Source organism: Mustela nigripes, chromosome 7 (assembly GCF_022355385.1).
Source record: "Mustela nigripes isolate SB6536 chromosome 7, MUSNIG.SB6536, whole genome shotgun sequence".
NCBI classification, from domain to species: Eukaryota; Metazoa; Chordata; class Mammalia; order Carnivora; family Mustelidae; genus Mustela; species Mustela nigripes.
In genome coordinates, this window is record NC_081563.1 from 119628501 (window position 1) to 119763805 (window position 135305).

Sequence of the window (135305 nt, forward strand, 5' to 3'; positions counted from 1 at the left end):
TATATTGGATAGCACAGATATAGAATATTTCCATCACTGAAGAAGGTTCTATTGGCTAGCACTGTTGCAGAGGATGACATCTCAGGTCATATTAACAGAGGCAGAGTGCCAAGAAGGAGAGCAGCTGATGGGGCTGGTCTACACTATGCCAGGCAGACCCCAGCTGGGCCACTATGGTCTTTGGGCTCCAGAGTCTGTCCGGGGAACAAATGAGAGAGGGGAAGGCTTCCAGGAAAGGATGACTAGAGTATAGAGCTGTAGGAAGTATCTATGTCTTGTTTAAAGTCGTTTTAGCCTGGGTTCCTCCAGAGCAGATACTGGGCCAAAAATTCAGGGCAAGGAGTTTACTTGGGAGGTGATCCCAGGAAGTACCAGTAAAGGGATGGGGAAATGAGATGGGGAAAGTGTGCATAGTCATGCAAGTGATCATTATGAGCAAGTGGGGCCTCATCCTACCTGGGAACTTTGAGAGCCAGGGCAGAGCACACACCTCAAAGTCATCCTGCCAAGGCCTGGGGACCTGTGGTTTTTCTACCTCAACTTCCTCAGTCATTGACTGAGAGTTGCTTCTGGGTGTTAATTCACCAGCACTTCTGGCCTACAAAGTATAAAGACAGAAGGCCTTCCTTACCTGTAGGAAGTCCTCAGGCAAAGAGATGCAAACAAGGGGCAGCTGGAAGTTGGCTGGAGCCTACTAGAGTAGTGAGTTGAGTAGGATATGGGCTGCGAACTCAGCACTGTCTGCTACAAAGGAGGAAGATTGACTTTTTTTTTTTTAAGGTTTTATTTATTTGACACAGAGAGAGAGAGAGAGAGAGACACTGAGAGAGGGAATACAAGCAGGGGAAGTGGGAGAGGGAGAAGCAGGCTTCCCACTGAGTGGGGAGCCCAATGTGGGGCTTGATCCCAGAATGCTGGGATCAAGACCCGAGCCAAAGGCAGAAGCTTAACGACTGAGACACCCAGACACCCCACAAGACCAACATTCTTAGCCCCAGCCTCATCTCATACATGCATATACATACACACCCCCACATACACCCCACATACGCCCTTGTACATTTCTCGCACTGGCTTCTTCCTTTTCCTCAGACTTACCCTGTTTCCTTCCCACCATAGGACGTTTGCATATAGTGTTCTAGCTGTCTGAGACACTCTTCTAACTCTTTCGCATTCCCTTTCATCTAGTTAAGTCTACTTATTATTCAGATCTTGGCTCAGATGACCTTTCCTCTAAGGAACCTTCCTTGAGGGACACCCCATCACTACCCCAAAGTAAGAATAAGTCCTCCAAGGGGTGCCTGGGTGGCTCAGTTGGCTAAGTGTCTGCCTTCAGCTCAGGTCATGATCAAGGGCTCCCTCCTTCTCCCTTTCCCTCTGTCTGCTGCTCCCACTGCTTGTTCTCTCTCTCTCTCTCTCTGTCAAATTAAAATGAATAAAATCTTAAAAAAGAAAAAAAAAAAAGAATCAGTCCTCCTGTTGCACTTTGTCCCAGCTCCCTGTCCTATAAGTGTGCCATTATATGTGAAGTTAGTTAATCCTGTCTTCCCTGTTGTATGACTGTAAAGAAGGGATCCTGCTTGTCTTGTCAACACACAGTAGGTCTTCAAGAAATGTATGGTGAGTGAAAAAAATGAATGAATAAAAAAAATGAAAAAGTGAATGAACGAATTCCAGTCAGATTGACTATGACTCCCAGTAGCCAGAGAGGGAATTTACAAGCTAAAGACCCCAGGAAGAGGAGGAGGCTAATTAGCAATTCATTAGGATCCATTTTCACTTCTGTAGTCAATGCTAATCACTTGTTTGTTTAAAACGGGAAGTTCTGCACTCATTAAATCCATTAGTAAATGAAAATGTTTCTCAGGGAAGTCTGGCCTCCCGCATTGGAGTGTAAATTCAAGGGCTGCACCCCCTCTTTTGTACAGACCTCCCAGATGTCAGCAAAGCAGGTGCTCACAAGCTGGAAATACCCTAGGTGAGGACCCTAGTCCTTTCTCACATGAGGGGCCTGTTTCTCCAGCTTTCTAAGCTCGGGTTCTGCCCCTGTACGATGGGCACAGCATTCAATTTCATGGCTAGCAGTGAAGATTAGAAGGAGCTGAGCGGTCGGGAATGTCAACACTTCGATATTATCCTCCTTGAAAGACTGTGCGGGGAGGGAGTCTATTTTGAGGATGTAGCTACCCTGCAGCCCTATAGGTCTGAACTCTTTGGGTCTTGTTAGCAAACAGGTTCCTCTTTCCTTTTCCCTATGCACAGAGGGTGCTCCCAGGTCACACTTGCTTTGCACTAGTCATTTAATCCTCACAGCCAAAGCCACCAGGTGGGCCATTGTCATATGTATTTACAGGTGTGGAGACTGAGGTTTGGAGGGGAGGGGTCTTGCCCTGGGTCTTTTCTCTTTGCCACGCTGACACGTCTCCTCAGGAAGCCATCTCTGACTCTTGAGGAAGAAATGGTTGCTCTCCCCAGTCTTGGGCTTCATTAGGTGGGTCTGCCATTCCTGGGTCTTACTCATCCTAATGTTCCCAGGAGCGTGGTAGCTCTGCAGAAAAGAAACAGCTATGTTTGTCTGAGTGTTAACTAGCTTCAGGGCTCAGTGTGTGCCATGCATTAAATTACCGGAGTTCTCAAACAATGCTACAGGGATGAGCTACTATTATCATCTTTATCTTACAGAGGAAGAAACCGACTTCTCAAAGATCACATGGTTAGTGCTGTAGAGGAAAGAATTTCCTCTGCCCTTCAAGATCCTTCTAGCTGGACTAAGAAACAGTTTGACAGGAGACAGATTAATAGGAAAAAATAAAATTTAGTAGTGTGCACACAGGGAATCCACACAGACATGGACATTCTGAAGACAGTGAAGCAGCATGATGCTTATTTGAGCTAAGGAGAGTGAGGGTAGGGGTCTGAGGATACAAAGGAGAGAAAGGCCATTAGTAGGAAGGTGAGCGGAGATGTTTGGAAAACAAAGGTTGTCCTGTTGTGCAGGTAAAGTTCCTGAGGTAAAAAGGAATCTCTGTGAATAGCTCTCTTCCCAGTACAAGCAGGCCGTTGAGGAGAAGGTAAAAAGTTTTCCTGAATGGGATGTGATTGCTTTTAACTCAAAATAATGTTCATGCCAAAAGCGGCTCATCTTGGGGTGGCCTGTCCTTGACCCCCACACTGCAAAGTATGTAAATGGCAAAAGCAATCTGCCTTCAGAGCCCCATGCATTTCACTTCTGGAAGGACTGTTTTGCTTACACTACAGGCTTCAGAAACTGTGGACAGGGAAGAGGGGTGCTTGGGGATGACATGGCAAGGGTAAGCTCTGCCCTCCCCCAAACGAAGCCCTGCAGAAAAGTCCCAGGAAACAACTTCCCGGGGGAATAATACCAAGCCAATCCTCAGGCACCTTTCGGGTGCCCACTGGCAGGGGAGCCCAGGTCCACCTTTGGAATGTTAACCTTATAAGTAAAATTATGAGTTATTTTACCAGCAAAAGGTGGGTCTATTCGGAAATAAAGGAGAATTGCAATCTGGGACAAACAAAACTATAGGCAAGTTGGGAACAGAGGAGAGATACACTTTTATAAGGAGAAAAGGGGTAAGTTGGGAAGCTGTTAGGAACTAAAAATCCACTGGAGTAAACTGGGAATTTGAAGTATGATGGCTTCTCATTGGCTGAGCTGTTGCTGGGGGGGCGGGTAAAGAAAACATCTCTCTCCACTTTGGGGTAGTGGAGTAGTATCCACGTGCAAGGTCAAGCCTGCCCAAGGTCAAGTCTGTCTCTTCCTGCTGGGTCTGACATTGACTATGAGTGGTAGGGCATGAGAGCTCCCTCTGCAGAAACCTCCCCACTCCATTATAGTGACGTTTCTCATTACTAATTTTCATAGGGGTATTGAACAGACCAGCCTCCCTTCCCCAAGCTTCCTCCTTTTCTTCAGTCTCACTGTTAATGGTTCTTACCTCCCACTGACATGAGCAACGCCCTGAATGTGCTTGTGAGCCTCTGTACGTGTGCTGCTTCCTCTACCCAGAGGGATCCTTCCCCTCTGTGTCTGACAGGCAAATACTGCAAGCTAGCTTGGTTGGCTTCTCATCCACGAAGTCTCCCAGTTTCCTTTCAGTTCAACCTTTGTGATGCTATTTATACCTTTAAGGTACCATCGTCTGCATCATGATGACCAGCTCCTATAGCACACTGCTCAGTGGCCAGGCCCTGAGTCCAGCACTTTACTGGCTGACTTCTCAACATGCTCTCAGGGAGGTATCTGTCTATCTATCTATCTATCTAATGTATATATAAATAAATAAAATCTTTAATGAAATATATATGTATACATATATTTATACAAATCTTTAATGAAATATATATGTATACATATGTATACATATATATTTATACAAATCTTTAATGAAATACATATATATTTCATTAAAGATTTTATTTATTTAGTTATTTATTTGAGAAAGAGAGAGGGTGCATGAGCAGAGGCAGGGCACAGGGAAAGGAAGAGAGAGAAGCAGACACCCCACTGAGTATAGAGCCTGATGTTGGGCGCGATCCCAGGACCCTGAGATCATGATCTGAGCTGAAATCATATGCTTAACCTACTGAGTCATCCAGGTGCCTTGGGAGGTATTATTTTTATTATCATTCCATCAAGGTATTATTTTTATTCCCATTTCATTCCATTCTTAGAGTGATGAAGAGACTTGCCCAAAGCAGCAGGGTGAGGATTCAAAGCCAGGCTGTCCATCTCCAGAGGCCATGCTTTTTTTTTTTTTTTTTTTTGAAGATTTTATTTATTTGACAGAGATCACAAGTAGGCAGACAGGCAGGGGGTGGGGGGAGCAGGCTCCCCATTGAGCGGAGAGCTTGATCCCGGGACTCTGAGATCATGACCTGAGCCAAAGGCAGGGGCTTAATCCACTCAGCCCCCCAGCCGGCCCATGCTCTTAACAGCTGCTCCTGACCTCCTCCTAATACAGAAGATAGCTGCCTCCTCATGACATGTCTTGTTTAGCTCTCCTTTGAGCCTAGCCCCTAGGAGGCAGCATTTATGTCTTTTTGTCTCTGGGCCTGGTCCATAGAAAGCCTTGGCAAATGCTTTTTGAATTGAATTGGTTTCCAACCTGCAGAGTTTGGATTCTGTTGCATAAATCTGATATAACTGGTCATGTGATGTTAGTAGCCTCAGGTTCGAATCCTATGTTTGCCCTTTACTTGATGCTTTGGGGCCCAGCGCTGGAGAGCTCAGTCATCCTAATGTTGAGAGGACGAGGGAAACCCCAGTCCTGTCCAAGGTGCTGAAGATGCGGTAAGAAAGGTGACCCTTCCATGGGGAAAAGGCGGCAAGCCCCAAACGGAGCTGTGGCAGGACAGAGGGCATCATGCAATGCCTTGAAAGCACTAAGCATGAGCCCTAATTTCTGTCTGGGCAGTCACGAAAGTCTCTGAGGCTCGACCTGCTTCTCTTGGGGTTCTAAGCGACTCAGGTAGCTAGGGTATAGAGGGGAAATGGTTTTCCTACATGCACACAGGAGTCGTGGGGGTGGAGATAGGGGCTGCCTGCCCAGTGCCTGGCCATTCCCTCAAGAGATCCTCTCCGAGATCCCTTTGCATTTTTGGATTAAGCAATGCCTCCTCCTCCTCCAGCCCTGGTTCTACTTGAGAAATGCAAAGCACAGGAGAGGAAATCCCGATGATATCAGACTCCTGTCACCAAAATGTAAGTTTATCATAGCATTATGGACTCACAGATGTCTATTTTAATAACAAAAAGTTTTTAAAGATTTTATTTATTTGACAGAGAGAGACACAGCAAGAGAGGGAACACAGCAGGGGTAGCAGGAGAGGGAGAAGCAGGCTTCCTGCCGAGCAGGTCGATCCCAGGACCTGGGACCATGACCCGAGCCGAAGACAGATGCTTAACGACTGAGCCACCCAGGCACCCCTAATAATAAATTTTTTGTGAGTGGACAAGTTACACATGTATATTTTTTAAAGATGTGAAGAGCATAAAGGGTATAATGTGAAAAGACTTCTTATTGCTGATCCTGTACCCTTCCTAGAGCCTGTCACTTGGGTGTTCTTTAAGAGAAATTCCACACTTAAGGTACTCTCATCCCCCATAAACAGTTGCATTGCTCCACTTGCCGTTTTCTTTCATATGTATCCCGGAGATACACACAGAGAACTAGCTCTTTCCTTTAAAGGCCACATGGCAAACTACATGTTAGTCACAGACCCACTAAGCCAGGCCTCTCTGGATGGACTTTTAAGTTGTTTCCAACATTTTGTTAATGCAAACAATGCTTCAACGAACACTTTGTCGTTTTTGCACATGGAAAAGGAAATTCCTAATAGCAGGATTGCTGAGTCAAAGGGGATGTGCATTTTAGATTCTGCATTTAGATAGTATTGCTGTTTTATTCATTCTTTTATAGGGTTGTACCATAGTTTATTTAACCAATCCATCCCTCCCTCCCCAAGCTCTTCTCCTGCTTTCTTTTCAATTTCTATATTTACTTTTAGGAAATAGTGAACACTAACATTTCATGACTTGTGATGGATCATCCTACAGTACGTACAGTTCGCCAGAATTTTCTGTGATGTGAGGCGGGGGTGGAATGGGGGTGTTTTGGTCTCTTTTGGATGGATGTTTCTATCCTATGATTGGGGTTTTTTTTTCTATCTTTTGCACCCAGTCTCTCGAGATATTAATGCAAAGCATTAGGCATAATGCTTGGCACATACCAGGCATTCGGTATTTGTGAGTTTCTGTAAATTACAATGTTGCAGTGAATTGCCTATGCACGTACATCTTTGTGCACATGTGTGAGCATTAAATTCTTAGAAGCAGAATTGCTGGTCAAAAGGTGCACGCATTCAAATTTGGTAATACTGCCAGACTGACCTCCAAAGAGCTTATACCACCTTACATGCCCGTTTCCCTACATACTTGCCAACACTTTATTATCAAGTCACAGATGTTTTAGGGAGGGGAACAATGCTTGGACAGTGACTGGTTCAAACCTTTTATGGAGCAGACAGAGACACTGAGGTCCAGGGATGGGGAGGGAGTGCCCAAGGTCACCTGTGAGCTATAGCATGGTTCAATTAGCATTTGGGGCCTCTCTGCCCCTTTCTAGGGAACTGGGCAGTGTCCTGGGTGGAATGTGTGGGTGCACTGGAAAGGTTCCATGAGGTGAGAGAGGACACGGAGATGGGGCAAAGGGGAGGTGGGTGTGCAGAGATCTGCGTCTACTCCACACCTCTGCCTTGGGGAATGCCACATTTTTATTTCATGAAAGAACTTCTGACTCTTCTCCACTACTTCTCTCTGCCTCTCCCCCCACCAACATCTTCTCCCTTGGAAACGGCCTCAGAGATTCTGAAAGGTGCTTTCCTTACTTCTGAGCCTGCCTGTGTGGGAGGAAGCTGAGGACGTGAGGGTACTGATTGAGAGAGCAGGTTGAGACCCAGGAGCTGTTGTGCAAAAAGAATGGTAAATTATATAAGGAGGGAAAGCGGAAGGGTGGGGGTGTGTGGAGGCAGCCATTCATCAGTGCTTTTTAACCCTTTCCTGCTGCAGACGCAGGCAGCTCTGGACAGAGGGCTTGGAGATGGCTGCAGTGAGAGACATTTTCATAAATGGTTTGTGCTGAAGGCTTTGAAGGGAGGACAGCATCGCTCCCTCCTCGCCCTTTGCCGACAGGCTTTGTACTCTGGGTAAAACTGTCGGAAAAGGTAGAACAGCTCCTAATCTAGGAGATGATTCCTGTGGGAAATCAGGCTGCTTTTCAAGCGTAATTTGAAAAGCCGCTGCCTCCAAAACTTCAGTGGTGGTGGGGGGCGGGGGTGGGCACAGAGAGGAGAATGCCATTTATAAAGCAATCAACGCTTCGACAGAGTCAGCCATCACTCAGAATTATTTTCCGAAATTTGGCCTCTGTTCCGTACTCTGGAGGAAAGGCAGTATGGGCACTTCGCTTCCAATCAAGCCTGACACAGAGGCTGGGGTAAGTCACACAAAGGGAGAGGGGCCCCCGCGCTGTTCATCACGGCTGGAGCTGCGGAAAATCATTTCTAGGGCTTCTCAACTCTCCGGCACGAGCTGGAGGAAGACTCATCAGAGGCTCCATTCATCTCACTTCTTACTTTTAAACTTTAAAGCACATATTTATGTGCCTCAAGTTGCCCATGAACCACGGCATGTCAAACAGTTTGGGGTTGATGGAAGAGGTACATTTTCTCGTCCTGGGACTTTCGAAAACACAATCTCATCGCTGGTCTCTCCTCCTTCCGATTGCTCCTGGATGCTGCCGCGAGATGAATATTCCTAAAATGCTGCTTTCAGAGCATTACTCACCTGTTCAAGAACCTTCCAAGGCCACTTGATCTGTTAAGGCCGGAATCCCTAGGTTGGCATTCAATGCCCTTCATAAATATGGCCTCAGTGAGTACAACCTGCTCACACATACCCGCCCAGGATGCTGAGCCACACCGGTCACCTGCCACAGGCATGGGGTGGTGGCTGTCTATTACCATTGCCCACTGCCTGGCCACCAAATGCAGTGCTTCCTTTTGGAGGAAACCACTCCACCCCAGCTCTGCCTCCATATGCTTTAGGTGAGCAGATCTGAGCACCTGTCTCTAGGCCTGCCAGCAGAATGCAATGATCAGGAACCAGCAAACTAAGGTCCAAGGGCAAAAGAATGGCCCACGGCCTATTTTTGAAGGATTTTACACATTTAAAACTTGTAAAAAAAAATATCCAAGAAGATGGCACAGAGATCCTATGGCCTGCAAAGCCTAAAATATTCACCACCTGGCCCTGTGCAGAGAAACTTTCCCGAAAGCTGCTTGGATGCACAAGGATTGGTTTGGGTTGGGGCGAAGGACTTGTTGAGCAAGCGGGAGGCACTAATCCTAGGATTTGAGCTTGGAGCTGCCAGAAGGAGGTGCACACTCTCCTAGACTTGTTCAACTCAGAGAACCTCAGCCTAGAACTAGTGGTCGACCTTGACACTTGATAAAGAAAGGCTGCTAAAATGCGGAGCCTGGCTGTGGGATCTGGAGCAGGGGGTGGTGGTGGTGTGCTGCTGCTTACTTGAGCCCGGACATTTCTTTCTGCTCAAGCCAGTTTCAGTCGGGTCTCCTGTCAGTTGCAACCAAAGGAGTTCTGATGAATGCAGATATTGGCAGGGATGCCCGGATACCTTCGTCATGTCATTTTCCTTGCCTGGACTGCCCTTCATCCTCTCTTCCTGCCAACAGTCTGCCTGTCCTACCAGGATCTTACCATCTTCCATCAGGGTCCTCCTTAGTTTCTAGGGGGGCTTATGCTCCGAGATTTAACCATCTCTTCCCTCAGCGAACTGTCCAGAGGACAATGTATTGTATCCTGCCAAAGCCGTGAGCAGTAGGTTTGGACGGAGGGAAGGGATGCAGAGCATCAAAACCTTGGGCACTGTGTACACAACAGCACTCACTCTTCCCTCTGAAGCCATTCAAAGAGGCAAAGGCAGCGGATCCATTTTAGAGAAGGGAAAACAAAGGAAAGTCACTTGCCCAAGGTCACACAGGCACTAAGGGGCAGAGTCCGAAACCAAGCCCAGTGCCGATGGAGCTCTGAGTCACCTGAGCTCCTTCTACAATACGAGCCTCCTGAGGACCACGCCCAACCCTGTGCAGGAACCCCAGTTCCATCTCTGTGCTTTCCTGAACCCCCCCCAGGAGGCATCCACTGCCTGCAGGTCAGAGCTCAATGTCTGAACCTCAAACTCAAGGCCTTTCAGTACCTACCCTTAACTCCAGCCGAACCAACACCCAGAAACCCTGAATGAATGAAAAGAGAAACCCTCACTTGCACCAGCTGGGTTGAACAGGGGGAAGCGATCGCTTTGAGAAGCCCACGTAAACAAGGACTAGAATGAGTCAGCTGGATGGGTTCAAATTAAAGTTGCCTGGATATAATAATGACTGGAGAGGCACTCTAATTAGTTTTCTTTTTTCTTTCTTTTTTTTTTTTTTAAATCAAGCGCAACAATCTGCCTGCAGGAATCCAAAAGCAACTTTACTCTTTGAGGACGAGATGGGTTTTTGGAAGACTGTGGCAAATCCTCCCACATGGATTATCTCCCGGAGAGCCTCCCAAGGGCCCAAGCTGCACCACGGTGCAGGATGTGTGTGTGTGTTTCCTTGCCTCTTGGTACACCATTACGGCCTGCCATGCCCAGGCACCCTGGGAAGGCAGACTACTTGAATTACCCTGGAAGCCAGGTAATACTCGGTAAGTCCCACCACCTCTCTGACCTGTTTTTCATTTGTCCGGACCTAGAGATTCAATTAGCCTAGCACTTTGTGTCCCCCGTGGAATTGGGAACAATGCTGTGAATCTTCTTACAGTCCTCTCAATTAGAAGGCATTTCCCCAAGGAAATCATCCCAGAATCTTAAAACTAGAAGAGAGGTAAGTGATTATCTCTCTTCCAGGGGTTCGTAACTTGGGGTCCCTGCAGGCTCATAGATGAAGGCTCTAGAATTGTCCATAGAATTTGTGAGGTCAGCTAAGCAGACCCACCCAGCGGGAGATGAGATAGTGGATGACTGCAGTCTTGGGGGGTGGGGAAGAGGAGGAACGTTTCTGGGGAAGCAGGTCATGTCATCAGATTCCTGGAGAGACCCAGGATCCCCCAGATTAAGCTGTCTCTCTGGTGCATGGTTTCCACTTTACAGGGAGGAGAACTGAGGCCCAAGGAGAGGGAGGGCCTCCGATGACTCAGTGGCAGAGCCAGACCAGAACCCAGGCAGCTGCCACCAGCGGTCCCAGCTAGACATCTTATGCCCTTGCAGAGAAGACCCTAGTAGGAGATGAGTGGGCCTCTCCAGAACTGGCTGGGGGCGCCAGTATATCCCCATGCCAGCTGCCTTCTCGGTTTTATAGAGCGTGGGGTTATCTACAGCACAGGAGGAGTTCTCCGGATGGAGTCTCACCATGCATATGGTGAGGAAATTCGTCACTCCTAGGATCCTTTAGTGTGTGTGTGTGTGTGTGTGGGGGGGTAGACCCACATTTACATAATCTGTGCTTTAAATCCCTTAGCTGAAAAAAAATCAAGTATTTATCCTGGCTTTTCTACACAAACTCCTTCAAGGTTACTGCATAGCTGATGGAAGGAATGTTCCCTTCACGTAAGTACTCTCGCGAACAGCAAGCCGCCGGCGCGGTGGGACCAAACTGCTCTTCTCCAGGTGTCCTAATGAGGGAGTGGGCCCAGGTGACGATCGCCAAGGACCGCTGCTCTCATAAGAGAGCAGATATTATACACCTCCTGATGGAAGTAAGTAATACCACTTATGGAGGAGTGTGGCCAAAAACAACAAGAACAAAAAACCCAAACCAGATCACGCCTCTTGTTCTGCCTCCCCATTTACAGGAAATACAGGTGACAGGAGAAGCCCATGAAATGACCCCCACAGGGATGTAATCAGTAGATCCAGACTGTGGGAACTGCTGTGGGATAAATGACCTTGTTTCCTCAAAAAAAAAAAAAAAAAAAACCATACAGGGAGAGAAAAAGAGAGGTGGAGAGGGAATCTAGAAATTACAAGAGATTTATTAAGGCACATAGAGATAACAGCAATGTATATGCCTTATTTGGATCCTGCGTCAATGCGCTGGGGAAATTTAAACACTCCCTGCGAGCAATATGAAAGGACAGCTGCTAATTTGTTTAGGTGTGATAATGCTATTGTGGTTGTACATTTTATTTATTCTTAAAAAAAGATTTATTTGAGAGGGAGAGAGAGTGCACAAGCAGGGGGAAGAGGGGCAGAGGGAGAGAATCTCAAGCAGACTCCCCACAAGGCGTGGAGCCCAACACGGGGCGCGATCCCAGGGCCCTAAGATCATGACCCAAGCCAAAGGCACTTAACTGACTTGAGCCACCGAGGTGCCCTGTGGTTGTATGTTTTTAAAAAAAAGGTTTAGACAGGACATCTGGGATGTGCTTCAAAATACTCGGGGGACAGGTGAGCTGCGGAGGTAAACGCATGAGGCAGAATGAAGCAAAGCTCGCCATGTGCTGGTACCTGGGGTGCTGGTTCACAGGTACAGGGGGCTTGCTGTGTACTACTGCCCATAATAAAAAGTAAAAACGAATCAATCTCTCACTTAACAGGTATGCAAAAAATTGTCATGTGTTGTCTTTGGGGAGGGAAACCAGATGTCTGCGGAGCAAGGTTGGGGAGACTAACTTTTCACCATTTCTGTTTTGTCCTGCTTGGATTTTTAGGCCATGGCTCTCTGTTACCCATTCAAGAACATAAACGCATTTCTTAAAAAGCACCCGATTTAAATAACAAACTTTAAAGTGAGCTGTTGATCATAGTTTTCATCCAAGAAGCACCTTTATTTCATTTTCTTCCAAACTGACAGGTTTCTTCCGGTAACAGCTCCAGCTTATTGTTCCAGGAGAGGGAGTGCGCGGGGCTGCATTCTGAAGACCCCTGATTCGTGGTACTTCCACATAGCCCTCGGGTGCTCAGGAGACACGCTTGGTGCCTAGTAGAGGCCTCCCTCCAAGTGCCCCTAGGCTTTTCACTGTGCGGGGGCATATGTGGTGGGGATGGCCTGTAGGGCAGCTCGGGGCGAGGAGATGGTAAGGGAAGGAGTTAAACCCTTAGAGCTGCCAGGCAATGTCATTTGAAAACACCAGGTATGAAGTATAAATAACAGTCAGCCACTTTCCTTCCATCCAGTTTCTAAGCAGTTGTGTGATCGATCAATTTATTAGTCGATTGGCTGTCGGATCCACTGTCGCAGTCTTCTCCGCCACCGCCTGGGGCCAGGGTGGGGTCTTCCCCGCCTGCAGGACGGAGGTACCAACCTGCTGCACCCAGGTGTGCGTGGGGGGGGGGTGTGTCACTGCAGCTCCTGGAGCAGGTGGAGCACATTGGCTGCGTAGGGGTTCCCCTGCCCGGCGGTCCCCCGCAGCTGCACAGGGTGGAGGCTTGGGTGGGGAGGTGTGAGCTGCTCAGGGCAGTAAAGTTCGTTCAGGAGAAACCAGATGCAGTCGGGGTCCACCTTCATCAGGTGGAGGAAAACCCTGTGGAGAGACGGAAGGGAGGGTGGGCTGGCGTCTCAAGGGAGCAGAAAGAGGGGAGAGTGGCCACTGTTCTCCCGAAGAAGCTGCTTAGTGGGTTATTTGGGGGGAGAACCTGATAATAACATCAAATCCCTTCAAACAGCAGAGCAAACCCACTGTCGTTCCTAAGACAGGGCCACGAGGATGGTCCCACAGCATATACGGAGTTTCATATCCATTGATGTCGAGGAGAAAGTCCGAGCAGAACAACACTGACATCAAACAAGCTCTTGGCAAAGAAACCAGTCAAGTTCTGGGGTGTCGAGCAAGAGTTCTCAAAGAAAACTGTCAGGAACTACCCCTCATTCCAGGCTCACAGGGTAATAAGCCTGCACTCCTGAGTCCCCGGGTCCTCATCCCCGGGCTACTAGCTTGCGGCTGAACTCTGCAGCTCAGCCCTTTCTGGCCACCAAGAGCCCTGGGCTCCTGGTGGTCTGGACATGCTCACGCCAGGTTCAGACCCAGTTACTCTCCTGCAGCAGGAACCGACTGAGCCAGTGCACTGGTGTCCTACACACGACAGGGACAGAGCTGAAGGGCCTGGGTCACCCGACACCATATGCCCCACTTAAGGGTGAGGTTCTTCAACCTGGCCTGAACTCTGGGGTCACCACCCAAGTGACTCTGGGGTCACTCTCCTCTGCTCATATGCCATTTCTGAATGACCAACCATGTGCCCAGGGCCACCACAAATTTCACGCACCTGGCTGACTCAGTGATTCAGAGTCCGGCTTTTCCATCCCAGGAAGGAGGAGGCCCTCCCCTGGATGGGCAGCTCCCTGTTGGCACATATCACCTGTTCAGAGAGGCTGGCCTTCCTAAACCATTTTGCTTAGGCGGCTGCCCCTTATTTCTCTCTTCCAGGATACCTGTCCAGCACCTACTGTCTACTGACCACCTCCCTTTCTCACGAAATAGCTCCCGAGGGCTGTGACCACGCCTTTCTGCTTTGCTGCTGCACCTGGGATGACACACGGTAAGCTCTCAACGAACACCTGACCTCACTGGTTCTTTTATTTATTTATTTATCTATTTATATTTTTGGTAAAGATTTTATTTATTTGAGAGTGAGAAAGGGAGAGAGCAGGAGTTGGAGGCGGGGTGGGGGAAGCAGACTCCCCACTGAGCAGGGAGCCTGACAAGGGACTTGATCCCAAGATCCTGGAGATCGTGACCTGAGCCAAAGGCAGACGCTTAACCCACTGAGCCACCCAGACGCCCTCGGTTCTTATATTTAACAAGTGATTTATGACACTACATGGTAATAGCTTAAGACAGCTGGAAAATTATACCCTATGAAAGGATCTACAGGAGAGGTCGACTGTTCATCTCCAAGAACAGTCTAGTGCAGGCTCCCCACGGGATTCACGTTATCTCGGCCATCTCTGCTCGGTAGCTGTGGGAGATGATTTCGAGTCCTGAAATCAAGGAGATTTCAGTCTCCTCATTCTAGAGACAAGGGATGTACTTCATTCGCAGTTTTGCTGTGGTTTAAATGAGGAAACACAGATCCAGCCCTACAGTGTCTAGCCCAGGCGATCCGTATGTACCAAGTAAGAGGGTGGACGGTACATAACTGATGAATCACATTTTATTCTTGATGACCGAGAAGCCTCTTTCATATTGCTGGACAACCATCAGGAATTTAAATGCTTGCTGAATGGAGCTAAATTCTGTTTTTATTTTTGTTAATCTGAAAACCCTGTGCCCTTCGGAGATTTGGGTCTTACCTGAGGGGGGAAGCTAGTTTTGCTTTCTTCCTTGGGTTTAATAGACATCTGCTAAGAAGGCAAGGGAGGCAGGTGGGAGGGGGCCCTTTGAAAATTTTCCTGGCCTGGTTTGTGCCCAAACAATTTAAGTTTTCTTTACTTAGGATAATCTTGTGCTTATAATCTCAGCGGTGGTTGCCGGAGAAGTGATTAGAATATTCTAATTCATCCTTTCCACTTCCCCGCAGAAAGGAGATGGGGCCTGCGTGGGAGACAATTTTTGTTTAAAAACAAAAATATCTTTGATAATTAGAGTGGCAAGGGAAATTATGAAAAAAAAAAAAACACACTAAAAATGGGAAGCTGATTTCTATTTACATGTGACACAGTTGACAGTTTTCCCTGGTGCCAAAGACGGTTAGAATGCAAATCGTTTCATTTGATTTTTTTTTTTTCCCCCTTCCAGAACTGGAACGGTTTCTCAGGCCTGGCGCACTAAGGAATATTTTGATCTGGGCAACAGCGAAGTGAGGCTGTGGCCCACCTCAGTCACGGTTCTGCTCTGACTTAACTCAGCAAGAACATGTTGCAATGTTCACTCTGAGTCCTTTTTAACATGCTAAATGCAGATGTTGTACTCGCCGGCAGGAAAGGAAAAGGGAAGAAGCCACTCTCCTTGCCCTGTGAGAACTAGTTTTTGTTTTTTTTTAAAAGATTTTATTTATTTATTTGAGAGAGAGAGAAATGACAAGGAAAGAGAGCATGAGAGTCGGGGAGGGTCAGAGGGAGTAGCAGACTCCCCGCTGAGCAGGGAATGAGATGCTGGACTCATCCTGGGACTCCAGGATCATGACCTAAGCCGAAGGCAGTTTATTAAGCAACTGAGCCCCCCAGGCGCCCCACCCTGTGAGAGCTCCAGATAACAGTGCTCACAGGGAGGCCAAGAAAGAATGTGTGTACGAAGCCCACTTTCTTGTATTAAGTGAGAGCCAAACTCTTGCAAGAATTATTTTGGGTCTCCTTTCTTAGCTCTTAAAGGGGCAGACTCCCCAGAACGGCAGGCAGCCATCCATGTTCCCTCTCCTGCCTCTGGGGCTTGGAGCAAATTATCTTGCCTCCGTGAACCTGTTTCCTTTTTCTCCAAAGGAAGAGGATCACACCCGCCCCGCCCTCCTCCCAAGTTTGTGGCGAGGCTCTAAGGAGATGAGGTGCAGGAAAACACTTTGAAGTGCATAATGAAAACACTGGTCCTTCCAGAGGGTATGTGTGTGTCTAAGGAATAATTATCACTACCAACCTCTGCAGCACCGCCACACCGCGGAAACTTCTTAGACACTCCGAAAAGGGCAAAACATTTGTCTTTTGTTTCACTCGCAATTTCCCTCATACTGACTTGGTGGGGGTCCCAGTCCTCCGCAAATGGTGCTTTCCTTTCGCCTGTTATTTTCGGGAAGAAACAAAGGCAATATTCTTCGTCCTCTGCGTGCTCGAGGCTGGCAGCGGATGCCATGCTGGGCAACCAGGTGCTGGCAGGTGTAACCCGTGCTCTGGCTTGGCAAAAGGCACGCAACCCGCTGAACTCTGAACACGGACACATTCTGAACCCGAACCCTTGTTCGCTTTAAGCCCTCCAGCGAGGGGAATGGAGGCCCGGGAGGTCTTGTCTGAGAGCTCGGGGGCCCAGCTTTGCTCCAAACTCGGCTGCCACTTTGTCCTGCGGCCAGTTCTTGCCCACCCTGAGCTGGGAAGGGGCGGTTCCCAGAACGTGAAGAGCCCGAGGCTGAAGACCTTGCATAATCCAAAGCCAGAAGACAAAGAGAGGACCTCCGCTTTGAGGGGACCGGGGTAACTGCCTGGAAAATGTTCCTAATACATCACGAGACTTGGCAGAGATGGTTGTTGAACGTACCAAATGGCCAGCTCCATGTTTTCTCAAACCAAAGAGAGACACTTAAAAAAATATATGTATGTACACCATTTAAGTTCTGAACAAAAATTTCTCTCTCCTTCCCCCAGGCCCAAATCAGTGGCTCCGGGGAGCACAGTTATCAAGAGATTATCTGGTCCCCAGAGTTTCGGGAGGCACTCGGCTGTGCCTCATGCCTCCGAGTGTCCTGAGGCGAGTGATTATCTCTCAATAACCTGTAGGGCCGTGTAGCTTAAATGATAACTTGACTTTAAAAAATTTAGAACTCGCCGTTAGGCAGTTTCTAAGCAACCTCTGTTTCCATGGCAAAGAAGCCCGGTGTTTATACTGATTTTTCACTTAAAATGCGGTTTTATTGAATTTCGCTCCGTGCAGGCAGCCATTTCCCTGCACTCCAGCCCTATCTACAATTGACGGGCATCAGCAAGTCCCTAATAAACTCCAGACACCAAACCAATGGAAGCCGCTCATCCCTTCATGGTCAATGGTGGCCTGCCCCGAGTGACAAGGCTGGCGGTGGGGGGTGGGGTGGGGTGGGGCAGGAGGAAATGTGCTCCTAGAACCCGGTCAGCAGGGCTTGGGTCCCACCTCCCTGTGGTTCACCTGCTCCAGCCCAGGCACTGAGCCGGGTGTGTGGGATACAAAGACGGACGGAGGAAGGCTCCAGCCTCCGGGCTCCGCCTCTGGTAGGGAGAAGGGACCCAGCAGAGAGGCCCACGGTGCACATGTTGGGTGGGGCTGGGGAAGGACGCCTGAGGAAGGGGCACGGCAAGTTGCTTCTCTGCAAATACCAGTTCTAAGGCCCCTTCCTGCGTCCACGGTCCACAGGGATCCCCATGCACGGGCACTGGAGCACAGCTCCTTCACGCCCTGAAATGTGGCAACACCCCCAGAAACCGCTCTGCTGCAGATGCAAATGTTCCAGAGCGCATCCTCACCACCTCCGTCTAGCTGGCATCTGCTCAAACACAGCTCTAGAAAACCGCCAGCCAATCCGGGCCCAGGGAGGCTAAATAAACCGTAAGTAAAATGCAGGCTTCCAGCTCTCCTGGGTGACAGGCTACTCTTTCTCTGTCAGTTACTTGCTGGAGGGATGTGCTGCTCCTTGTCTCTTTCTGGATTTATAAAACGCTCTCATGAGCTGTCTGCATAAGTGCCAGTGGTAAAGGACTTGTGGCCTTGTGATCTGTTTATTTATTTATTTTGGGCTTCTAAAGAAGTTATTCGGCGATGTCTCAGGAACGCGATACAGGCTGTCTCTACACGGCCATGACGAAATGTAATCGGGAAACAAACTCACTTGTTGGAAAGCAGGCACACCCACAAAGTTATTCTGGCTTCCCTGCTATTCCCTTCCTGGCAGAACTTGTACAGTCTTTTCCTCTCTGGCCATCTCTTCTCCCGCGACGCGGTGCGCGCCGATGCTACAAATGAGGCTGTGTGTTTCCTTTTAAACAAATGGATGCTTGGGGGTGTTGACGTGTCCCAGCCAGCGAGCAGTGGGGTGATGTTTCTATCTTGGTAATTTACTCTAATAGGTCTCGGTTCATTGGTTAACCAGTATTTCAAGCCTGTCCTTTCTTGCTATTCAATTTAGCTATCTTCTCCTGCGAGGAGGTCGTTTTTTTGTTTCTAAATGTTGGAAATGGAGGATTATGACTTGGAGCAACGATTTACTTTCCAAATAAATACTACCAATTGCCTCTGCGGCTATATGTACTCGTTAGACTTAACTACATTTACCTGTTCAAAACCATCCATCTATCCATCTGGCTCCACCTCGCATACTCACACAGAGACTGATAATAAAAATATTTAAATGCAACGGGGACAGAATTTAAAACCATAAACACCAGTAGCAGCTTATGCTGCTCATCGCACCCCCAAAGTACCACAAGACAAAGTATCATAAATGCAGCGGAATGACTCCATTGCTTTGTGCATATTTAAAAAGATATGGCACTGAGAGGACCAATCTGTCACAGACAATTCAAAAATAAGCCAGAACCTAGAAGGGTTTAAATCCCACTGGGGCAGGATTTAAAAGCAGCCCCTTCCATCTGGCTGCCTCTCCTGCCTCCAGGCCCCCCGCAGGCCTAGATCTACCCGCAACATCCCCACCCCTGGCCAGGCCTCTGCTAGGTGCAGATTTCAAAGCGGCCCTGTGCCAGAGCACTGGGCTGGGGGTGGGGGTGTCTGGCCCAGGCCCCATACCGTGATTCCTGCTCCACATCCACCCTTTCTCGCCCCAAAGGTGCATACCCTTGAAGATAAAGACATCTTTGTAGCAACCTACCTATTTGGTCCCCCTCCCCCCAGTCTGTTTTCCTGGAACCCACGCTTTGGCACTAAGCCAGCAGCCTCTGCTGATGGATGCAGGAAAGCGGCCGCTCGAGGAAGTGTACTTGTGCATTCACTGCAAGGACGTTAGAGACATTAGTCACAACAGTCCCCCGTGTTCTAAGATGACCCCTGAAGAAATTTTCTTAGGGTTCAGAACCAAGAAAAGCTGTGCCTCTTTCTGCGAAGCTCTCTTTTCTTATTTTGGGGATGCCGGGCAGGTGTGCACTAGATGCTCTGCCTGTGAGGAAGACGAGGGCCGCACTGAAGGCCCATCTCCAGCAAGGGCGCGGAGCTCTCAGTGCGCACTTTATAGCGCAACCTCTGCTTTGCCTTCACCTTGTTTTTTTTTTCCGTTCTTGTTATTTTTGTTGTTGTTGTTGCATACACTTAACTGATAAGATGACCTGGGTCTTTTTTTGGAATCAGGAGGAAGGTAATAATGCTAACAATGACTACTTACTTTTTCCTCTGTGCTGACATTCTGTGCTGAAGAATAATAAGCATGAGTTTACCGAATCCTGGCAATAATTTGATTAGGTGGAAAATAACAGATATGCTCCCTCTAGTCTTGCAGATGAGGGAGCGAAGACTTAAGAGACGTAAGCTGGTTGGCTCACTGGTGATGCTGCCACCGAGTAGCCACGCGAGGCCCCCTCTAACTTGGTTGACATCTTTGCAATCTTTCAACTCTCAACACAGTTACTTGGCTTCTTAATTAAAAAAAAAAAAAAAATCTTGTGAATAAACACACATATAATAAGATAATCAAGGCCATTTTCCTGGCTACCTTACTCGGTACCGAGGTCACGACATTGACGGCGGCCTCTTAGGTGCTCAGGACAGACCACGGACCCTGCGAAGTGATGAAGCAGGTGCCCTGTGGTCTGCCAAGGCTTTTGACATGTGAAATCCACTTTGTGCAGGTGGTCCTGCCCCCTGGAGCACCAAGTGCATCCTGCTTCCCAACCCAGTGCGGTGTGCAGACACGCAGGCACGCCCCGCACCTGCCTTTCCACTGGGTGGTAAAACGCTAGACCCCGGCAGATTATCAATCACAAGACAGCGCCAAGGAAGCAGGGGAAGGACAGGGAACATTTGGCTTAAGTAGCACGGAGGTCCCTGCCTTCAGATCTGAAACCCAGCAGCCCACTTTGTTTATAATCTGCATGGCAGATGTCTCTTATCTTTGACACCAGGAAATCATGCCTGTATATGCACGGTGAACAGCTTCAGATCTGAGTGTATTTTTAGAACAATGAGCCTGGAAAAGAAAAGCAGCAATGCCTGTCAAAAGATGGATAATAGGAAAGCTAACTACTTGGGTCTGGATTTGTCAACTATTAATCAAATGTCAAAAGGAAAAATATTAGGAACGCCTTCATTTCCATGCTGGGTGTGATCTGAGGGGGAAACAGCTTTGCAGCCCAAGCTCAAACACACTGCCCACAACATTTGAGGGGATGAGCTACTAATTTCAAGCTCAGCTGAACTAACGGATCACCTCTGTGGCTCCTGATCTGTTCAAATATAATAGGCCCACGTGTGGGTAAAGAGAGGAGCCGGGCTCTGACAGGGATGAAATGAACGAGCCCGTGCCAGCGCGCGCTCGTCCAGGGTTTGAAGGCACCGTCTGGTTCTTTGATGGGCTGGGATCCTACTGCTAGAAAGAAAGCGGGGCAGTCAGCCAGTAAGTGAACCTTGAAACCTGGGCCTGACTTCTCACGCAGAGGGTGGTAGGGGGAGGTGGCACAATTAACATGAAAAGATCATTCCGCGGTAAAAAACTCTCTTCGGAGTTCGGTGAAGATGGGGCAGACTTACAGTAGGACATACCACGCCCAAGTGCCTAGATGTTCAGAGGATGTGTATATGCTCTATCTCCTATTTGCCACATTTATATATATATATATATATATATATCCCTCACCGGGGCGTGCACACACACACAAATACACTTCCAGAGTGCAAGCCCGGTGAGGGCAGACACCTCCTCTCTCTTGCTCTCCTCTCATTTCAGTGCCTACAACGGTGCCTGGCAGGCCGCAGCTCCTCGGCTGGCCAGGAGAATGAATGGACCTGCGGACTGGCCTCCCTCACAGAGAAATGCAATTCATTCCCACCACCCTTAGTTTACAGAGCAGGGAAACGAGACATAAGGAAGTCATTTGCTCAAAGTCCCAGGGCCAGTAAGGTCTGAACCTAGGTCTGTTCACCTCCACGGCTGGTGCCCTCTGTCCTCGTGTACAACGGCTAGGCAGCAGAAGCTGGGAGAGAGCCCCCTGGTCACAGCATGCCCTCCCCGGCCACCACCATGCCAAGGACTGCAGCAATCAGCAGCCACACAACCCAAAGGGGCACCGGCCAGTCACTACCTGCTGGTACCCTGCATCCCCGCCTGGGTCCTGGGGTTGGCAGGTGGTGGCAGGCCTGGGGGTTGAGACCAAGGGGCCTGAAAGCCTTATTCTTCCATCGTGAGACCCGTGGAGCATGGACTTCATCTTCTCAAAACAGGTATTGCCTCGTCTGTTCCCTTTAGCCCCAGGATGGAAGGCTTATTGGATGATTTAAGACCTCCCTGCAAAAGACAGGGAGCCTCAGACACTGCTCAGAGATAGGCCCAAGGAGCGTGGTTTCAACGGAGTTGAGTTGAATCAAGCTGACAGACTTTACTGGCTTTAAGGAAAAACACAGAAATTTGGGGTATGTGCTCTCATCTCAGATTCCTTTCAAGTGTGAGAAGGAAGAGGTCCATGGTCAGAAAGGCACAGAAGTGTGGAGGCCCACTGCATGCTGGGAGAGATCTCGGAGGCATCCAGGGCTACTGGGGAATTTCAATCAGTTGAGTGGGCCTCTGCCATGGTTGAGGTGGGGGGCATGGCTGACCTGTTCTTTGTAAGCTAATGCTTACCCTCAGGGACCCAGCCTGGTTTACAGCATGTGATATGCTGACCCCTCCTCCCACATGCCAAATTGGATTTTCTCGTTTGTTATCCATTGAAGTTATTTAACTAGATGGACTTTGGGGGAGCTGGTATTTTCTTGCATACTCAGTTAACAGTGACACCTAGTGGTGACATACGGCGAGGTTCTACTCTACCCCTACCCCCCCCCGCCCCTCCCCCAAGTTGCAAGATTTATGCCCCTCCTTACAAGGCACATTCGCTAGATAAAAGCATTAAACTGGAATGGCATTTCTGTTCTTAGCATTTACAGCCTTGGTTATATCAACCACCCCTTGATCAATTTCCATTTCTAGAGTTTACAGCCTGGATGTAAAAGCCTGCCACAAAGGCTCTATTTAATATGACAAATTAAAAAAGCAAACACAGTCTTGGTCATTCTTTGGAGCCAGGAGAAGCAAACAGGAGGGAGGAAAAAGCCAGCGGTAATGCACACAAAGAGGAACTTTCACCGAGCTGCTGAGTGAGTGTCTCTGTGCCCTAGCCAAGGAGGCTGCCCCTCGGAGGCTCCAGCCCCCACTCGCCGGACCCAAGAGATGTGAAGGGGAGCAGAGTGCCACTTCGGCGTGTGGATTGAGCTGGAGGCAATCAAGACCGGGCAGATTCAAGAAAAACTCTTACTTCTCCTTTAACTGCCTGGAAGAATCTGAATCTGAATCTGGCCTCGCCCAGAAAGAGCTATTACCAGAGATAACTTTTCATCTGATTAACCTATGTGGATGGCTGGGCCAGCCTCTAATCACCAAACACCTGCTCTTCTTAGGTCCTGTGAATCACTGTCTTGAAGCCCCAGACCCCTAGGCCATTCCTCAGCTCAGGGTGGCAAAAAGGCCTCAACTGCCCCACTTGACTTTGGGTCTCATGTTCTTATAAGGTGCCCTCAGGTATGAAATAAAAAATGTGTTTTCCTCCCGTTAATCTGTCTGCCAAAGAACCTAGAAGGGTAAGATGGAAGGCAACTTTGTCCACCCCTCCCACGGCTGCTCCCCCGTCTCCTTTCAGAGCAGCCACTGGCCCTCCCTGGCCATCCCTGTCACGCGGAAAAGACATCCCTCCTGCATTGGCAACTCACTAGCTCCGAGGAAGCCAGGGCATCTGTGGACGGCTCTGGCTCTCTCACTGGTTCTTTTGAACACTTAGCCGAGGCCGGAGGCTGAACACTAAGCCACGGGGCTCCCTCTTGGGCCCTGGCAACAAACAACAAACACAACAACCTTCCCTTCTCCCATGAGTGTGTGGCGGGCGTCAGGGCCTGCTGCGTGGGGGATACACAGGGGCAGGAGTGGGGGGAGGGGGCCGGCGAGGAGATGCGGATAGTCTGAAGAGAGAGTCTGTAAGTCAGGTGGACAGGCTTCCCTTCTGGAATGGATATGGGGTGTAAGCGCTCTCTGAGCCAGGGGACCAGGCACGCACGCAGTGTTTCAGTACCAAACCACCCCCACCCCACCGCCCTCCCTTCCTTCAATAACGAGGCTCACAAAGAGACCAGGTTTCCCATTGTCTCCGAATTCTTCTCCTATTTACGGAGCTTATTAATTTCTGAATCAAGATGCCAAATCAGCTCCTGATCAAGGACAACGCTGGGTTTTTTTTTTCCCTTGGCTTCAAAATAAGTTTGCAGATGATGTGTTTGTGAACCAATCAACCCTGCACTTCCTCCCCTCCCAGGCTGGCAAGAGGGAGGTCATCTGACTCAACCCCGAATGGAATGCGCTAGAGCAAACAAAGGCGCAGCAGTCAAGTGGTCTGGCTGCATTTTCCTCCTCCAGAGGCACCCTGAATACCAACTCAAGACTCAGCAAGGTCCAATTCCAGGTTTAATTGCTTTTAGCGGCACAAAAGAAAATTAGAAATGAAAAGATAATGAATGGCGAATATTAGCTTGTTTGATGGGTCTGAACTGGAAGGACGGGTATGGGGTGGGTGGAGGAAAAGAAGAATGGGACCGAGAATGGGAAAGTCAGATATTTGTGACTCTTGGTTGTTAACAGGCACACAGAGAATTTACTTCAAGATGAATTCATTACCTTCTTGAGTTGTACCTGAAATCAGTGTGAGAGCAGCTTCCGGAACACCACCCGGAGGGGGAGGGCTGTTTTCACCTGAAGTTGGTTCTTGAAGGAACAAGAATGTCTGAGGGTAAGAAGCTGGTTGGGATGCGCCCCTGTGCTCAAGAGACCATGACTGATTCTGGGCCTAGGGGAAGTGACGGGAAAGTGACAGAAAGAAAAAAGGGAACTGGGGAAATGAAGAGCAAAAAATTGCAAGGGACAATAAATCAATCCAAAAGGATATTTCCATCACTCCCAGAGAGTGCAAGGTTTATAAGGGAGCAAGTAGCTTCCTCATTTCATAGTCTGGGCGGCCTTGCAGGCCTTCAGGGAATGGGAGGATTCCTACCTCACCATGGAAGAACGGGGACTCGTTTCTAGAAGCCTGAGAGGTGGGAGGGATTGTTGATTTGCCCTGGGACACGGGAGCAACAGCACCCAGGGGAGTACACAGGGCCAGGCCAGGGGAGCTAACTTCTGTTCCAGTAGCAGACACTGCGGGATGGCAGGCCCACTCTGGCCCCCTGCCCCAGCTCTCCATCCAGCTGGAGCAAGGGGGCCACAGTGCATTTTTGGTCTCAAGTCTGGGGAATGCTGCTGTACTCAGAATTTTAGCTTTTGAGAAAAATCCTTTGGGGCTCAAGGAACCAGACATAGTTTCTCCCATTAGCGGTGGCACAGCTACTTGAGAATAAGTAAAACTCTTAGAAATCACAATTACCTCGCTTCAGAGTTGGAAAAGGCCCTTTAGACCATCAGTCTAGTGATTCTTTATGTCCCTCAGTTCACAGATGCCTACTCTCATCTGATAAATGCCATGGACTTGATCCAGAAAAAGGAATGTTTAAGGGTCTGCTTGTACACGCCCCATTTTGTGTACAGTGTGCAAGGGTTCAGAACACCTGATGTCCACTGAGATGCTGTGGGGCGTCAAGGTGTGCCCGATCAGTAACCCAATGCTTATGCTTTGCAGAAGAAGGAGCCGTGGTCCAGACAGGTGCCAGAGTCACTCAGTCACTAGAATAGGGCCTAGAACCAGATCTCTCTCCTCCCAGGAGAACTGCTTTGTCCCGTTTGCACACCATCCTTCTGCTTTTTGCCCCTTTGGAATTGCTGCTGACACTGCAGCAGAGGAAAAGGTTACTTGCAAAGAGAAATGCGTCTAGTAAAAATACCATCTCTAGAGTTGGCCCAGTTAAAGAAACCATCTTAACCCGGCGAAAAGAGTGAGGAGAAAAAAGAGCAGAGATGCCTTGACTCTGCTCGCCATTAGCAAATCATCTATAATTTAGAGCAAACGTAAAGAGATGCGGGTGATCAAGCAGACGTACCTCCTGGCAGCCTCTTGTAATTTCACGGGCTGTTTGGCGCTGAGGTAAATCAAGCAGGCATCAGCCACTTTATTCAGGTCACCCTCACCTGCGGAGGGGAGAAACAAAACAAGCATCGGGGCTCAGACTTCATCTGGGACAAGCAGAACCGACTGCCGTCTGCTGGATTTGGAACAGTGAGGCGAGAGGCCCCTGGCTCTTGACTCCGTCCCGTGAGTCAGAAAAGCACATCAAGATAGGAGGGAAAATGAGAGCAAAGTAAAACTGAGGGAGGTACCCACGAGGGGAGAGGTGGGAGCACGACTGGGTGCTGGGTGCCACGGTGCTGGCCAGATCGCACGCAGGCTGCGTGTCCCGAGGGGAGGGTGGCCGGTACCTACCGAGGTCCAGTCTCTCGCAGAGGGGGCCCAGGCCCTGCAGAACGGCCAGCTGTAGCTTGAAGGCCAGCGTGTGCGTGTACACCGGTCCGGCCCGGGCGCTGACGGGAGCCTGGGTGACTAAGGAGCCGGCCAGCTGGGGCAGGATGTCTTTGCAGAATCGGCTCCTCAGAAAGTCGCCACACTTGCCTCCCAGGGTACGCAAGACCTGTAGAAACAGCCCCCGCTCTGGTGACTGCACATTGCCAGGCAGCACAGAGCTAAGGAATGTGTGGTAATTCAATTTCTTCTTGGGGGAAAAAAAAAAAATAGAATTACTGCTGTTAATTCCTTGCCCATGGTTTGTGATTCTGACAGTTATGAATTCGGAGGTCTCTGCTCCCAAGGCATGGCTGCTTCTATCCATAAATACAGATTACACGGGGAATAATTCAAAGGAATCTAGGGTTGGATGGATAATATGATTAATACCTTGATTTTCCTCCCTTTTTTGGTTAAAAAAAAAAAAAAGAGCTTAAAGCAGTTCACATAGATCATCTCTTGACTCTTCCTAACATCCCTTGAGAGAAGGCTTGTGCTTTGAACTCCAGCTAGCTGAACAAACACAGTGAGGCCCAGCGGCTGCTGTGCGGAGGCCCTGGGGGGGGCAAGTGGCTGGCTGTGGTCCCTCGCCTGGGTCCAGGCACGGGCCCGGCGGTCAGGGCACCAGCGGAGCCTTGCCTGTCCCGCCGCACCATCTCGCGTGTACGTCACCCTCGGCCCATCTTCCACCACGGGCGGTTTCTTTGCACGTCTTGTTTTAAACTTTCTCTAGCAGAACATATTGAAATGTTTTGCCCTGTTGCACAAGGCTGAATATACAGGATAATAGGAATTTCTTTAAAAATTGGTAAGCAAGGCATAACCAGCCCGGAGAGTGTTTGCCGAATTTGCAGAGAATAAGGTCCTTTCCACAGGGCCCTCAGCTGGCTTGCACAAGGCCCTCCAGGCCTCGGATGTCCCCAGCATCTCTGAGGGTGGAAAAGCGGCCTCGGTTACAGTGCAAACATGTTTCTATTTCTCCCTTTTTCTACGCCTGCTGTCATTTCAGATTACCTATTCATTTCCACAAAGGAAGGCAGCATATCTGAATAAGATTTGGCAAGACCCCCCGTCTTTCTTCCTAAGTCTCCCTCCTCCCCTGTGTGTGTGTATGTGTGTGGTTTTGTATATTTTGCTTTAGAAAAAAAAAACATTAACAATTTTATATGTTTTAAACATAAGCTCCTACTTTGGTCCAGTATAGGCTGAAGAATCTTGCAGAAAACCAAGGTACTTTTGCCAAGTGTACTGGTTGCATTCCTGGTTTCATTTTATGTCCCTACACATCTTTTTGCTTTGCTTCATCTTGCTCGCCTACTCCTAATTTATGTTAGCTTGCCCTGGGAAATATATCTCTGTAGGTTGCCTTACGTGCTTTTCAGAATAAGGAAGAATATAAATAAATAAGCCAAAATACATGTGCTGATATAAGCCAAACTAAGTCGGGGAGAATGAAACCTGACACACACACATATATATGGCTTTTAACTTTTCAAAGCATTTCACCAAACAGTCCCATTGTAGCCTTGACAACAATACTATGAAGAAGGTGGAACACAGGCTCCTAAGGCCAACTTGGAAAAGGGTGGCTGTGGGTTTTGCCCAGAGTCACCTGGATGGGCAGAGGATGTTCACTGCTAGAACCCAGGCCCCTTCATCTTGACTCCTATGCAGTGCAAAGAACCTGAGCACAAACACAGATTTGGGTTCTATCACCTACCCGCTGTGTGATGCTGAGAAAATCCCTGACTTCTCTGAGCTTATTTCCTCCTCTGTCAAAAATGAGGACAGCAGGGCGCCTGGGTGGCTCAGTTGGTTGGACAACTGCTTTCAGCTCAGGTCATGATCTTGGAGTCCCGGGATCGAGTCCCGCATCGGGCTCCCAGCTCCATGGGGAGTCTGCTTCTCCCTCTGACCTTCTCCTTGCTCATGCTCTCTCTCACTGTCTCTCTCTCAAATAAATAAATAAAATCTTTAAAAAAAAAAAATGAGGAGAGCAGAAACTACCTTGGAAAGCTGTTGTGAGATGTGTTTGTGTGGGAGGCAGCGCCAAGCCCACACGGTGCTCAGTAAATACTGGCAGTCCTTTTCATCTGCTAGTTCCTTCTGCTCCTAACTCAAGAGGGGACTGACTTTTACTTTCTTCTTTGTGCCTTCCTTATTTTGCTCTGCTTCCTTCGAGGACCAGCTAAAACGAGCGGGGATCCCCAAAGACGCCGCCACGCTCTGCGCCGGCGACCCCTACTCGCCCGGCTGACCGCGGTGGGACATCAGCATGGTACCTTGAAGGCTCTGAGCACCACCAGGGGGTCGTCACTGGTGAGTCGGCGCACGAGCGAGGGCCAGGCCCGATGAGCCAAGGGAAGGAGCTGGTTCTTGTGGGACTGCAGCACAACCACGCACAAATCCAGCACATCCAAGACCTGAAAGAGGAGAGGATTTGATTTCAGCAGGGCGGGAGTTCGTCGCGGGAAGCGTGGAAGAGCGTTCCTGGACGTTCCTCGAGGTGGAGATGGCAGCAAGGAAGACCCAGAGCAGGGCTCAGGGCACTAAGGCAGGGCCGTGGGCAGCGCGACACAGGAGGAGTAAGAGGGGCCCAGCCGTGAAGGTGTCACGTTAGAGAATTTTTTAGTTTGTACCGAGTGCAGTGGGGAGCCATCAGAATGGGTTAAGCAGCAAAGGGCCATGATACAATTCATGTTTGAAAAAAGTCATTCTGGCTGCTGAGTGGGGGAGGGGCAGGAGAGATGCGAGTGGGCCCCCCCAGGAAGCAGGCACATGCCCGCAGGAGAGGGCAGGAATGTGGCCGCGGGGTGGTGGCAGCATGAAGGGGTCTGAGGTCTGTCCTGGAGGTGTGTGTGTACTGAACGTGTACACGAGCTGTGTAGACGCTGACGGCCCCTGACATCGGGGTTATAAAGCGAGGTGTTGACAGGGACTGCCTGGAGTAAGGCTTAGCGACTGAACGGATGCAGGCGCCGCTGGCTGAGACAGGAGCAGGCAGGGGAGGACGCTGAGAGGCTGAGAGGCTGAGAGGCTGGGTGAGGGCATGTTCCCTTGCTTCTACATGGAGAAGCCAAGTAGGCAGCCGAGGTATAGGTCCACCTCAGAAGAAGGGTTCGGGGTGGCCTAGACGTAAACTGGATTGTTTACCCTCCCCGAGAATACAGGTCCTGACCTGGAGTTCAGAGGGAGACTACTACTGGCCTGCCTCAGTATCCCCAGCAGGGGTCACGACGATGAGCAGTGTGTCCTTTCCTCCCAGAGATGGGCTGGCCTTCACAGAGCAGAGGGGAGGGTGCACAGCTGAGTCAGAGAGACTGAGGTCTGCTAACAGAGCAGTAAACCCCGCTGGATGTCAGCTACGTGCTGGTCACACGGAGGCCAGAACAGCAACAAAGAACAAAAGAGGGCCCGCGCGTGAGGGGAAAGAGGCAGGCAGGGCAGGAAGAGAAGCCTGGGCGTGTACCGCACAGCAAGGCAGCCGAGAGGAAAGGGTGCTGCTACTGTGGGCTTCGAGTGAGTTCTGTCACTAACTGGGCAAGTTACGTCAGACACTCCTGATTCCAAGTCAGACATTTCTCCTTCTGCCTAAAACGCTCATCTCTTTGCCTTGGCCCCTTCTCATGGCTGGCTCCTTCTCTTGAGCCTTTAAGTCTTGGCTCAAATATCACCACCTCGGGAGAGGCCTTCCCTGATGACCTGGCTAAAGCCGGGGCCGAAGCTCTGTCTTCTGCAACAGGGTTTGGCAGAGAAGGCTCCTAATGCACATTCACAGATGGGGGTTTACTATTTTCTATCACAGAACCTGCTTATTCTCTGCAGAGATTTCTTCGCCTTCTAGGTGTGTATATGTGTATTTCCCCGCGAGAGAAAGGAAGTTCCATGAGGACAGGGACGCCTGCTTCACTTTAGTCTGTACAGCCTCTGCCTGACCTGCAGCAGAGCGCAACACACACTCGGCTATAGCCAAGGCTCAGTGCTTCGTATTTATAATCAACAACACAGTGAGGCAGGTCCCATCACGCCCATTTTACAGAAGAAGCAGAGGCTTAAACAGGTGAAGTACTTGCTCAAAGTCACAGAGGCAGAGCTAGGATGTGAACTCAGATATGCAGGTCTGACTCCAATGCCGGTGATCTCAATAACACGGTGTGGACACGGCTGCTACAGAGCCTCCGTGAAAGGGAAGACACTCGGGCTAATGTATTGCCTAGACACCTACCATCAAGCCTTGCATACAGCCGGCACTCAAAACAGTACTTGCTGCATGCAACAAGAGATGAATGCTAAGAAGCTTCTCTGAGGAAATGAAGTGCGTTCCACAAAGCACAGACCCCGGGATCTGAGATGATCCCGGAGTGGGGTTTCTGAGCCCACCACCCCGAGCAGGACAGCGTGCTCTCATCGCTAACAGTAACTCACTGAGGTAGCTGTGTTTCTCACATCTGCTCGGGGGTGGGGAGGTCCAGGCCCCTCCCTGTGAAAGCTTCTCCCAGGTGATTCTGAAAGCCCTGTCCCCACGCCCAGTCGCCCCACTGTCCAGTTTCACGATTGCTTCGTTTAAGTCCTTGCTGATGGGGATGATACTTGGGAAACTGCCGGCAAACGAGGAAGTACAATTAAGAAATGTGAGTGTTTTTCCGGGGATGAACATGGAAACAGACACAGAGATAGGGGCCAGAGTCAGGCGTGGAAGAATGACTGCTCCCAAGGATTAAAACCCGCCTCCCCGCAAAAAAAATAAAACCCGCCTCCCACATGAAGTCACTTTAGAAAATGATATCCTTTCCAAAGCATAGGGCCTTCTTTCCCTTGGAGAGTCAACGGGTGTCCAAAACTTTGTTTTTTTAGTTCCACAAAGGGGACTTGGCTCCCTTTTGGCATCTGAGCTGATACAGAAGGCCATAAGGCTGTCATCCCACAGATAAATTCTTCCTGATGCCTTCCCTTGGCCACAACACATGGACCGGGAGATAAGGGCAGCCTCTTGCTCATCCATGCCGTCCCTGGCAGCCAGAGCGACCCGGGGTCCTGCTGCCGTGCAAACGCGGGGAGAGGGCTGCACACTGACCTTCAAGCGGATCGTCAGGTTCTTATCGGACAGCAGGTGGATGCAGCGCTCCATCACATCTTTGGCTATCTGGATCTGCACTGGCGGCGGGGGCTCCACATCGGGACCAGTGTCACTCTCGTCCACCTTCGGAGGCTCTGACTGCTCCTCTGGAGAAAAAGCATAACTGGGGACAGTGTTTTATGAGAGATGCCCCACTTCGATGTGCTCTCCCAACCTCAGACGCAAGGAATGGCGTTTACAAGGAACTGATCCTAAGGAAACCATAAAAAATTTGGGTAAGAGCGCCTGGGTGGCTCAGTGGGTTAAAGCCTCTGCCTTCGGCTCAGGTCTGGATCCCAGGGTTCTGGGATGGAGCCCTGCATCGGGCTCTCTGCTCAGCAGGGAGTTGGCTTCCCCCTCTCTCTCTGCCTACTTGTGACCTCTCTCTGTCAAATAAATAAAATCTTAAAAAAAAAAAAAAGGATATTCACTAGAGCATTAACTATATAAACTGGGGGTGGGAGTGGGGAGAACCCCTCCATTGCCACCTAAGGGGGAATAATTACATAAGCCATGCTACGTCCATACAATAATGTTATCATGGGGGCCCCCAAATTTGTGTTTACTGAGGGCTTTAACAACAGGGGAGAATGTTTATGAAAGAATATTATGTTGAAAAGAGAAAAGCAGTATATACAATTGCATACACAGGTGGAGATTATTATGTAAATTTCTCGCATAGCAGGAAGGACCGTGAAATACTAACAGAGATGGGGCCATGAGATCATGTAGGATTTTGATTTTCTTCCTATACCTTCTGTCTTTTCTAAATTTCCATTAATAAGTATTTCAAATAAAAATGTAAGAGGGCAACATTTTAATTTGGATACCCGAGACTGGCAGCTCCCCAGCTGGCCTCTGCTCTGACCTTTACCCTTTCTTTCTTCTTGGTTCATTCTTTGACTAAGAGGCTCGTTTGTCTCCTCCACCAGCCTGTAGGATCTTTCGATGGCCAAGATCAGGCCTTACTGATGTCTGCATGAGAGATCCCAGCGCGGCAGCCTGGTAGAATACCCAGGGAGGGAGTTTGGTCAACGGTGGTCAGTTCAAGTCCTGACTGCACCCCTATTAGCAACCTTCTCATCCTACACTACTTCATCCGGAAAAAAAGGTATAAAGCACGCACACTTCATTTGCTTGAGAGTTAAGTAAGATGAATGCCACCAGCTATCAGCACTCTTCCACTGCCTAGAGTGCTGTGTTGCACATGATAGGCCTAAGTTTGTAAATTAAAACAACAATGAAAAGACCTGAGAATTGCATGAAACCCAGGCCAAAATCCCTACCCTGGAAAATTTTCCTCTATGTACATGCAGCCCCTCCACCGAGCTCCCGTTACTAGCTGTGCTCATTTCCACTGAGCTGAACGTTGTGTCCTTCACTTTTTTCCATTTCTGTTTCCTCTACTGGAAAAAACAGAATCTTATAGCAGAGGTCACACCTGTCTCTACCAGATGCTGAAAAGATAAATGAAAATGCATTTGTAGAATGCTTGGATTTCTTGAAGAAAGGGTCCTCAGATACACGAGGTGCTTTCATTGTGGCTAAAACAAAAAACACATGTCAGACCAACATCAAGCCAAACATTCTTTACAATGCCAAGTCTGTGGTGTGAACTTGATGAATGATAATTATAAGAATGATAAGGCTGTGCTTTTCTTCCCAGAGGAGGATTTGTTGTTTGAAATTCACCTATTGCACAATGTTATTTGAGGGATGTGGATTTTTCCGTTACTGGGAGAAAGGTTGATTCATTCAGTCTGCTCCTAGCCAACATCAACTAGAACCAGAAGATCGTAATCGTGAAAGAATGGATTCACAGACAATACTAGAATTTCAAACAAGAATGGCAAATCCGGATTATGAGGGATCATGATGCCTCCCCTCCCTCTGAGTTTCTGGGTTTTGGTGTGGGGTGCAGGTCAGGAAAAGAAAGACTGGGTTGGCTTAAGAAATAAAACCGAGAAGAAAAGGCCTCGCAATAGACATCTGATCAGAAAACTGTCCTCGGGGAGGGCAAGAACTCCACTCCGCATAAATCATTCCCCGGGCCCTGTGGTAATTCCCTGACACACTAAAGGAACTGGCGGTAGTTAGATGCATCGAACAGACTATTTCCTATTATCCTGGAAGTACTGGTTTTAGTTCACCAGAGTCTCGGAGTGGAGACCACCAAAAAAGAGAAAGAATCCTGCTCCATTCCACCCTAACAAACTAATTTGGGACTCAGTGCGATTTAGGATAGTTCTGAGACCACCAAGCTCATTATGACTTGGCATTTTATATTTGCAGAGGAGATTCTAACAATTTATTAATCCTTCCATGACCTGAAGCTCCAGATTGGGCTTGTGAATAAAACAACAGGCCGGAGCTTCGACTAGCCTGAACTCCCTTCTCCTTTATCATATAAATAGGGAAGAAAAACACTGAAATCTCCTCCCGCCAATAAATAAATGGACAAAGCATATGAATAGACAACGGGCACAAGAGAAAAATCGTCGGGAAAGGAACATATAGGAAAACGTTTGACCTTGCCTGTAATCGAAAGAAACACAAAGTCAAATATCGAGAACCATTTTCCATCTATTAATTCAGCAAGAAGTGAAAGTCAGAATGGCCAACGTTGGCAAGGCTGTGGTACCACCAGTGTTAATCCCGCGCTGCTGAGGGAAGGTATAAATTGACACAACCTTTCTGGAAGGCAATTTGGCAAGCATAAAATAACGTTCATATCCTTGACCCAGAAATCCCACTTCTGGGATTTATAAAGAAATATGCAAAAAAAAAAAAAAAAAAAAAAGGGAAAATGTCACGTGCACAGAATCATCCACTGCCGCACTGTTTATTAGAGTGAAAAGCTAGAAGCAACTCGAACTTCCCACAGGGGAATGGGTACTTAGTAGCAGCTATTAAAACATTAATTATGAAAACTCTATAGCAACGTGGGAGAGTTGCTGATTATATAGCTAAGTGCAAAAAGGGTATAATGTATTTAAACTGTAGCTGGAACCACAGAGCAATAGATCTGCAACAAAAAAGAATGGGATAAAATCGCACAAAAAATGAGGGTGCTTACTGGGTATTTACCCCAAAGATACAGATGTAGTGAAAAGAAGGGCCATCTGTACCCCAATGTTTATAGCAGCAATGGCCACGGTCGCCAAACTGTGGAAAGAACCAAGATGCCCTTCAACGGACGAATGGATAAGGAAGATGTGGTCCATATACACTATGGAGTATTTTGCCGCCATCAGAAAGGACGAATACCCAACTTTTGGAGCAACATGGATGGGAGGGACTGGAAGAGATTATGCTGAGTGAAATCAGTCAAGCAGAGAGAGTCAATTATCATATGGTTTCACTTATTTGTGGAGCATAACAAATAGCATGGAGGACATGGGGAGATGGAGAGGAGAAGGAAATTGGAAGGGGAGGTGAACCATGAGAGACTATGGACTCTGAGAAACAATCTGAGGGTTTTGAAGGGGTGGGGGGGTGAGAGGTCGGGGTACCAGGTGGTGGGTATTAGAGAGGGCACGGATTGCATGGAGCACTGGGTGTGGTGCAAAAATAATGAATACTGTTACGCTGAAAAAATTAAAAATTAAAAAAAAAAAGAAGAAGTGACAAGAGATGAGATAGGAAAGAAGGCAAAGGAATCCTCAGTGTCTCTCTGAAGGATCTTTAGGTCACCAGAGGAGGGACCTTGTTTTTAAAAAGAAAGGAAGTCACTGAACTGAATAAAGCAGGATGGTAGCAAAATCAGTCCTGATCATTAGTTTATCCTTGACTTGCATTTTAGAAGGATTACCTTGGTTTCAGGGAGGAGTATGTATCAGATCAGCTCAGGACTGATCTGACACAAGTTAACAGTGATTTGCTAGGGGCCCACAGGGGAGTCAGGAAATCAGAAGTAAAAGGACTCCGCATACAGTCGAGGGAAAAGGTAGCTTGGTTTAAGTGAGAGACAGAGGTAGGCCTGCAGCTGAAAAGCATGCATCCCCAAATTGGGCACCACCTAGGGCATGATTCTTGAAAGATGACAATAGCCCAGACTTTTATTTATACATTCAAATAAATGAAATATACTTTTCAAATTAAAAAAAAAAAAAAAGAGGGTGATTCTGCTGAGCATGGTGGGGTTAGGAGCAACTTTTCTGATTTCCAAACGTTTTGTAATGCGATCTCATTCTTATAATAATCTGCTTCAAAAAGAAAAAACTGGCTAAGCCAAAATAAACAGTTACCTTCTTCATTATCAAAATCTGAGACATTGCCATCTGCCACATCCTTTTCTTTGAGGTAGTTCAGCAAAAATTGTTCAATGTCTTCTGCTGTGGCGGTATTCTCAGGAGCTGCTGGTTTTTGGCTCAAATGACTTCCCTCCTCCCCTGCACTCTGCTCTTGGGGTTGCCCGAGATCACCTGTGTCTGGGAACCACTGGGCTGAAAATAAAGTGTTATAATGATCACCACAGTCATTGACAATAGGCATTAGCACTCTAGCAGCAGAATAAGCTCTTTGCTATGGCCTACGTGTCCCCTCACGATCCAGTCCCTCCGTCCATCTCTCCAACCTCATCTTCCAGCTCCTCCCAGTTGCCCGTGAACCGAGCATCTTCCCATTCCTCTAATGGGGCAGGTGTTTTCCGACCCCAGAATGTTTTGCATATACTCTTCTTGCTGTCTGGACTACTTTCTTTTTTTTTTTTTTTAAAGATTTTATCTATTTATTTGACAGAGATCACAAGTAGGCAGAGAGACAGGCAGAGAGAGAGGAGGAAGCAGGCTCCCCGCTGAGCAGAGAGCCCGACGCGGGGCTCGATCCCTGGACCCTGAGATCACGACCCGAGCCAAAGGCAGCAGCTCAACCCACTGAGCCATCCAGGCGCCCCTGGACTACTTTCCCTACGACATCACATTTGGCTAATTCCAATTCAACTTTCATGTCTCAATATACATAGAACTTGCCTAGAAAAGCCATCCCTTGGCTTCCCAATCCAATATAGGTCCCTAAAGGCTCTCTTATAGAGTACTATCTTCTCTCCTTTCATATTAACTCATCATGATGTATAATTACCTTTATCTTGAGTATACTGTTTAGTGTCTACATCTCCCACTGGACTCTACACTCCACTGATTGCCACTGGAATCCAACATGCCCAGCATGGAGTGGGTGTGCCCAAATATATATGCTGAATGAGAAAATATGCAAGAGAATACATACAAGTGACAGAATTCTGAGTACAGGGTGCACTCCTCATTAGCAGAAGACCGGCTCTATAGTCTTGGAATAGACACAGCCCCTCATCTGTATTTCTGATACATGTTCTCTCCAAAGCTTTTCCTTCTTCAGGCTGCTCCAATACTTCTGATGTGTCACCACAGAATAAGGTTTAAACATCACTGAACCAGTCAGTGGTTTTCAAACTGTGCCTTGAGGAGCCCTAAGGGTTCTGCAGGAGAGTCTCGGGGCCACAACAGGGAGGGCCCCAAGGGACAGCATGCTAAAGGGGGTGGGCCCAGGGCGTCTGACTCCCCTCTAACCCAGCAGCTCTGATTTCAACTCTTTTTATGTACTGGGTTTCCCCTAGGGCTTCATCTCAAAAAAGGCTCTAAACACTTAAAAGAAACAACAACCACCACCACAAAACCCCAGAAAACCCCAGTGTGAATTTTCACCCTTTTACAGACAGCAGGAAAAATGCCTCCGATAACCTTTAGCCCCCACTAATCTCATTTCTGTCAAGGAGCGCGTGCACAGAGCAACAGCAGACAGGAGATGCCAGGACCAGGCAAAGGGGAACCACAGAGAGCGAATGCTGGGTGAGAGTCTTGACTCCAGAGCCTAGAGGTTCTACATGGAGGGGACCACTTAGGCCATTTCCTCAATGCACCACCCCCGCACGTAGGTCAGGCCCTAGCAGACTCCAAGGGATTGCATTACTGACGTGTTAAAATCAGGACTTAGCATTTACCATGATCAAAGTAGATACGCTGCAAAGATTTCTACATTGAGGCTAGTACCAGACACTGAAGTCTTTGCTTATGAATGGCTTTTAAACATATGAAAAGCAGCTCAGCCTCACTCTTAGTGCAAATTAAACTATAATAAGGTGCTATTTTTGTCCTATTGGATAAGCAAGGATTAGCAAAAGACTCAGGAACATAGTCGAGAGGAGGGTGTGGAAAAATCAGCTCTCTGCTCCACTGCTGACAGGAGTTTAAATGGGTGCAAGTTCTTTGGAGAGGACCCTGAAAGTCTCCATCCAAAATTGAAATTTGGGGTGCCCAGCTGGCTCAGTCTAGAGCACATGACTCTTGATCTCAGGGTTGTGAGTTTGAGCCTCACTGGGTACAGAGATTACAAAAACAAAACAAAACAAAAAACCAAAAAAACCCAGATTAAATGTACTGTCCTCTAAGCCAGTACTCCTTCATAGGAAGTTACTCTATTGATATACTCTGACATGTTCAAAATGACCTCTAAAGATAATCACTGCAGCATTTTCTTTCTTTCTTTTTTTTTTTTTTTTTGTGGTGGCAAAAGAATGGAAACAACCAAAATCTGCACCAAGAAAGGACCATTTAAGCAAACTGTGCACAGCTGCACAACAGTATCCTAGGCAGCCACGAAAACCAGGTGGCAGCCGTCCACATGTGGCTGTGGCACAGGCTCTCAGTGCCAAGGTGCATGGCACAGACTCTTCCTTGCTTTCAAAGCTACCCTGTTCTCGTTGCTGTGGGTACTCAGCAACTGGCCGGAGGTGCTCAGCGGTAACCACGCTGATCGTTCCTGCCCTCACTGTGGCACTTAATGTTTTCTAGCCAGTGAACACTGCTAATTAGGGTGACTCCATTTCCTGAAACATGTGCTGGGTCCTCTGAAGACTTTCTAGACGGTCTCTGAGACCACACTTCCATTCCCATTTTAAAAGAGTAGCCAGCAGTTAAGTCAAGATCTCAGGGTTGGGGCGCCTGGGTGGCTCAGGTCATGATCCCAGGGCCCTGGGATCAAGCCCTGCATTGGGCTCCCTGCTCGGTGGAGAGTCTGCTTTTCCCTCTTCCTCTGCCTGCTACTCCCCCTGCTGTATTCTCTCTCTCTCTGTCAAATAAATAAAATATTAAAAAAAAAAAAAAAAAAACTCCGGGTCGTCAGATGGAGCCCCATGTCTGCAGGGAGTCTGCTTGAGATTCTCTCTCCCTCTCCCTTGGCCCCTCCCCTCTTCTCTCTCTCTCTCAAAATAAAATAAAAAAAGAAGAGAGTGGCTATCAGTTAGACAACTTGAAGGCAAACAGAAACAGCAACAGAGTGATTCACGTGCAACTGACCAACTCTCCTTCAGCACTGCTCACCATTCCAAATGCAAGTATATTTGGGGTGATTTCAACGCTTTCAGGAAAGCCATCTTCCATCTTGCTTCTTTCCCTAGGATGTCCTCAAGTCAATGTTACCCATCTTCCTTTTCTCTCTACAGTGGAGATCCTTCCCCTTTCGCTTCAATTAAAAAATAATAATAAAAATAAAGTGCTACACAGGGTTTCTTCTTTCGAGGTGACCAAAGACATCAGCAACCCAAGACAATTCAATTTTCAAGGCCCCAACTGAGTTACCTCCTGAGAGCATATACTTAATAGGCCTTTTCTCAATATAGCTTTTTTTTTTTTTTTTAAGATTTTTATTTATTTGTTTGACAGAGATCACAAGGAGGCAGAGAGGCAGGCAGAGAGAGAGGAGGGGAAACAGGCTCCCTGCTGAGCAGAGAGCCCAACGTAGGGCTCGATCCCAGGACCCTGGGATCATGATCCGAGCCGAAGGAAGAGGCTTTAACCCACTGAGCCACCCAGGCGCCCCTCTTAATATAGTTTTAAATTTCAAACGGACACGTAGTCTAGTTCTCCAAAGCACTAAAAGTGGAAGTCTGCGCTAGCTTCAGACCATGGAAGCTGTCAGCCAGTCTCAGCAGCGCTGCCGCGAGGGCAATACCCAATCCTTCTCAGTCACTGCTGACATCTCAGTGACTAGGCCAGTCCAGAGACTTCCAAGTCGTTGCAAAATAAAATCCAAACTCCTTCCCTTGGTCTAAAAGGCCACGCGGGGCTTATCCTTGCCTCGCCTGACCTGCCAGCTTTATCTCGTATCACTGTCTCCACAGTGGCCTCTCTCCCAGGCTCTGAAGTCCTTTCTTTCCTCCACATCTTTGTACCTGCTTCTTTGACCTGAAGGTTCTTAAGAAACATAAAAAGGATAGGACAGCTCCACATGTACCAGGGGGCCCTTCTCAGCCTTCAGGTCTCAGCTCCACTGTTGCTTCCTCAGGGAAGCCCTCCCTGACCACGCGACTGAAAGTATCCTAGCCCTGTTCCTCTGGCGTCAGGTTGTCTGTTTTCTTCACAGTGCTTATTAGACTCTGAAATGAACGTGTTTAATAATTTACTTGCCATCTCTTTTGCAGGAGCAAGAAAACTGCATGACTGTATTTGCCTTGCTCACTGCTATATCTTGATGCCGAAGCACAATGTCTGGCACATGGCAGCCGCGCTTTAGCAAAGGAATGAATAAAAGAACATTTAGACGGCACGGCGAGTGTTTACGAATGAATGAACAAACACTGGAAATGGTGTGAGGTATAGGGTAGATGACAGTCTCTGTCCCAGCCGCCCGTCCTTGCTGCGACAAACTTTCTCACATGATCTTGGCTTTCTTGGCTGACAAAATGAGGTCAGGAACATTTCCATGTACCTTTGAGGCTCCTGGTACTGGAATAAATTCTAGAGATACGGTCTTTGGATAGCTCGTTATTTTTTTCATTCAAGGACCGACTATCTCATTGAGAGATTCTTTTTCTTATTGTCCCAAACTTTGCCATTTTAATGGTTTTTAACACCTCCAACAGACACCCAACAGGATCAAAAGGAAGGAGAGAAACTCAAACCACCTCATACAATTAAAAGGTTAAAAACGTTTCTACGGGCGCCTGGGCGGCTCAGTGGGTTAAGCCTCTGCCTTCAGCTCGAGTCACAGTCTCAGGGTCCTGGGAAGGAGCCCCACATCCACTCTCTGCTCAGGGAGCTTGCTGCCCTCCCGCCCCCGTGCCTGCTTCTCTGCCTACTTGTGATCTCTGTCTGTCAAATAAATAAATAAATCTTTAAGAAAAAAAAATGTTTCTAGACCTCTGTCTAGTATGGTAGTCACTAGCTACATGTGGCTATTTAAGTTAAAATAAAGAATTCAGTGCCTCAGCTACACTAGCCACGTGTACCTAGTGGCTACTGCAATGGACAGAACATATATAGAATATTTCCATCATCACAGAAAGTTCTAGTGGGCCGTAACGCTCTAGCTCATCTGCGGACTGAGTAATTCCTGTTATTCCCGTTCTCTATTAGCACAGATACTTCCAACCCCACGTATTGTCAGAAGCAGTTTGGGATACAGAAAAGAACAAGACTGTCACAATTCCTGACTTTACTCCTTATTACCTGTGTGACCCTGGTTAAGTGTGTGTTATACATACACATTAAAAAAAAAAAAAAAAAAAAAAGGGCAGTAGAACCCTGGCATAACCTGTAGGGCTGGACCAACAACTATTCAAATAATGTCCTCCATAGCATAACCACACACAAACAAAAAAGAAGATTAGGCAAACAAGGATACCAGGCCTTCCCCTAGATTAGCATTAAAAAGGGCTCTGACTGTACCTAATGCTGCCAGCAAGGCATGGAGGACACCCACAAAGGAAGTAGCTCTCTTATCATAAAATTGGTCCAGAGTGGCCAAGATATCCTGAACCACATCTGCCACCAAAGGAAGCAGGCTAGCATCCGAGTTCCACAGCATGACTTCCAAGACCTTTGGGGTATGGGGGTGCAGAGACAGATGACGCAGATTTAAAGAGATCCCATTCACCAAATAGTCCGAATTTTGACTGATTAGGTGCTGCGGAGAGTCGTAGCCACAGGCGTGGCAAATGTCCAGCATGGCGCCGGTAGCTGCCTGACTAATGAGCAGGGTTTGGTCCCCAGCCTTCTCCAGGACTGGATAGAGGGCTGACATCAAGAGCAGACGGAAGTCTTTTCCCAGTGCATACGCAAAGCGGCCGATCCCTTCCAACTGGATGCATATTTGCCAGATGTTGCTGTTCATGGAGCAGATAGTGGGACCTGGCTTTGAGAAGGCTGGGAAAGATGTGACTTGGCAGGTGTGTGCAGCAGATGTGATGGCCTGGAGGCCTGACTGCTTCATTGTTAGCTCCTCTCCCCCTTCCTCAGATTCGATGCAGGTGACCAAATACCAGTTTTCTTGGCTTGTGTATTCTTCAAGTATAGTGGTCACGATGTCTTTCAGTTCCTCTGGGCTTGTTTTAATGTGGTTTTCGTGAAGATTCTCCACCTCCAGCCCAGCAGCCCCCACAACCAGCTCATTCAGGATCATGGCAGCTTGCTTCCGGTAAACCACGGACTCGTGGTAGAGCTCCATAAAGTGATCGACGAGCAGATAGAGGTCCCCATAAAACCCGAGGAGCTGACACAGCTGCTGCAAAAGCAGGAAAAGCCTCTCGTCGGTGAAGAAGCGGAAGTACCTCCTCTGCAGCAGAGCCGCGCTCTCCGGAGACGAGCTCAGACCACCAGAAGGCCGGCGCCGCTCTTCGACGACCTTGATGTCGGCCACGTCCAATTCCAGCACTTGGATGAGCGCTTTGGAAAGGCGCTGAAGATGGGCCGCAGAGCGGAGGACGAAGTTCACTTCGGGACCCAGGAGTTTCAGATAACCGAGTAACAGGGAGAGAGTAGAGAATTTGCCCTGATCGTCCTGGGAGTTCATGAGGCGGGGCAGTGACGTGGCGAGGGAATGGAGGTTTTCTGACAAGATGTCCGCAAAGGCTCTGTTGCCGACCACTACTTTCCGATCTGCGAAATGTCTCAGAACTTTACTGCACTGGGTTTGGACCTCGGGACTCTCATCATTTACTAGACCCACCAAAGCCTTCAGAAGGTGTCCTGCCGAGCCGACCAGGGACTGACTGCACTTCAAGAGAAGGGCCTCGATGAGTTCTGTCAGGGCTAGCCTCACCTTCCAGTGTGGATGGATGGAAACACACTCAGTTATCTTTTTAATAAGGACGGTCAGTTTGTCGCTGGTGTTTTTTACCCACTTGGCTTCCCTGTGAACCATCAGCTCTGCGACTCTGGGCTCCACGGAGGCAGGCTTCGGTTGGGTGTCGGAGGTCCTTTCGAGATGTTTGTCAGCCATAATGAAACTCACTGTCTCGTAAAAGATCTTTAGGGAAGACACGACAATGCTGTGCCCTTGCTTAAAGTCTCCCGTGATCACCCGGGTCAGTGCCATTGAGATTCCAGGTAAAAAAGAAGCAAACAAATCCCCCAGCTGTTTCTGTTCAAGCTCATCCAGGGACCTTGGGTGGTCCTGACAGTCGCACTGGAAGAGGAGAACCTGCAGACATTTTAAGGCAGCCACTTTAATTTGCTTGGATTTCTCCTGTTCTGCGAGGTCCAACAGTAAAGATACGGCAAATCCTAACCGAGGCAGGATGGAGGGCTCGTAAAAAGCCAGGATGGTGTCCCCGTAAGCCGAGTGCATCAGCGTGCTGAGGCCCTGGATCACGGCCAGCTTCAGCTCCTCGGACACAGCCGCGGGCTGCCGGGCGCTGGGCGAATACAGGCACGCGGAGAGCTCGGAGAACAGCTCCTGGAGGAGCTCTCGTTCCCTCACGCAGGTGGAAGAGAGGACGAACGTGAGGCATTCCACCACGCTCTGGATCAAGTGCTCTCTCTTGGGACCCGGCGTCTTCAGCGCGAACCGCAGCGGGAAGAGGACGTACTGCTGGAGCTCCTGAAGGGCCGAGTCGCTCACGGCCTGCAGTTGCGCGCGCAGGCGCTCCACCGTCTCCACCGTCTGCGTCTTGGTGAGCTGAACACAGACGGGGCGCAAGGCCCCGAAGGCCTCCTCGGGAGTGTCGAAAACGGCCATCGCGCAGCAGCCTCCTTCTCACTGCGGAAGCATCCTGCAGGCCGGAGGAAGAAGGCTTTTCAGTGAAGGTCAAGCTCAGAGCAAAGACAAGGCGAACTTGCTTTCATTCAACCACAGACACTTCGTGGGGGCCTCTGGGCCAGGCAGTGCACGAGGCGCCTGGGGAGCAGCAGAACTGAGAGAGGTGGCTGACTGCTCTTCTCGGGGTGGGGGTGGGGGCCAGTCCAGGGAGGGAAGCAGCTTGACGGTTACGACACAGGCTGCTAAGAACTGGGACCAGCCGGTGCTCACGGACCTGGGTGCTCACGGTCCTGGGTGAGTGCGGGGGACGCATGCGTCAGAAGTCTGCGAAAGCCAGGGGAGGGGTCACAGGAAGAAGATGCTTAAGCCAGACTTGAGGGAGGAACAATAGCAGTCTGTAGGCTACGCTAACAGAGTTTGGATCGCTAACAGAGTTTGGATCGTAACCTGTGGTAGGAGTGGAGAGCCACTGAAAGTTTTGTCTTTTTTTTTTTTTTTAAAGATTTTATTTATGAGAGAGAGAGTGCATGTGCACACAAGAGTGCGAGGAGCAGCAGAGGGAGAAGCAGACTCCCCACTGAGCAGGGAGCCCGTGTGGGACTCTATAGACAAGGACCCTGGGATCATGACCTTTAACTCATGATCATGACTTTTAACTGACTGACCCACCCAGGCATCCCAGTTTTCTTTTTCAAGTTGAGGTATAAGATTCATAGAGTAAAATGCACTAGTCTTAATGTACAGCTCAGTGGATTCTTGCGAGGTAGAGATCTACACAACCATCATCCAAAACAAGACAGAATATTTCCAGCACCCTGGAAGGCTCCCCCAAGCCCTTTTACAGTTGATTCTGATTTCCCCTGCCCAGTGGTAACCTCTATTCTGACTTCTATGACCACGGGTTCATTTTGTCTGCTCCTGTCATGGAGAGGTTTTTAAGTGGAAGTTACAGGATCAGCTTTATGCACGGAGAAGGCCCCCTGGCAGCCAACGATATGGGAGAAGAGTCAGAGCTGGGTGAGACCAAGAGCAGAACAAGACAGGAGGGAGTGGCCAGAGAAAGGGGAAAATCGGGAGCACACACCGTCACAGAAATCATGGGTGAAGACAGAACCCAGCAGGATAGAAAGACGGGCCAGCAGGCAGGCAGTGGAAGGAGATAGGTTTATAGGTGAGCAAAGGAACTGAGCAACTTAATACCGGAGAGTCTCTTTCCTTTGTGTCATAGGCTGACAGTGAACAAGAAGGGGGAGGGCGGGGTAAACAGAGGGTTTGAGGAGAGAAATAAAAGTCTCCAATATTTCCCTTTGGGGAAGCAGAGCATGCTGGGAAGACATAAAAGTGTGGCCCAAGGGTACTGAGGACTGAGCTAAAGCTGGAGACCATAAACGAGTACAACTATAAAACGCTGGCACTGGAGGGAGGTTAGAGATCGTCTAGTCTGGTGGGGTCTGTCAGTCCGTCTGTGTCTCCCAATCTCTTTCTTTCTCTTTTGGCTCAACTTACTGGGGGCTTCTGAACAGATGATGCCCCTTCCTCCAGATGAACCCTTCAGAGCCCCACTGACTACAGGGCTGGCGGGCAAGTGGTGCCTGGTGGGTGTGGGCAAGACCTGCTCAGCCCAGCGAGAGAGAGTCAGTGCCGGATTTTCTTCCTGGGTCAGGAGAGGGCTCCAGGGCAGCAATCAGGCTCTAAAACCCTGGAGAGAGTCTGGTCCACAGAGCCTCACGGTATTCTGCAAGGGAGGGCAATATTGGTCACTGTGAAGCTTGCTAGGGGATATCTCTTGGTCTCTGATCCCCACCAAGGGAGAAAACTCAAATCTGTCCTATCTCAGGCTACTGAAGGCAGAAGGCTTGGCCAGGGATTACTGTCATCCCACTGGCACCAGCTCACACACACGTGAGCTGGAGGCCGCTGTGCCGTCCCCTGCTTGAGGTCCTGTAGTTGGAACACCAGAAGGGAAGGAAGATAGCCAGTTAACGCAACCCAGGAGTCGGAGGCAGGAAAAGCAAGCAGAGCACTGTCTGAGGTGGTGAGTTTTAGACTAACAGAACCACTAAGGGAGACAGACAAGAATTGGAAAAAATAGTAAGAGCCATAAAAAAAGTCTGATCACAAGGCAAATGATATCTTTTAGGATGTTAAAAACATAATTTTCCACACCGAAAAAGCTCAAGTGATGGTATTTTTTTAAAAAAAGACGGTTAATTACCGAGATCCAATCAGCGGCCTGGAAGACCAAGGACAGCTACTTTAAAACTCAGAGCAGAAATACAAAGAGACGGAACTCATGAGACTTGGAGAACCAACACGTAAATAAATAGCAGGGAATTCTGGAAGGAGAGAAAGGACCAGATGGAGGAGCCAGAACAAATAAACAAATGAAACATTTCCCTGAGCTGCAGAAAGATTTACCTGGAGACTGAAAAGACAGAAGGACACACACCTAATCACACTCTGGTAAAATTCCTCTATGCTAAAAGAGACCGAAGAAAATTATACATACATTCAGGAAGAAACAAACAAATAACTTAGAAGAAGACCAGGTCTGGCTTTCTCATCTGCAACAAGGGACATCAGAAGACAACGGAATAGCATCTACTGCCTGCAAAGGAAGGCCTGTGGCCCCCAAGTCCTATACACAGCCAAGAGAGACACCAGTCAGACTGTATGAACAAGAGCAAGGATGCAGAGAGGGCATGACCCACACACCCTCGGAAGGAAAGTACTTGAGAATGGATTCCATTCAGATGAACAACTCAAAACAGAGACCTAAAACGGGAAGATGAACAAGGAAGGAAACCCTGTTAGCATTCTCTTAGCGTGGAAAACTTATTTCAAATAGAATGTTGAAGTGGAAGCCCACCCAAGGTAGAATAAATCAGAGGGTCTGGTTGAAGCCGGAGCGAAGGCAATGGCCTGGGGCTCTACATCTCTCTTATCTAGCTCAGGAGTTTCAAGAACACCACCTGGACGCCCCCCCCCCCCCCCCGGAACTACGCTCTCAGATTCTATGACACAAACAACTATAGAGCTAATGAAGTGGGAAGACACAGTACATCCCAGACTGAACTCAGCTCGACTGTTGGTGCCCCCCTGGTGATGTACGGCCTTCCCCTGAGCTAGAAAGCTTAGCCTCTCTTTCTCCCGCCTCCCTCTTAATGCCCCCATTCTCTTCAATTTCATCAATGCTACCCCTTCAACATCTTTCAAAATCTGTTGCTGATGATAACCATCTATTAAACGTTGGACTGCCTGGAACGGTTTCCTCCAGGGCCCCTGGCCTCGCGGGCTCGCCCTTCTTGGGTCCACATTTCACAATGACGTGTACGTAATCTTTCAAAACAAAAATCTGATCACTCTTCGCTGCTTAGAATTCAACCGCGCTCCCTAACCCGCCTATTCACCATGGCACATGGGGCCCCTGGCCATCGGGCTCCTGCCTAGCTCAGCAACCTCAGCTTCAACCCTTCCAGCTGGAACTGCAGCCACGTGAAATGACAAAACTTGCAATTTCCCGAGCAGGTGGCATTCCTTCACATTCGCCTCCTCTGTCCCGTTTCAGTCCCCTCCATGCACACTGCTGCTATGGAATTCCGTCTGCTGCAGGATTTATCCTTCTGTCTTAACTGCTTTAGACGGGGCAATCCTGTACATCGAACCCAGAAAGGCATCTGGCACAAGACAAACATCGGGCCCCTTCTGCCTTGAAGTTGGATTTGGTTGGGTCCTGGCAGGCTAATACTCCTGCTGACAACTACAAAAAGCCAGATAAATTACAAAAACAATTTCTTAAAACATAAGTAGTTGTGGAAGCAACAGGGACTAGGTGGATGGATACTCTCGCCAGGGGGGGAATGTTCAGTGAGTCAACGGTTGATAGCTGTTTCTCTTTATTTTTCTGTTTTTTCATTTCACTTCATTTTGTTTTATTGCCCTTGCTGCATTTGCCGACCCTTGACATGAGCTCAGGATTACAGTGTGGCCCAGGCCAAAGGCTGTCACTTAGGAAAGAGAAACCACAACGCTTTTAAAATGTTGTTATGTGGGGTGGAGGGGGGAGAAACCTGAAGTTTTTAGAGCTCTCAAAATACACGGCTTCTGGGAGACGGCTGCTGCTGGGGGACAGACAGCTGAGAAATGTCCAAACACATGAAAGAGATCAACCCCCCCGGATTCAAGCTCAGCAAACCCAGGTTGGTGGTACAAAGACAAAGACACACACACAGATCACAGCTGAACTGTTGTAAACTGAAACTAAAAAGAAAAATCTTAAAAGTAATGGAGCAGTAAGACTGACAGATACTTCTCCACAGAAACGATGAAATCTGGAAGACACTAGAAGGAGAGGGACATCTTTAAAGGGCTAAGAGGAAATAACTATGAGGCTTGCATTTTATACCCTATGAAGCCAGCGTTCAATTGAACGTGGTGAAATAAAGATGGTTTTGGATAAAAACTAAGCGAATTTGGGGTGCCAAATGGGGTTAAAAGCAGTGGGTTAAAGCTTCTGCTTTCGGCTCAGGTCATGATTCCAGTGTCCTGGGATCTGGCCCTACATCGGGCTCTCTGCTCAGCGGGGAGCCTGCTTCCCTTCCTCTCTCTCTGCCTACCTCTCTGCCTACTTGTGATCCCTGTCTGTCAAATAAATAAATAAAATCTTTAAAAACACAACAATAAAACAAACCAAGGGAATTCATTGCTATCAGGTCTGCACTAAAGGAAAAAAATAAAGGGAAAAATGATCCTAGACAGAAGCATGGCTTTGTAGGAGGGACTGAAGAACAATGGAATATACCAGTATAAAATAATGCTAACTATACAAAATGATTATGTCTGTTGCAATTTAAGTATAGACATAAAACCAAAGTGCAAGACAATAATGTAGAAACAAAGGTGCATTGGAGGGATGTAAAAGGAGCTACATGTATTAAAAGTCTAGTAGTTGGAGGAGGTCATACAATAATCTGAAATTTGTAGGGTAAGCGCCAAAAGTATTGTAAAAGAATATATACTTAATAAGTTCAGACAGCAGGACAATAAATATTTTTAAATTTATCCAAAAAAAGGTAAAAAATGAGAAAAAGAGAAGCAAAACCAGTGATCATATAGGAAACAAATAATAAAATGGTAGAGAGCTCCCTGAAACAATGATTACATTAATGCAGATATTCTCAACAGTGGCACCTTTGATATTTTAGGTTTGATAATCATTTGTTAGTGGTTAGCTGTCTTATCCATTGTAAGATATTTACTAACATCTTAGGCCTCTGTCCCCAGGTGCCAGTAGCATTCCTCCAAGTGCAACAACCAAAAATTTCTCCAGGCACTGTCAAATGCCCCATGGAAAGTAAAAATGGCCCTTGGGTGAAAATCATTGGTGTAGCCATCAAAATCCCAGCAGGATTTTTGTAGAAAGTAACAAGATGACTCTAAAGTTGATATAGGAATGCAAAGTGCCTCAAATAGCAAAGACAACCTTTTTTTTTTTTTTTTAAGATTTTATTTATTTATTTGACAGACAGAGAGATCACAAGTAGGCAGAGAGGCCGGCAAGGGGGGGGGGGAACAGGCTCCCTGCTGAGCAGAGAGCCCAATGCAGAGCTCAATCCCAGGACCCTGAGACCATGACCCAAGCCGAAGGTAGAGGCTTTAATCTACTGAGCCACCCAGGTGCTCCCCCCTGCCGTTTAAAAAAGATTTTAGTTATTTGAAAGAGAGAGAGAGAGAAAGAGCACAAGTGGGGTGAGGGGCACAGGGAGAAAAAGGCTCCCCGCTGTTCAGGGAGCCTGATGTGGAACTCGATCCTGGGACTCTGGGACCACGAGCTGAGCTGAAAGGTGGACACCTAACTGACAGAGAGCCATCCAGGCACTCCAGCAAAGACAATCTTCAAGAGAAATTAGATTGGTAAGTTGTGGTAGTGTAAGTTCTTTCACTATCTGATTTCACTATCTGATTTACGGTACATGTACAGTAAGTAAAATCAGTGCATTATTAGCATAAAGATCGAAAAACAGACTAATGGAACAGAATAGCCCCCTCAAATGCAAGAGATCCACATACCTCACGAAGGCAAAAGCTGAAATGACCTGGTGGAAAGAACAGTCTTTTTAACAGAAGGTGCTGTGTCATTTGGTTATCCATAGGAAAAAATATGTATGTCTTGATTCCATCTGACACTGGATTTAAATGTGAAATGTAGAGAAAATGTAAGAAAACAGAAAAGAGCATCTTTGTGATCTTGGGGTAGGCAAAGATTTCTTAAACAGGATATAGAAAAGGGCCAACCATTTAAAAAAAAAGAAGAAGAAATAAATAGAAAGAAAGAAAAGGATAAATTGGATTACATTATGATTAAGAACTTCTGTTCCTCAAAAGACACCATTAAGACAGGGAAAGGACAACCCGTAAAGGGAGGAAAGGTGTCTGCTATATATCTGACAAAACACTCATATTGATAATATTTTTCATAAATCATTAACAACCCAGGAAAAACATGGGAAAGGACTTGAGCAGACATATCAAAAAAAGAGGATATCCAATGCTTAATCAACGTATGAAAAAAGACTCTCCACATCATTAAGTCAGGAAAATGCAATTCAAAACTTCAATAAAATGTCATTATGCATCCACCAGAAGGGCTAAGCTGAAAAAAGGGGGGGAAAAAAAAAGATAGAGGGGCACCTGGGTGGCTCAGTGGGTTAAAAGCCTCTGCCTTTTATCAGGTCATGATACCAGGGTCTTGGGATTGAGCCCCATATCTGGCTCTCTGCTTGGCAGGGAGCCTGCTTTCCGCCCCCACCCCCATTCCCCACCCCCCGCCTGCCTCTCTGCCTACTTGTGATCTCTGTCAAATAAATAAAGAAAATCTTAAAAAAAAAAAAAAAGACAAAGAAAATACTAGTCGTTAGCAAGGAAATGAAGCAACTAGAACTCTTATTCAAGGCTGGTAGGCATGTAAACTGGTACAACTACTTTGGAAAACTCTTCAGCAGGATCTAATAGTCTAAAGGTAAACACATGCATGCCCTATGACCTAGTATCTACTCTTTGATAAATCCCCAACAGAAATACATACATAAACATACCAAAAGATGTGTTCAAGAATATACTATCCACAATTGCCCCTGAATGCCCATCTCCAGGAGAATGGATAAATTGTAGTATAATCTCTCAATGGAGTATTATACAGATGAAGATTTACCGCAATTGGAGATCTTTAAAAGAACAGGTTATAGACTCAGAAATATATAAACCAGCTTTTTGCAGGGAAGAGAGTATACCAAATTGCTGCTTGACATGACTATAAAAGGCAATCATATACCTTTATGGGTTGGCCATGAAATCACACTTGTGTGACAATATGTCAATTACAAAAGAAATTGTTTAGAGATTTAGAGACTGAGGAGTCTCAGATTCTATTCCTATAAAATGCAGCCCTGATTACTGAAAGTGGTGCTGCAAAGTTCGATGTTTCTGTAACTGATGGTTCCAGGGGCGTTCTGGCCTGCTGGGGATGAGGCATTCAGAAAGGGTGGATTCTCTGGCTGAGTAGAGAAAACCACCCAGAGTTCAACTGTGGCAGACAGTGACTGAATAAACATAAGCCTGAATAACCAGTTCTCGATTGCTGATGGCAACTATGTCTTTTCTAGCTCAGCACACCCAAGCTGTGGTCACGGAAAGCGTCACTGAGAGGCAAGGGAAGAGATCCACAATCGTAGTCCATGGGTGAACCCATCGCCTCTCCCTGTCTTCCCCTTCTCTCTCTGCCTTGTCACTGGATGGGCTAGAGACCATCCCTGGGCCATGGCATATAGGTGGCGAAGACCAATGGGGTAATCGGCACCGGAAAAGATGCTATACCTTACAGACACTTAAAAGGATAAGAAGGTAGACCACAAGGCACTTACTATATCACACAATCAAGAAGTGGAAAAGGGAGAAAAAAGGGAAGAGGTACAAAAGACATTTGGAAAAAGAATGAACTTCAACAGGGAAGTATTCGCGGAGGGAGGGGGACTTGTGTTGGAATTTGAGGATTCCATGTTTAGAGCTGTGCAGGAAGGCTGCTCAAGGTAAAACAGCTGTTACAAGCAAAGGCCAGGAAGAAGAAAAATCAAAGCACCTTGTAAATGTAGAGACAAGATAGAGATGCCATCACAGCAAGTGAGCCACTCTTCATCCAGGGCGGACATACTCAACCCTGGGCCTTTGCTCTTGCTCTTCTACCATTATTTCCTCATGACTTGCTCTCTCATCACTTTTAGGGCTTGCTCAAACGTGAATTCTGAGTGAGCCTTCTCTGATCACTGCTGTTTAAAACTATAATCTATCCTCCCTCTTCCCCAGCCCTGCACTATCTCCTCGTCCTGACCTTAAAGTTTTCCTCCAGAGCACTTAGCGCCATCCATAAAACCAGATTATCTACCTGTTTATTTATTGTCTCCCTCCTCTCACTAGAATATAGGCTCTAGAAGAGTGATAATTGACAGGTTTGTTTATTGCTTCAGGCACACAGCAAATATTGAATAAATGCCTGTTGAGTCAACAGCCATATTCTAAGCTCTGGTTCTCTTGTTGGTAGAGCTTTAAGATCAGCTGTGCCTGAACTGGATTCTGGGTAAAAACTGCCATACTCTTCTTCTCTTGGGTAATTCCTACAGGTAGCCGACATCATCCTTTATGGGAGGATCCTGTTAGAGTCTCCCTCTCTCTCTCTCTTTTTTAAAGATTTTATTTATTTATTTGACAGAGAGACAGAGAGATCACAAGCAGAGGCAGAGACGCAGGCAGACAGAGAGGGGGAAGCAGGCTCCCTGCTGAGCAGAGAGTCTGATGCGGGGCTTGATCCCAGGACCCTGAGACCATGACCTGAGGTGAAGGCAGAAGCTTAACCCTCTGAGCCACCCATGTGTCCCTAGATTCATTCTTAAGGGGCAATCATAGCTCTAGACTTTGGCTGGGCTACTTTTAGGCTGATTCTAGGACAGGGACAGAATAAGAACACAAATGTGACTATCTGGATTCGAGTCCTTGCTCTACACCTGGCAGTACAATTTCCATGAATTTCAATTTCTTCAACCTAACATAAATTTGGTACATAAGACTTTTTCCCGAAAGTTCTAACTCTGAATAACCAGCATATGGATAAAAAAAAACTGGGCATAGATTCCACAGACAAGCATTTAGACATAAGAATTGCTAATACAGGTTCTTGAACAGAAGGAAGAGAATTAATACTTGCTGGGAAAAAACCCCACCAAATGACAAGCATGTACTAGGTATTTTATGTAATAAAAGTTCCTCATCCACCAGCTGAGTAACTCAAGGCTCAGAGAGGTGAAGTGACGCCTGGTCACACAGCAAGTGATGTCAGACCTGGAATTCATCTCAAAGGCTGAATGCACACTTTCCCCTAGACCAGAGGCTACCCTCAGTCTGTTTATCAGAATCAAGGGGGAATCAATGGAAGCAGAGATTCCTGGGCCCTACACCAGAGTTACTGAATCAGAATCTATGGGTGGTGGGGGAGTAGGGGAGATGGTAGGTATGCTTGTGAATCTATTTTAAAAGTTTGCAAGGCTGGGGCGCCTGGGTGGCTCAGTGGGTTAAGCCTCTGTCTTTGGCTCAGGTCATGATCTCAGGGTCTTGGGATCAAGCCCCACATTGGGCTCTCTGCTCGGCAGGGAGCCTGCTTCCCTGTGCCACTCCCCCCACCCCCGCCTTTCTGCCTGCTTGTGATCTCTCTCTCTATGTCACATAAATAACTAAAATCTTAAATAAATAAATAAATCAATAAATGTTTGCAAGGTCAGTCTGATGCCCCTCCCCCCACAGAGCATGGAAATCCCACACTGTACACATTCTACACAAACTCTGTCTTCTGAAGCACCAGGTGATGAAAGGAGTACTCGCTCAGGATCCATCTGGCAGTAGTGTGCAGAGTGCACTGGAGGGCTGCTGCCTTGGGTTAAAGTGACTGGTTTATTTGTGTACCTCTTCAACTGAACAGGATACTTTTTAGTGTTACAGCTTTCCTTGTGATTTTTCCCAGCATCTGGTACAGTGTCTGCCAAGCAGTTCCCACTCACTGTTTGTTTAATAAATGAGTAAGAGAGGCTGGATAAACCTTAAACCTCCAGTACACGTGAAATTTTGTAGCTTCCTACTCATTCTTTTTTCTACCTACAAATGTTTCCTTAGTATATACTATGTGTCATGCACCAGGCTAAGTTCTGGACAAGGAAAGGGAGATACAAAGTTACCTAGAGGGTCTAACACTGCAAGGAAGGAGTATACAACACAACAGTAAGGAGAGAGGTGCCTGGGTGGTTCAGTGGGTTAAGCCTCTGCCTTCGGCTCACGTCCTGGTCTCAGGGTCCTGAGATCGAGCCCTGCTCAGCGGGAAGCCTGCTTCCCTCTCTCTCTGCTTGCCTCTCTACCTACTTGTGATCTCTTTCTCCATCAAATAAAAAAGAAAATAAAATCTTAAAAACAAGCAAACAAAAAACACAAAGGAATATACAAAATAGAAGTGGAGGAAAGGAATCAAGACGTCCCAAAAATCCTTCCCCAAAGTACTTTAGGCTCATTTCATTTCTAGCTGTCCTCTATAGAATATTTGTTAAATGGTGCCCTGTATTACACTAATATTTATGAGCCTATACTTTCTACGTTTTTTGGTAGGCAGTACATCCTAGAAAAGTGGTTCTTAACTTAGAAAAGAGAGTATATCAAGAATATAGGGGTGCCTGGGTGGCTCAGTGGGTTAAGGCCTCTGCCTTCAGCTCAGGTCATGATCTCAGAGTCCTGGGATCGAGCCCTGCATCGGGCTCTCTGCTCAGCAGGGAGCCTGCTTCCCTCTCTCTCTCTGCCTGCCTCTCTGTCTACTTGTGATTTCTCTCTGTCAAATAAATAAATAAAATATTAAAAAAAAAAATTAAAAAAAAAAAAAAAGAATATACACTCCTTTCCCTCACCCTCAGGGTAGTGTCAGAGGAGGCTTATGGCCAGTCAGGACTTTTGCTACTGTCCACCCTTTTGCAACGAGGCCACCCTTAGTGTAGCACAGTAGATACCAAATGGGGTACTGGAACTCTCACTTCTACTGGGAAGTAATGACGAGCCCTTCACCTTGGGTGTCAAAGGAGACTGAGTGAAGACTTTAAACTTCTACCTACACTTGGTTCTCCTGCCAAAGTGGTATCAGAGAAAGCCAGCTAAAACAGAGAACTTAAATAAGATTCAGAGTGTCAGAACATAATGCAAAAATGTCCAATCAGGGACGCCTGGGTGGCTCAGTTGGTTAAGCAGCTGCCTTCGGCTCAGGTCATGATCCCAGCGTCCTGGGATCGAGTCCCACATCAGGCTCCTTGCTCGGCAGGGAGCCTGCTTCTCTCTCTGCCTCTGCCTGCCATTCTGTCTGCCTGTGTTCGCTCTCTCCCCCTCTCTCTCTCTGATAAATAAATAAAATCTTTAAAAAAAATGTCCAATCAAAAATCATTCATCATAACAAGAGACAGGAAGGTCTCAAACTGAAAGAAAAAAAATCAATATATCAAACACTGAGATGACAGAGATGTGAGAATTATCTGATAAAGTTATTAACGCATCCATGATTAAAATGCTTCCAGGAACAATTATGTGCTTGCTTGAAGTAAATGAAAGAACAGGAAGCCTCAACAAAGAAACAGGAGATGTAAACAAAAATCACATGGAAATTTTAGAATTGAAAAATCAATGATTACCAGAGACAGAGAAGGACATTCTATAACCATGAACGGGTAAACCCATCAAGAAGACATAGTAGGGTGGCCTGGGTGGCTCAGTGGGTTAAAGCCTCTGCCTTCGGCATAGGTCATGATCCTTGTGTCCTGGGATCGAGCCCCACATTGGGCTCTAGCCCCACATTGGGCTCTCTGCTCAGCAGGGAGCCTGCTTCGTCCCCTCCCCCGACTGCTTCTCTGCCTACTTGTGATTTCTGTCTGTCAAATAAATAAATAAATAGGGGGGCCTGGGTGGCTCAGTGGGTTAAAGCCTCTGCCTTCGGCTCAGGTCATGATCCCAGGGTCCTGGGATCGAGCCCCACATCAGGCTCTCTGCTCAGCAGGGAGCCTGCTTCCTCCTCTCTCTCTGCCTGCCTCTCTCCCTACTTGTGATCTCTGTCTGTCAAATAAATAAATAAAATCTTTAAAAAAATAAATAAATAAATAAATAAATCTTAAAAAAAAAAAAAAAAGACATAGCAATACTAAATGGATTATATTAAGACACAAATCAACCACAAAATACAAATACAAAATACAAATACAAAATAACCCCAAAATGTGTAATGCAAAAATTCATTAAAACTGAAAGGAGCAGCAGGGGTGGTCACCACAAATACAGGTAGTGACTACAACATTCTTCTCTCAACAATTGATAAAACAGGTAGAAAATCAACAAGGATAACAGGACTCAACAGCGCCCTATGTCTACAGGATCTAATCAACATTTAAAGAACACTCCAACAGGAGAATATATTTTCAGGTGCCCACAGAGTATTATACTAAAATAGATCATATCTCAGGCCATGACACAGTGAATACGGCAGCTTCCCCAACCACAATGGAATCAAACTAGAAATCTCACAACAGAGAGATAACAGGAAAATCTCCAAAGACCTGGAAACTAAGCAACATGTTTCTTTCTTTCCTGCCTTCTTTCTTTTCTTTTCTTTAGAATTTTTATTTATTAGATAGGGAACATAAGCAGGTGGAGTGGGAGAGGGAGAACCAGGCTCCCACTGAGTAGGAACCCCCCCCCCAAAATGCGGGACTCGATCCCAGGGCCCCAGGGTCATAACCTGAAGCTAAGGTAGCCGCTTAATGTCTGAGCCACCCAGGAGCCCCAAAGCAACACATTTCATGGATCAAAGAGGAAATCTCAAAGGAAATTTTAAAAAAGATACACAGAAATGAAAGTAAAAATACAACATATCAAAATTTGGGGGACACAGTTACAGCCATGCTGAAAGGGAAAATTTATATAGTAGTTAATATGCATGTTAGAAAAGAGGAAGGTCTCAAATCAATAATCTAAACTCTCACTTTAAGATCCTAGAAAAAGAGGAGCAAAATAAAACCAAAGGAAGCAGAAGGAAGAAAATAAAGAGCAGAGTAGAAATCAATGAAATTGGAAAGAGAAAATAGAGAAAGATCAATGAAACAAAGCACTGGTTCTTCAAAAAGATAGTAGAATTGACAAACTTCTGGCAAGACTGACAAGAGGGAAAGACAGACAAGAGGGATAATACAGGAACAACACAAACAACTTCACACATAGAGTTGATAACTTAGACCAAATGGCAAATTCCTCAAAAACTACTACAGCTTACGTAATATGAGAAAAATTATTTAACCTTTGACCAGCCTTACAACTTTTAAAACCTGAATTTGTCATTTAAAAACTCAAAAAAGAAAAAGAAAACAAATCCACAGGCCCAGAAGGTTTCACTGGGAACTTCTACCAACCATTTAAGGAATTAGCACCAATCCTACCCAACCTTCTAGAAAAAGGAGGAAATCTTTTCAACCTGTTTTATGAAGCTAGTACTACCCTGATACCAAACCTACCAAAGACAATATGTAAATAAAAAAGCTACACACCAATTTCCTTCCTGAACACAGATGCAAAAATCCTAAACAAAGATTATAAAATAAAATTTGGCGGCATGTAAAAAGAATTATATGCCATGAGAAAGCAGAGTTTATGCTAGGGATGGAAGGCTAACTCGATATTTGAAAATGAATCAGTGTAATTAATATTAATGGGCTGAAGAAGAAAAATCAGATTGTCATCATCTTATCTTTCAGACTTCTAAATGTTGAAGTGTTTTAGCACTCAGTCACTGGGCCTCTCTTCTTTTTTTTTTTTTCATTTATTTATTTGAGAGAGCTCACATGGGCATGTTTGCACATATAAAAGCAGAGAGAAGGGGTAGAGGGAGAGGGAGAGAAGCAGGCTCCTTGCTGAGAAGGAAGCCCTACGTGGTGGTGGGGGGAGAAGCTCGATCCCAGGACCCTGGGATCAAGACCTGAGCCAGGCAGACGCTTAACCACCTGAGCCATCCAGGCGCCCCAAACTATCTTCTTTCTACAGCTATTCCCCCTTATGATGCCCACATTTATACATTTATATGTTTAACTCTATCATGTCTCTTCCTTGAACTCCAGACCCATAAATCCAACTGCCTATGAGAGAAGCCTTTACTTGGATAGGTATTTCCACGTGGACATGTACAAACCTAAACTCCTGTTTTACTCCCTAAACCATCTCTTTCTGCAATTCAGAAAAAGCACAGTCCCATTTTTATGGTTGCTCAGGCTGAAACCTTTGGGGCCACCTAGAGTTTTACATCTCCTACCTAATTTGTCAGCAAATACTGTCCTACCTCTTAAAGACAGAATCCTGGGATTCCTATTCCCGGAATCCGACCCCCTCTCACCACCTCAACCCTGGTCTGAATCATCCTTTCACCTGCGTTATTACAACAGCTGCTCAACTGCTCTTCCTGCTTCCACCCTTGAAGCCTTACTGTTCTTGGCCTAAGAGCCAACAATGCTCCTCTTTTGCTCAAGAGCATCCAGTGAACTCTCATTTTGTTCAGAGTATTATCCAAAATTCTTCCTATGGCTTACAAGTCCCCATGGGATATGGTCCATGTTATGTGGTCCCTGACTACTTTTCTGAGCTCATTTCCAGCCTTCTGGTTCATATCACTCCAGCCTCACCATCCTTCTTGCTGTTCCTTAAAAATGCCAACAATGGGGACGCCTGGGTGGCTCAGTTGGCTGGACGACTGCCTTCGGTACAGGTCATGATCCTGGAGTCTCGGGATCGAGTCCCGCATCGGGCTCCTAGCTCCATGGGGAGTCTGCTTCTCTTTCTGACCTTCTCCTTGCTCATGCTCTCTCTCACTGTCTCTCTCTCAAATAAATAAATAAAATCTTTAAAAAAAAAATGCCAACAATGGTCTAACAGTTGCATTTAGTTTTCCCTCTGCCTTGAACAACATTCTACCATACGGCATATGGCTTGTTCTCTCGTTTCTTTCAGGGCTCTAATCAAATGTCACCCTGCCAATGAGGCCTTTTCTAACCAGCATATTTAATAGACTCCTATTCTCCCACAAATGCATTCCTCATCCTCCTTGATTTTTATTTAAATTAGGTATCATTTTCTAACTTGTTTTATACGTGTTTTTTTTTTTTTTTTTTAAATCTACCTCTTCTTGTAGGAGGTAAGCTTCTGGGGACACAGATTCTTTTTGCTTAAAATAGTGCTTGAGACATAGTGCTCAAAAATTATTAGCTGAAAGAATCAATCTGCGACTCAGAAGTGAAGACTTTGGGATCAGACATCAGATAACCTTGATTTGACTCCTAGCTCGGTCATTTTCTATATCCAAGTGATATTGGACAGATTACTCACCTATGTTTTATGTTTTCTCATCTTTCAAATAGTGATAATAATCCTCATCACACAAAACTATTTTAAGGATTAAATAAAACAAAGTACGTAATGTGCTTAATACAGAGTGACTTGGTGTTAAGTGTTCAGTAGATGACAGTGCTACTTAATATAGAAACATGGTCAAGATTGGGGCTCAAAGGCCCTCGGTTAAAATTATGACTAGATATTGACTGTGTAATTTTAGGGCATTTACCTTTTTAATATTAATTCACTCCATCAGCTATGAATAATGTGGTGGGATGAGAAAAATGCTTAAGATGCAGTCCTTTCCCTCTAATCTTAGTTATGTGATCTTGGGTAGGTTACCTAACTTCTCTGTGCCATTTCCTCATTGAGAATAACATAGAGAGTTATTCTCAAATGAGAATAACATAGTAACTACCTTATAGCTTTGTCATGAGGATTAAATGTGTTACTATGTGAAAACAATGTCTAGCCCTTAGAAATTGCTCACTATATTGGCTACGATATTGATTACGATGATTCTAGTCTGGAAGAGGAGTGAAAGCATCAAGGCAAAGAACTACAATATGGTGCAGTGAGAGAAAAAATAGTCATCAACTAGGAAAATGTCTCTTAACTGGAGTTTGCCCCTAACTGGTAAATGCCATGCTAATCGGGAAATTTTGAAACTGCTGTCTACAATAACCTAACTTCCTACTACCAATCCCACAGCAGCTGGAAAGACAAATTTCTCTGATTTGATAACTGGAATTTAAAACTTTTTATTAAACATAGGTAAAGAGGTTGCAGTCTCAAACGGCGTTTTAAAGGTCAAGGGAACCATTGACTTCCCTGCCCCAACTCTCAAAAAAGTTAACATATTGCTTAAATTTCAGAACGATTAAATGGACTCCCCAGAGGGCAAGGGCAGCATGTAATTCCCTGAACGAAACAACCAAATTAAGGGCCCAAAGGTGTGTTTTATGGCAGTGCTGTCGCGACTAAACGTCAGTACAGGATATTAAAGGGTGGTCCTGGAGGCTGAGTGGGAGCACACCAGGTGAGAAGTGGGGGGCGGGGGGGGAGGCCTCACCTTTGGAGAAAAAACAGAGCAAGAGCCAAGACGTGAAAAGTGCACGTGGGTGGCTCGGCACAACTAAAAGGAAGCTTTGGCGGGCGGGGGATGGGCGGGGGGACAGCCAGAGAGCAGGACGTGTACAGAGAAGAGTTCGGACTGGGGTCTGCCAGATGAGGGAGAAAGCCCCCCCTCCCGTATATCCTGATCACGCAGCATCAGCGTCCCCTCGAGATTCCCCTTTAGGGGGTCCCAGTTGTTGGGTTCCCTCTTGCTCCCGCCACTCTTCCCTTACCTCATTTTCCAGCCTTTCCCTCTCTCCCGCCTCCTCCACCCCGCCGGAAGTGGCGTGCTAACTAGCGCGCCGTACAGCGCCAGAAAGGTTCTGCCGGAGCGGGAGAAACGGTTCCGGTGAGCCTCACTGCGCCTGCGTGCGGGCGCGAGCGGTCCAAGCGCCTTCCGGAGGCCGCCGAACTGCGTTTCCCTCCCGGTCTGTCCCTTTCGAAGTACCCTGAGCGAGATTCAGGGAGGCCACCGCCACTGGAGGGGCGTTTTTCTCTAGCTCTGACACCTCCGGGTGCCCAGCTACTCCGGCCCTTCCCCTTTGACCCTGCTCTCGGCGGGGTGAGAGGTCGGTGGCCATCTTGTGGCGGCGGCGCGGGCGGCTGTTACTGCGGAGACCCATCCCCTCCCCCTCCTTACCCCCCTGGCAGTCTGTCAGTCTGTAAAGAGCCTCGCAGGCAGTCAGGTGAGGCCCCGGCCTCGTGCCGTCGCTCTTCCCGCCGCACTGGGCGGCCCAGGCCGCTCCCTGCAGGGCCCCATCGCCGCCACCATGTCCTCCTTTTCCGAGTCGGCGTTGGAGAAGAAGCTCTCGGAGCTGAGCAACTCTCAACAGAGCGTGCAGACCCTGTCCTTGTGGCTCATCCACCACCGCAAGCACGCGGGACCCATCGTCTCTGTGTGGCACCGCGAGCTCCGCAAAGGTAAACACCCCCAGTGCAGCCCCTTGGACCCTCCCCTGGATTGACCTCTCCCCAGCCCATTCCCGAGGCTCCTCTAGCTTCTTAGTTGAAGCCTGCTTTCCAAGCCCGGGCCTCTGATTGCGCTTCTGAGGTTGGTGACAGTGTTATCCCCATTTCTCGGAAAAGGAAACTGAGGCCTGGGAAGGTTTAGGATACTTGTCTGCGGTTCCCAGACTCCCAGTTCAGCCAGCCCTTTTCCCCCCCGCAGACTACTCCTGACACTTGTGACTATTATTATCTGGAAAGCTTTGCAGAGGGCATTGGCCCTAGGCTGTTGTGTGCCAGGCACTTTGCTGGGCATTTGGAATAAGAGCCAAAGGACTCTGGAGTAAGACTGCCTAGATCGAGTCCTGGCTTAGCCACTTATTTAGCTGAGTGATACTGGGCTAGTTTCTTCATCTCTCTGTGCGTCTGTTTTCTCATCTGTAAAACGAGACAAGGATGGCTGCCACTTACAGAGCCTTTATTCTGTGCCAGTCACTATGCTGAGACCTTTATGAATATCCTCACATTTTAGTCCTCAGAATGGCTCTGTGAGGTGGGTACGGTTACCCCCCATATGGAGAGGTTAAGGGGCCACACTACCTAGACCTTACCTCTCAGGCTCCTCTTCTAGTGCATCCTTCATTGATTCGAGACCCTGCTTGGGATCCGACAGGCGTTCATTGAGCTCAGCCGGTTATGTGCCAGGCACTGGATTGGATGCTTGATAATACGTTGACTCCAGAGGCCATCTGCCTGGAATTTAAGCCTGGCTTTGCCATTCACTGACCCCAGCAGCCTAGCCTCTCTGACCCTCAGTTTCCTTACCTATAAAATGGAGGCGATGAAAACTGGTATTTACTGTGCCTTTAATTATGTGCCAGGTGCAGTACTGATATCTTTACATACATTGTCATTTTTTAAATTCTCAGAGTTCTCTGGAGTAGGAACTTTGCAGATGAGGAAAAACTGAGGCTCAAACAACTTGCTGTGGTAAGGAGTAAACAGGATAATCCAAACGAACATCCAGCATGGTGTCAAGCACAGTATAGGCGTTTCATAAATAATGGTGAAATGGGACTACTGATTACTCAGTGTGAGGCATGGTCTTTGCCTTCAAGTTAGGGAAGGTAGGCACCTTCACAGCTGTTCCCTTAATGATTCCATAGCAGAAAGCTGAGGAAATGGAGCTTAGAACCACTTTGGGCAGCCTCTGTGTAGTAGGCCCTTTATAATATAGGAAGTAACTTTACGTGTGTTTTCCACCATCTGTGAGATGGAGACTCCCACCTGAATGGTTAAGTGGTATTTTCATTGCCTTACAGCTAGTGAGGCTAGACTACATCAGGCTGTCAGACAGGAAAATCCAAGATTCTTTGAGGAGAGCTGGTTCTAGCCTTTTAGCACAGACTCCCCTTTCCACAAGCATGTGCCATTCTGAGATAGGGATCCCTTTTTGGCAGTTGGGGAATAGAGCCTAGAGCCCACAAATCCTCCTCCTTGTACCCTATTTGAGTTATGGAAAATAACAATTCAGAGACTGCATTCATCTGTGAAGCTCCTTTAACCCTAATCTCATGATCCTAGTTTCCTGAAACCTTATGTTTTAAGGAGACCAGCATTATTATCTCCCATTTTATAGATGAGAGTGTAAAGATAAGGAGAGATTAAGTGCTTTGTTTAGGGTGTATGGCTGGAGTATTAGCCCAGCGCCCTCCAATGCCAAAATTTGTGCTTTCAAGTACCCAGTGCCTCAGTCCCCTTTAATAAGTGGAAGTGATTGTCTGACTCCAACCAAACCCATATCACTTTTGTTGGTGAGAATTAATCACTGTATCCCACCCCATCCCACAGTAATTTAGCATTTATTCATTCTTAGTACTGTTTTTTCACTAGATTTGTGTTTTGTATGAGAAACTGAGTCTTCTTGTTTCTTTGTAATGCCCATAGCATTTCGCATGGTACTTTTTAACACAGTTTAAAAATAGGTTAGGAGTTTGATTGTGGTTTTCAGTGTCATTTTCATGGTTGAGTAGAGGATCCAAACAGCACTACCTACAGCTTTCTGTGAAATGTTTTATATCCGTAATGCCCAACAAGGTAGCCACTTGCCACATGTGGCTGTTGAGCACTTGAAATGTGTGACTAAGGAACAAAAGTTTTAAATGATTGTGTTAGTTCAAGTGTTCAATAGCCATATGTGGCTAGTGGCTACCATATTGGATAGTGCCAAGGTAGAGATGCTCTTCCAAGCATCAGGATACAGCTTCCTAATAACCCAGTCTTCATTGATGAATAGAGAATGCTCCCACACAGAAGTGGAAAAAGATTTTGTGCCATTATGTTCAAATTGACTAGCCCCTTAGATTCTGGCCCACCCTGAGTCTTTAGAAGTGGACGTTTCTATCTGGTCAAGTCATTTCCCTAAGATGTTTACAGACTCTGTCTGAATTGTCTTGAAAATATTTACAGGGTTTACAGAAATGACTATTTTTTGCTTAAATGCTACTTTTATTCAATGCTACTTTTATTCTTGATGGGTTACTGTCTTTCCACTAGGAATAATTCTTAATTTATCGCTTTGGGCTCTGTTTTAGGTAGAACTTCCTTTCTTTATGGGGAAGTTTGATGTAAAATGCTCCTTAGATGAGTATTTTTTAGTAATGTTTTTGTATGTTGGCCTGAATGCAGTTAAATAGGCCTTCCCCCCCCACCCCCCGACCCCCAGCTTTTTTAGATGTCAAAACCAGCTAAACAAATTGAGTTTTTTTTTTGTCAGCTAGTTATATAAATTTTACCTAGCAACTATTCCATCCCATTTGGAATGGGCATAGATAGGGAGTGAAAGGATCTACTGTGTCATATTGGAAAGACATCTGACTAAGTGAGTTGTCACCTGGGACTAGAGTAGAGGGTATGAGTATTTAAGTGCTCTGGGCTTTGTCTTATCACCTTTACACACGTGGTACTCATGTTGGCTTCAGGATGCTGGATGTAGAGGGATAAATTTTAACTAAAACCCCATTGCAAAGTTTGAGAATGATGAAAATTAATTGGCATTGTAAATAGTGAAAACTTTGGCTCTCTGGCCTCTTGGCTATCATGTTTGCAGCACTGAAAAAAACATATCATGTCTTAATTGTCAAAATTGATATTTTATACAATGGAGTCTGGGTTTTTAAACATGAAATATATGGCATTTGTAAAGCATCACTCAGTCAAATTACCTTTGTTGAAGTTCTGTTGTACTTTGGAAACTGTTAACTCATAACATTATCGACAGGTAGTTTTACTTGTTGCAACATCCCAGACAAGGTTTACTTAAAAAAAAAAAGAAAAGCCTTTGCTATAAGATACCTTTGTAGCAATGGTAGAATATTGTAACTATTGACACTTTTGATCTGCTTTTGAATAATAATTAAAATAGTTAAAGATTAAATATTATGGTCAGTTAGCCATGTAAACTAGGTTATTACCAGAAGGTTAATACAGCTCAAGATATCCATATTTAATTTTATGAATACTTTAAGTCATCATTTTAAACTATTAAATGCTTTTAAAAATCTTGTTTTTAACTTGGGTTATTCTTCTGTAGCTACCTTTAAAAATGTCACATCTTATGCCTGCTGTGTCAGAATTTATACATGCTGTGTGCATATCAAAAGAAACAAGTGGTTTCTGAGAGGAATAGAGTTAAGGACTAGTTTTTCAGGTATGTAAAGGTTGATATAAGGCTTGCTTGAGTTTTTCAGGTATTTTAGCATTGGAGAAAACTTAGTGTTTTGGACTGTCTGATTGTGTTCTTATTTATTTCTTTTAAAAGAAAACTGGGACCAAAAATGATAGTGATGTAACTTTATGGTTGAGAAGTTATGTGCATAGAAGCCAGGAAATTCAGTAATGTTCCCCCAAGCAACTGTAACTCAGACATAGTACATGAGGTTTTTATGGTTTAATATATGATGCCATACAGAGTAATAGGAAATACTACATTTAGTATGTATAAGAGAGAAGAATTATGGTTTCTGTGGGAGCCATAATTTTGCATATCCAGAATTCAGACATCTTTAAATTTTCAATAATAATGTAGCATTAATATATATTTGTATTTGAGATAAACGTCCATTGGTGCATTTAGAGATTTCTCTGGATCGTAGAGTTACTATCATTGGTGATTGTTATAGGAATGTTCAGAGAAATTCTCAGTGTAGGAACATAAATTACAAGAATCTATTTTAAAACTGAAACCTGGCTCAGTCTTCATTCTGCAGTATTTGGTAATTAATAGTGAATTAAAAATGCTCATCTTTGCAATAGAATAAACCTTGGTTTTATTATGTCTTCTTGAGGATATTGACTGCTTATCCTTTAGGAGTTTTCTTTGGATTATCTTTATTTTACCATCAGTTATTCTGGTTAAAATATTACAGAAATGAAGATGGCCCATTCTTGTTTTATTTTGTTTTTCAAACTTGTATTCTCAAACCTTTTTTGTTAGTGATGTCAACAAGTTATTTAAGCTGTTGTTTCAATTGTAAAGGAAGCCTGGTCTCAAGTAAATAATACTTGTCTTAATATTCTTTAGGAGTAGCTTAGGGCAGAAGAATTGTGCATTGAGAATTTCCTTGGTGTAAATTAAATTATCTTTTTTTTTCTTTTTTTCCAGCCAAATCAAATAGAAAGCTTACTTTTCTGTACTTAGCCAATGATGTCATCCAAAACAGTAAAAGGAAAGGACCTGAATTCACTAGAGAATTTGAATCTGTCCTTGTGGATGCTTTTTCTCATGTTGCCAGGTATGTTTGGATTTTTTGCTTGGTTTGGTATTTAAATGCATTACCCTTTCTTCCTTACTGTTCTTTCCTTTTCTGGGAGAGCCTTTGCAAATTGACAACTTCATATTTTACAGGGGTGTGCTTTACAGAGTGTTGGAAAGGGCAAATTACAGTTTTATGTTCTGCTGAGCCCTTTAGCTGTCTCAGATGTGTAAACATTTTGATGTATTGAAGGAGTTGAGTCTAACACTTGTAGAACCTCTTTTTTCCTAGCTGTATTCACTTATCGAATTCATTTCTTGAATATGGTGTTTTCCTTGTTTTGGCTGAGTTGTCTCATTAGCTTATGGTCGGAACACAAAGCTAAATAGTACCAGGAAACATTCCAGTAACAAAACCTTAATAGCAAGATAGTAGTTGGTTATGCCTTCATTTTTACTTGTTTCCTTCTAGATGTCTAGATGTCTCGTTTACTAAAAATAGTGGTCATTACTGTAACTGCAAAGATAATAATTGCCAGTGTGGAAAGTAGATACTAAATCTCTGTCACTATTGTGTTTTGTGAACAAGAAGACCAGAGTATAGAGCACACATGTAACTAATATCACATGAAATTCATTTGATTAAAACTTCTATAAATCACTTTTATTTATTTAAAAACAAACTGCTTTTCTGTAGACACAAGTTAGTTGCCCAGGAGGAGCAAAGAAAAACTATTTTCCACTAGAATATTACTTAGTAAACACATAATAAACATCTTTGCAGAAGGAAATTGGGAAGGCCAAAAAAAGGAAACCAGTTCGTTAAACAAAGTTGTTCTAAGATCTGAAGTCTATGTGAAAGGCCTCAAATGTATCAGTGAGCCCAGCATTCCATGAAAGATTTGGGAAGTTTGAAGGATAAAATGAAAAGTCTGAAAGAAAGAAATGATACCTAATTTTCTAAAGATGGGAAAAAGATTTTTGTTCGTCAGCGGTGTAGCTGTCCCTAACTTGAGATGAACATGGACACTGAAGAAGCAGAATGCATTATGAGCTGGAAACAGTCCTGAACCCTGAACAGACTGCTAGGATAGCCATCTCAAATTGGAGCTGGGCATTTTCTTGTTTTGAGGAGATGTGGTTCAGTTTCTTAGGCTGTAGCTCTGCCTCCAGCACTGTCTCAGTGACCTTGGACGTATTACTTAGCTTTTACTAACAGTTCAGTTACAAGTTTCCTAACTGGTTAGAAGGGGACAACACCACTTACCTCACTAAAGTTGTTGTAGGGCAGAAGTACACCAGTCTGTTTGAAAACTTGTAGTATGGTGCCCAGTCCCCAGTCTTTGCTCAGTTATAGAACTATGCTAAATTGTAAACTTTGTGACAAGAAGGACCGTTTCTTTTTTGTTCTTCACAGTATCCCAGGCACCTAGTAAAGTGTCTGGCATAGAGCTGTCAGGTTTCAAGCTTTAGGGAATACCGTTTATGTAGCCTTGATGTGATTGGTGTTCCAGGAATTGGGCAACATTGTGGTCCACCCTGGTATAGTAAGGATTCAGTAAATATTTGTTAAATGAATTAATTAGGGTATAGGAAATTGACTAAAATAATTTCCTGTAGGAATAGTACACATAACATTTTTATTTAAAATTGAATAATAATCGTTAATTGCCCACCAAACCAGAAAGGGTAAGTAGGAAGGAATAGGAGAAGGGGAATGTGAATGGGCAGTACTGGGATTGAAAATTCATTTTCTGTTTGGTCTAACATCTTAAAGCCTATCTAGGAGGCGCTATAAAAATGTCTTGGCAGATTCTGTGTATGGCATTAATGTGGAAAGTAAACCTGGTCCTTTTCAATGAAGGGGAAAAAAAAGCTCTAATTCCTTTTTTTTTTTTTTTAATATTTTGCATTCTTCTTGTTCTCTCAAGGTCCTTTTTTGGTATTAGATTCAGGATCCCCATGTTTCTAAGCCCTTTCCTCCTGCCATTGTTAGAAAAGCCAGCTACTTGACTTCAATCCTGATGTACCCTCTCCATAGTAAGAAGTATTCTCTCTGGCTTTCTGTGCCCAGTTGATGAACAAAGGTAGTGGACCCATTAATATTGACCAAAGTTGATGAGGAATCTTTTTGTGATAACTTTCTACCTCCTCCCTCACCGCCCCCCCACCCCCCAAAAAAAACCCAAACCAAACCTCTCAAGTCAGAGGAAGCCACCAAGCTCATAGGTTAGATTTAACTTGAATAGTAGTTTAATTACCTCGACTTTGAACTTTTTTTCCACGCAGATGCCTTCTTACTTTCTCCTGAGTTTGGAGATAGTTGTGTGCACTTTATTTTTTATTCAACATATATTTGAGTGCCTTCCATGTGCCAAGAACTGATGCAGACACTAGAGTAGCAGCCGTGAACAAGGCAGGCAAGGACAAATAAAGGAGCAAGATACTTGCAGAGGGTGATAATATGAACATAATGAAATAGAAGGACATTCTGGAGTTGGATCTCCTCTAGTGTGGTGAAAGACGGCCTCTCTAAGGAAATGACATTTGAGGTAATCATGCGAAGTAGGAACAAACAGCTATTAAAAAGAACCTAAGGTAGAGATAATCTTGGCATGTTAAGAGGATCAGAATGAAGGCCAGCGTGGTTAAAACAGATGTGTTGAGCAAAGGGAAAAGCTGTATCTGGGTAAGATCAGAGAGGTAGGCAGGTGCCAGTCAAATGTGTCTTAAAAGCCATGGGAGAGAATTTATTCTGAAGGGATGTCAGTGACAGGTTTTAAGCAGCGGAACGATATATTCCATCACATTGCTGAGAGGTCCCTGTGGCTTGATATGGAGAATGAATTATAAAGGCCAAGGGAATATGAAGGGTATTGCTCTACTACAACCTAGAGATGACATTGGATAGGACTCAGGGCAGTGAGAAGATAGTAATAGCTTCCAGATTATGAAATGTTTACTTTGTGAATGGGTTTGCTTCACCTCCCCACTAAAACTGATAGGAGTTGGGAGAGCTTAGTGGAACTGGTAATGAAGGAAAGAGAAATCAGATTATTTCTAGGTTTTTGACATGACTAAGTGGATGGTTGCTGGTGTTATATGCTGAGATGAAGTTTGGGGAAAAGATGTGGTAGAGGAAGTCAGGAGTTTTGTTTTGACCATGCTAAGTCTGAGGTGGCTAGTAGATTTCCCAAGGGGGTGATGCCAGATAGGTAGATGTAGATAGATAGTCTGAAGCTCAGTAGGAAATTAATTTCTGGAGACATAAATTTGGAGTTATCACCATATGCACACTTATTTACTATTGTGTCATGGATTCCCAAGACCACTTCCAGGTTTGGTGACTTGTTAGGAGGACTCACAAGACTCACCATATGGTTGTGTCTGTGGCTGCGATTTATTAACAGTGAAAGGATACAAAGCAAAATCAGCAAAGGAAAAACTTGAATCGGTGCAGTCCAGAGGAAACCACATATAAGCTTCCAAGAGTCCTCTCACAGTGGAGTTACACAAAAGTACTAAATTCCTCCATTTTTGAGTAGTGACAACATGGGTGAAGTGTTGTATACCTGGGAAGCTCATTAGAGTCTCAGTGCCCAGGGTTTTTATTGGCGTTGGCCACAGGTACCCTCTGCCAAAATTCCCAACTCTCAGAAAGAAAGCAAGTATTCGGCATAAATTATATTGTTTGCACAAACAGTCTAGGCACAGTAAACCACCCTGATTATCACTTAGGAAACTGGAGGAACACTTCTGAAACCCAAGTTTCCAGATGCCAGCCAAGGGCCAGTGCAGTGAGCAGGCCTTTCTAAGGGTGGCAGTCTCAGGCTTGCTACGCTCTTTTCTGTATGGTTGGCAACGGACCATTTCTGCTTCAGTTTCACTGGAGGCTCTGTTGGAAGTGCTGGGGATATTTAGAAAGAATTCCTACTTTTAGTAGGCTTATCACAGGGCTACTGTGCATGGGATAAGACAGAAACACACAAATTATAGTGGGTGTTCCAAGGAAATGCCATTAGAACTAGAGAGGAAGAAAAGGCCCCCAAGTAAGCTTGGTGAGGCCTCAGCTGACACTTCAAGCAGCAATTCTGTATGTATAATATGCAGTTTATACTTTTCAGATCAGTTTTGCAGTGATTGAATTTATAATTAAATTAATTATATTGTGTTTAAGTTATACTTATCATTTTCTGTTTACTCACTGATTAATGGCAAGGATTTTTTGGTGTTTTATCGCTTAAAGATTTTTCAGTTCAGGATGGAGTTAGTGCAACCTGGAAAGATAATTCCGTCTGTTATAAAACTACTTTATTGCTTTAGTTGTACCCACTTCCAAGTGCCAATGGGATTTCATTTCGTTGGAGCTACTTAAGGCAGAACCTCATGAGTAAAAAGACTTCTAGACTGTTCTATCTGTAGCTTTGAAACCTACCTGGCAAAACTTTGACTTTTATGATATTGCTCCAGGAATTAGCCTATCCTGACTAATTACATTCACCAGTTAAACTCGAGCTCCTATTTGACTTTTGCCTTACATGGTAAAAGCCTTTTGAAAATGACTTTGTGTCATTTGTTATCAGTTTGTGTATGTTTCCATCGCATACAGTAATATGGCTGAATCTTTACTCCAAACCAGTCTTGGTCTAAATCGAGTCCCAAATATTTAGTCTGCATTATGTCCCCCACCCTTTCATGATAGGTTTCTCTTTATATTAAGTGAACAGAGAATTTGCAGAGAACAGGTTATATATTAAAAGTATCAACCAGTTAAGTTTTGGTAAGTTGTTATTTGGCTATACTAGTTATTTTCTAAGATATACATTTGAGACTTCCCGTTTCCTTCAGGATAAAGGCCACATACTTAAATATGGTGTTCAGGGCCCTCATAATCTAATTCCACTCTGTCCCTCCAGATTCTTCTGCTATTTCCACATACCCCGTATCTACTTAAGCCACTTGCATTGCTCCCAACTTCTCCCTCTTCATCTTGTTCTCCTTTAGGGGTTCCATTCAAAGGAGAGGAGATAGTATGAGCAAAGGCACATGTGTGAGAGAGAGCAAGTTCTGAGCAAGGGATAAATATGTTTGAATGCCCTGGTTGAGGTGTGGAAAAGGAAGGGGCTGTTGGGTCAGGCTCTAGGCCTTGTTCTTTGTATTACAAGCACAGTATTTCATAAACCTCATTGAATGAGCAGATGAATGTTTAGCTGATGCATGATACAAATGGCTTTATTGTGGGAAGATGATTCTTGAAAGGTAACTAATTGTATGGCCTATCGAAATCTAACTAAAAATTTTCTAGAAAGATTACAAAGAGGCCAATATTATGCCTATTCTAGGGTGGGTAGCCATGTATGTGTCGGGGGGAAAGGACAGATCACTACCCTTGCGGAAGGTGCATTCAGATGAACAGAATCTAAACAACGAGTAAACTGAATAGCATATCAGAAGCTAAATTGCATGGAGAAAAATTAAGCGTAGGGGTGGGGAGCATTAATTTTAAATAGGGAAATTAGGAAGGGGTGCTTGAGCCATGCTGCCCTGTAAAGAAATGTGGTTCCAGGCAAAGGCCCGGAGTCAAGAGGGCCAGAGTAACTATTAGGGAGTGAAGAAGGGAGAGGTTAGGTGAGGCCAGAGATATAATGTTTAGAATGGCTTTGTAGGCTTTATGAGAACTTTCACTTTTATTTTGGGGGAGAATGAGAAGAACCATTGCAAGTTTTGAGCCAAAGGGTGACATAATCTGCCTTGATGCAACAGAATTTTTGAAGCTTGAGATTAGTTTGTAGGAGGATAGGGGTGGAAGCAGGGAGACCAGAAATCAGGCAAGAGAAAATAGTGGCTTGGACCAGCTTGACAGAGAGGAAGGGGTGAGAAGCAGTTTGTTTCTAGATATATTTTGGAGGTGGAGTGTTTTTATCACCAGTATCAAATGATTCAGGCTTAGCTCTAAGTTTTATAAACTACCATTGATATTTTTTTCCCTTTTTTCCCCCTTCACCTCTGACTAAAAAAAAGTGTGACCCAAAAAAAATTTTTTTTTTTGTGCTCCGATTTAGTACTTTGACTCCAATGCAGTAAAATTTGCCACTACTATTTCCTAAATGATGCATCTGACCAGCTCAAGCTGAACCTTTAGGTTACCTTGAGTGTTACTGTAAATTTTAGAAAAGTGCCATCAGGGCATAATTCCTTTGTACCTCTTTCTTCTTGAAGTTCCTGTTAAAGATCTTGGCTTAGAAACTAAGGTGTCAGTGTATCCCTTCTTGTTGGCAGTCACTCAGAGTAAGATCACTGACATCCAGACAGCTTTATAAACCTGAACAAGTCATAGTAACACCATGGATGGTGAGAGAATTTGTTTTCCTTTCAGAAAGTCTTCCCACCCTCTTCCACTTGGTGTCTGTTTTCTGGTAAGCAGCTGTTGCACACTGAGTGCTAGTGCTAGTTATCTCATTGAAAATACTCTGTTTCCAGAGTACAGTTATGTCAGAAAAAAAAACGGTATAGCTTCTCTCAGATATAAATTACAAAGGGCTATGTTATGCTCAGTGTGTTCTAAGATTACCCACTAGACACCTTTGTGAGAATGGGGACTACATACCTAACCCAGAATTAAAATAATGATGAAGTAGTTAATTTCAGTTGAGATCAGTCTTGGTATGTGTGTATGATTGTATTTGTAAGACATGTAGAGGTGTTGATGTGCTAGCATTGATGGGTCATGGTGAATTTATTCCCCATTTTTTTTAATCACTTTTTTTCCTACCTTTAAAGGTTTTGGCCCCCTTTAATTTCCAGCAGAATGTCTGGCCCTACATTTCGATTAATGTCTTCTTATAAAGCAAGCTGTCACATTTGAAATGATCGATTTTTGATAATTCTCTATAACAATCAGCAATTGGCTTTTTGCCCTATTTGCCCCATCTTTCAAAGGAGATAAGGACAGATTACTTCTGTAACATACTCCCTCTGTCTTCCCTATACACCACAGGAAGAATGTAGTTTTGGGTCAAATTTTGGGTATCTGTTTATCACAATGTGTCGTACTCTTCCATCTGTGTTTAAATATGTAACTCATTTAGTCAGTTGTTATTTTTAAAGTAGATCTGTCCTAATTAAACACAAAAAATCTTAAGCTTATATCTATCTTTTCGTCTTTTCTGGGCAGAGAGGCAGATGAAGGCTGTAAAAAACCTTTAGAAAGATTGCTGAACATCTGGCAAGAAAGAAGTGTGTATGGCGGCGAGTTCATACAGCAGCTGAAGCTGTCTATGGAGGACTCCAAGAGCCCTCCCCCCAAAGGTAGAAACATCACCACATGTTTACAGCTCTTGGTCTTTGCCTACTTTCGAATCACATATGAAAAGCTGCAGTGGGGGTTGCTGTGAACCACCAGCGATTGTATGATTCTTCAGAGAGATGATCATAAATGATGGTGAGAATTTATGTAGTGCTCGCAGCGTGTAAGCCTGGTTCTAGTATTCATGCTATCCATCATCTCACACCCTTAACTTTGCTGTGTATTCTCTGTGGCTCTCTTCTGCCTTGGCAGAGAGTTTCCTTGCACAAGGGAAAGAAACAACAACATTGTTTAGTTTTGGGGAACTAGGAGGCACCTTGGACTAAGATTTTGCCCTGGCCCTACCACTGACCACTCTGGGGTCTTGAATATGTCCCTTAGCCCTTTTAGAGCTTGGTTTCAATAAATATCGGTGTGGTTTTGGAACATGCTTTTGATGTTTGTCAGCTTGCTGTCTGTAATTGATTTTGGTCTTTACTGAACCCAGAATATCCTCTAGAAGTATGTACATGTATGTGTGTGACCTCACGGAGTCCTCTTAAGAGCTGCTTTTTCTTTAAAGAGGAGTCAGATCAAACATTATTTGGTTTGTGGGTTTGTGGTTAGTTGGCGCGGTTTAATTCTAGTTGGCATGGTGTGTTTCTGAGCTACAAATTTGATCTGACTGCACACGAACTCATTGTCTGGAAGGATAAGTCTAAGTACTAAGGTAGTACTTAGGATCATCTGTAATCTGAACTCATATACTTTTCCAGATTCTTCTTCCATTTCTTCACATATGCTATGGTCTTTGGCCATATCCAGCAGTTTCCTTTCTGGGTGCTCTCAGGGTACCTCTTCCTTTGCATCTGGTGTTACCTCTGCCTAAAGTGTCCTCTGCTGTTTTCACTGCATGGTGAACTCAGTCTTTAGGAATGCTCTTCTCATTTTGTTGTTTTCCCTTGTCTAGGCACATGTAGCCCTTCCCTCCATGTTCCTCTGGTACTTTGTATATGCCTCTGCTATGGCATTTAACCATGGTTAGTTTACCTGATAATATCACTCATTCAGCAACCCTTTATTTTGTACCTTTCATGAGATCTTCCAGGTCTGAGTTTACATGCATTTTAAGATGGGGCAACTTTCCCGTAAAACTACAAGTTAGAGGCTTTGTAAGAAGGACGTAAGTGCTTTCAACTGTAGGTCATTGTTTTTTTTGTTTTTGTTTTTGTTTTTAAAGATTTTATTTATTTATTTGACAGAGAGAGAGAGATCACAAGTAGGCAGAGAGGCAGGGGGAGGCAGGCTCCCTGCTGAGCAGAGAGCCCGATGCAGGGCTCGATCCCAGGACCCTGAAATCATGACCTGAGCCAAAGGCAGTGGCTTAACCCACTGAGCCACTCAGGTGTCCCTGTAGGTCATTGTTTTACTTAGAGTTGATGGGAAACAGTTTTGAAGTCACTCTGGATGTAGCTTCTGAAAAGCAAGGTGTTCCCTACTTTGGATTCTGGTCGTGTTTGTATTGTATCTTTTGGAGGTGTTCTGGACAGTGTTGGAGAATTATTCAGCATTCTCTACTCTGAGACTTCATTGGTAAACAGTGCTGATTTTTTAAAACACCTTTGGGCAGGTAGGGGAACTCTGAAAGACAATGTTGGAAGCTAAGTGTTGAATTTCAATTCGACAAGCATTTGCCAGACATGTGCTTTGAGTAAATGGCTATGCTAGATGCTATAGGACTGAGCAGAGGGTAGGGAAATAGTTTCGCCCCTCAGGAGCAGTCCGGCAATTTGGGGAGTTTGTGGCAGTGGTAGATTTGAAAATAGCTCCATTGGGTTTCTGATTTTTTTGAGCACCTAGACATTAACAGCCATTGAGGCAGTATTCCTCCGTGTGGAGGATAAAGCTGATGTAAGGTGATTTCTCTATCCTTGTGCTGTAAAGATGGAAACATATACCAAAGGTTCCAACATGTGTGTTAGTCTGAGCTAATTCCATCTGTCTCCTCGCCATCTTCTTTGGACCTGAGTTACCATAATATTTTACGTCAGTCCTTTGACAATATTGATGAGTTCTCCAGAAGTTTATTTCTAAAATTATATAGTCCTTTTATATTTCAGGTTTGACTCATGGATATTTCTTTGTCTTGAGACAACTCTAGAATTTACCTTTGAAATAAAAATTTTCTTGTGGAACTTTGACAGTAGAGAATAAACGAGCTTAAAAATACCGTTTTAGAAAACTGGAACTTGGGTGTACGTACCCATTTCCCCTTGTATAGGACCCAGGATTCCTAAGTTGTCTGTTCTTGGGCATACTCGTGCTATCGCTGGACTGAATGGAATTTCATTATTTATTTAAGTCATACGTGAGTGACATAGTATCCTACGTTGTAGAAGGATTTAGAAAAGAAAGGTAGATGCAAAGGAAATAGCAATTATTGAGCATCTATTATATTCCAGCCTGCCTGTTGGCTGCTTTTCATGTTAATTTATTTTAAATTCTTACAACTCCTCTATGAATTTGGTATTATTTTCGTATTTCAGATGAAGATACTAAGGCTCAAAAAGGTATAGTTAATTTTGTCCAAACAGATATAATTAATAAGTGGAGAATTCATGTTCTGGTCTATATGACTTTAAAGCCTGTGCTCTTCACACCGTATTTTTTTCCTGGAAGCACATGGATTCAGTAGATTTGAATTAGGCTATGAATTCATGAGCAGGTCACCTAGCTTTCCTGGGCCTTAGTATACTTAGTTTAACTCTTCCAAGCAGGGGTTTGAAACCAGGTCTCAGAGGATGACTCCCAGCTCTGTCACTTCTAAGCTGTGTGACCTTGGGCATAGCATTAGATCTCCCTGAGCTTCAGGTTCTTCACTGTGCCATATGGCTATTAGTAATAACACCTCACAGTGTTGTCCTGAGATTACTTGAGATAACATGGGTAAATGTTAATAATGAAGTGATGATATGACTTTTATTTGAGCCCTATTGCCTGTTTCTGATACTCAGTATTCTGAGTTTCTCAATGATCCAGTGGCAAACTTAGGAGGAGGGTTGTTAGAATTTTTAGTCCCCCAGATTTTGTGCAAGATTAGCTCACATAGTGGTTAAGTGCACAAGCTCTAGGCCCAGCTCCCCCAGGTTTAAGTCTGGTGCTGGCGCTGGGCACTCAGTTTGAGATGATACTGGTGGAATGCTTTCAGAACGGTACATCCAGCATCAGAGCATCAGACCTTGGCTGCAGAGCTCTCTCTTTCCGTGAGTAAAGTTTAATGTGTTCTGTTTTACAGTTGCCTTTATTTGGTAGAGAGAGAACAAAGAATGTAGGAGCTATTGCAAACAATATTTCCTGATTCGTTTCTCATTAATAAAAGTAATATAAAACCTGTGGGTATTGGGGTTTTTCTTTTTTTTTTTTTTTTAATTTTTATTTATTTGTTTTATTTTGTTTGTTTGTTCGTTTTTTAATCCCAGAAATTTTCAAGTGGATTTCTTGAAAGACCTAGCTTTACAAGTAGATGGCTGCATTTTATAAAGTGTTCAGGAACCTTCAGGCCAACTTTTTGCCTCAAAGTTAATTTTGTAGTCTGCTGTAGTGTCTGAAATTCCAAGGTATCCAAGAGGCATATTAGAAATGCTTAGGGAACCAGGATTACTTGCATGTTAGCCGAGTATAAGACCGCTAGAGACACAGGAACAGGTTGGAGGATAGAGTAGAGAGTGTACAATATGAGGACAGGCAGACTGGGGCCACCTGTAATTTATAAACAGACTATAAACAGAGTGGTTGAGTCAAGAAGCAAGTTTAAATGGTATGGTCAGAAGCTGAAATGATAGTGGGAGGGTACCTGATCTTAAATTGAGTGATAGAAGTGGGATTGACAGACTTCCTTGGCTATTTTTAATAGCTGCCTGACTAGATTGAGAATGCTGGCCATTATAATTGCTGACTTTGTACAAATGAGTCAGGGGACAGTTAACAGAGCAGGCTGTCCTGTTTGTGTAAATGGAGGCATATGGTCATTTTTGGTATAGCGCTGGTATTTTCCAGACTCTGTGCCACCTCTGCTTTCAAGAAGTTTCCAACTCAGGCCTAATGACACTTTTCTAGGTATTCTAAGGATACAAAGAAATAAGATACTTAATGTTTCAATTGGAGAGGTAAGGCATGTGCCTGCCGGCGCCATACAGCATAGCAGGGCTGGGTGCTGCAGGAGTAGAGGAAGATGCTGGCTTAAGATACTGCTGCTGTTAACTACGGGTGGGCTTTGAGCATAGCTGGACATTGTAAATCATGAGAGGCCATTCTGGGTTTTTGAGTAGAGGCCTGCGGGCAATTCATTTCTTAAGAGTGTAGGCTAAGTTGGAAAAGGAGTGACTAGCGTCAGGGAGGCCGGTTGGGACAGTGGTCTGCATAAGGCATGGAAAAGGGCACATTTCTGATAAGAGGTGATGGGAAGGAACAGAGAGGAGAGATCTGTAAGCTACATCTCAGAAGTGTAGAATCTGCTGGAAGTTGGAACTTCAGGAGAGATTCTGGTGGTCTCCAAGGCATTGTATTTGGAAGATGGGTCCAGTGGAAGTGTTTATAGTGTAAGTAGGTAGCTCAGGAAAGGAGAAGCCTTATGAAGAAAATGATGAATAATTCATTTCCAGTGGAAATAGGAGAGAACTGAAGTAGGATGACGGTGGTTCTCTCTTATTACACCCACTTCCATCAGGATGGCCAAGACAGAAATGGGCCTGCATTATTTTCATTAGTTTGATTTCAGTCTTGTAATGCCATGAGTGAGTGCCAGTAGGAAGTGGTAAAAAGTACTCCCGTTTAGGGGGTGGGTGACTTTGGCTATAGGGCCCAGACGGAGACTGATGAGCTCCTTGACTTTGGACAGACTGCAGCTTGTGGGCCTGGATATATGCTCATAAAGGAAAGCAACAACCTAGGTCTGTCTAAGGCCTTCAACTGCCCAAATTCAGTGATTCTGCGGGTCCTGAGGTGTTAAGTGCTGTGCGGTTTTTATATATAATAGCTTCTGTGTGAGAGTTTGAAACTGAAGGATTCATGTTTTGTAATTTTCTACCTTCTTTAGTGTATTTAACAATTATTTCATGAGCATTGTTCTGGGTGCTTGGAAATGGACAAAAAATATTAAAAAATTGTTTTCACTTACATGCTTATATTTTAGTGGCTACTCCTAACACATTGCCACTCTGATGCTTTATGGTGGTTAAGTGTCAGTGAGGGTCATACCACACACACTGCACATTAATTAGGCAGCTAGTGTGGTGCTAAGTACTGTTAGATATTTCGTATGCAAATTATATACTGTTAGATTTTCTGTTGTACAAATATAGCAGTCCTTGTTTTGCATAGTGCAGGACTGTAAAAATGACTATGTAGGCTGAAACCATGCAAAATGATCTTAATAATCGAGGGGAAGAGTTACGATTGTTCCATGACTTTAAAAAATTTTTTATCAAAGAATTGAAAACTCATGGTTGATTACAAATCCATAGGGAACAAAAAAGATAGCAACACTGATCATTACCTAGCATGCTAGAACATAAAACGTTAGAAACTTTGAGAATTAAAGTGCTTTATTCTTTGAAATGAACTGCACAATAGGAGTGACCAGAGCTTGCCTTCTGGTGTAATCCATGGTACAGAGCAAGCATCCTGGATGTTTAGATCGGCTTTCAGTGGTTTACCCTTCGTGCTCTCCATGTCAGGAGGTATGTTGGAGAGTTCCTATAATGTGAAGAGTTTTGTCAGTATCACTTCCTCGGGACACGGTCGTCCTTGTCATCACAACCGATTTCTTATGTTGATAAGTTGGCTTTCACCAGGTGATTCTGCCTGGGGACCTAGAGTTTCTGGGAGTGGGTGGCAAGCCGGTGTCCCCGCAGCCCCCCAAGTCTTCTGCAGCTCCCTTTATATTCCGTTCACTTCTAACACAAGCTTTAGTTTTAGTTTCTGGGCTCCTCTTTCATCTTTGTCATTTTCACTCAATTCCCTGTTCTGATTATTCATTTTAATGAAATGTCATGTGAATTTGATCCCTGGGAGACAACACAACCACTTTGCTGTTTATTTGTGAACTGAAATAACAGCTGTGCAGTGACCATCCAGTGACCTGAACGGCGCGATGTCGTCACTGATCGTGATGCATTTCTATTATTTACACAGTGATTTGTGGAGTGAAGTTAGCAGCAAAGTTTGTCCTTCATGCAGTTACTCAGGGTGAATATGCCACCGTAACTGCAATTTGAACCAAGGTGTTGGGGGACTGGTGTTGTTTCAACCTTGGTGAAAATCTGTGCATACTAGAATCTCGCAAAGTGAGGGCTGCCTTGATGCAAATGTTGCCGTTGTCCTTTATTTAGTGGAACAGAGGAATAAAGCACTAAGAAAAAATAAGACCTGAAGTACTGACTTGGCTTTCACGTCAAGCAGTTTGGTCAGTTAATGTGTAAGGTAGGAACAGGAGCTACATCCTTGGTTCCAGGAGAAAATGTTTAATTAAGAAGTGTATGTTATTCTGTTTATAACTCAGAGTTTTGGAGGCAGGTGCATGGTGACTCCTCCTTTGACAGATGAGAGAGTGTGTGCTGCTGAAGAATTTGACTACGGTGGAAAGAGTACAGATTTTGAAAGTCTTGCCTTTAGATGAGTTTTGAACTTCTCGGGCCTCCATTTTCTCACCTGCAAAGCTGGAGATGCCGTATCTCAGTTGCACAGAAACTGTTGCCGTGCCTGCCACACGTTACCATCGTTTCTTTACTTCCTAAGCCTAACTGTCATTTAGACTTATATCCCACAGATGTTTGGCATTTATTTTGTATTGGCCAGTTTTTTTTTTTTTTTTTTTTTTTTTTAGATTTCATTTTTATCAGAGATACACAGCGAGAGAGGAAACACAAGCAGGGGGAGTGGGAGAGGGAGAAGCAGGTTTCCATCTGAGCAGAGAGCCCATGCGGGCCTCGATCCCAGGAGTATCAGGACCTAAGCCGAAGGCAGATGCTTAACAACTGAGCCACCCAGGTGCCCCTATATTGTCCAATTTGATACAAAAGGAACGGTTTTGGAATGGGCACATTTTCATAGCCATTTAAAAACATAAAATACAAATAATAAATGTAATGTAAACGGTTTGCCTCAGAACGGTTGATTTTAAAATAGCAACTTAAAGTAACTTCTCTGAATTGTATCAGTCATATTTCTCAGCAATAGTTATCTTTAATTTTAAGATAAAATAAGGTTAGTTTTATTTTTAAAGGGAGAGTTTAAAGGAAACAATGTGTGGAATTTCTGATGTAATTTTATTGATAGATTTCTCTCTACCTCAGGTTTTCCCTGCTATCTGAAATCAGACCATTCCTATGAAACCTCTCCTAAGCTGAAATGGCATAAAGTGAAGAAGCAGTTACCATTAATTTATATGGAAAAATTTTTGAGCATTCCCAGACCCTAAAATAACCTCTCTCAGGCTTTTCTGATACCTTAGGCTACATCTTTCTAACAGATGCACAAAATAAATCAAGATAAAGCATAGATGCTCATGAATACAGCTCAGAGCTCTGGTGGCTTGATGCTGAGATGCTGAGTGTAGTGGCTGGGAAGCAGCTCAGCAGGGCCGCACCAGCCTCGTGGGGTGCCTGCCGCCTCCATAGCCACTCCCTGCAGCACACATGCTGACCACTGTTTGCACTTTGTGCCTTTCTTTGTGAAAGCGAAAATCCTCTTTGAATTTCTTTTGGTTAGTGAAAACCGGTACTATTACTGTAGGTCTTTCATAAAAGCAAGCTTTAGAAAAGTGAGGAATACCTGTTTTTACTTTTTGACATATCTCCCAGAGTGTGTAGCGTTTTATTTTATATGCAGTGTATTTTCTACGCACCTTCCCTACATTGGCTTGCTCCGTTATATTGTCTCATGGGTTTCTTACCACTTTGAGTCTCTTGTTAACTTATATTTTCAAGAGATAAGCTTTTTATTAAATGTATTAAGTTTGGTAAGTTTCATTTTTAGATGATGGTTTTTGGTAGTATTTTTCCAGTGAGTCAATCCGAGATGATAGACCTGAGACCATTTTTTGACTCTTCAGTAATGTAGGGAACTACGATCAATTTAAAATAACTAACATCTAGGTTAACATTAAGCCATCTTTGGAAATGTACACCCCTTTGCCCTTTTTTTTGCATGTGGCCCATTGTGCATAGCATTTGACTCCTCCCTGCACGGGCCCTCTTAACCCAAATTTTGTGCCCTTTTCCTTCACTCTAGCAACAGAGGAGAAGAAATCTCTGAAGCGAACTTTTCAGCAGATACAAGACGAGGAGGATGATGACTACCCTGGAAGCTACTCTCCCCAAGATCCTTCTGCAGGACCCCTCTTGGTATGTCAGAACTCCCAGAGAGGAGGACACAGTGGCTTGGTGGAGGGACCGCTCATTGAAGATTACGGCCACAGGGTGGCGCCAGGGACCAACAGTAGGGAACCACCAGAGGGCAGCTCTTAGGGCAACTGGGCACAAGATCCACCCAGTAAAGCTTTCCAGACAGCAGCTCGCCTTTGTCTTTGCATGCCATGAGTCTGGATGGATTTATGTGTTTCACAGTATTTGGACTTAGTTTTGTTTTACTCCTAGGACTTGAAAATACTTCCAAAAAAGTAGATATTTGTGAAAGGGTAGATAATGCTACAAAGATATTTGAATGCCCTCTGCCATAGCTTTTCTCCTGTAGCATGGTTATTTTATATATAAGTAGACAGCTCATTAGTTTCTAGGATAGTCTGTGTGGCTATAACAAATTTGCTACACAATCACCTATTTAAGTATTAAAATAGAGATGAGTTTTTGATTATATATTTGCATTGTTTAGCCCTTCATATAAATTGGTGTGATTGGTTAATTTTTGTTACTTATTTACTTATTTACTTAACTTATTTTACTTACTGTCAAAGAAAGTGAGACTCAAGAAGATATTAAATAACTTGCCCAGTGTCTTAATTTGACTCTGGGTGTGACTGACCTCAGAGACCGTGCTCTTTACTGAGTTACATGGCCTCTCATTTTGGCTAAAAGTTTTACTTTATCAAACATAGGTGTGGCTAAGACCTATGTAAATAGGAAGCATTTCTGGTTTGTGTTATGTTAAAATGTTGAATGAGATGGGGGGTTAAGCGAAAACAGTGTTAGGCCATATAGCTGTGCATTTAAAAACCTCTGAGGGGGCCAGCCTGAATTATTAACTTTTAGAGTAATTGGACTACTGTCTACATTGCCACTTATTTACTCCTGGGTCATGATCAACTGGTGAACCTGTCAGCACTCATTGTTTTCTGATTTTTTAAAAATTTTATATTTATTTCTTTGTCAGAGAGAGCGAGCAAGCACAAGCAGGGGGAATGGCAGGCAGTGGGAGAGCAAGAAGCAGATTCCCTGCTGACCAGGGAGTCCTCTGTGGGACTTGATCTCAGGACCCTGGGATCATGATGAGCTGAAGTCAGATGCTTAACCGACTGAGCCATCCAGGCATCCTGTTTTCTGATGATTTAAAATTATCCTTTTAGTGTACAAAGTATGCGTTCTTGGTTTGCTCTTTTCTTCGTCTTTTTCCCCTTTGTTTGTAATTAATGAGTTTGACACATTTAATTTGGGGAGTGGCTGCCAAAAATGGAAACTGTCATCTTTGTGACACTCATTTTGTAAAACAAATCCAAGAAAGAATTGAAGTAGGGATTGTCATTTCATTTAATCAGCACACAGTTGTTCAACATCTGGTACACATGCCTTTATGCTATACTGGAGATCAGACCATTCTGTATTAGGAATCATAACATTATTTGAAACTAAGCAGTATGAACCAGGCTCCTTTTTTTTTTTTTTTTTAAGTTGCCAAAAACATGCTCCTTTAAAAAGCTTGGATTTTTTGTTTTTTGGGGTTTTTTCCAGGTTGTGTAGAATTTCTTCATGCTCTGCTATCGACTTAGAAAAATTAACTGTGTACATTCTCTTAGAATCCATTGTCCAATCTACCACTGACCTCAGTATAGACTGGTACCGAGCACAGTGTTTTTGTAAATGTCAGGAACAGTTGTTTTGTTTTTCTGTTTAATTCTGTCTACCTTTCTTTAAATCCCGTATGTCTTAATGGACAGTGTTGTTTGTGCTTTTATTGTACAGACTGAGGAACTGATCAAAGCTTTGCAGGACCTGGAAAATGCTGCATCAGGGGATGCTACTGTCCGGCAGAAGATTGCGTCTTTGCCTCAGGAAGTGCAGGATGTTTCTCTGTTGGAAAAAATAACAGGTGAGAAGGTAGAGTTTGGTCAAAAGGTGAAGGAAGAGGGACATTTCTCTAATGCATCAAACCCTAGGTCATGCTTGTATCTGCAGATACAGATTTCTTCAATGTGGTATTGGGTTTTGCAAACAGCGTAGCTGTTGAAACAGTCCATGCTTGAGTAGTGACTCTAGGAACTAAGCAGAATGCAGCATGCCACAACCTGTGGCACTCTTAAGTAAGGTCTGTTGAAAACACAGGGCAAACTGTGTATGTGATTTGGGGGACAGGAGAGAAGACATTAAATTCATGATCATCTTACTAACAAAACTTACGGTTCAGTGCTTTGTGATTTATACACTGCACACAGACACACCCCATAAATGACAGTGTATTTAATGCCAAGAATGCCAGGTGTATAGTGTTAAGTCATGTCATTTTGCCCTCTTGATGATCACTGCCAGTTAAACAGGGAGGGACACGTGACATTATTCCCGCTATGTGCATGGGAAATTGAAAGGAAGGAGTCAAACACGAGCTAGTATTCCTAGAGAATGCTCTGTGTCAGATACTTCTCTTTGTGATGACCTTTTGAGGTCCCTGACTGTATATCCCCATATTTCATAGAAGGAAATAGAGGCTTTTGAGAGGTTAGGTGTCTTCAGGCAAGATTCTCGTCTCCATTTTCTTCACGGCATTTGATCACTTCATGTTTCTGTGTCCCATTTTGGTAATTCTTGCAATATTTCAGACTTTTCTACTATATTCCTTACAGTGGTCTATGATAAGTAATTAGGACTCACTGAAAGTTCAGGTGATAGTTAGCATCTTTTAGCAACAAAGTATTTTTTGGTTACAGTGTATACTTTTTTTTTTTTTAAACATAGTGCTCTAGCACACTTAGTAGAATGGTATAGTGTAACCATAACTTCTGTATGCATTGGGAAACCAAAAAACTCATTTGACTCCTTTATTGTGACATTTGTTTTATTGCAGTGGTCTGGAACTGAACCTGCAATACCTCCGAGGCACACCTGTATTTTAAAGGTGGTTGGGGAAAACCTTTCTGATGAGATGACCTTTGATCAGAGGCCCCCAAGATTAGGAAGCAAGCCGTGAGGATATCTGAGGGAAGCAAGTGCCACCCAGACAGAGGGTACAGGCCGAGTAAAGACTTCAGGTCAGGAGCATGCTTAGCTGCAGGACACAACTCGGAGGCAGTCTAGATCCTACAGGCAGCATCTGGGCTCACTCTTCCTTCCCCAGCTCTGGCAGTTGGACCCTGTTGTCTGTCAGTCCTTCCACCTTTTCTCAGCCTCCACTCCCCTCCGGCCTTACTTTCTTCTCTACTTAGCACAGAGTCTTTATAATCGCTCCCTTACATATGCCCTCAGTCTCTGGTTTTCCTCGTTCCTCTTCACTTTAGTCTTCTGACAAAACTCCAGCTTTTCTCTTGGCTAAGTCCAACTTTTGAGGTTATTATAGTGATCAACTCATTTATTCTTACTATCAGAATTATAGTCTGTAAAAGTTGGGAGCAAATTAACAAAAAGCTAGTAATGTATGTGATTTTATTTATCTGTTTTCACTGACCTAAAGGACTCATGTCTTATAGGCTTTTTTCTTTTTTTTTAAGGTCTACTTATTTATTTGCGAGTGAGAGAGTAAGTGCAGGGGGAGGCATGGGGGGCAGAGGAAGAGGGAGAGAGGATTTCAAGCAAACTCCCTAATGAGCCCGATGTAAGGCTCTATCCCATGACCCTGAGATGATAACCTGTATCAGGAGTTGGACCTTAACCAACTGAGCCACACAGACGCCCCACTTTTTTTTAATTAATAAAGAAATTTATTTTGATTTTTAATTGCAATAAAATACACCCAATTTACAGTCTTTAACCATTTTTAAGTGTACACTTCAGAAGCTCTAAGCACATTAACATTATTATGCAGCCAATTTCCAGAACTCTTTTTGTCTTGCAAAACTAAAACTTTATACCCATTTAGTAACAACTTAGTTTCCTCTCTTGGCCGCCTTTCCTAAATCCAGCTTTGCCTCTGTTCTTTCCTGGACCCGCACAGGGGGGTGTGGCTGGGAAAACAAGTAACCACCCGTAAGCTGACTTTTCTTCCCACTTCTGTGGGTGAACGTGCCATTTTCTAAACCAGCCCCCTGCCTGTTTGTCAGCCCTTTTCCTTCTCATTGCTCAAGGACAGTGCTCCAGCAGTTGTCCATGTTTTCCCTCTACTGGCTCCTGCTGTACAGCACAAAAACATGTACTTTCCTTCCCACATGGGAAAAACTTTTTTTCTTGACCCGTATGTTCCTCTAGTTACTGCCTTATTTCTCTGTTCTTTGTAATAAAACATTCTAAATAGACTGCCTGTGCTTATTTGTCTCCCTTTCCCTCTTCCCATCCTCGTGTGGTTCCACTTCACTGAAGCTGCTCTGATCAGTGTTGATGATTTCCTTCCATGTTGCCAGTCCGGGGCTGAATTTTACCCAGTATTTACTTGTGGTTGTCGTGGCTTGATCTTAGTAGCTAGCGTTCGGCCCAGTTGGTCATTTCTTCTGATTTGGTGCAGGAGACAGAATAAAAACACCCCGATCGACCCAGACATCTGTGTCCTAATCCCCAGAACCCGTGAGTGCGTAATCTTCCATGGCAGTAGGGTCCTTACAGGTGTGATAAAGTTACGGATCTTGAGGTGGGGAGGAGTATCCTGGATGATTCAGGAGGGTCCCGTCTAGTCACAGGGTCCTTCTGAGAGGGAGGCCAAAAGGCAGTAGTAGAGAAGGAGATAGAACCCTGGAAACAGTCTTTGCTGAGATGCCTTTTGAAGGTGGAGGAAGAGGCCATGATAATAAATACTAAGATAATACATTTGTGTTATTTTCAGCCACTTTACTCATGATAAATCTGTTGCAGCAGCGGCAGCAGCAGGAAAGTAGGACTCTTTCCTAGCTTTCCTCACCGCCCTCTGGCTGTGGCTCTGTAGTCTCCTTGGCTAGTTTCTTCACTCCTCTGTTACCTCTTAATGTTTAGTATTCAGCGCTCTTCTCTAGTTAGTTTCACTGACAGTTCCTCTTATCCAGGTTGATAACTTTAAATAATTTTTAGGCTAATCATTCCCTCATTTATATCTCTGTTGTTGACTTGTCATTTGAACTTGAGGCTCCTACATCTAGCCTTCTGCTCAGTGTTAATAGTTGGTTGTCTCAAAAACCATTTCATACTCGCCCTGTCTGAAACCAAACTTGTCATCTTCTCTCCAAAATCCATTGCTCTCACGGTCTTCCCCTTATCGGTAGATGAGCCTCTCATCATTCCTGTTGATCAGGACCCAAACCAGTGTCTGACCCCAGTGTCTGATATGGTCACCACTTCCACTGCTACTGCCTGGCGCAAGTCACCAGCATCTTCGCTGGGATTATTGCAGTCGTTTCCTCTTTGGTCTCCCTGCTTCCTCCTTATTTCCCCAAATGACCCCTAGCCATCACTCTGTTCTTCACATAACTAGAATAACCAGAATGATCTGTTCAAATGAAGTCAGTACTCAGAGCACTCCAGTTATATGGGCTCCTTGCCAGGCACTTTCCCCTTCTAGGGCTTTGTACTTGCTGTTTCCTGTGCTTGGAATGATCTTCCCCAGATAGTCACATTCATGTAGCTTGTTCTCACTTTTTCCAGGCCTTGGTTTACATATCATCTCAGGGAAGCTTGTCCTGACCACCACATTTAAAAGTCCAGTTCTCCCTCTGAATGCCCCATGCTTTCTCCTCTGCCTTTTTTTTTTTTTCTTCTCTCTAGAATTCTGATATTCAGCTGATGAACAAGTAAAATGTAGTATATTGTTTCTCTTCTTATCTGAGAATGTAAACTCCTTGGGACAGAGAGTTTTTGTCCTTTGTGTCCCCTTTTGCTCTGAGAGCCTAGAATGATGTTGGGCATAATAGAAGCCCACATATTTATTCAGCTAATTAGATGGTTTGGGGCATAGCAGTCAGATTGGAGTGGGTTAAGTGACAGTGGTAGGAGAGTAGGTGGATACCAGGGTACCAGGTGGGTACCAGGAAAAGGAGGCAGGGAAATGGGCAGTAGCTAGAGAGTGACATGTGGACAGAAGGTAGAGCAGCGCATTTGTATGCTGATGATAGTGCTGGTGGAGGAAGAGAAGGAAGTTGAGAGGTGTAGGGAGTCACAAGGGACAGTCACAGCAGCAGAATCTTGGAGTGAGCAAGAGGGAATGGGATGCCCTTGCTCTTTGTTTCAAAGCACTGATCTACTCTTTTGACCCTTAAAAGCCTTTCTAAAAATACTATATATGTGTGTGTGTCTGTGTGTCTATATATAATATGTACATATATATGTACATATTATTAGAGCTCTAATTTCACCAGATCCACATGAAATTAATTTTTTAAAAAAGATTTATTTATTTATTTATTTGATAGAGCGGTCACAAGTAGACAGAGAGGCAGGCAGAGAGAGAGAGAAGCAGGCTCCCCGCTGAGCAGAGAGCCCGACATGGGACTGGATCCTAGGACCCCGAGATCATGACCTGAGCCGAAGGCAGCGGCTTAACCCACTGAGCCACCCAGGCGCCCCTGAAATTAATTTTTTCATTCTTTGATACTTCAGCACAGTTTTTTCCCAAACAGTGAGTTACAACTCATTAATTGGATGTGAAATAAGTCTGGTAAGTAATGATGAAAATTAAAACAGACAGACAAACGCAGAGTAGAAGATGGAACACTTTGCACATAGTAAGGATAAGTATTGTTTTATGAAACTTTTGTTTCTTTTTATGTGTTTGCCTAAAGAGTGTTTCTGTGGGTCGTGTTTAAAGAATTTGAAAGAATGTCAGTTCTTATCAGACCCCATATTTTCTGGAATTGAAGAAGAGAGCTCCTGCCCAGGTTCAAGACCTACATGGTATAAGGGGCAGAGTCCTATTTTAGAGACATTTTAGATCCATTTTACAGACATGGTTTTGAGTCCCAAATCCTCTGTTAACCACATGGTATCAAACCTGTCCTATAGCTTTTATTTGGTCTTAGTTTCCACACCCAAGAAATGAGTGCTTGCTTTTGTGGTTCAGAAGAACATGTGAAGGATTCTTAACAAAATAGTATGAAAACGCTTTCGAAACTCTCAGAGGCAAGGAAAAATTATTTCATGTATGACTATGACCTTAAATATTTCTTTCTGTTTGTTTTGTCTATAGAGCTTTTTCAGGAATAGGCGTTTAGAAATCCTTTGCAAGATTCCCCTCCTTTTACAGTTGCCTCACATCGGGTAATTCAGAGATGTCCTGTCTTGTTAACAGGAGTGAGTGCCTTTGGATTTCTCTGTCAGCCCATCCATTGTTTGTCTACAGGTTCTGGCTTATTCTTGGACTCTCTACATTGGGAGAGAAACTGTTAGCCTCCCCCAGAAATGTTTGCAATCATGCCTGTGTGATTTCTATATTGTCTCTGTTTTTTGCTCTCATTTGTACATAGACAAAGAGGCAGCTGAACGTCTTTCAAAAACGGTAGATGAAGCATGTCTGTTACTAGCAGAATATAACGGGCGTCTGGCGGCAGAACTGGAAGACCGGCGCCAGCTGGCTCGGATGCTGGTGGAGTACACCCAGAACCAGAAAGATGTTCTGTCAGAAAAGGAGAAAAAACTAGAAGTGAGTACCTGCCGAGGCGGACCCAGACTGCCCAAGTTTCCCTTCCTATAGTCCACAGCAAGAGGTTTCTTTGTGCTTTCATTAACATTTTTTTTTTTTTTTGTCTTTTAAAAACATAATGAGTTGAGAAGATCCACCCGATATTGTAGTCATTTGAACCAAGTTGAAAACAAGTCTTGTTTTTGTGTGTCCAAGAAAGAACAAACCGGAATGCAAGAAGCATTGAAACCTTAAAGCATTTAGGATCTTAATACTACTTTAGTTTGAACTCACATTAAAAATTGTAGACCGAGGTACAAAACGAACAGGTGGTTGGCAAAACCGAAGCATGTGTTTTGTTAGGATTTGGAAAATACTTAAAATTGTCTTCCTTTTAGGTTATATTGAAATTTCTGACCCGTAAGCCGTGGTTAAAGCCAGAAAGTAGTCTGCCTGTCAGCTCTGTCTGCAGTCAGTTCTAAAACTTCACAGTAGTGCTTATGGAGTCCAGTTCTCAAACTGCTGAGAAGGTGCTACTTTCTACCCTGAGTTGACATTAGCCTGAATGCCCTTGGGGAGGGGCTTTAGAACTAGTTCCTTAACCTGCATTTATTTGGCTTCTTAATTAAGTACATGGTGGTTTTACATCAGTGCTTGCGTAACACAGCCAGCGGTGTGGACATTTGGGAACCTTTGCTTGCCCCACGCTGCTAGCGGTTTCAGGGGTCAGGACACTTTTCAGTCAGAGAATCTGTTCTATATCACAGGAAGCCCCAGAGTAGGTACCGCGGGAGGGGATAGTCCCCCCTTCCCCACCCACCCCTGTACTCAAGAAACATGTTCTCTGACACAGAGGGAGGGAAACGGAGCTAGTCCTGTGGCTGAGATTACCGTCTTTGCCTTTCCACGCAGTTAGCGACTTGAGGCGGGCAAGCATCGACGGGCACTTTTGACCCTATCCTTACCTGCAGTGATTTCGAGAGCAGGGCTGGGTAGGGGTTGGGGGATCTTGATGAGCCAGTCTGGAAGTGGAAGATGGGAAATGGTCATGAAAGTAGGATGGCTTAGATTTAGAAATCGACACTGACCAGAAATCCTAAAGGGAGTTTCACAGGCAATACCAGACGGTCATTTATCTGAAATGCTCATCTTTCACTGAGGAAGCATTTTCAGCACTGTGCCCCGGGACTAATAAGAGAGTGTAATTAATGATTCTGGTTGTAAGTCACCATGCCATCTGTTGAACTGCCCCTCGGCGACACATTAAGGGCTTTCTCTGATCTGTCAGACATTGATTATCATGAGCAGCTGTTGTTGGGTGGAACATGGCAAGCTACCATAGAGGACAGAGTCTTTGAGAAGGAGATTGGGTTGGTAGAGTGGATTAACTCTTTATTTCCCTTCCTCACAGTTGCACTTGGCTCCCTGTGTTTTCTTGGGGGATCATTCTGGTTTCTTTGGAACCAGTGGTTTGTGAGATGCTATGAAAGGTCATTAAGCACGGAGATGGATTAGAGATTTGGGTCTGTTCTGTAGCTACAGTCCAAATTCCTGTGCTCATCTGGGCATTGGGGCATTGGGGGTTCCATTGCTTAAGAATCAGAACAGGAAAAAAAAGAATCAGAACAGGAGTCTACCATTGCTGGAAAGTACAGATTCTGAGCTAAAGGTCCTTTCTTTTCTCAAACCATGTCACTTAGCCACTTGAATAAAACCATTCACTGTAAAGATGAAGCTAAATTTGCTTGTTTAAAAACAAAAGACTAGATACAATGTAAGATGTTGAGATCTGGCTAGTTTTTTTCTTTTCTTTTTTTTTTTTTTAAGATTTTATTTACTTAACAGACAGAGATCACAACTAGGCGAGAGGCAGGCAGAGAGCGGAGGAAGCAGGCTCCCCACTGAGCAGAGAGCCCAATGCGGGGCTCCATTCCAGGACCCTGGGATCATGACCTGAGCTGAAGGCAGAGGCTTAACCCACTGAGCCACCCAGGCGCCCCTGGCTTGTTTTTTTCTTTAACCATGTTTGCTGGCTGCTCTCTAGAATTTATGATTTTTCTCTCCTATTCGGGAACAGACTGGTCTCACTCTACCATACCCTTATGGCGATGGCAAAACTTGAAAAGTATGTGCCGCTTGAAAGGTGATGCGTTACCACTATGAATCATTTTCAGGCCTCGCAGTCTCTTGTTGAGGAGGGCTGTCGTCAAGTATGCTTGTCCTTTTAACATTCACTGTAACACTCGTAGTCCTTGTTTTAAAATTGCCATATCAGAATGTAAATCAAATCTTTTGTTTTTTTAATCCTGTCATTACCTTTAATGTATGAACATGGAATTCTTAGAACTCTGGAAATGTAATGATTTGCTTGAGAGCTTGTTTTCTTCCCAAAGTTCTAATTTGTTAACAGATAAGTTTGCCTCCTCCCCCTCTTCACTCCCCTTTTTAAGTTCATCTCTTCCTTCATGTAACAAGCATACCTTTTTGTCTTTCACTTAAGAATCTTATGTTTGATTTCTGGGTGGCTCCTAAGCTTTGGAATAGGGAATGTGATGATTTGGAGCCAAGGATGATTTAGGTGCTGGCATGTAGGAGGGGGCAGTTACGGCTCACAGAGAGAGATTGTGTTTCTGCCCTCAAGGAAGTCATGAACAGCTTCAGTGAACATAAAAGCAAACCAGGGGATTATACATAATGTAGATTAAGGAGGCAGTGGGCCACTCTGATTGTGGTTTAAGGTCAAATCCCAACTTCCTGGAAGGTAATAAAAGGCTTTTCGTAAAAGGAAATCGCAAGTGAAGAAGAGAAATATGTTTATAAATGGGAAAGCCAGACCGGAACAGACAAATGTGTGAAGAAAAAAAACAAAAAACAAAAAACCAGAAGCAGTGGGAGGGAAGTGCCCCAGTGCTCCAGTGGGAACCAGGCTCTGTACTATTTAAGGAGCTGCTTATTCCTGAATAAAGTCCACACAGCCGGCGCCAGCCAGATGTCCAAAGATGAGCAAGGTGTGCTGTCTTCCCTCAAGGAGCTCACACTCTACTGGGGGAGAAACAGCAGTGAATGGAGAGTTAGAATGTGAGAAGTAAGGGGAATATCATAGCTCACTCTCTGAGTAATAACTACACTAATTTGGTCAGAAGTTTATTTACAATATGAGAGAATTATTAAACACATGGGCAGTTTCTGAACCCTGAAATACCCTTCAGCAGATCTTCTGAAGTCTGCTGGCCTTTGTGGTCTTAGGCTCTTGGAGTGCCAGGAACAGAATTTTTCTCAATAAATATTTGTGTGTGGAATTTCCATCAGTCAATGTACTCTTTTTCTTTGTTTTTGGTGGTTTATTTATTTATTGTGGTTGGGTGAAAAGGTTTGACAAGTCTGATTTAATTTGTGGTAAAGAAAGGTGACTTTTTGATAGAAACTCCTATGGCTTTTCTCGTTTGTGCTTTTTCCCCCTTTAAGTAGAACCATGGTTCATTTTGAGATGACGGGGTTTTGTTTTTTACCCATTCTTTTGGGTTTTTTTGCCTCTGTTTCTGGACGTATAGTGACGTTGGCCTTCAGCCTTCCCCTTAAACTCCAGGCAAGGTTAGAAGGGGGCCGCTTCACATCTATTGCAACACTTTTGTCACGAATGTGGGAAAATCTAGAAATGGGAAGGAGGGCATGTGGAAGGAAGCACAATGGTCGCCTCGAAGTGGTTGAGAAGTTTGGAGGGTACAGAAGAAAGCTAAATCAAAAAGGTGAGGCCAAAGGCACCAGAAAAGCCTTCAGACTTCAGATCTTAGAGCAAAGGGAAAGTTTGTTTCTGGTAGACAGAGGTGACTGTTACTCCAGTTGTGTGTTAGAAGCTCATAAACCATGTCAGAATGGGTCGGATGGACTTCCTGTCTTGTCAGTTTGGATAAAAGCACGATGTGGGTGTGTTCGTCTGAGTGATCAGGGCATGTGGGGAGAAGGGGAATGAACAGAGGGAGGGAACAGAGATCTGTTTGTACAAACAATGGAGGAAATAATCGAAAAGGAGCAGGTACTCGCTGTTTTACTACCATAATATATCGGCTATTTTCATTCACATTTTAGTGTTTGGTTGTCATTTCTGGGGGAAAAAAAAAAGTCATTGGAACTTTCATAGGAATCACACTGTATCTCTAGATTGTTTTGGGAACTATTGCCATTTTAACATTTTTAACTTCCAATCCATGAACACAAGATTTCTTTCTGTTTACTTAGATCTTTTAAAATTTCTGCTGCAGAATTTAAGAAAGAATGCGGGAGGCCCGCTAACTGGTGCATTTGCCAATACAAAGGCTACATTTAGGTGCCATGAATACCAGGGACCACAGGAGAGGGCATTAGTGTGTGCCGCCTTTTAGTAGGTATGTGTACCCCAATGTTTACGGAGCGTGCATACAGATGGATGTGTGCTCAGCAAAGCCACCAAGGCACAGCCATGACAGACAGCCTCACTCTTTGCTCAAAATGAAGTGGCACATTGAGGCCTGGATATAAGTCGTTAACAGAACTGTTGAGCTGGATGGAACCTTAGACATCGTGGAATCTGACTTCTGAAGAAATTCAGACTCAGAGAAGGGAGTTTGCCACAGACCAGGAATAGAATCCAAGGCAGACATCTGGTAACTTTCCACCAGGTTTGTGTTTTCCTTTGTTGTTGTTTTGTTTATTTTAAATTTGATTCCATCAGGTCAGCAACTGGAAGGCATCCTACACAGAAGAGCAACCAAAGTTGAATCATTGCAATAATCCCCAAGAACCTTGTTTTAGAAGAATGCCATCTTCTGTAGGGGGATTAAAATAGTTGAATGAAGCATTTCCGAGTGGCCTCTGAGAAGACCTTTTTAAGGTTTGAGAGAGCCAGCTCTGCCACCAAGGTTCTACATACCCTTCTGGCTGTGACTGACTGTACATGCTGTGGGGGCGTGAGGGTGATTGGCTCATTGAACTTGGAGCTGCTGCTTCTCCCCAGCTTGGCACCTCCCCCTTGGCCATAACGAATACTCGGGAGTAGAGCCTTCTACTTCAGACAGCACAGCTGGGAAGGGGGAAATGGCCCAGGATCTAACATTGCCTTGTGACTCTTCGTATTTCTGTTTGCAGTTTGGTTATAACAACTTGAGAAATTCTTTGGCTGCAGCTGAGAAGGTACTAAACCAAACTGATGGCCATCTGTTGTTTTTGGCAGCATCGGCCCCCTCCCTGCAGGGTACATATGGTTAAAAGCATTTATTTCAATAATGGGATAGGCAATAGGTGGAGATAAATCCATTTTTTGTCAACTTTGGAGTAAATTCTTTTTCTCACGATATTCAAAGGCAGTGTCTCATTGTCCGTTCCAGTAAGGGCAGATGGGAGCCGGTGATCTAATCCTCATTTTAGATGAGAAAACAAAGCTCAGAATGTCTATGAGGAGTTCAGGGTCACAAAGGAAGTCAGTGAGAACCAAAACCCTAATCTCCTGACTCCTGACCCTAGTCATCACCTGCAGTGTTCCCCTGGGAGCCGAGAGGCCCCCTCCTAGACTGCCTCCCACAGCCCTGCCTAGCCTGGCCCCACCTGCTCGCAGCCCTCTACACTCGCTGCCCTTCCTTAGCAGATGATTCTTTTCCTCCCTAGAGTCGCAGGGGCTGTTCCAGCCATTGTTGAAAAGGTCAGTCTGCTTACGCTGCTCCAGGGACCCCCACAGAGGGTTCGCGCTCACATCCTTCCCCACACAGCAGCTCGTGGCTCGCCCCCTGCTTTTTCACCCCTGCTTTGAGATGGGAGCCTCCCCCTACAAAGTTTCCTTCCAACAAGTGGGGACTTTTCTTGAATTTTGTGGTTCTGCAAGTAATTTGGAGTTTAGAGGCCGTGTCCTCGAAGTCCTTCCGTTCTTTTCAGTTGCTGCCAACCCTTGCACTCAGGTTAGATTTTTAGCTCTAGCTTTTATCTGTGAGGTTGCATGCACCCACGCACTCACATGGGTAGGGGAGTGGGTAGGTGCTCATGTGTGTATTTTTTTTAAATGTTATCTTGTGAAGTGGGGCGGAGAATGCCTCATTATAACTGTTCTAATGTACTTCACTCTACTTGGCGACCTAAGGGCATGGTTCGCCAACACTTGAGGCTTCACATTAAAGAACTGACATGATTTCAAAGCTCTCCCAGCTGGAATTCCATACGTTTAGTCATAGCATCATTTCGATACTTATAGCCCAACTTTTGGCGATTCCTCCTGTTTTCCAAAATAGCTCTGCTGAGTTTCAGCTGGTGTGTGTAGCACTACTTCTTTGTATTTACAAAGTACATATACATGTTAAGTCAAAACAGCATCTGGGCCTCTAGTCACTGCTTGCCTGCTAGAACATTCATTCTTATTCAACTATTGGTTCTTTATTTCTGTTTTTCTTATTACAAGCACATCACAGAGAAGCTTAGAAAATAAGTATAAAAAAATTATAATCTCACTACCCAGAGAACTTTTGATTTTGGTATATTTCCTTTATTTTTCCATATATATATATTTATATATATTTTTAAAGATTGCATTTATTTATTTGAGAGGAAGAGAGAGTGAGCCAAGAAAGGAGCAGAGGGAGAGGGCCAAGCAGACTCTGAGCTAAGTGTAGAGCCTGACACGGGGCCTGATCCCACAACCCTGAGACCATGACCCAGTAGCCCCCAAACCAAGACCAAGAGCCAGATGCTCAACCAACTGAGCCCTCCTGGCACTCTTTTTCTACAATTTTAAAATTAAAGTGATCATAATACATGGACAATTTTCTGTCATGCTTTTTTTTTTTTAAACTTATTAACAGAAACTCATGTAAACATTTTAAATGGTTGCTTGAACACTATAGTTAGATAATCAGTGATTATTTTTATTGAGTATGTTTTTTGGTTTTCTGGTTTTTTGTTTTTGTTTTTGTTTTTACTTTGGGCTAACTTCCAGTATGGGAGTATTTGCTTCCTGTAAGTTTCAAAAAATGGATTATGTGTGTATGTGTAGATGCCTGCTTGTCTTTTAAGTATGCTTAAGTTTATATATTTCAAGGTCTTTGCCACTAATATGCTTTCCTACCTTAGGAGTTCTTGCTCTTCCAAAGCATCTGTGGCAGCCTGGCACTTCATAGAGCTGTAGAGCTAGATAGATAGGACGTACAGATATCCATCCCCAAGTTAAGCATTAATCATTGTTTCGTGAAGAAATGAGCATTGAATAGTTTAGTTAGACAAATGGGGCTCTCTTTTGGGTTTTAAGTTATGTTTACATATGAAACAGCCGTGAGAAATAGCAGCTACTTCTTATTATAACACTGACTTGAGGGAGCATCGTTTTGAGAGCAGGTTCAGATTACAGAAATTTGAGCCCTAGTGTCTAAATGTCTGACTCAATGGATGCGTATCATTTTGAGCAGAGATCTATTTTAGTCTTTAGGAATGTTCCTACTACTGTAAGGTAGGCCTTCACCCACTTCAATTGGCAATTTTTGTAGAAAATAAAATTGGATTGTGTCATACTTTGCAATCTTGGAAGTTCCATTTCTGACTTCTGTTTTTATCCTCTATAAGATACAGGGCTTGAATTAAGATTAGAAAGTCTTTTCCTACAATTACAGCTAAAAGTGTTCTTGGTTGTAATCAGGAGGCAGAATGAAACCTTTGCAAATGAAGCCCATGAGCTCCCAAAGGTGTGACGTGCTTCCTGTGAAGAGGGGAAGATACCAGCTGTCATTACGACTTCGCAAGCCTCCTTGTTTTTGCCCTTATTCAGATTCCTTAAATACCTTCAGGAAAAAGTGTGGACAACTCTCTTGCTTAATCCATTCATTAAGTACTTGGAGAACTTTAAGCAGGGTAACTTTGCAATTTTACACTCAACAAAAATTTACCAGCAGCCTTCTGAGCATTCTTGGGGTTTGGATGTGATTAATGGACTCGGTCCACTTTTTCTTCAAAATGTCTGGGATGATGTATTTGGTGCTTTTCTGGGTCCTTTTATTTTGCTCATCATGTTTCTGTTCTTTGAGGCATAGACTTGCATAGACTTGCTGGGAGTTATTCCCGTGGGTATCCTTTACCCCAGTTACAGAGCAGTGATGAGGATCTGTAGTCAACATTCCAGGCTTTCTCTGGCATTCTCTGTTGAGGCCAGTGGTCCTCGAAGCCTTTAATCTTTGGGGTGGTTTGTCATTTATAAAACAGCGATGTTACCCTCACCTGCGGCAGATGGGCTCTACTAACACTTGTCTACCCTGAAAATGTTGGAACCTGCCTTTTCTTATCACATGGAGCCTTCAGGGGCACTTTATTTTCCTTTCTGGCAAAGAATTCTCCAGTAGACTGGCTACAGGTGCTCTTCTCCACAGGTAGCATGCTTTGCTTCTCTAATATTAAACAGAACAGCAACGTTCACATGGGCACACTCTTACTGTCCCTTTCCACCGAGCTGATTTTCCCTCGCTGCCTTTACTTCTGAACCCACTGCAGCTTGGCATGCATATCTACATTCTGCTCAAGTGGCCATCTTCAGAGTCTGCCACCACTGGGTCCAGACTCAGATGCCAAGATACCTATCCCCACCCCCCACTGTCTTTTGTTTCCTTTGCTCTTTTGGGGCCTCTCTGGAGCTCTGGAACTGTTCATTACCCTTTATGTGTTTTCCTTCTCTGGGTTCTGTTCCAGTCTTTATTTTTTTGTGTGTTAGTAAGCTTTTCTCCAACCCCGCCCTATATATGTTGGTATTCCTTTAGCCTTTTTCTCATTCTGTCCTTGCGTGACACACAAAGTGGCTTCAGCTCCCACCTGCGTGCCGATGGCTTAAATCTAGATCTTTAGCCCAGACCCTGCCTTGTGCTTCAGACCCATCTATCTTACTTCCACAGACATCTCAGATGTCATATGGCCAAGACAGACTGTCCTCTTCTTCTAACCTTTCCTTTCCTTCTCTTTCCCTTTCTTGGAGAATGGCATGGCCATTTGTCAAAAGTGGACACCAGAGCTCATCCAGTGTCACTCCCTGTCCATCCGGCCTCCAAGATGGGTCAGTTCAGCCTCCTCTTGTCCCAGTCTTTCCCTCAGCCCCTGTGCTGCACCGCTGCCTGACAGCCTCTTTGATTTTCACTTCTGTTTTTCTTGAATCTGTCCCCTTCTCTTCCTGTGTGTCTCCACACCCACCGCCTTAGCCCCCACTGCCACCACTCTTCCCCTGCTCACCTGTAGTAGCCTCGTGGCAGACCCGCCTGTGTTTGTTCTGTGTTCTGTGACTCCTTCTTCACATGGCAGCCCTGAGCAGGTCATTCCCCTGTATAGACATTGAAATGGCTGCCCCTGGCTCCGGGAATAGAAGCTCAAATCCTTGCCAGTTCCTGCCGCATGCTCCATGCCCCTCCCCCCCCCCCCCCCCCCCCCCCCCAGCATGGTTTGCCCCTGCTGACCTCGTCAGCTCGATCTCTTAACACATTCCACTGCGTTTTGTCTGTGCTGGCCTATCCGGTCTCCGACTTTATATGTACTGCTCCCCCTGTTTAGAACACTCTGCCCGCTTTCCTTCCTGCTCTTTACCTTGTTGATTCCTGTTTCATCATTTATATTCCATGTCAAACGATATTTCCCCGAGACCCTACCCTGTAACACCAGGTTTCTCCCTCCCTCCTCCCGTGAATACTGTCCTTTCTCCCTGTCTTCTTCCTACAGAGCACCACATGGTTTGTTACTCTGTTTATGGATGATTTCGTTATTTCCCTGACCAGACCATAAAATCCTGTCTGGATTGTCACTGTGTCATCCCCATCCCTCTCATGCTCGACACAGTGTCTTCATCTCAGGTGGCAGGTACGGTTGCGACTGAGTTCATCTCTAGGCTAGGTCAGACGCTGTGTCTTTGCTAGGGGGATTCCTTTCACATTGATGATGCTCCTGTGAGATCTAGATTTTATTGCTTAGACATATTTCTTCCTCTCTCTCGGCCTTTAGAGTGATGGGACTGGACTTCAGTATTACCCAGACAGAAAAGTATGTTACTTTTCTACCCATGGGCTTGGAGGTTGAAGGCTTTATTATTATTATTTTTTTTTATTTTAAGATTTTATTAGAGCACGGTGAGGAAGAGAGGGTCCTGCTGAGCACAGAGCAGCCCAGTGTGGGGCTCTGCAAGACGATGGCCTGAGCCGAAGTCAGACGCTGAACAGACTGAGCTACCCAGGTGCCCCCAGAGGCTCTTTCATTGGCTCAAACCAACTTCTAGTAAAGGTGTCAAATTTTCAGGACATACTCAGATGGCTTGTAAGAGGATGGATCTTTGTATCCCATTGGCACTTTTCTTTTTCTTCCGTTCTGCATGGCTTTTCTGAATATGTATGTCAGGAAGACTAAGGACTGCTTATAACACAAAAACGTGGGAGTGGTGGTGGTTCTTTTCCCCCTGAGATGTGCTGATTCACACTGAACAGTTTAGCGTGTACCTGGTCTCATTCAGATCTGGCATCACCTCTGGTGCAGGCAGGGTGTCCGTTCCCATCCTAAATGTAAGGATGCCTCGTTCAGCAAGGTGTTCTGTGGTGCACCACAGGCAAGTGGTAGAATAGGATTTGAACTTGGATTTTCTGATTCCATATTTTCCATCACAGCAACCTCCTGGTGGGAGAGAGGCGATATACCCTTAGTCTTTTGGAGGAGCCAGGAAACGTTATTTCCCTCCTGTTTTTCTTTCTTTCTTTCTTTCTTTTTTTTTTTTTTTGCTTATGGAAAGAAATTGCTCTTTTCATTCCTCGTAGAGAAAACTATATCCAGTTGCAGTGCAGTAGTCTACACGCTGCCTTGCCCCAGGCAGACCCACTAGCACTTAAAATTATAATAAATATTGCCTAAAATTATTCCATGTGGGAACTGTCCTTTGCCTTTCTACCCTTTGCTTCTTAGCTGCCCTCCAGGAAGACTTGATTCTGTCAGCAATTGGCTCAGAAGGAGAAACGATTGGAAGGCCTGCATATCTGATGTTTGCACAACATCGGTAACCTGGTTTTCCATAAAAATGGTTGTTAAGGAGGCGAGCTTGTGGGGGCTTTGTTATTTGCATAAAACTTAGATTTTTTGACATTTGACTTAAAAAAAAACCCAAAACTCATTTACTTTTTTGAAAGAGAGCACGAATGGAGGGGAGGGGCCGAGGGAGAGGGAGAGAAAGAATCCTAAGCAGGCTCCACGTTCCATTTGGAGCCAGATGTGGGGCTCAGTCGCACAACCCTGAGATCATGACCTGAGCTGAAATCAAAAGCCGGACGCTTAACTAGCTGAGCCACCAAGGCGCCCCAAAGAAAAATACTTAACTATAAATAGTAAATAGTTCTTCTTGTACTAGTATCATGGTTTTACCTGGTTTTATGTAATGAGGGACCCGTGGTATGCATGTAAGCATTTTTGGAGGACCCAGGTACATTTTTAAAATAAATCTCTCTCTCTCTTTGGAGGACCCAGGTGCATTCTTAAATCTTTCCCTTGCAGGGCTCAGACTCATGACTGAGATCAAGACCTGAGCCGAGATCAAGAGTCGGACACTAGGGGCGCCTGGGTGGCTCAGTGGTTTAAGCCTCTGTCTTCAGCTCAGGTCATGATCTCAGGGTCCTGGGATTGAGCCCCACTTCGGGCTGTCCGCTCAGCGGGGAGCCTGCTTCCCCCTCTCTCTCTGCCTGCCCCTCTGCCTACTTGTGATCTCTCTCTATCAAATAAATAAATAAAAATCTTAAAAAAAAAAAAAAAAGAGTCGGACACTAAACTGACTGAGCCACCCAGATGCCCCAAAATAAATCCTTTTTAAAGCATTTTATGGACATCCGTTAAACCGTAAATATTTAGCTTTATGATTACATTAAAGTTGGGAAATTTGCCCAGTCCTAAAATTCACTTTTTTTGTTTCATTTTTATTAATTTTCATTATATATAGACACTGTCTTTTTATTCTTCTTCTCTTGCTTCTGCAAATCCCTGTCAGAAGGGAGTTTCTGGGGCACATGGGTGGCTCAGTTGGTTAAGCGACTGCCTTTGGCTCAGGTCATAAGCCTGGAGTCCCAGGATGGAGTCCTGCATCAGGCCCCTTGCTTGGCAGGAGTCTGCTTCTCCCTTTGACCCTCCCCTTTCTCATGCTCTCTCTCTCTCTCTCTCTCTCTCTCTCTCAAATAAATAAGTAAAATCTTTAAAGAAAAAAAAAGGGGGGGAGATTTTGCTGTAGCAGTAGAAGCTCCCTTGAACCTTTTGTGTAGAGGGTCTGCTGGGGAGAAAGAAATACCCTGAAGACACATTGTGGTATAGTTCCAAGTTTGTGAAGCCCCTTCCCATTTGACTTCTCCAATGGATGGGTTGGATCGCTCAGAGAACATTCCTCTAATTGTAGCCATTTTGTCATTTTCCCTTCTGGGAAATACTTTGTGTTTACCTTTTTTATGGGTTTAGTAATGGAGACGAGAGGCCGTGAGCACTGGAGCTGGAGCCACAACTTCCTCCTTTTCTTCTGTCTTCCCCAGCATCTTACTCAGCAGCTCCAACCCTGCTGCGACACCCTAGAATGTATCATTTTGAAATGTTGCAGCTGCCACTGAGTCATGTGGGAGCGGGGAGCTGGCTGGGGGAGAGGTGCCCATCACTTACGGCTTTTTCTTCCTGCGTAGATTCTTGAAGAGAGGTTAAGAGCGGCATTCTCATTTCAGTCTGAAGATGTCTGTGTTTTCCCTAAAAAAACGACGGAAAGAAAGAGAAGTGTTGTAGTTTAAGCAGAGGCTGTGATTTCTAAGTGTAGCTCCTCTGAGCTTTATTGGCGAGAAGTAATAAGCCTCCTGGCTGGATGAAGAGGTCTGACTTCAGGGTGTGAAATCATTTTAGGGTGAGGGGCAGCTTCCCCTTTCTGCATGGCTCTCAGTCTTCATGTGATGAAGCAGTTCTTTGACTTAAATTCGGTATGGTGGGTCACCTTTAAAACAGGGCCCTTCATAAACTTCTTCGTGCATAATAACCCTTTATGACTCTTAATTGGGAGTAGCTGAGCAGTGGGTGGTTTTTATATACCATATGTCCTATAGCTCAACCGGGCCAGATAAAGGAAAACATTGGTCTTGATACTGGAAATCTTGTCTCATCAAATCAAGCCCTTGCCTGTGATGTTCTTTCTAACTTAATTTTTCTTACATAAATACTTCCTGGCCAGAAAAAAAAATAGATCTGACAATGTTTACATTTTGATCAGTATTTCTTATAGGAGTTGGTTAGAGGAGAAGCTTATAATTTTGTTTTGAAAATGAAATTCCTGTAGAAAGGTCACCACAGTGTCAGTCCCTGTCATTTCTAACCCTCTTATCTCAGAGCTCATCTGCAGCATGTCAGGTCTGGCCTGCTGCTCTTAACCAAAAAAGGCAAAGAATGTGGAGGGCTTGCTCCCTTCAGCCGGTTGTCTCAGTGCTCCATGATGGTCTGTGTTCGCACAGTGTCAGCTGGATCCACAGGAAGCAGGGGGTGTTGGACGCGTTTTCTGCTGCAAGTTCAGAGAGTCTGTGGGGCAGGATTCCAGAGCTTTGCCAGGACCATAAATCCTAGGCATTATCTCAGAACTGCACACTGGGCCTCACCCTCTGCGTTTTAAACATTTCTTGGCAGTCACATAAACCCAGGCAGTTTATCACAGGTGCCCATTTCCCTCTCCCCTTCTCAAGGATCCTGACACAGAAGGTAGCAGCAGCAAGTCTGATAGAACTATCGCCTGTTTCACGGCTCCCTGCAGTCTCTCGTGGGAGAGGTAGGGTTTGCTGCGGTAGGTGCGTGCAGCCGAGTGGTAGCCCGGCCCCTCGTCTCTGCCACCAGCCTCTTATAGATTATGCACGAGCAGGAAAAGACTAGCCACAGGACCACTTGGATTTGCCTTCTCTCCTCTTGCTGAAGATAGGTAGTGGGGGAACGGCAAGTATCTGAAGACAAGAGTACAAAGAGGAGCCATGGTGAATTGTGATGGAGAGGAAGAAAGAGAGAGGGAGAAGGCCGGGCAGCCCCGCCATCCTACTGATAGAAATCGTGCAGGTCCCGATCTTGCGCATTCCTCTCCCAGGCGGGGTAGCGTTGACTGTTAGAGTAAAGGCTTAGTCCTCTATTGCACACAAGTGTCAGGTATTTTAAACAAGGAGCATGTGACCGCCTTGCCACATCATTTCTCTGGCTGAGTGGTACTCGATGTACTAAAGAGGTTGTGGGATATAGTGTACTTAAATGAGTCAGAAGACTTTGAACAGGTCTCATCACGTTGATTTTAGTGATACCATGAAAAGAAGCTGGATTTCTGCTGAGGGCACAGTTTATAACCTTGTACCAGCAGAGCTTGTGGACCAAACTTTTGTTAGAAGACAGACTGGTAGGTTGAGAAGAAAGATTCTTAGGTTCTCATGATCTCTCTCCCCTGCCTGTCCTGAACCAAAGAGAAAAACTGGGAAGGCAGCTTGTGGGGAAGGAAGTGCCACTGCCTGACCAGTGAGGGTCTGGGAGCAGGAAAGGTGGAAGGCGAGTGAGAGCTGGAATTGTGTTGGGGGATAGTTTTGTTTGGATTCAATCTTGATTTTTCTTGTTTGTCTGTGGTGACGTTTATAGATGACTTTGGGAAAAAAATATTAATATATTAAATTAATATATTAAAAAAAAAAAAAAAAAGACGGGTTGGAGATCAGAGTCTGTTACTACCTGATCTATTTAGGGGACTTTAAAATTACTATCATTATTCAGTTTGACCTAGTCAGAGTTTGCCATGAATTCTTACCTACTTGTTTCTCCTCAAAGCATTAAACTAGGTCATTCAGCTATCTCAGCTAAGCCAGCTGCATGTTTTAACAGTTTTCAAGGCGATCTTCACCTGTATTTGGATGTTCAGAATTACCCTTGCTGATGCATTTAGACCTCTTGGCTTATATTTTAGGGCAGTTTTAGGTTCACAGCAAAATAAGAGGAAGGTACAGAGATTTCCCATATACTCCCCCCCCCCATCTCCCCAGCCCCCCACCAGTGTGGTGCATTTGCTGCCATTGATGAACCTCTGCTGATACGTCCTAATCACCCAGTGTCCATACTGTAGGGCTCACTCTTGGTGTCATATGTTCTGTGGGTTTGGACAAATGTATGACAGTATGTGTCCATCATTATAGTATTTTCACTACCCTAAAAATTCTGTGTGCTTGGCCTGTGCATCCCCACAACCCCTATCTCCATAGTTTTGCCTTCTGCAGAATGACATATAGTTGGGCTCATACAGTATGTGGCCTTCTCAGATTAGCCTCTTTCACTTAGGAATATGCATTTAACATTTATCCATGTCTTTTCATGACTTGATAAAGCCCTCCTTTTTAATGCCACAAAATTGTTTGGATGTACTGGAGTTTATTAATCGGTTCACCTACTAAAGAGCTTCGGGTGCTTCTTAGTTTTGGCAATTATGGAAAATGTCGCTACAAACATTTAAGTGGTGGTTTTTGTGTGGTGCAGGTTTTTAACTCCTTTGGAGTTAAACACCAATGAGCATGATTGCTGGATTGTATGGTAAGAGTAGGTTTAGTTTTGTAAGAAACCACCAGACTGTCTTCCAGAATAGTTGTACCATTTAGTATCCCCACCAGAATGTATGAGAGTCCCTCTTGCACCACTTCTTGTTGGCATTTGGTGGCATCAGTGTTCGGGTTTTGGTCATCCTAATAGATGTGTGGTGGTATCTGGTTTTAATTTGCATTCCTCTGATAACACATGTTGTCTTTTATAAAAACATTCTCTCCTGGTTTGTGTCTTGTCATTTTCATTCTGTTGACAGTGTCTTTTGCAAAGCAGAAAATTTTAGTACCGTCTAGCTTTGGTGTGTTCCTTCATGGGTCAGGCCTTTGGTGTTGTATCTTAAAAGTCATCACCAGACCAAAGATCATCTAGATTGACTTCTCCTGTTCTCTAGGAGTTTTATAGTTTTGTGTTTTCCATTTAGGCCAGTGATTCATTTTGAGTTAATTTTTGTAAAGGTATAAGATTTGTGTCTAGATTTGGTGTTTTGCATGTGAGTGTCCAGTTGTTCCAACTTTTTTGTTGAAAACACTCTGCTGTATTGCCTTTGTCTCCTTTGGCAGAGATCAGTTGACTGTATTGATGTGGGTGCATTTCTGGACTCTGTGTTCTGTTGCATTGATCTATTTGTTCTCTGGGCAGTATCACATTGTCTTGATTACTGTAGCGTCATAGTAAGTCTTGGAGTTGAATGTTGTCAGACTTTGTTCTTCTCTTTCAATATTGTGTTGACAATTTTGAGTCTTTTGCCTCTCCATGTAAATTTCAGAAGCACTTTGTCTGTATTCACAAAATGGCTTGCTGTGCTTTTGACTGTGACTACACTGAATCTGTAGATCAAGTTGGGAAGAACTGACGTCTTTATAATATTGAGGCTTCCTATTCATGAACATGGAATATCTCCCATTTATTTAGTTCTTGTTTGTATCAGAGTCTTGTAGTTTTCCTCATATGGGTCTTGTACATATTTTGTTAGATTTACACCTGATTAGTATTTCATTGTCTTATCTGCTAATGTAAACTCCCTGCTTTTTAATCTTTTTCATTGACAGTCCTACTTTCGTCCTTTCTGTAGTGATGTCCTCCTCCTAGGTTCATGCACCTGCTCTGAAAGTAGAAATCCCTGTGGAAAGAGTAGCCCAGTGGCATGAGGAGGTGTGTACGGGATTTATCAGCGTTTAGACTGGCCCAGAGAGGTGACTTTGATGGGGAACATGTTTCCTTTAAAATTAAAATGAAGTTTCTTTGATGATATTTAGGATATAATTGCAGCCTCCCTCTTCCCAACCTCCCGACCTCCAGACAGGAACAAATGGTGTTTGTTTGTTTGTTTGTTTGTTTTTAAAAGATTGCCTAGGAGAAGATTATTTGAACTTAAGGTGGTATCTAATGAGATCACCTGCCTTCCCTTTTAAACTCAGATGGACTTACTAAGTTAGTGTGAGCGTAACTCCAGAGTCCAGAGCCTTGGATTCTGATCCCCGGTCCGTTCATGATCTTCAGACTGTTCTTAAGGAATGCCTTCACTTGAAGTCCTGTGTAGCTGCCAGGAGTGATGGCTCCAAGTCAGGGTGGTTTTTGTCTCTCACATTTGGTCAGAGGATTTGGGTAGAGAGCAAGGGATAACTATTTAGTAACTATTTTTCCTTTTTTGTACATAGAATCAGGAGAAGTTTATTAAGTAAATCCATGTTCAGTAATAGAGAATTAGTCTTCTCTGTTAATTTCCCTTGAAGTATAAAAAACCAAAGGAAAAAAATGTTTGCAGAGGAAAGAACAAGGAAATCTTGACATTTTAGATCCTCAGACCTGAAAGTGGTTACCAGTTTCAAGAATGAAAGCTGATTACTTAATGTGACGTGCTTGGAATGTTATGTTTCATGTATTGTTAATTTATTGGGCAACTATTGGACACCTACTGTTTCCAGGGTACTGCTGGTCATGGTGGATGATGGGTAAAGCAGTTGGGTTTGGTCTTAGCCTCCTGAAGCTCACTAATTTGATGGGGGTATCATCATAATTTATGTCAGCCATTATTTTAGTTGCGTTAGGTCTACAAAGGAAAGAAATGGGATGCCAGGAGAGCTCACTTTCTGCCCCTGTCTCTTCATCCCATGGCTGTGTGAGCAGCTCTCATTTTAGGTGGAAGCCTTGACTGCTGGCACTAATGTAGCCACAGAGCCTCCCTGCCTGTGCTTCCATATCTCTTCTCCCTGTCCTCGCCTGGACTTTGTCTACAGATTGACCTCTTCATTTAACCTGTTTCCTGTCTTATCACTCTTCCCGGGAGTGCTTAAGCATATGCCCTCAAACTCTCTGCCTCTGTAAGTGTGTAGAACATATCTGGTACAAAGGAATCTAGAACTTGAAGAACAATCTTGTGAGTGGGCCAGTTCCTTCACTTTCAGATAAGGAAGGTGAGGACAAAGGAAGCGGAAGGCCACACCTACAATCACAGAGCAAGTTACAGCCAGAGCCAAAACTAACCCAGTCTTTGCCTCATAGCCTGTTCTGTGGGCTTTTGTTACATGCCTGCAGGAGAGGCTTTAGTCCACAGGGATCCATTCTCAGGACCTTTCTGTCTCTGTGGAAAGACTGAGGAGGGTGACACAGCTGTTTTTAAGGGAAAAAACCAGCCCCAAGAGGGGCCATAAACACCTCACAAGGCTCAGAGTTGTTACTGCAGCCAGATTTACCAAGGGTGCCTTTCGCTGGGAGGAAAGAAAATAGTGCACCAGGTTCCTGTCATCAGGGAAGTCCTGTTTTAGAGGAGCCGAGGAGTCTAACCTGTGTGAAGAGAGCACCTCAGAGCAGCCTGTTCGGGGCTCAGACGCACCGCTGCGCGCGGGAGAGCTCCAGAACCGGTCTTCTGGATGAGGAGGAAAGCTTTTCCTGGGGAGACAGGGAGGCAGAACTTCCCTGAGACCAGGAGAAGAAAGATCCCCCTCCAGGCTTGAGGGGAACCCCAAACCAATGGCGCACGCAGGCAGCGGCCTGTGCACAGGGGATTGGGAAGCTACAGGAAATACATGCAGGCAGGAGCTATTCTTAGCAGATCTGGAGCTCTGAGCAGTCACAGAGAGAGTATGGTGCCCCACTTCTCTTTCTTACGGAAGTAGCTTGATGAAAGCTGGCCTTCCAGAAGATAAGCCTGGCATGTTTGGGGGAGCCTCGCAGAAGGCCTCCTCTGGGCCTCGCTGCAGTTGCTCAGGCGTGGAATGACGAAGTCCTGGACGCAGGCAGTGGCAGTGGGGATTCGAGCTTCTGTGGTGCTCGCTGATACTGGATTACTCTCTCAGTTTAACGCTAAGTATTGCTTTATATCGAGTTTTCTAGGGATGTCTAGGTGGAACCCTCGAGATCATTGGAAAGCCTGAGAATCTGTATTTTATTTTATAAGGTGTTTTGAAATAGATAAGAACCAATTAAGAGAATGCAAATACAAAGTGTCACTGTTTTTCCTTCCAAATATCATTTAATTCACTGTTGCCGTTATTGAACTCTGCTTTCCTTTTTTATGTCGAGTTTTTTTCCTTTTTAGAACCCAAACACTGTAGTTTGGCTGAAGCGGGGAGGGGTGGTCTGCTGGGAGGAACGTAGAGCAAGAAGCTGAGAGTATCTCTATTGGCTCCCTAAGCCGGGCCATCAGCACACACGGACTTAACCACATTGCTTCTCTTTGCCTCCTTAGGAATATAAACAGAAGCTTGCTCGGGTCACCCAGGTCCGCAAGGAACTGAAGTCCCATATTCAGAGTTTGCCAGACCTCTCATTGCTGCCCAACGTCACAGGAGGCTTGGCCCCGCTGCCCTCTGCTGGTGACCTGTTTTCAACTGACTAGGACAGGTGTCATGCCCCAGATCCCATCTCGACCAGCAGAAAGAAGAGGGCAAGTCATGGCTGGAAATAACCTTGTGGCCCCTGGTTCTGTCCCTTCATCCCGCTCCCGCAGCCTCAAGAACCACAGACTCTGATCCTCCTCTCCGTCCTCTCTCGAGCACAATTCAGAACAGTGGCGAGTGGAGTCCAGTTTAGATTCGTATGGGCAAGGAGTACAAGCTCTCCCACTTCATGTTTTCATGCCCCTGTTGGGTTTCCATTCTTAGCTCTCTCTTTACACTCAAGAAGTTACGAAAATCATGTGTCCTTCTGGAAGCGTTCAGAAGAATCTTGTCGCTCATGACAGCATTGTGTCATGAAAGCAACTTCTCTTTTCTGAGCTGGGCTTGTTCAAGTTCAGTCCGGGCCTCCACTGAAGGACTCGCGCTGGACTCATGGACTTTTCCTGGCTACCATCTACCCCAAAGGTTGGAGGCACAACCGTCAAGCAGCTTTGCCATAAAGAGTTTGCCAAATCTCATCCTTCCTTTCCCTTCCTTTTAGTGATGGGTAGTCAGAAGTGAGGTGCGCTTGTTTTGTGAGCAGACTAGGGCATCTAGCGGTAAGAGTTAAAGCTGATCTGGAACACAGCCACAGTTCAGAAACAAGAGTAACAGGGATCACAAGCATGAGTTAAAAGTAAGTTATTTGCTCCAGGTTCCTACAAACAACCTTCCAAGCCACCCACTGTCAGAGAAAACGCTCCTAAAAACCTGATCTTTTGTCCCTGATTGGTTGTGAAGGCAATTATTAGAAATGGCACTGGTGGGCCCCAAAAGCTTAAGACTTACTAAGAGTCTGGGCTCTGCACAGGTGTTGTTGCTTTTTCAACCCATGTCTTTCGGGGAGCAGGGCTCACACTAACATTTACTTCGCTGCGCGCGTGTCTGCAGTATGGTGAGTAAACTTGAGTATGTCCCTTGCGAATATGACACTGTGCCTGTTTGTGTGTGTGCGCGCGCGCGCCCCTGGCCACCGCACGCCCCTGTGCCCGGAAGAGGGAGGGGTCCTCTGATGGGCTGTCACGGGATAGCTCATCTCGGGCAGAGGAAGGGGGCAAGTCAGGGATTTTTAATTTGGGGTTTTAATTCCATTATCATGCCAGCTGACATTATGACTATATATCGTAGTCAGAGAGGATTTTTACCTTGCTTTTAGTGAAGGTTAGGCCTGCTAGCTGTAAATCATTCTGATTTGGCAGGCTTATTTTTGACATTGGAAAGGGCAGAAAACAATTTGCCCCAGTAGTATAATAGGAGTAGAGCCCAGAGGCTGAAATCCAGAAGCTGTAAGAAGGAATTCAGTGGTGGGGGCCGCAGAATCTCCATTATTTTGAGTTGCTATTTTCAGGATTACCAAAAAGCCAATTACTTGTGGTTTTACATGTTAAACATGTTGAAACATAGCCTGTGTTTTAAACATGTGGCAGGCTTTCCTTTAAGAAGCTCTCCCGCCTGCCATGAAGTGAGAACGACGGAAAGTCGTAGCAGGTGTTCAGTTTAACTCTGTGTAGAACATAGTAGCATTTGAGCTGTGTTTTGGATTTGAATATGGACCGTGTGTTGTTTGCTTATTGACACTGCCTGTTGTCCTGTCATTATTAAATTAATGAGTCTCTGTAACTATAAAGTTTTTCTTCCCAGAGGCCATAGGGCAGTAGGTGACCTTACTAAAATCGCAAGATCAAGTCTAGTCTTCGCTGTGTGTGCACATGCGCCCCACTCCCCATCTGGTGCGCTCTTTAGTCCCGCGTGTGAGCTTGTTTTGGAACGGACCCATCTCGGACATTCTCTGGCTTTCGCCGAGGAAGCGAAATTTTACTAGCCATGAATCAAAAGGGTATAGTAGATATTTGCTCTGATCAGCTAGATGAAAGTGTCGTAACGTGATGGATTTCACCCACTGCTATGTTTTATCTGATTGAGTTTGACCAGCAATTGGTGCATAATGAATACAGCAAGAGCAAAAAATGAAACTGTAGCAATTATGTAAATGAATGTGTTGGCCTCCTAACACCTGTTACTAGTGGACTTCCTATGAGGAAGTTAGTTTGGGGCTTTGTTTTGTTTTTTAATGAAATACTTTTGTTTTTTAAATCTTAATTCTCCCCTTATCCTCCCCAACTGTGCTTATTACTTCTTTTAATTTAAATGAACCTTTCTTCTCCTTGTATGTATGAGGTGATCTGGTGGGGTGGGGTGGGTGGTTTTGTTTTGTGTTTTTTCTTTCTTTAGGGCATCCATAGGCCTCAAAGGACCTTTCCTTTAGGTCATATTCCTCAGAAAGTCTTCATTCTTCTTTGTTTTGTTTTTTTTTCTTAAAGAATATTTTTAAAGCTTAAATTTGTATATTAATTTAGGACTTTATTTAGAAGTATAGGCTGTCATTGGCGGCAGCAGTATATTCTGAAATGTCTCATAGATATATATTTTTGAATAAAGATGGTGTTGTTGAACGACATTGTGTGATGTTTCTTTTCCCTGCCTTGTTATAGAACACCCGCTGCTTTCCTCTAAGCAGCCAGTAATTAGGATCCACCAATAGGGATCGCGCCGTCTGCACAGAATCTTGTCCCTTAGGAGTTTTGTGACTGTTAGTGGCCCATAAATACTCGGCACTTACATAGTATTTTCTAGTTCTTTCCAGGGGCTTAATTAGCTTTAATTAGCCAATCCACACAGTGCCCCGGAGAGGTACCTCCATAGTTTTATCCTCATTGTACAGAAGTGGGAACCGATGGAGAGAGGTTAAATGACTTTTTCCCCAGTACCAGAGTCTCTGACAGATTCAGACTTGGAAGTTCTTTGATTTCAGCACTTTTGTTCACACTGCTGGGCCTCCAGAGAGAGATTTGATTTTGGCAATCCAATGAAAGCTGCTCTGAACAGTTAAAAAAAGAAGAAGAAATGTGAGGTAATCATTAATCCAGGTGGTATGTTCCTTTCTCTTTTTCTTTCACTCTCAGTGAAAGCACATTGGCTGAGCATCGTTGGCAAGAACTTGAAATAATGAAAAACAGTTTGAAAATACAGCCTTTCTAAATAACTGATCGGTTTGAAAGGCTGATTTTAATCTCTCCACTGGGTGATGGCAATATTGGCCAGAAAAAGTGGGGTTCCTCGTCTGGGAATACAAGAAGGCTGCAGTAGCTGTGGTCCTTCAAGACTAAAGTGCGGTTCAAGGCCAAGTCCAGAATCAGGGGAGTTGAAACCGTGCATTGCTGAAGTTCTGCCTTAAAATGTAAAGGTTGACTGTGACACATGAGTCTCAGGAGACAGAATCTCCTGTGTCCGCAGGTTTCATGGCCTACTTAATGCCTCCACTCCTACCTATAAATAGTAAGTCCATAATTCCTCGGGTTTAATTAGCACTTCAGGCTACAAAATATGACTGAAAGATTCTCAGCTGAAGATGGAACTGCCTAAGAGTTCATGAATCTGTCAAAATGCTTAACTTTTGTGATTAGAGTCGTTAACTCTCCCTGTGACCTTCCTGGGCCACGTGCTTCCCTCCCTGGGTCTCCGTTTTCTTATCTCTGAAACACGGTATTGCACTAAATTATTTCTGGGTTCTCTGCCAGCCCTAAAATCTTGGGGTGGTTGTGTTGCAGGAGAAAAGCGCAGGACCGAAGTCTGAGAACACTGAACGGCAAATCCTAGGTTCCCAGGAGCATTCGTTAGATAGGATAATAATACCACCACTCTGCTATATACAGTTGCTTTAAAAAAAGAAGGGTGCATATGCGGAACCTTGGAGACTGCCATCTATAAGTATCAGAACATAAGACACAGGACCGGGACTAGGAAGATGGGAATAAAACACTGTTGACTGGACACAAATTAATCTGCATTTGGTGTAGTCGAGATCTTTAAGAAAAAGCTATTTTCCAGCCTAGTTTGCTGTCTTATTTTCTGCCAGAATCATTCATCTGGCTAAACTCATTTCTCATCACCACCTCCGTGGGGTTTTTCATTTAAAAATCATTCTTCCACTCTAAGGCACAGATTCAATTAAGAATCCATTATTCTCCTGTATAGTAGATTGGGATTTGCGTAGCTTCACATAGTGTTGAAAGCCCAGTTGGTTCAATTTTTTAGACTCTGAAATAGTTATTTTGCATTAAAATTTAATTTCTACCACTGGTTGGATAAACATTAAAATTAGCAGTATGAATCAGAATTTATCCAATTTTTTTTTTTTAATACAAATCAGAGGCTACTGTGACAAGTGATGGCCTGCATCTGATCTCTCACTGTGATGACCTTGGCTGAGTCTCCCAGCCTTTACCTTAACCTTTAGCTTTAACCTTAGCTGCTGCTTAAAGGGAACGAATGGGGGTGGGGGGAGTTGACTTGAGTAACCTCTGAAGTCCTTTCCACCCAGGTTTTGAGAGCATTGCCTCCTCCCGAGAGTCTTACTAAAGCGCACACAATGCGCTCCGCAAATTTTTGGAACACCAGTTATCTGTGTGAACTCTTAGTTGTAGAATTGTAAAATGGTTACGAACATACCTATTCGTAACTTCAAATGAGTTTTTTTTTAAAGGGCCTAGTGCCACGTCTGGGATAATAAATTAGGGGTTCAATAGTAGCTGTACTATGTTCAAGAATAATGTAGGTATTTAAACGCTCATACAACAAGATGTTAAAATAGATGGTTTTTGGAAGGCGGCGAGGAATCCCACATGCCTGTACCATATTCTGTGTTTACAATGGAGATGGTAAAACACCTGTAGCCCACTAAACTTTCTCACTCACGTGGAGGGTATAAAAGAGTCAGGAGTTAGAGTTGAAGGTGGGGGACTTGGGGTGTGGATTTCTTGGAAGAGAGCCATTGGTGTTCTGAGTCCCCCAAGGGAGAGGGCTGCCAGCTGCCCCTTACTTACCTTCAGGCTAGGGAAGAGGGCTTCAGTGGAGCTTAATATGTGTTTCCTCTAGGGTGACAATCCAGTGCACAGGACAGACCCCTGCCTGGAAAAAAAACTAAAGGACAGGATGTCAGTAGGAAGGTGCTTTGATGATGGAGCAAGGGAGAGGTGCCTGGGTTGTGTGCAGCCCCTTCTAGAATTTGTTGGGCAAGGGATGCCTGTCTGTCTCCCAAGGACCAGATGTGGGCTCTGTATGCAAGAAAACTGACAAGGGGTCATCTCAGATCCTAACCAAGAGCGACAGTCCTCGCTCAGGTGTAGTGCTGAGGAGGAGAAAGCTGAGGGCTGGGGGTGTGCCTATAGAGAGAAAGAAATGTTAAGGAATGGGTACATGCAGTTGTGGGGCTTGGTAAGTCCCAAACCTGTAGGGCAGGCCAGCAGCTGGAGACCCAAGAAAGATCGGCATATGAGTCCAAAGGCTGTCTGCTGGCAGCACTTCTTGCTCAAGGGGAATGTCTGTCTGTTTTATTTATTAAGTCATGCAACTGATTGGATGACGCCCACCCGTATAGAGGATCCTCCGATCTTTCCATTTAAGTGTTAATCTCATCCTAAACGCACCTTCATGAAAATACCCAGGATAATGCTTGACCAAAGAGCTGGGCTTTGTGGGCTAGCCCAGTTGATACATAAAATTAACCATCACCCTTGCCGACACTTTATTTTCCATTTTAAAAATGATACCTATGTATCTGTCCTGGGGCTCCACAAGAAAGTAGCAGAAACCAGGTGGCTTAAAACAACAAATTTATTGTCTAACAGTTGTGAGATGTTTGCAGGCCCGTGCTCCTTCCAAATCCTCTGAGAGAGGCTCCTTCCTTGCCTCTTCCAGCTTCTGGTAGCTCCAGGCATTCCCTGGCTTGTGGCAACATAACTCTTATCCCTGCTTCTGTCTTCACATGGCCATATTACCCCTATGTCTTTGTCCAAATTTACCTCTTTTTAGGGCCCACCCTGATGACCTCAACTTGATTAAACCTGCAAGCCTTTATTTTTAAATGAGGTCACAGTCACAGATCCTGGGACTTAGGCTTTCAACCTATCTTTTTAAGGAGGGAACATAATTCAACCCATAATAGTAGCCATCCTGGTGGGTGATTTGCATTTTCCATTGGCTAATGGCAGCGAGCGTCTTTTCCTGTGCTTGTTGTCTTCTTTGGAGAAGTGTCTATTCACGTCCTTTGCCCATTTTTTTTTTTTTTAAAGATTTTACTTATTTATTTGACAGCACAAGCAGGCAGAGTGGCAGGCAGAGGGAGAGGGAGAAGCAGTCTTCCAGCTGAGCCTAATCCTAACCCTAATCCTAACCCCAACCCTAACCCTAACCCTCATATGGGACTTGATCCCAGGACCCAGGGATCATAACCTGAGCCAAAGGCAGATACCCAACCAACCGAGCCACCCAGATACCCCCCCAGCTCAACCTTTCATAAATTCCTGACAGAGACCGGCTTCCTGGTAGAGTTGTAAAACTCAAGAATACTCAGGAATTCCAAACACAATGTTGTTAAAGTTCTCTAGCGACCTTTAATGAAGTCACCGTCTATTCGTTAAATGATATTTTGGAGTTCAACCCCAAATGAAAACAACTAGGATAGAGATTTTCAGTTCCACCTATGAAGAAGTAAGTGCTATGGGAATTGCCCTCATGGTAACTACTGGAAAACCATTCAAATATGTAAAACAAATGTTTTCAGACATCGGCTATCAGGAAGCACAGAACTGTGAGTTCCCGAGACAAGGGAAACAGATAAGCAGAGGTGAGTGCCCCCATCTTATGGAGGGTGTTCCCAGTCTGCTGGGAGCCAGAGGCCCCCTATATCACTGAGATGAGGAGGCACACATCAGAGTTCAGGAAGGTTGCGGTGGCTAGAATCTGGGGGGAGGACTAACAGGAGTTAGCTGTACAGACACTGTGCTCCGAAAATCTGCAGAGGGTTTCCTGGACCCCTTGGGGAGTTCTGAGCAGGATGTGTGGGATGAAAGTTGGTGTGACCAAGGGAAGAACAAACAGAAAGCAATGGCCCAGCTAGTTCCTGCCACTCACAGGGGTCTGGGAGTAGTTGAAGTTTCTGCAAGGCAGAGCAGAGAGGCCTCATCATAACCCAGAGCACTGGCCAGAATCTGCAGAAAGGTCATGCCTTTGTAGTTGGACTAAATTAGTACTAGAGTAAAAGCTGCTTTCAGCCAGCCATAAATAAAGCTTGGTAGTGAGCTTCAAGCTGGTCTGTAACTGAACGGCTTGGCAAAAACGAAGTCCAGCTCTGTTTAAAGAAATACAACAAAACCTAGCACGCCACAGTGTAAAATTCACTCTTTGGCATCCAAAAAAAAAGAAGAAAAAATCAGCACACATGCAAAGAAGCAGAAGAAATATGACCAGAGTCCGAAGAAAAATAAACCAATAGATCCAGAATGGCACAGATGATGGAATTGGTTGACAAAGAGCTGAAACAGCTGTTGTTAACATGATAAATGCTCAAGGATATAAAGGAGAATATGAACATAATGAGGAAAGACAGAGGACATATATATATTTTTTATTTTGAAGATTTTATTTACTTTTTTGAGAGAGAGAGAGAGCATGAGAGGGGAGAGGTCAGAGGGAGAAGCAGACTCCCCTGCCAAGCTGGGAGCCTGATGTGGGTGGGACTCGATCCCCGGACTCCGGGAGCATGACCTGAGCCAAAGACAGTCTCTTAACCAACTGAGCCACCCAGGCACCCGACATATATTTTTAAAATCCAAATCAAATTTCCAGAGTTGAAAAATACAGTATCTGAAATTCAACTGACCAGAGTGGCAATAACCTCAGATGGGACACCACAGAAGAAAAATGTGGAGTTGAAGAGTGAAATTAAAGAAATTAAGAAATTAATTAAGAAATTTAAAAAGTGGGGTGCCTGGGTGGCTCAGTGGGTTAAGTCACTGCCTTCGGCTCAGGTCGTGATCTCAGGGTCCTGGGATCGAGTCCCACCAATCCAGGGTCCATGGTCCAGGGTCCATGTGGGGCTCTCTGCTCAGCAGGGAGCCTGCTTCCCCACCTCTCTCTGCCTGCCTCTCTTGCCTACTCGTGATCTCTCTCTCTGTGTCAAATAAATAAGATTAAAAAAAAAAAGAAATTTAAAAACTGAAATTAAAGGCACAGTAATGGAAATTATTCAGAATGAAGCACAGAGAGAAAATACCAGAAAAAGAAAGAAACAGAGCTGCCTGCGGGACAGCACTGACTGCCCAAGATACATACCAGAAGGAAAGGAAAGAGGCAAAGAGGAAAGAACTAATGGCCATTCCTCAACTATGATGAAAATTGTAAAGCCATTGTTCTATGGAGCTCAGCACCTCGAGAAAAACAACCCTGAACGAGCTGCACAGGCTAACACACATCATAGTCAAGGTGCCGGGCCAGTGATTAAAAAAAAAAAGAAGAAGACAGACAGACACACAGAGTAACAAAGATCAGAGTGACAGTGAATTCTCAGACAGCCCGCAAGCCAGAAGAGAACACCCACGCCATCCCACAGGTGTTGGGGGGTGGGGGGGCCTGCTATCGACCTAGCAAAAACGTCTTTCAAAATAATAAACAATAAATAAATAAACAAAAGTAAAAGCTAGATAAAAAACGTTTTCAGTGCAACAAAAGGTGAAAGAATTAATCACCGCTAGACCTGGGCAACGTCAGACAGAAGACAAATGATAACAGATGGAAATCCAGATCCCCAGAAAGGAGGGAAGAACACTGAAAACCGCCTGGGGAAATAGATCATGTTTTCTTTTTGTTTAAATATCTCCAAAAGAGAATTTTTGAAACAGAGATAAGAATGTATTTGGGGTTCATAACGTACAACAAAGCAACAACATCTGATGATAGTGACCATCAGTTCCCCCCTGCCCCCAGCCTGCGGTTCTCACCCCAGAGCCAACACGGGGACAGTCTGTAGGGCAGGCAGAGGACTCTCTTGTGCGGCAGGCAGGGGACCCTGCTCCCTCCCAGGGAGGGAGCAGAGAGCAGCCAGGTGCCCATCCTATGGTGCACATGTTTCAGCAGAACAAACAAGTATGCATCAAGTCCACTGGACAGGAAAGATCCTTCCAGACAAGGTGCGCTGCCCAGCACTGGCTATGAGGGCTCTTCATGCCACATTGGGACTGGTGTAACGTGCACGCGATAGAGCGTGATGACTTCCGGGTTGCTGGGTTATGAATTCATGAAGTCTCCATCTAGTTCCTGAAATCTGCTCGTTCAGAATATCAGCTGCCTGCGTTAGGTACTCCTCCTCTTGTCCCTGGCCCAGGGGCTCGTTGGGGAGATCTATGTGGACTCAAAGCCAGATTAGAACGCATTTCACTTCCCTCGACAGGTTCTTTGTACTATTGTTACCCTGGCGGCTTCTTTTTACTTTTTTATAAATTTTTAATTTTTTTAAGATTTTATCTATTTATTTGACAGAAATCACAAGTAGGCAGAGAGGCAGGCAGAGAGAGAGAGATGAAGGGAAACAGGCTCCCTGCTGAGCAGAGAGCCCGATGCGGGGCTTGATCTCACGACCCTGAGATCAGGACCCAAGCTGAAGGCAGAAGCTTAACCCACTGAGCCACCCAGGCACCCCGACCCTGGCGGATTCCACTTCGGTTAAACCTGATGAGTCCATCCAGCATCGGCTGGAGCCAAGAGCCCCGAATTCCGAACCCGGTTCAAGCCCCAGCTCCATCACTGCAGAGCGGAATGACCTGAGACAAGTCCCTTCCAATCTCGGGATGAGTCTGACCGATCAGGAAGACAGTACTTCCAGTTCTCCCCGGAGGCCTTCACCCCAAAGCTCAACATGACAGCCTCAAGGAAGGAAGGCAGCACGGGGTGGCAGCGAGCCCTAGCGCCAGGCTCCGGCGGCCTGAGTTCGAGGCCCAGGCTCCAGTCTCCCCCACCTCACTGGCACCCTGAGCGAGGGACTCCACTTCCCTATGTCTTGATCTCTTGATTTCATCATCTGTATTGTATAGACGATAACAGACTCCATCTCAGATGTTTAGGGCGGTTTAATGAATCAATATTGCTAAAGTCAGCTGAGCGACATGAGTATGTGCTAAATAAACAAAAGCTGTGTGCTGATATGAAACCATCTGGACAAACTCTGGGCGGGCGAGCCTGGGATATGGCACAGCTGGACTTGGCCTTTCTTCTCCCCAGAGGTCCTGGGGCAAGAACTGCGCCCTCTTAAAGCCACAGCTGTTGTGAAAATATGCTAAGAGTTGGCGGGCAGGGTTGGGGGGCGGCCCTGGTAACTGCAGGAGGGCGGGCAGACCCCCAGCTCCCAGGGAGGAGTGGGTGACCTAGGACAATTTAGCTTGCAGATGGGGGAGGGCAAGTGTGGTGGTCCTTGAGGGGCTGTGGATGAATACAGGCTTAAAAATGGTTCTTACTCTGGGGATAAAACTGGCGACAAGAGAAGGATGTTTCAGTGGAGAGAACTTCTGACCCATCATCAGGAAGACTGGTGGCGCCGCCAAGGCTGGCTGACCCTTCTTGTCTGGGGTCCTGTCAGGCGCTTCTCAGCAAAAGGTTAGAGAGTGGTTAGAGATGATCCATGCATGGCCCCTCCCCGAGCTAGTAGTCCCGGACTCTAGTATTTCTGTTGGCTTTGAGATTTGACGGCTGATAAGTGGTGCTATTCTAAAGGTCCAACATTTGAAGCTTGCCAAGAACTCTCCAAAGAGCGTCTGCCCAGATTTGCCGGGCTGCCTCCTGATGAAGTGTTCAGGGTGCTGACATTGCTGTAGGAAGCCCCCCTCTGTCTCCGTGGATTATGAAACATGGAGGTGGTGGTTTCAGCCCCTGGCAAGGTCATGGAGAGGCATTTTGTCTGAGAGCTGTCATTGCTCAAGAACCCAAGGATGGACCTTCAAACCCTCTTTTGATATTGCCGGTGGCTGCCCTTGAAACGTCAAAAGGGACATCCAGACCTGGCCCCGCATTTGCCCATAATCCCATGGCATCTGCACTTCATTTCAGTGGCCTGGAAGTCTGTGAAGTCATTCCGAAGAGCAGCTTTCGTATGTGCCTTGGCCAAAACAAGCATGGAGAAGCCTGGTTAGCAGGTGCTTCAAAGTTTATTAAATCATAGCGTGACCTGTTAAACATGGATTCAAATAAGCCATGGTTCTCGTTCCCACTAGGGCTCTTTGACCAGCTGTGCAACAGACCAGTAGTGACCCCTCTGTCCCTGGAGGCATCCAACAGTGACTATGTGACCACTTACTTGGGCCATGCTCACAGAAGGGGTTCTCCAACCCAGCAGCAGAAAGGCAGTAAACTTGAATGCCTTCAAGGCCGGGGAGGGCCGTGGAAGGGAAGATGTGGCCAGCCATGGCCAGACGTGTGTGTGATAACCGCTAGGCCGCTGAGCCGAGCGTCAGCAGGCTGGGGGCGGGGGCAGCACCACGATGGCCAGATTGTCTGATTTTTCTAAGAGAAGGTGGAAACCTGGATTTGTTTGTAAAAATCTCTCCATGTTTAAAGGTTGGCAATTAATTTGAATACCGGTTGGAGGGTTTTGTTTGTTTGTTTTTTGTTTTTTGTTCTTTGTTTTTTTTCCAATGCCAGCGTGTTTCGTGCTTGCCATACAGGTTTGCAACATCGCTTGTTTTAGAATGTTTGTTTCAGAATGCCAGTGTGTTTTCCGCTTTTGCAAGTAGAGAGTTCTTCTCTGCTAACGAGCGGTGACAGGACCGCAGAGCCGACCACAGGCCGAGAAAGAATCCTTGTTCTAAGAGGCATCTGTAGGTGTGAGATCCAAGCCTGCAGGCGCCGCCACCTTGATCCTGCTCTGGAGATGGAAGGAAGCGAGGGCCTGAGGGTGAGGAGGCCCCAGTTCTGGTCCCAGCCCTGCTGCTGTCCTGTGTGACCTTGGGAAAGTCTTGGGCCTTCTCTGGCCTCGGTTTCCCCTTCTGGAATAGACCCAGAACATCTCAGGTCCCTGATAGTTCACATGGTCTCAGGTTCCTGGGAGGAACCAGAAGGAGAATGTTTAAAAGTAGGGCTTGCGGTTCATTTGGGGTGAAATGGTTATCCTCGGGCCTGGGTGTGCATCTCGGAGGAGAGGAGTTCCAAAGCTAAGAAAAGAGTTTACCGGAAAGAGGCTTTGCCAGCGCATTCCTGAGTCTTTGTGCCAAGGGCTTAGGGCTGATGGGGATGATGGGTTGGCACTCCTGAGGCACCAGTGGTGAATTTAGGTGGTGATAGAAGGCAAGGGGCGTTTCCATGACAGACGGAGAACGGCAGGTGGAGAGTGACACCAGAGGCCCGGCTTCTGCTCTCTGCTCTCACCCACTCTGACCTGAGAAGATGTCCCTGTCTCCGAGCCTCAGTTTCCTCTTTCAAAATGGTAGGCTGGCTGGTTTCTGAGCCCAATTGAGCCTTGGAGTTGTATGATTCTAGTGAATTATGTCCAAAGTTGTAGTTTTATCATTAACACAAATACTTTAATTTTTTCTTTTAATTCAACAGCTTTTTCTTAAGCACCCAGTGGTGACGGGCACAAGGGAAGGAGACAGCAAAGCCTGCCCTCGTGCTGCCTCCCATATTGGGGGCCAGACAATGACCAGTCGGGGAAGGGAACAGTGTGCCCAGCAGAGCTCCTTGAGAAGGGCACAAGTTTGCAGAAGGAGACCAGAACCCAGTCAGGGTGGGATGGGGACAGCTTCTTCGGGGAAGTGACTCGAGCCAAGACCCAAAGGGTGCCGAGGGGCGAACATGGTGAAGGAGACAGGAAAAGCACAGCCGGAAGGGGAACAGCATGAGCAAAGCCTGTGACCAGAGACCCCGAAAGGAGCCAGCTCTGCTTGGAGCTGAGGCTCTCGAGGCTCGGAGCGAGCCAGACCCCACAGAGTCTTGTCCTTCTTCAAGAAGACTTGGATCCTAGTGCCGAGCATGTGGGAAGCCTCTGGAGGATTTCCAGCAAGGAAACACAGGGTCCGATCTGCGTTCTGAAAAGACTTCTCTGAGTACTGTTGGGAAGAGACAGGGGGTGGGTGGAAGGGATGGGTGGGGACTGAGGGGAGCGGAAGAGATTCAAGGGACCAGCGAGGAGGTAGTGACGAGTGACAACAGCCTGGGGAGACATGCTGGGGACCCGCCTGGGACCATGAAAGCCGAGAGAGAGGGAGAGGTCAGGCTTGAGAGTGCTTTAGGATTTTGAATCCTCCGGGCTTGGTGTAAGATGGAAGAGGGATTTGGGGGTCCGAGCAGGTGCACCTGAAGGAGAGCGGGCCTCGGACCTACGTGCACGTCCCAGCAGCAGCCCCTGACGTAGGCAGCCTCGGAGACGGCTCCCACTGCCCCCCCTTCCCCGCTTCTGGGTTTTCACAACTTTGTACTTTTCCCCCTTGACTGGGGATTACCCTTCGTGACTTTCAGCTAAAAGACTACGTCAGAGGTAACAGGCGAAGAGGCTGGGTTATAAAAGTACGGTGACCTCTGTTGGGTGCGCTCTCTCCGTCTCTCCATGGCTGGCGCTGGGGAGAGAGGCCCAGGCAACGAGGGTCTTCGAAGGCCTGCCAGCAGCTGCCGAAGTGAGTTTGGAATCTGATCCCCCCCGCAGTCAAGCCTTGAGATGACCACCACTGAGGCTGACGGCAGCCTCACGGGGAACCTTGAGTCAGATCCACGCCGTGTAGCCTCTTGCAGATTCCTGACCCACAGAAGCTGAGACTTAATAATCGGGTGTTATTTCCAGCTGCTGAATCACGGGGTCATTTGTTAGGTGGCCGTGGGTAATCGATACAGCTCTCCCTGATCGAGGCTGCGCCCTCGGCTTCCCTAGGGCTGGGAAGGGTAGGGTTAACGGCAGAGCCCGGGCGTCCAGGCCAGCAGCAAGGTCAATGCCTCCAGCATGAGGGACAGGTCATTACAGACTTATCTAGTGGCTCAGCCAACATTTGGGTCTGTAGGCAGCTGGGCCTCAGGCCTCCTGCGGAGCTCCTGTCAGAGCAGGGGCCCCTGGCGGGGACAGATTTATTAACAGCCTTGTTTTCCTGCCTCTGTCCGTGACCTGCCAGCTGTAGGTAGAGCCAATGGGGCCTTATGAGTCCAGACAGAGGTGCTGAGGGGCTCCCCCAGACCCCAGAGACTGCCAATAACCACACAGGTGCATGGAGCACCCCCCTGGGTGATGAACCCTTTTATTCATTGCCTGGTTTCACCCTTTGCTGAAGTGGGAATGCCTATGAGCTCCACCCCTTTGCAAGGGGGAGAACCCAGGTCCAAAGTCACAGAACTGGAAAGCACAAGTCTGTGTGATTCCAAGTGTGTGCTTACCCACTGTCTCCTCGGGGTGAGGAGGGGGGGCGGGGCTCTGTGGTGAGGAGGAATCTGGTGCCTCAGTGGCTGGGGGAGCTGCTTCAGGGAATAAGGCGGGAGGGCCACGGAGGCAGGGCCCCATCGGACTCCCCTAGAGCAGCTCTCCTCTCCCAGGTTGTGCCAATTAAGGGACCATGTAAAATTCCGTTTCACAAACCAGGGAGCGGGGTGTTTTCAGAATGTGTGATCTGAACAGAGAACTTGAAGTAGGAAGATAAGTCTGGTATGGCAGGGGCAAGGGGAAGAGGACGAGATGTAGCTGTCGTGGGTTTTCTCTGAAAGTAGAGCCTAGGAAGGAGGGAGTGGACAGTGATAAGATTAGAAACTGCCGAGCATATATTTCCCGGAGCTGTAAATCCTGGCTTATTTTACTGGGTTTACCAAAGGGATTAAGCTGACAGAGGGAGGAACCAAAAGAAAGAAGACAGGCTGTTTTCCAGGACTGTTTAGACAGCTGAGGCTCAGCCTGGCAGGGGACAAATCTCTCACCCTGAGCCCAGGTTCTTTCCCCAGCCCCCCTGGACAAAGCCCTTCCTCTTCCTGCTTGAACCCTTCCAGTAACAGGGAGCTCACGCCCATACAGTGTACCTTGTTCGCACAGGGTCAGCTCTTAATGCCCAAAAGAGCTTTCTGCCCCCAACAACTTCATTCAGTAATTCAGTGGGTTGTTATATAAAAACATACTTTTAATATATATATTTTTATTCCAATAAAAATTCTTAATTTTCTTATCAATTTAAATGACATAGTTGCATATTTTGAGGTTTCTTTTATGCATACTTATATTACTTTGGGATGATGATAGTTTTGTTTTTTCTCCAAATCTTACTTCTTTCATTTCTTTTTCTTGCCTTACTTCATTGGCTAAGACCACCAGTAAATGCTGAGTAAATGGGTGCCGTGTCTCTGATCTCTAAAGGGAACACCTGTAATATTTTACCGTGTTAGCTGCAGACATATCTTTATCAAATTATGGAAATTCCTTCTGTTCATAATTTCCTAGATTATTTTTTATTAGTTTTAAATCATGAATAAGTGTCAAGTTTTTATCAAATGGTTTTCTGCATGTAGGTTTTGTCCTTTAATCAGTTGATGTGCTGAATTAACCTGAATTCCATTTCATTTAATGGATTTTCTTATTCTTTTCTTTTCTTTTCTAAGAGATAGCAAGCACAAATGGGAAGGGGAGGGGCAGAGGTAGAGGAAGAGAGAATCTCACCACCCTGAGATCATGACCTGAGCTGAAATCAAGAGTCAACCACCTAACCGACTGAGCCATCAAGTGCCCCAACTTTAACGGATTTTCTAGTGTTAAACCAACCTTGTATTCCTGGGATTAGTCCATTTCAATTGTGATATCCTTTTGTGTATTGATGGATTTTTGTGGCTAACACTTTATCCATGATTTTTCATTTCTTTTTTTTTTTTTTAAGATTTTATTTATTTATTTGACAGAGAGAGAGAGAGATCGCAAGTAGGCAGAGAGGCAGGCAGAGAGAGAAAGGGGGAAGCAGGCTCCCTAATGAGCAGAGAGCCCGATGCAAGGCTCAATCCCAGGACCCTGAGATCATGACCTGAGCCAAAGGCAGAGGTTTGACCCACTGAGCCACGCAGGTGCCCTGATTTTTCATTTCTATTTACAAGTAAAATTGGCCTGTAATTTTCCTTTAGTGCCATATCTTTGTCCTGTTTTGGTATGCAGGTTATGTTAGCCTCATAAAGTGAACTGGCAATTACTCACTCCCTTTATCTACTCTCTGGAAGAGATTGTCAAAGACAGAAATAGTTTCTTTGAATGTCGGGTAAAACTTGTCAGTGAAGCCATCTAGAGCTGAAGTTTTCTGTATGGAAAAGGGTTTGAACAACTGATTCAATATCCTTAATTGTTAAAGGATTATGTAGGTTTTCTATTTTGTCTCAAGTCAAAATTGGTATATTTTGCCTTTCCAGGATGTTGCCCATTTCATTTACATTTTCAAACATACTGACTCAAAGTTGCTGAAAACATCCTCTTTTTTCCTTTAATGGTGGCAGTATCTGTAGTGATGTCTCACTTTTTATCCCTAATATTGGGGTTTTGGGGCACCATTTATGTCTTTCTCTAGACCAGTTTCATTCAGGGGTTCATCAATTTGTCTGTCTTTTCAAAGAACCAACTTTGTCTTTGTTGGGTTAGCTCTGTTTTAATCTTTGCTTTCTTATTTTATTTATTTCTGTTCTTGCCTTTAACATTTACATTTTCCTACTTTTATTAGATTTCTTTCGATATTCTTTCTCAAGATACTATTCAAGTATCTTGGCGTCAGTGTTTCTCAGTCTTCAGCTTCCTTTCTGACATATGCGCTTAAGACTATACATTTCCCTCCACATACTGATTTACCCACACCTACAAATTTGGATATAAATTTTCTTCATTATGACTCTACATAAATATTTTCTAGCTTCCTTGATCAGTTCTTTTTTTAACCCATGGGTTATTTAGAAGTATATTTTTAAATTTCTATGGAAAATTTCTAATTATCTCATTATTGATTTATAACTTCATTGTAAGAAACAGCAGTTTAGATAATATGCTCTATGTGGTTTTGGTTCTTTGAAATCTGGTGAGACTGGCTGTATAGCTTAGATCATAGTCAAATTTTGTAAATTGTCTTATGTGTTTGAAAATAAGGTGTTGGATACAGTTATCTGTATGTATCATTTATTTAAGTCCTTTGAGTAAAGATTATTCATGCTCATCCCTATCTGATTCTTCTCTTTTGGGGATGGATATAGGCATACTACACTTTTCCATACCCTTGGAGACAAGAGAGGCCATGTGACCAGTTCTAGCTAAAGAGAAGTGAACGAAAGTGATATGTTTAACCTGGGCCAAGGCACTTAAGAACCACTGCGCTGTCTCCACATTTTTTGCTTCTTTAGAAGCACACTGAGAAGATAGAGGCATGTGGTAAGAGATGCTCAGATCCCTAGGTCACTTCATGGGGGAAAACTGCCTTAAGAATTACCTGACCACCACACTTTGTGTAAGAATTAAACCTTTGTTGTATTAATATTTTTTTGTCACCATTGCATAAACTATCTCTACACTGACCTTTTGCCTCCATGTCTGGCCAAATTCTGAGAGAGAGATATTGGAATCTTCCATTCTGATTTGGATGTGAATATTTCTAGTAGGTCTGTCCATTTCTCTTTTGTCCATTTTGAACTATGTCATTAGGTGTTTATAAAATTAAAATAGTTTACTAGAACATTTGTCATACAGTGCCCTTCATATCTCGTAAGACTTTCAATGACAAAGCTTCTTTTGTTTTATATGACTATAGTCACGGCACAATTGCAAGCTATATTTTATTCCGTCCTTTTACTTTCCACCATTTTATATCCTTATGTTTCCTAGTGGAAGAGGTAATGGGAACAAAAGGAAATTTAGAATGAATTCCACATAATTCCATGTGTGCCAGTCACATGGCTGAGTGCTGAATTCATAGAAGGGAACCAGACACAGTCTCTTCTCTCTGAAAGGTTACAGTATAATAGCGGGATGACATGGGTACTTAAATAATCACGTGCAATGTAATAAGTGCCAGACACCAGATACGTGCCTTTGTAAATCATTGCCGAGTGAATGATGTGAATTGTCACAAGAGTTCTGAGGAGAGAGAAATTACATCTGATGGGAATGGATCCAGGCAATCTTTGGAATGGCACTGAACTAGACCTTGGAAACTAGTTATTTTTGGACATTCAGAGAAACAGAAGAGGGTAAGAAAAATTCAGGCACGGGAGCAGCATGACTAAAGGTATGGAATATCTTTTTATATTTGAACAACATTATTTTTTTTTTAAAGATTTTATTTATTTATTTGTCAGAGAGAGAGCGAGCGAGAGTGAGCACAGGCAGACAGAGTGGCAGGCAGAGTCAGAGGAAGAAGCAGGCTCCCTGCAGAGCAAGGAGCCCGATGTGGGACTTGATCCAATGACGCTGGGATGATGACCCGAGCCGAAGGCAGCTGCTCAACCAACTGAGCCACCCAGGCGTCCCTGAACAACATTACTGAGATATAATTTATATACCAGAAAGTTCATCCACTTAAAGTGTGGTTTGAAAGTCTATCTAAGAGTTGGGCAACCATCCCCATCACCTAATTTTAGAACATTTTCATCATCTCCAAAAAGAAAGTACTCATTACCAGTCACTCCCTATCCTCTTGCCCCCCCCCCCTCCCTGGTCTACCCCGTGACCCTAGACAACCACTGATCTACTTTCTGTCTATTTGTCTATTCTGGACATTTTGTATAATGGGATTATCCAATATATAATCTCTTATGACTGGCTTCTTTCATGTAGGCAGTTTTCCAAGTTCATCCATGTCATAGCGTGTATCAGCACCATTTTCCCTTTGGTTGCTGAATAATATTCCATTATATGAATGCCCCACATTTTATTATCCATTCGTCAGCTGATGGACATTTAGGTTATTTCTACTTTTGAGCTACTGTGAATAGTGTCACCATGAGTATCTGTGTTCAACTTTTGCATGCAGGTATGTTTTTATTTTCTGATCCCACTAGGAGTGGAATGGTTGAGTCAAAGGGCAGCTATGTTTAACCTTTGGAGGAGCTGTCAAACTGTTTTCCAAGGTAGCTGCACCACCTCATTTCCAGCAGCCGCCTACGAGAGCTCCAATTTCTCTGCATCCTCTCTCACACCCGTCTTGTTGATCCCAGTCCTCTGGTGGGTGTGAGATGGGCCTCTCCATGATTTCAATTTGCGATTCCTAGTGGCTGATGGTTTCAAGCCTCTCTCCATGTGCTTCTTGGCCATTTGTAGATCTTCTGAGAAATGCCTATTTAAATCCTTTGCCTATTCTTACATTGTGTTCTTTGGCTTTTTATTCTTAGGTTATAAGAGTTCTGTATATATTCTGGCTATGAGACTCTCGTGAATTATATGATTTCAAATATTTCCCCCAACTTACGTGTTGTCTTTTCACCTTCTTGCTGGTATCCTTTGAAACCCAAAAGTCTTACATGTTTTTGAAGTCCAATTTATCGGTTTTCTTTTAGCACTTGTGTTTTTGGTGTTGTATCTCTTGTTCTATTTTGTTCACCTAGGTGCTGGTCTCCTGGGTGGTTCATTTTGTGGAAACCCATCGGGCTGTTAGGATTTGTGTACGTTTCTGCACCCGTATGCAAGAATTCCGTAAACAGGTTTTTTGAGGGGCTGATCATAATTGCAGTTTCCTTCACTGTGTCATTGTGAGGACTGGAGGAGTAAATGTAGGCATGGTGCTTGGCAGAGGCCTGGCCCCTCTTAGCGCCAAGAGATAGCAGCTGCTGTTGGCATCATTGTAAAATCTAGCTCTGCTCCTTTTTGGGTAGGTGATCTTGACCCCAAGTCACTTCACCTCATTAAGCCTCACTGTCCTCATCCATAAAATGGGTTAGGGCCACCCACTTCACCAGGGCCAGCAGAGGCCTCAATGACACAAGATACAGTACCGTTAAGCTTGAGGTCTGCCCCGAGAAGGCCCTCGTGAAAGCTTGGATCAATAAAACAGGAAAAAAGAAAAAAAAAAAAAAAGGAAAACCCAGAGTCATAACTGAAGAGAGACAAACTGTCAGGACTCGGCGGGGTTGGGAGGTGCAGGTGGTCTGAGTGGCTGCCAAGAGCTGGCTCTGGGCCCTTAGAGCTTGTGTGATCAGGGCTGGCCAGGCCTGGGAAGGAATGAAGGGGGAGTTGGCTTCCAGGTGGAGCCTGGCCTGGCGGTGCCAGGATACCCCGTTCTTTGTGAAATCATCAGAGCCCAGACCTCCTTCTACCCCTCAGCCCCTCACAACGGTTGTCCCTGTTCCAGTCCAGTTTCCTCTTCGCCCCAACAATCCCTCCACTCACCTCCACCTCCCCGATGCCTGCCTTGCCCTTGAAGTCCCACCAAGCAAGACTCCTCCGCCCTTCCACCTGCCCTGAGCCACTCTGCATCCCCGATTACGTCTCTACCCTGGTGCTCCCGCTCCCTGCCGGGTGGCTGGAGGGAGCTTCCTAAAACACTGAGGAGGTCACTGTCACCCGCTGCTCACAGCCCTGCAGGGCCAGTGGCTGCTAGAGGATAAATTCCTTCTCTGGTCTCAAGGGCAGATACAAGTTTTAAGGGCCTTGAAGCTTTTGCCATTGTGTCATTAAATATAACGTACACATAGGAAAGTTACACATATCAGCGTATAACTCGATGAATTCCCCCAAGCTGAGCACATCCGGGTACGCTGACACCAAACTCAAGAATCAGACCGTTACTGGCACCCAGACACTTGCCCCCCAGGCCCCTTCTAGTTTGGACCCGCTAATGGCAACCACTTCTTAGATTATAGCGGAGTTTTGCCCAGCATTGCGCTTCAGATGAATGAAATCATTCAGTGCGTACGTTGTGTCTGGCATCTTTGGCTTAACACGTCTACGAGAGTCAACCAAGCTGTTGCCTGTGGCCAGACATTCTCTTTTCTCATCCCTCTGTGAGGGCTCAGAGCCCCTGAGCCGCCTTTTAGATGTCTGTGCCGCCGGGGCTGGGCCTTTAGGTTGTTTTCGGCTTTGGGGTCTGATGAGAAAAAGCCATTCTTGTACATGTTTTTTGGAGGACACGTGGACTCGTTTCTGTTGGGTAAATATCCGTCGGAAGAATTGCCACCTCACTGGGACAAATGAAATGTTTGTCTTCAGGAGACTCTGTATATTGTTTTCCGAAGTGGTCCTGCCAATTTACACCCCTCTCCCGGCCACACAGCAGAGTTTTTGTTCCAGATCTTCATGGACACTTTGTGTGTGCATGTGTGTGTGTGTAATATAGACAGAAGGAGGGATTGTGTATCTGTAACTCCTTTCATTTTAGCCATTCTGGTGAGTAGACTGTATTATCACATTGTGGTCTTAATTTTGATTTGAGAGGACTATCTTTCTTTTTCTTTAAGATTTTTATTTATTGGGGCGCCTGGATGGCTCAGTGGGTTAAGACTATGCCTTCGGCTCAGGTCATGATCTCAGGGTCCTGGGATCGAGCCCCTCATCGGGCTCTCTGCTAGGCGGGGAGCCTGCTTTCTCCTCTCCCTCTGCCTGCCTCTCTGCCTACTTGTGATCTCTCTCTCTGTCAAATAAATAAATAAATATATTTAAAAAAAAAAGATTTTTAGTTATTTATTTGAGAGAGAGGGAGAGTGAGAGAGGGCAGGAGCAGAGCAGAGGGAGAGGGGGAAGCAGGCTCCTCGCTGAGCAGGAAGCCTGACCTGGGGTTTCATCCCAGGACCCTGGGACCAGGACCTGAGCCAAAGGCAGACACCTAACTGACTGAGCCACCCAGGCGCCCCTAGGGGACTATCTTTAAGAGAAAAAAATATAAAATAGAATTTTGAATATAATACGCAGTACAAAAGTGAATATTTACTAAGAACGTGAAAAGAAATCATAACATATTTCTGGAGAATTTCAAGCTTCAGATTCCTTTCTTGTGAGATTTTTTTTTTGAAGCTGTTTCCCAGAAATGCTTACACTGAAGGGCTTCCTGATAGCGACCTGGCTTCTCTCTCTGCCTGGAGTGCTTAACAGCTACATGAGAGAGAACAGGCCCCCCGTGAGTGAAGGGCCCAGAGCTCAGGAGTCACCAGCTTCCCGGGAAAGGACTTATGGCGCCCGACCATCTCCTCCGCTCTGCTGGCCTGACTCCCTCTCTTTTGGGTCTCAGCTTCCATGTCAGCTTCTCAGAAGGCCTTTCCTGCCCTCATTCTGTAAAGCCCCGTCCTGAGACAGACGACGACAGAGCAGTCATTGTAGACCCAGCCTGCCTGGTTGACCTCATGATTCCACCATCTCTTAGCTGTGTGACCTTGGACACCTCTCACAGCCTCTCTGGGCTTCCGTTTTCTCACATGCAGAGTGAAGTAGGCCATGCTAGCTCCCATGTGGCAGGGGGTCGTGAGGACCCTGCTAGTTTACACACTCGAAAGGGCGCGTGGCACCCGTGTTTGTGAGATTGTCACAAGGGCCGCCATTATCATGAGCCTTGGTTCTCTCCTTTCGACACATCTCCCCTCACATGGATGATCAGCTTGAGTGCTGTCTGCCGTGGGGCCTGCTGTGTCCCCCAGGTCAAATGCGGCACCTGGCACACAGCAAGAGCAGAGAAGACATTGAGTGACTGACTCTCGTCAACGGAGCTCACATCCATCCGGGTATCCCCAAGCCACAGCCGTACCGTGGTCTGTCTCCCTCATTCTCCACAGGCAGCAGCCCCCTTGCTCCCCCGCAGCAGGTATGACTGAAAACACAAGCCTTGGCCGCCTACCTTGATCTCAGCTTTCTCAGACTTGGGGCCAGAGCTGGCTTCTGTGTCCCCAGGCCTTTACAGTTGACAAGGCCTCTTCCCTTCCATAACCACATCTCTGGAGTCAGTGACAGGGCAGTGATTGGGAGCCCCAGTGCAATGGAAGTCTGGAAAGGGTGAGTGGCTCCCTCAAAGTCACGCGGCATGAGAAAGGGGAGAGGGAGGACACAAGCCCAGGACTCCCGGGTGGGCTGCCTACCCTTGGTCCCAGGGCACCTCTCATCCTTCCAGTGAGAGCCACAGGATGAGCACAGAACAGGCACTTAGGCTTGTTCAGAAAGAATGGAAACAGGCTGGGCTTCAGTCATTGGCTCTTGGACCATGGGCATGGCCTTGGCCCACCTGTGCCTCTGTTTTCCCATCTATAAGAGGGGTTCAAGTGAAGGCAGATTTGTCTCAACTGGCCTGGGTGTTATTTCTCCTTGGTCCTTTTGTCTGTCTGTCTGTCTACCCCAGGATGACTTTGGAAGGAGCTGGGGTGGAATCAGGACTGACTAATGGCACAGAGAGAAGCTAGGATTTCCCTCCAAGCCTCTGGTGTCCGACTTGACCCAGAGCAGTGGCCAGTAGCCATGTTTGGAGAAATCTCTTCTCCGCCATCTTTAAAGAATATTGCTGACACGTGGCCTGCCTCTGGTGAGGCCAGATGATCTGCAAAGATAACGGTGAACGGTTAGGGGTGGAAGCCCCTGGAGGACCCTTCAGACCTCACCCCACCACTGCCACCTCAGAGGGCAGACAACAAGCAGACATGATCTTGGACAGCTGTTGTGAACAGTGTGATAACATGTCCAAATCAATGGCACTTCACAGCTCCTCTGCCCCAACTCTCTCCTCTCCCCGGTGACAGCAGGGACAACGAAGGCCCAGAGAGGGAAGACATTTACCCAACGTCGCCCAGCACATCCAGGCAGACCTCTCAAATCAGAATCAAGTCTGTGATTCTGGGTCTCAGCCTTCTTTTTTTGACCCCCTGCTCATGATTAATTTTTTAAAACAGCTTTATTAAGATATAATTCACATATCTTGCAATTCACTTTTTTTTTTAAGATTTTTTTTAAAATTTATTTATTTGACAGACAGAGATCACAAGTAGGCAGAGAGGCAGGCAGAGAGAGAGAGGGGGAAGCAGGCTCCCTGCTGAGCAGAGAGCCCAATGTGAGACTCGCTCGATCCCAGGACCCCGAGATCATGACCTGAAGGCAGCGGCTTAACCCACTGAGCCACCCAGGCGCCCTGCAATTCACTTTTTTAAAGCAGATAATTCAATGGCTTTGAGCACAGAGTTGTTCACCCATCACCACAGTTAATTTGAGAACATTTCTCCACTCCAGAAAGAAACCCCGTATCCTTCAGGTGTCAACCCCCTTCCCCTCCCCCAGGATGCCTCCATCCCCTCAGCCCCAGGCCATCACCGATCTATTTTCTGCCTCCGTATATGGTCTATTCTGCGCATTTCACATACAACATGTGGTCTTTTGTGACCGGCTTCTTGCACGAGGTATCGTGTCTTCAAGTTTCCTCTGTGGTGTAGCCTGTATCAGTCCTTTGTTCCTTTTTATGGCCGAGTGATAGTCCATTGTGCGGGTGGCCTGCACTTTATTCATCCAGGGATCAGCTGATGGACACTTGGGTTGTTTCCCCTCTTTGGCTGTTGTGAATAATGCTGCCATAAACGCTCATGCCGTGTTTGTTGCATGGGCATGTCTTCAGCTCTCTTGGGTGTATACAAAGGAGTGGAAATACTGCTCCTAAGTTTGTGAGCCCGGCCTCCAGGCTCTGCCTTTCTCAGACCTGCAGGGCGCTGACGACAGGGAGGCTTTTGCTACTCCCGGTGCCCAGGGTCTAGGGACCCAGTCCTCCCTTCGAAGAGTCTCCTGCAGGACGTGTGGGAGAGTCAACTGGATTCTAATCCCCGCTCTCTGCCATCAACCGGCTGAGCTATGTTATGTTTCTGAACCTCAGTCTTTCCACCTGGGAAATGGGACGGCAAGCCCTATGGTCCCTGCTGAGGGTGAGCTGAGATCATAAAAACACAACTTGTGTCCGTTCATTGGTAGCTGATGTGCCAGCAGAGGAGACACACAAAATCCCTCGTATTTACACAGGAAGCGTCTTACTGAAGCCTCACAATAGCCCTGGAAGGAACACCTCCCCAGGAGAAGAAAAAGAGAGAACTCTGGAAGCCAAGTCCCTTTTCTCTATCCCCCTTTGGACTTAACTTTAGAACTTTGGAGTACTCTATCTTTTGAACTTTCATTGCAGTAAGGCCTACAGGCAAAAAGAGCACCATTGAATGTACCTGTACTGAACTCTCAGATGAAGAAAATTGAAACCCATCCCCATCTCCCTGAGCCCCTTTGCACTCCAGCCCTGTCTTCCCTGCCAGGGAGAACACAGGTGAGTTCTGCCGTTCATGAACTTCACATGAGTGCAGTTCCATAGTTCACAGTCTTTTGTGTTTGTCTCTTTTGCTTGACGTCAGGCCTGTGAGATTCATCATGTTGTCGTGAGTGGTCGTAACTCCCCTGTATTCAAGGCCACGCAAACCATCATTGTTTTCACTGCCTCTGTTTTTAATGGGTCTCATTGGGCTTTTCTTCTTGAAACAGAATACAGGGTCTCACACTCTCCCGGGCGTGTGTGTCTGTGCATCTGTCCAGGCCTGTGCAGGAGGGAAGCAGGGAAGCCAGGACGGCGTAGGTGCTGACCCAGTCCTGGCCCCAAGGTGCACGGGCTTCGAGGAGGCCGCCGCCTGGCCCTCCTCCCGAGGCCCCTCCCTTTTGGACTCTGTCAATGTTCTGTTATTCTAGGCTTGGCTTGGGGCTGAGGGGTGAGCTGGCAGGCATCCTAGGTAAGCAAGAGCACTGAAAGAAGAGAGGGACTTTTAGGGGTGGGAAGATGGACCCAACAGGTCCCCACTGAGGCCTGTCGGGGCTTGTGTGGAGGGCTCTGTGCCATGTGTCCTGGAGCATGGTGGGAAGAGGGTCCGGGTGGAAATCAGGCCTCGCCAGGGCTAGCCTCTGTGCTGGGTAGGGCAGGCTGCCTGGAGGCCAGTCCCAGCTCTGTGACTATAGAATCTGTAAAATGGGGGCAACAAGCAGATAAGGTTGTCCAAGGAGGAAGGAGCTCAGTGCACAGAAAGTTTCCTGAGCCTGGAGTTAAGTTGGCTCTTAGGATTACAATGTGTAAGATTCAGGTAGTTTCTGTCCATCATTGCATTGAACCTGCGTATTGGTCATGGAAGGAGACACCAAATCATCCCCACTCAACAGATGAGAAAGCGGAGGAACAGAGAGGTTGAGAACCTGCCTGCAGCCACACTGTGACTCTTTGGCAGGCTCGGATCCTGGGTCTGTTTGGCTCTAGGCCTCTGAGACGCCGAGGAGCCGGGCACAGTTGTCCTGCCCTGTAGGGACCCGGATTCAGTCCTGCCCTGGTTTGGGGAGCCGAAGCTCAGGCTCATTTTCTTTGTCTGGGCCTCTGGGAGCAGCAGGGCCTTTATCCTTCCTGGGTTCCTGGCGAGTGGGCTTCTGGGGCTGGGACAGACGTGGGGGCTGGTCAGGAGAGGCCTCTGGACCTGCTCAGCATTGGGGAGGCAGTCAGGCCTGCAGGCAGTCAGCAGTCCTGAGTCCATCTGGGGGCCCCCTTGTAGAGCGTGCGCCCTGACTCTGCTCTTGAGGTGTTGTGCCGGTCAGGCACACAAGCAGCTACCTATGATAGACCCAGGAGAACCAGAGGTAGAAGCCATTGGCCGCAGTCCAGGAAGGCTTCCTAGAGGCGGCCTCCTTGGGACAGAGTCTTAAAGGCTGATTAAGTGTTGCTTAGGTAGAGAGGACAGGAAGCTGTTCCTAGCAGAGGGAACAGCGATAAGCATCAGCTACTCGACTCCATCCCCACGCCGCACCCTTGCTTAGCCATCTGTTTTTCTTGGGGTGGCTGGGAGCCTGAAAACGATATTTTCCAGAGCCCCTTGCCAGCTTGTTTCTGGTTAGGCTCTGCCAGTGGGGAGAAGGCAGGAGAGGAAGAGCTGCCAACCGGCCTCCAGCTCCCACCACGGCCTGGGCCCGCCGACTTGGGCAGACCTCAGCCATTCCAGCGGCCCTGCTGGTTCCAGCAGGTAGGTTGTGAGCACCGGCTCGGCTGGGGGCTCCCAGCTCTTCTGGGAAGCAGCTGCTTTGTCACCTTCCTTCTCCCTTCTACTCTTCCTGCACGTTGGATGCATTTGGAACCCATGTCCCTCGTCTTCTCGGCCTGAAATGGCCCAGGGGTTTCTGTTTTCCAGCCGGTCTCTATTGAGAAAATAGTCAGTCCACATAGACCAGGACAAGCTACAGTTTTCAGGGGACAGAAGGCTTCAGTACCCAGAAAATGCAATGTCTTGTTTTCATTGTGATTTATCTTCTTAAGTGCATGTCATGTGTTTCAACAAGAGTTCCCTGAGGGCAGAGACTGTCCTCCATCACTTATTCAATCAACAAATATTTGCTGATGGCTGGTCAGTGGGGAATGAGGTGAATAACAAGTTCCCCTACTTTTATAATCCCAGTCTAGAAGGCTCCTATGGCTGTTGAGAACCTGAAACGCAGCTAAGTCTAAATTGAGACAGGCTGTCGGT

The 135305-nt window shown here is 45.5% G+C and overlaps 2 protein-coding genes and 1 long non-coding RNA gene across 3 annotated transcripts; 2 read left to right on the forward strand and 1 right to left on the reverse strand.

Annotated features, from left to right (window-relative positions):
• Positions 1–11759: 11759 nt before the first annotated feature.
• Positions 11760–59944, reverse strand: TTI1 (TELO2 interacting protein 1). Its single transcript, XM_059406985.1, has 8 exons — positions 59890–59944; positions 40744–43067; positions 35290–35487; positions 31001–31149; positions 28209–28349; positions 25849–26053; positions 25469–25556; positions 11760–13108 (listed from the first exon to the last, which is right to left on the reverse strand). The coding sequence occupies exons 2-8, from the start codon at positions 43031–43033 to the stop codon at positions 12925–12927; spliced, it is 3255 nt and encodes a 1084-aa protein (XP_059262968.1). The 5' UTR covers positions 43034–43067; positions 59890–59944; the 3' UTR covers positions 11760–12924.
• Positions 23744–28201, forward strand: LOC132021914 (uncharacterized). The gene is made up of 3 exons (XR_009405467.1): positions 23744–23889; positions 24078–24225; positions 28109–28201. It is a non-coding gene; the product is annotated as an uncharacterized LOC132021914 (long non-coding RNA).
• A 47-nt stretch (positions 59945–59991) lies between the features above and the next one.
• RPRD1B (regulation of nuclear pre-mRNA domain containing 1B) lies at positions 59992–110493 on the forward strand. Its single transcript, XM_059406986.1, has 7 exons — positions 59992–60577; positions 65265–65394; positions 72529–72662; positions 80929–81041; positions 82833–82959; positions 88436–88611; positions 107846–110493. The coding sequence occupies exons 1-7, from the start codon at positions 60427–60429 to the stop codon at positions 107993–107995; spliced, it is 981 nt and encodes a 326-aa protein (XP_059262969.1). The 5' UTR covers positions 59992–60426; the 3' UTR covers positions 107996–110493.
• The last annotated feature ends 24812 nt before the right edge of the window (positions 110494–135305 follow it).

Coding starts and splice junctions, on each gene's coding strand:
- RPRD1B (XM_059406986.1), top strand. CDS start 60,427: ATGTCCTCCTTTTCCGAGTCGGCGTTGGAGAAGAAGCTCTCGGAGCTG. Junction 82,960..88,435: donor TCTGTTGGAAAAAATAACAG/GTGAGAAGGTAG, acceptor ATTTGTACATAG/ACAAAGAGGCAGCTGAACGT. Junction 88,612..107,845: donor AAAAGGAGAAAAAACTAGAA/GTGAGTACCTGC, acceptor TTGCCTCCTTAG/GAATATAAACAGAAGCTTGC.
- TTI1 (XM_059406985.1), bottom strand. CDS start 43,033: ATGGCCGTTTTCGACACTCCCGAGGAGGCCTTCGGGGCCTTGCGCCCC. Junction 28,350..31,000: donor ACCTGACGATCCGCTTGAAG/GTCAGTGTGCAG, acceptor CTCCTCTTTCAG/GTCTTGGATGTGCTGGATTT. Junction 13,109..25,468: donor TTACAAGAGGCTGCCAGGAG/GTACGTCTGCTT, acceptor GTCTCTCCACAG/GGTTTTCCTCCACCTGATGA.